The sequence below is a fragment of the Alosa pseudoharengus genome, unplaced genomic scaffold (genome assembly GCF_046254945.1).
Source record: "Alosa pseudoharengus isolate Yale_2024_CS ecotype anadromous, Long Island Sound unplaced genomic scaffold, YU_APseudo_1.1 YU_APseudo_1.1_scf_12, whole genome shotgun sequence".
In the NCBI taxonomy this organism is placed as follows: Eukaryota; Metazoa; Chordata; class Actinopteri; order Clupeiformes; family Clupeidae; genus Alosa; species Alosa pseudoharengus.
The window spans coordinates 36,325,537-36,458,205 of NW_027468587.1; the positions used below are offsets into that span (position 1 = coordinate 36,325,537).

At 43.4% G+C, this 132,669-nt stretch overlaps 5 protein-coding genes across 23 annotated transcripts in view; all 5 read right to left on the minus strand.

The window, feature by feature from the left end:
- Positions 1-25,561: 25,561 nt before the first annotated feature.
- Positions 25,562-84,599, minus strand: ptk2ab (protein tyrosine kinase 2ab). Of its 13 annotated transcripts, none has more exons than XM_076281144.1 (33): positions 84,505-84,599; positions 71,686-71,715; positions 61,102-61,328; positions 58,389-58,555; positions 56,258-56,345; positions 55,761-55,840; positions 55,606-55,668; positions 54,601-54,655; positions 53,059-53,199; positions 52,420-52,497; positions 51,832-51,939; positions 51,493-51,610; positions 51,249-51,291; positions 50,743-50,801; positions 48,910-48,927; positions 48,197-48,262; positions 45,512-45,609; positions 45,133-45,217; positions 44,852-44,952; positions 44,278-44,393; positions 44,023-44,123; positions 43,648-43,737; positions 43,140-43,344; positions 39,288-39,399; positions 36,443-36,529; positions 36,008-36,151; positions 35,566-35,697; positions 31,270-31,323; positions 29,489-29,534; positions 28,658-28,761; positions 26,762-26,917; positions 26,543-26,623; positions 25,562-26,362 (listed from the first exon to the last, which is right to left on the minus strand). In XM_076281144.1, exons 3-33 carry the CDS (start codon positions 61,294-61,296, stop codon positions 26,150-26,152), a joined length of 3,204 nt encoding a protein of 1,067 aa, XP_076137259.1. In that variant the 5' UTR covers positions 61,297-61,328; positions 71,686-71,715; positions 84,505-84,599; the 3' UTR covers positions 25,562-26,149. The 13 variants fall into 13 exon arrangements, with proteins under 13 accessions (XP_076137259.1, XP_076137257.1, XP_076137261.1 ...); XM_076281142.1 differs by lacking the exon at positions 84,505-84,599 and adding an exon at positions 82,652-82,920; XM_076281146.1 differs by lacking the exons at positions 71,686-71,715; positions 84,505-84,599 and adding an exon at positions 67,564-67,657.
- An 816-nt stretch (positions 84,600-85,415) lies between these two features.
- On the minus strand, positions 85,416-97,500 carry dennd3b (DENN/MADD domain containing 3b). 6 transcript variants are annotated; one of them, XM_076281154.1, is made up of 25 exons: positions 97,222-97,500; positions 96,131-96,308; positions 95,463-95,730; positions 95,132-95,247; positions 94,662-94,783; positions 94,446-94,557; positions 94,189-94,308; positions 93,746-93,964; positions 93,450-93,565; positions 93,200-93,355; positions 92,746-92,842; positions 92,528-92,631; positions 92,272-92,438; positions 91,520-92,050; positions 91,172-91,240; positions 90,578-90,837; positions 90,294-90,464; positions 89,831-89,960; positions 89,408-89,515; positions 88,479-88,618; positions 87,643-87,803; positions 87,028-87,167; positions 86,535-86,653; positions 86,226-86,363; positions 85,416-86,000 (listed from the first exon to the last, which is right to left on the minus strand). In XM_076281154.1, exons 2-25 carry the CDS (start codon positions 96,212-96,214, stop codon positions 85,794-85,796), a joined length of 3,855 nt encoding a protein of 1,284 aa, XP_076137269.1. In that variant the 5' UTR covers positions 96,215-96,308; positions 97,222-97,500; the 3' UTR covers positions 85,416-85,793. The 6 variants fall into 6 exon arrangements, with proteins under 6 accessions (XP_076137269.1, XP_076137270.1, XP_076137267.1 ...); XM_076281155.1 differs by having other exon boundaries at positions 94,662-94,774; positions 95,463-95,733; XM_076281152.1 differs by having other exon boundaries at positions 95,463-95,733.
- A 183-nt stretch (positions 97,501-97,683) lies between these two features.
- Positions 97,684-110,674, minus strand: slc45a4b (solute carrier family 45 member 4b). 2 transcript variants are annotated; one of them, XM_076281159.1, is made up of 9 exons: positions 110,592-110,674; positions 109,508-109,799; positions 108,408-109,045; positions 106,690-106,878; positions 104,046-104,225; positions 102,145-103,229; positions 100,515-100,614; positions 99,863-100,074; positions 97,684-99,562 (listed from the first exon to the last, which is right to left on the minus strand). In XM_076281159.1, the coding sequence occupies exons 3-9, from the start codon at positions 108,679-108,681 to the stop codon at positions 99,224-99,226; spliced, it is 2,379 nt and encodes a 792-aa protein (XP_076137274.1). In that variant the 5' UTR covers positions 108,682-109,045; positions 109,508-109,799; positions 110,592-110,674; the 3' UTR covers positions 97,684-99,223. The 2 variants fall into 2 exon arrangements, with proteins under 2 accessions (XP_076137274.1, XP_076137275.1); XM_076281160.1 differs by lacking the exon at positions 110,592-110,674 and adding an exon at positions 109,951-110,462.
- A 4,853-nt stretch (positions 110,675-115,527) lies between these two features.
- On the minus strand, positions 115,528-116,885 carry gpr20 (G protein-coupled receptor 20). Its single transcript, XM_076281308.1, has one exon. It carries the CDS (start codon positions 116,883-116,885, stop codon positions 115,824-115,826), a length of 1,062 nt encoding a protein of 353 aa, XP_076137423.1. The 3' UTR covers positions 115,528-115,823.
- A 10,200-nt stretch (positions 116,886-127,085) lies between these two features.
- Positions 127,086-132,669, minus strand: part of dgat1b (diacylglycerol O-acyltransferase 1b) — a 14,389-nt gene continuing 8,805 nt past the window's right edge. Inside the window, exons 7-17 of the mRNA XM_076281161.1 lie at positions 131,563-131,691; positions 131,011-131,082; positions 130,720-130,823; positions 130,562-130,600; positions 130,420-130,461; positions 130,285-130,329; positions 129,836-129,948; positions 129,593-129,658; positions 129,174-129,261; positions 127,668-127,730; positions 127,086-127,558 (exon numbers count right to left, since the gene is read on the minus strand). Of these exons, the coding sequence (XP_076137276.1) occupies positions 127,397-127,558; positions 127,668-127,730; positions 129,174-129,261; positions 129,593-129,658; positions 129,836-129,948; positions 130,285-130,329; positions 130,420-130,461; positions 130,562-130,600; positions 130,720-130,823; positions 131,011-131,082; positions 131,563-131,691 (923 nt within the window). The 3' untranslated portion in view covers positions 127,086-127,396. The remainder of the gene's footprint in view (positions 127,559-127,667; positions 127,731-129,173; positions 129,262-129,592; positions 129,659-129,835; positions 129,949-130,284; positions 130,330-130,419; positions 130,462-130,561; positions 130,601-130,719; positions 130,824-131,010; positions 131,083-131,562; positions 131,692-132,669) is intronic.

The window sequence follows — 132,669 nt, forward strand, 5'->3', positions numbered from 1 at the left end:
CTCTCATCTCCTGTGTGTCCACAGATGGGACGAAGGTCATTGTGAAACAGTGTGCCAGCAGGGCCACATGCTCAGGGGCGGCAGTCAGCGCATCAGTGGACAACGCTGGGAATGGCAACAAGGTCAGCTGCTGCTATTCACGGCTCTGCAACGACAGCGGAGAGAACGACCGCGGAGAGGCCGACAGCGGAGGGAACTACAGCGGACCCAACACATTGCTGCTGCCGCTGTCTCTCTCTGCCCTCATTGCCGCAGTATTAGCAGCGGTGGGAGTAATTCTTTACAAATGTGATGTAATTACTGCATGTTGCTGTTTGATGGGGCTAGCCTAGCAACTCTCTGTCGACTTGTGAGCTCCAGAAATCGAAACTTAATCAGGCATTGAAATCGTGTATAGAGTCGTTTGTTGGGCTTAACATAATGATTGGTGGCAGAGTTGCAACGGTTTGGCTTGAATTCCCTGCTACTTGAAAACAAATATCCTATTGCGTCCTATTGCGTGCAGAGGGAATTTGAAAGACAACTTACTATCCCGCGCCCCTCGGACTGAGCACTGCGAACGGTGAGTGCCCAGACCCTACATTAAAATGTGGGTCTGTTTGCAGTAACGTGGTAATGTAAGGCATTACTAAAAAAAATTAGTTAATATTTTACTCGGTACAAATTTCAGTTACGCGCGTTACAATGCATTTTAACCCAAAAATAAGTGGTGTGTGTTTTTTTATAGGCTACATATTCGCAAACACCACCGCGAGAACAACAGAGAAGAAAAAATCGTGCATAATAGTAGAACGTTATCTCCTGATACTAGCCTACTGTAGTTGAAGATGACTGTGGCTGCAGCAGACTCGAAGCCGGATTCTATTTGCTGGATAGACATAAGCCTACGCTCATTATTTTCAGCTTGTCAGAGACAAGGATATGAAGAACATAATAGTTAAAGGAGAATTCCGGTGTGATATTGACCTAAAGTGTGTTGAAACATGATACCGAGTGTGAACGTATGTCTCATAGCCCATCTCGGCTTGTCCCCTGCACTCCAAAATCTGGCGCTAGTTAGCCGATGCTAACAATGGTGGTGCTCCGGCATCGGCCTAGCCATGCAAATAAATCACTGTTTTACACCATTTACGAGGCTCAATGTATCTCCACACTTCATTGGTAGACTTCCAAGGGCCCTGACATTTAAAACGAGACATTGAGAACTTTGAAAAAGCACTGGTAGTTTACTTACAAGACGATTTATACAGACAGGTCCTTCATGAAGTTTAGCGTTTGCAGCCATCTTGAATTTAGTCACGATAAGTCGAGCGACGAGTAAGAATGAACAGGTATGATAAGGGATCAGATTCCAAAAATAATTCTGTGGAAATGCATGGATTCCAGTTTCTTCCAGTAGCAGCAACTGGAATCCATGCATTTCCACGGAATTATTTTTGGAATCTGATCCCTTATCATACCTGTTCATTCTTACTCGTCGCTCGACTTATCGTGACTAAATTCAAGATGGCTGCAAACGCTAAACTTCGTGAAGGACCTGTCTGTATAAATCGTCTTGTAAGTAAACTACCAGTGCTTTTTCAAAGTTCTCAATGTCTCGTTTTAAATGTCAGGGCCCTCGGAAGTCTACCAATGAAGTGTGGAGATACATTGAGCCTTGTAAATGGTGTAAAACAGTGATTTATTTGCATGGCTAGGCCGATGCCGGAGCACCACCATTGTTAGCATCGGCTAACTAGCGCCAGATTTTGGAGTGCAGGGGACAAGCCGAGATGGGCTATGAGACATACGTTCACACTCGGTATCATGTTTCAACACACTTTAGGTCAATATCACACCGGAATTCTCCTTTAAGTAAGTGCACTTTGTGTGCGAAACCGAAAGATCTCTCTATGCCTCGCAAAATAGCACGAGTAATTTAATGAAACATCTAAAGTGGTGCCATGCTAATCTTTTTGATTCTTGTTAAAACACAAACTTTGCTCTTAGTAGTGCATGTCAGCTTTTTTGCTGTGAACTTGAATTAAAGAGAATAAAGGGATAGAAATGCAGAAAAAGATTGTCTAGCATGGCAATGCCACCGCTCCCACCACGTGCATCATGCACTTTGCGTAGGGCACCAAAGGACAGAGGGGGCACCCAAATATAGCCAATGAAAATTAGCTTTACTGCAAACTGCGTTTCACTCAATAACGTTTACAATGTCAAAATGCACTAACACCATGTTACATGCAAGTTTGATACTTTTTGGGTTCTCTCAATCTCCACCACGTAGTACTAGAATGGAATTGGTGGGTCTTCAATAATTCGTTTCAAGCATTTCATGAAGCACATGATATGCCCGACTGAAACGCATTCAATTCAGATAGCGGGCTACCAGGCTCATAATTAACTTTTAATTGCAAAAAGAAATGTGAAGCAATATGTCATTGCACACTTCCATTTCCAAAGCAATGAAGGCTGCTTATAACAACTTAACATTGTGCATATTATTGTTAATATTGTGCTATCAATGTAACTCAAATAAACAAGAGCTGGCAAAAGGGCATTATGAGAACGTAAATATCAATGTTCTTAAAGTGACAGTGCACCATTTATAAATATAAAAGCATTTCTTCAGAAATTATTGTTTAAAAACACACAGTAATGGTCTTAAATTATAAGCCTTTTTATTTTACTTTAGGTGTTTGAGTTATCATTTAAATGTCACTCACTCAAAGCCACTCACTTACAAAATGGCCAGCAGGCCACCATCTTGACATTTCTTTATGTAACCTTTGATTTAGGCTCTCTGTTGATTTTAATGAGAAGGCCTAGGCCTTAAAGTTACAGTACTTCTATCACAATTTACCAGACTTTGACCTTTTGTCGGTTTTTAACAAAATTCTGACTATGATTGTTCCTTGTATTGCATCATGAGCACTGCTCCTATTGCATTCTACTGTTAGCCTTAAGCCTAGCTCAGTCATTATGCTATACCACATCTCCCTCCATTGGAAGAGCAATGAGCTGCATTGAGCGTAATAAACTGCATTTAGAATGCCAAATCCATATTTCTAGATATTTTGGTGAAAGTAACTTAAAAGTAATGCAATAGTAGTGTAATGCCTTACAATTCAGAGACAGTAATATTATAATGTAACAAATTACTTTGAAATGACAGTAATAAGTTACTTTACGATTTTAAAGTAACTTGCCCAACACTGAATATTAGGCGTAGGCTTGGGAATCGGTTACAGGTATCGGTCAGGAATCTGTTCCACATCCACATACACATACACATACACATGCACATGTTAACGATTCCACTAACGATTCCAATACAAAGCTTTGTTTTAGAAATGTTTACTTTTTTAGAAATTTTAAAGCATTCAACTTGATATTGCACACTTGATATTCATTCTCTAAAACCACTTTAAATTAGACATTCATAGCCAACAACTCTCAAAGCCATCCCATAAGTGTTCAGCAAATGGTACAGGAATCGATATGGGAATCGATAAGGAATCACATCGATAAGCAGACTCAACAATGGCATCAATATTGATAATTTCTTAACGATGCCCATCCCTAATTAGGCCTACAGTCTAACTGACCAGTAAGCAGATGTGTTCTATAAAGGTGTTTGTAGCTGTTACAGTCAACAATGCAGGATTCTCTCATATGTAAATGCATTTTGTTATAACAGTGCATGAAAATGCACTGTACTGTTCTTTCAAGGCTTTTTACACTGTTCTGTTCTTCCAAAGTCTTCTTATTACAGTGCATGAAAATGCACTGTACTGTTCTTCCTAGGCTTCTTCTTCTTATGATTATTCTTCTTCTTCTAACGCAGTTAATGCAGCTTCAACCGCTTAACGTAGAAACTTCATTCAAACTATGTTACGTAGGTCTTACTTAGGACATCTGGGTCATCTTTGTAACTTTTATACTTTTTAAACTATTAATTAAAAACTACTCAACATTTCCCCATAGACTTAACATTGGGCTGATGACATCACAATCGGGCCGTTAAGCAATTAGAATCCTAGGCCAGGTGGCCAGGCCACCTGCATCAACTGTCAGTTTCTCAGGCTTTAAGCATACAGTCTTATTCTCTGAAGACTACACATCCTGTTCAACTGCTTCCTCTGTCCACAACTGTTTCAAAATAAAAGTCCTCACTACAATAATTCACTGTTAAACAATTTAACCCTTTAGACTACTGAACTTTTTAACTGTTCAGCCATTGTAACTGTCACTTCTCATCAACTATGACTCCTACCTACTGTAGCTAGTAAGCATTGTTAGCATTGTTATCATTTTTAGCAAAACTACTAGAAAACATTAGCTAAGTAGCATGGTTAGCATAGTTAACATTGTTAGCATAGTTAACATGTTTAACAAAACTCCTAGAAAACATTAGCTAAGTTAGCGAAGTAAAATGGTTAGCATAGTTAGCATAGTTAACATTTTTAACAAAACTGCTAGAAAACATTAGCTAAGTTAGCTAAGTAGTATGGCTAACATAGTTAGCATAGTTAACATTTTTAACAAAACTGCTAGAAAACATTAGCTAAGTTAGCTAAGTAGCATGGTTAGCATAGTTCGTCAAATATCTACCTATACACAACCATTAAACTATTTGAATATCAACATTCATTGAACTTTCAGTCTATCAACAACATTTAAACTATTTACATTCAACTTTTAAACAGTAAACTATCATTAAACTATCTATCTATTAAACTAGCTGTCTATCAACAACTTTTAAACTATCTACATTCAACTTTTAAACAGTCTACTTTTAAACGATCAACTTTTATTAGGCTATGCAACCACCATGTCTATCCTAGCATCACCCTAGTAACCATCTCTGTATTATCTATTTTAACTATACATGATATTTTACATCACAACTTTTGCATTTTCATGCACTGGTAATTCCTTGGAATTGCATTTCTAGTTATTCTTCTTCTTCTAACGCTTTTAATGCAGCTTCAACCGCTTAACGTAGAAACTTCATTCAAACTGCGTTGCGTAGGTCTTACTTAGGACATGGGTGCTTTGTATTTTTCATTGTTGTAACTTTTATACTTTTTAAACTATTAATTATTTTTAAAACTATTCAAAATTTCCCCATAGACTTAACATTGCGATTGTGACATCACATACGGCCATTAGGCAATTAGAATCCTATGCCAGGTGGCCAGGCCACCTGCAGCAACTGCCAGTCTCAGGCTTTAAGCATGTAAACTGGCTCTCTTAAGACTACACATCCTGTTCAACTGCTTCCTCTGCCAAAAACTGTTTCAAAATAAAAGTCCTCCCTACAATAATTCACTGTTAAACAATGTAACCCTTTAAACTACTGAACTTTTTAACTGTTCAGCCATTGTAACTGTCACTTGTCATCAACTATGACTCCTACCCACTGTAGCTAGTTAGCATTGGTAACATAGTTAACATGTTAGCATAGTTAGCATTGTTAACATTTTTGGCAAAACTGCTAGAAAACATTAGCTAAGTAGCATGGTTAACATAGTTAGCATTTTTAACAAAAATGCTAGAAAACATTAGCTAAGTTAGCTAAGTAGCATGGTTAACATAGTTAGCATAGTTAAAATTGTTAGCATAACTGCTAGCAAACATTAGAGCCATTCCAACTTTCAGTTATCGTCAAATATCTACCTATACACAGCCATTAAACTATTTGAATATCAACATTCATTAAACTTTCAGTCTGTCAACAACTTTTAAACTATTTATATTCAACTTTTAAACGGTCTACTTTTAAATTATCAACTTTTATTAACTCATTGAATGCCAAGCTGTTTTCGGGAGCTTTGTCCTAGAGTGCCAGCAATCTAGACCATTGTTGATGATTTTTGTACAGCCACAGCATATTCTGTGTTATAGCTATGAACACGTACAATAGTTCGATTAAAAGGTCAGACTTTAAGCTCTCAGTGGGTGCAAACCGTGTATTTCTACACGCCTCTGTTCCTGAGAAATCCCAAGCTAAACAGTGGCTAGTTTTCATCAAAATCGCTGTTTTTTTCTAGAAATGGAGATATAACGTCTTTCATGAAATATGAAGTGTTGCCTGTTACTTACTCGTGTAAACATTCCGGGAAGTGATCAGTAAGACCTGCCGAGACTGCCACCTCGTGATAGACCCACGAAAATGCCTGGTTTTGACCTGACGTGCCTGCGTCACTGATTCGACCCAAAGCGGCAACCGAGTTATGATAAAATGTCCAGATAAAATGTCCAGATTGTGCGTTTTCATGAGTTTCACGATCGTCATATATTTCATTTCTATTCATCACAGAGTTCCCAAAATCACATATAAGGTGTATTAGAGTGTCTAGTTTCGTAATTTAAAAAAAAAAGCTAAAAACGTAATATTACGTTTTTGGCACTCAATGAGTTAAGCTATGCAACCACCATGTCTATCCTAGCATCACCGTAGTAACCATCTCTGTATTATCTATTTTAACTATACATGATATTTTACATCACAACTTTTGCATTTTCATGCACTGGTAATTCCTTGGAATTGCATTTCTAGTTACTTTCTGTTATGTTCTGTCTGTACTCCAAATATTTATGCTTGTATTATATTGAAAAGTTTGAGAGAAGATTCTAGTAAATCTTTCCAAAACATTCCTTTGGATTTCTTTCCTTGAATAACTACATGAAGCTTACAAAGCTAGACTTTCAGATTAGAAAACTAATAAATAAAGGAATGTTAGCTCAGTAAAACATTCAAGGCAAACATACATAGGCTACATTTTGAACTGCATGTATAAGAACAGGCCCAGGGCTTACTGATGTTCATATCACAATTACATTTTAGCCATAGCCATATCATTGAACAGTATCAGCATTTAGCATCAGCATTTGACATATGGGAGGACTAAATTCTGGAAAGGTGCAACTCCAGATCTCCATGATGTCCTCTGGTAATCTGTCACATATCAGATTGTGCATGAAACAATGATCAACATGCTTGTTAACCCCTACTAGATCGGCAGGTAACTTGGGCGTCATAATTGATGTCCGACTCAACTTTTCTGAGCATGTAGCCTCAATTGCAAAATCATGTCGGTTTGTACTTTACAACATTAGGAAGATCAGACCTTATCTGACACAAGACTTCCACGTAACTTCTTGTACAGGCCATGGTTATCTCCAAACTAGACTATTGTAATTCACTGTTCAGCTGGCCTGCCTGCTTGTGTAGTAAGATCATTACAACTGATTCAGAATTCTGCAGCACGCCTGGTCTTCAATCAGCCAAAGAGGACACATGTAACTCCTCTCCTAGTTACTCTTTATTGGCTCCCTATAGTAGCCAGAATTAAATTGAAATCTCTCACCTTGGCCTATAGGACACTGACTGGATCTGCTCCCTGCTATCTCAATTCTATGATGAGGCTGTACATCCCCAACTGCCCACTGTGGTCTTCTGATGAGCGTCTGTTGTGTTCCAGACTAGATCTCCTTGAAAGAAGCTCTAGGTGGGCGGGGCCAGGCTACTGGAACACCATAGTTTATCATAACCGTTTCTCTCAGACAAGAAAAATGTCAGGCCAATCAGTAAAATGGGAGGATTCAGGCCTAACACCTCAAAACACTTTGGTTTTTCCTCACACAAATTCTGTTCGAATGTTTCAGCTGCTGCAGAGGAGAGGAGTTGTCTGAGGACTCTGACTTTTACTGTTGCCCCTTTGATTAAGCAACATTTCTACACCAAAATAAATATAAACAGCACTGGATTGTGTGACTTTTTTTGACTAAATACGGATTAGATGCAAATGTGGAAACCCAAAATAGAATTTCCACCCATTATGAGAGTTGTAGTGTAAATAGCGTTGCAATGGTTTGGCATTTTTGCAGTGTGATAAATCAGAAAATGTCACTACAGGGATGTAGTGGTAAAATAAGAGGTGGGTGAACTATGAATTTTGTGATTTCGGTGAGGTGGACTGTGCCAAGCGATTTTTTAAAATGTCACTCAGAACATGTTTTATGATGGTGGAGGTTATTGTCCAATGTTTACAATACCAGTGGTATTAAATGGTAGAGTGTTGATGAGTGTACATATTGTGAATGTGGATAATAGCCTACAGTGTGATTTTTGAATTTTGAGAGGTGGATAAACTCTAATAAGAGGTGAATAAACTCTTTTGAAAGGTGGATAAACTCTAATAAGAGGTGAATAAACTCTTTTGAGAGGTGGATAAACTCTATTTCTAACATTTCAGAGGTGGATAAACTGCGTTTACTTGTGTTTAGCCTCCACTACATCCCTGTATATTTACTATATTTGTCTATAGTGTCTAAGTATGGCAGAGCATATTACATTTATAACAGATTTAGCTGACAACTGTATGTGGATAATTTCGATAGCGTTAATAGTAATATTCTAATTGACTGGTGTAAGCAAATAACAATTTTAACAATAACCTAAAGAGGCATGACCTGGGGCCTCATTTATAAAAGGGTTGCGTAGAAACCATCCTTCATTTGATCTTAGATCATTTCTGAAATGATCGTATGTGTGATTCAGAGAAAACGAACGTACGCACAAAAAAACGTGCGTATGCCACCCAGATGTGCCCATTATAAATCACGAATGAACGTCAACTTGTGCGCAGCCGGATGGTTTTAGGTCTCCGCCTTGTAAACACCCCCTCATCAATATCATTAGCATATGTGTTAATGAAATCAATGGCCTAAAAGCTGTAGCTTATGTAAAATTATATATTGAAAACATTGTATAGGCCTAGCCTTTGCCATCTGATGTTAACTAACCTATATGCGTCAGTTCGAATAGCTTACCTAATTATGTTTTTTCCAGCAAAGCTTTCTGGAAAGAGATCGTATGCATCCATGTCTATTGTCATCTGCTCGCTTTCATTCATTTTGCTTGCAGTAATGTGAATAATCAACATTTCGTATGTTTAGGCCTACTTTGTAGTAGAGTTGAATGTCTCGAGACCGGTCTTGGTCTTGAGACCGGTCTCAAGACCACTTTTACGTGGTCTCGGTCTTGTCACAGTCTCGACCGTCTTTGGTCTTGGTCTCGGATCCCTCGGTCTTGTCTTGGTCTCATTGTCTTGGTCTTGCGGTCTCAGGTCTAGTGTTGCATGGTGTATCGATACTAAAAATGTATCACGATGCCTTCACGGAAAAAAACGATACGATTTCCGACGTTTTTAGAATCAATACTTTATTAAAATAATAACTTTCTGTGTCTGTGTGAACTGCTGCTCTCACTGCTCCTTGCACGCAGCCAACGTCAACATAGTTTTTTGCCGACAGTCCTCGGCCTTGTGGATAAAACAAAAGGTGATATGAAATCTGGAACTACAGTATTTCGGATACATCGCGAATAGTGCAGGCAAGCCATCAGGTAAACAGAGGCCCAATTGTAAAATATGTTTCAAAGTAATTTAAAAGCAGTAGGCTACACATGGAACTTGGCTAAACACCTCGCAGACATATCCTAACATTTTTAAAGAGTTCAAAGAACGACAGTTTAACGAATATGCTATAGAAAACACGACTACATGGTTAGTGCCAAGTTCTTCTCTTATGTTTTAGTCTAGCCTAAGTGAAACGAGTATGGTTCTCTGGGATAAAGCGAACCTTCCTTCATGAATAAATTTTGACGAGACATAACGAGTTGTAATCATTTTGACGAGACATAACTAGTTGTAATCATAGGGTGCTAACGTGATGAAAGCGCAATGTTCACGCCAGAATAACATTACCATAATTTGTAAACAATCTATTTCATGTTTGGTCAGTAGGGCCTACTGGTAATATTTGTTATGGCATGTCGACTGCAATTTGTTCAATAATTATTGCCCAGATGCAATGCGCTAATTAAAGCCCACATCATATAGCCCAGTGTTTTTCAACCACTGTGCCGGGGCACACTAGTGTGCCGTGAGAGATCATCAGGTGTGCCGCAGAAAATTACCCAAATGTCACTCACTGGTCAAGAAAAGCAACTGTTGCATCAAATAATTTATAACCACATGCTCTCATTGATTGTATAATTGCACTATTTGTGGTATGCAGGCATTGTACAACGATGGCCCCATATCCAGTAATCACAGAATCATCACATATCCAGTTCTTAACAACAATTAAATTAGATATAGTCACCTACAAATGAAACTTGAGGGCGCTTGTTTTATTGAGCAGGTCTTGCATAGAAGCCATAATAAGGCCATATCTGTGTATTATTTGAAGTTTTAGGCTATGGTATGTTTATTTTTTCTTCACACAGGATGTTAGTGTGCCGTGGGACATTTTAAGTGTCAAAAGTGTGCTGTGGCACAAAAAAGGTTGAAAAACACTGATATAGCCTATCACCAAAGCGTGTTGAGGCCTAATAATAATAATGGCTTATTGTTACGTGGTAGCAAATCATATTATCAAAGAAATAGACGTAATGTAGGAGGTCACACAAATTGCAACAGGTAATGGTGAAGGCATATCTAACGAAGACCTGAGTGGTTGGAACGTCGTATTTGTACACTGGGCCCAAAGAAATCTATCCTTACATTTTTGCCTTTGCAACTGGCAAAGAAATCCCATGAACACGGGAAGGCCTAGGGAAGCCTATACTGTACATCAGATGGCCTAAAGATTAGGCCCCTCTGCATAGCATTCAGTGATTTGCATGCAGTAATTTCAACACTGACCTTGATCTAGTCTAGTTTGGCTATTTAAAGCTACTTTATTGCCAAAACAGAACACAATGTAAATGAACTATAACAAACAAAAAAGGACTTAATCACACAAAGTAGGCCAACTATTTTACTGACTAAAAAAATTGTAATTATGTAGGAAGTTCAGAAGTTTAGAACCCAGAATTGACCTGCACATTACAAAAGTGCACCAAATTCAACAATGACTCAATACACTTGGAGGAGGTATAAGTCTTTTCTTTTCCAGAGATCTTAGGATTTTCTTGTAGTATCATTTCAGTATCGAGCATCGTGATATTTATGGCAGGTATCGTATCGAAGTCATAATTTTGGTATCGTGACAACACTACTCAGGTCGACATAGTGGTCGGGAGATTTGCAACAAATAATGTCCATGATACAAAACATAACATTCGATAATGCAACATTAAATTATTTTGCCTTTCACGCCCTTCAAATGTAACCTTTCAAATGCAACCAATCAATGACATACATGTATTTTGTTGTGATTAAGAAACTGGCGCTCATTCAATCAAAAGACGCAAGTGTAGCCAGCGCGAAACGTTAGGTTTACGTCGTAACTGTCAGTCTCAGTCAGACCTAGTAATAATAATGTCAGCGAATTCCGGCATCATTAAATTTGCATTCACGGAACATAAAGAAATTTGCACTCCAGGGGCAAGAAAGAAGCATTCTGCAAAATGCAAGTCTCTCTCACCGAAACCAGTCTACGAAAACATTTACAGTGAGTGAGCTCACAGTCACACACATTCATGACATGCTCTGTCTCTGCATTGTTTCTACTGTCTGTAGTTGAAATAATACCTTCTTAAATTGAATTTAAACTGGGACTGAACCTCTTACCCCAGTACGCTGCTCCTATTCAGTTGATGCAAGTTATGGTGTAAGTAACACTAGCTGTTTTTTTTTTTTTCGGTCTCGGTCTCGTCTCAGTCTCGTCTCGACTTGGTCTTGGTCTTGACTCAGTCTGTCTTGGCCTTGGTCTCGTCTTGGTCTCGGTCTTGATACCCTCTGGTCTTGGTAGTGTCTTGGTCTCGGTTTAGGCGGTCTTGACTACAAGTCTACTTTGTAGAAAAAAAAGGGTAGGCCTACACTGTAACAAGATTCTGTGATTTTCACAGCATCACTGCTGTTTTTGGGGAAAATGTGTACTGTATTTGTGAATACAGTATGTTGCTGTGGTTTCGCTATGAATTATGGTCAAAAATAGTCAAACTACAGTAATAAAAACTTGCTGCGAATCATAACACAGTAATAAATCTGACTCCTCCCTCACTTGTCAGCTTTTTGAAAATTTTGAAAAAACATGGCGGAAAATCAGTTGGGGTTTTCTGTTTTCTTTTTGCACATAAATACAAAGTTAAGCTCCCAGATAGCAAGGTGACATTGATATTATGTTGATTTTCCATCCAAATCATCATTTTGAAAAGATATTGAAAAGTCATGGATTTATGGTTTACTGGGAAATCTTGACGTGGTGATTGAAACGTGCACCGCGCGACGACGTTTGAACTGTCCGGCGAGGGAGATCATTTTTGAGCAACAGTCAGACCAACGGTGTTCAGCACTCTGACAAGTTCGCAGCTCCAAGCAATTATTTATGTAACGTTAATGTTTCATTGTGAAATTGTACTACATTAAATTCGGGCATGTGTACAGTCTATGTACGTTGTACTGTCTAACTTACAACTCACCCATGCTTGTTGGATCAACTAAGTAAGTAGCAGCTAACGTTAGGCTAGCTATCATAACTTAGTTGCTGTTGCTGTGGGTGGCATTAACGTTAATGTTTTATGTTACGTTAACGTTATGGCAGTCTCATTTATATTAGGCCTACCTTAGTTCTCAGTAAGTTACAGTTTATTATATTCATATAATTTATATAAAATATTCACTAGTAGTGCTAGGCCTAGTATGTTACTGTCACAATGTTAGGCTGAAGATGATGTGTTGCTGGTTAACGTTAACGTGGAGGTTTAGCTGACTTATGTAACGTTAACTCCTCGTAATCATGTACGGTTTTGTGAGTTTAATAGGTGAACTTTAGCAATATTGATATAAGTTAACTTTAAGTCACATCTGACTATCATTAACCGTTGTTCGGACGAACAGCGCGAATGGCTGTTGCTGCAAGCAAACATCATCAATGAGCTCACCCAGCTGGCTAACGTTAAATATAGCTGCTACCTTGCGAAACTGAGTTATGCCAACACCATCTTCAGCCTGGCATTTTGACAGTAAACTCAAAAAACATACAGTATATATATAAATGATTATTCTAAAGTTTCACTTGTAAGTAGCCTTCAGTTTCAGTTGAAAATTGTTATCTAACACTGTTTATCTTTTCTTCTATTTCTGCTAGGTGCTGCTTCACTCTGCTACTGGTGGTGGATCCAGTGTTGCCAGATGCCAGCAAGGTTTTCCAGCCCAAAGCCTCGTCAAAAACCGCGAGAATGCACAAAAAACCGCCCAAATTTGCTTTTGCTTGTTTCTCATTTAAACACATTGAAATCATTAACAAGCTTTAAAATTACCCATTTTTGGACTTAGCCTATCCAATTTCAGAAACAATATTCAATCAAATGAACGCAAAAGTAGGCTACAAGGACCTCAGTCAGACTATTCTTCTATAAGCTTATGTTACGAAAAATAATGCAATAAACGTAGACTATCAATGAGTCTGTTTGTGTCAATAGACGCTTGGAACAAAAGCATTCAGTAGGCTAGCCTAACATAAAAACATTGAGTGGATATATGAACATACAAAATAGCCTAACGCACAACATTTCAATTATTTATAATAGCAACATGACATGCATATTCATGTATAACATTAGATGAAATCGCATTGATTGTAGAACAGGGGTGTCGACTCTTTGCAGAGGCAGTGCGTTCATAACTGGTGGGCCAACTCTAGGCTACACAAAAAATATTTTCATAGGCCTACGCCAAATGTAGGCTAAAGGCTTGAGTTAAACTTGAGTCTGACACCTGTGATTTAGAACAATTAATTAATACATAGGCGCTATCTATTCCTTGAGACAGGCAGTCAGGCCTAGAGTTTTCATGAAAATCGCGCTGAGCTATTTAGGACAGTGTCAGTGCGCTCTTTGCAGAAGCAGTGCGTTCATGCATGGCAACTCTATACACGCAAAAAATATTTTCATACGCCAGATATAGGCTAAAGGCAAACTTGAGTTTGACACCTGTAATTTAGAACAATTAGTAGGCCTACCTGACAGGCAGTTAAACCTAGAGTTTTCATGAAAGTCGAGTTGAACGAACAGGGGTGTCAGTGCGCTGCAGAAGCAGAACGTTCATGCATGGCGGGCCATCTCTACACAAAAAACATAGGCCTATGGCCTAGGCCCTTCGTGAAAATTGCTTTGAGCAATTGTTATTAGGCCTAAAAATAATTAAAAAGTTCTAGTAGGTTTGTCAAACTTCCTCAACAACTGTCGGGCTGGACGGAACGTGGGCCGTAGTCCTATGTCAAGCCATTCGCGCAAGACCTGTGCGCACATCCATCAACCCTGAAAGAAGGGGAAAGTCCATCCTGTCTCGTAGGTAATCTTTCAGCAGTGTGCACCCTCATAAAGAGATTGACTGTAATGAGAAAATGATCGATCTTTGCCCACTTTGGCATATTGATATTGTCAGTCAGCTAGCTAAATTTGAAAACCCCGCGAGCTGTGTGTTTGAAGGGCGGTCTGCGCCGCAGTAGGGAAGAACCAGACTGAAACACTTTTTAATTAAACGTAATTTACAAAGACATCGTAAAACACTGAAAGCTAATATTTTGTCACAAGCAACCTACATCTGTCCTCTGTCAAATACAGTTGCATTTTCAGGTCTGAACAAAACCATTCAGTAGTTATTTAAGGAGAAATCGAACGTGCGTTTTGTTTCATTCGTCCCTCCTGGCCGGGATAAATGAAACGACATGGGGGACGAAAGAAACATACAGCTTAAACTTCCCACAACTTCAATATTTGACAACATCATGAATGGTACTTAATATGTGTTATTTTAGATAAATTACTGCTGGGCTTTACTGTCTGCTATGAATATCTAACAACTTATTGCTGTCATTGTGAAGCGCATATCTCGCGGTTATGGAAATACCATGCACTATGCCATTTATAGCTAGAATGCATGTTTCGATACAGGTGACGTGAGCTGAGAGTGTCTGTTGTGAGTTTAGGGGGCACGTCAGCCAGAGGGTGTGTGAGTGAGTGAGTGAGAGACTGCTGCCTGCTGAGGGTCGCTGGAAGAAGGGTCTGAAGTGCCTATGTGTTTCGGCTACAAAAACCCGCCGAACTGATCCGAAACCAGCCCAATTTTTATACACCCGCCCAAACCCATTTTTGCCCGCAAAATAGATTGCAAAACCGCCCAATTGGGCGGGAAACCGCCCAATCTGGCAACCCTGGGTGGATCAGGCTGACTGCAACCGTTGGTCTAACGTTAGGATGCAGCACACGAGAATTTCTAAACTAAAAAAGTGAATAAATGTACTTGCTTTTCAAACTGATAACAAGTTGTCAATGGTTATTTATGCAAGTTTGTGTAGCCTAAACCATACCTAGGCCTAGCCAAATTTATCCTGGCTGTAGATAAAGCAGGATATGAATTTCCCAAAATTACTGTATATAATATTACAGCACTGGTATTACTACTGTACTTAGTTACAGTATGATCCATAAGTACTGTGATTAAAAATACGGTAGACAATTCAATGCTGTATACATTACAGCACTGGTAGTACTACTGTAGTTTGCATTTACAGTATCAGGCATAGGTACTGTGATTTCATATACAGTAGGTGTACTGTAGAGTGAAATACAGCAACTTGCTGGTTATTTGCTGCCAGCAAGTTGCTGTAAATTTTACGTTAAACTTTTTACAGTGTAGCTTATGAAGGAAAGACCTCTAGGCCTATATCCTGTACGTTATGGTACAGTAGGCTACTGTATGTATCCAATATGACCCAGGGTAATATGCTGATTTAGCCTACAAAACAGAGGACTAAATTATAAGCGTGATATGTCATGTAGGCTTAACGTTTCTTTTAGGATAGGCTGTTTTTGCAGAAAAAGTAGTCTAGTTCGCCGGTCTTTCATTCATTCTGCATATCTTTGCGACCGTTTTCTTTCAATAATGTCCAATGGCTTAAACATTGTCCTTTAATGTTTGCTTTAGACCTACCTTTATATTTTAGCCTACATTATCCAACTCACGTATTGTCATCTGATCTTGGGCACTGTCAGTCAAAAAAAGCAAACAGGTGCGCGCTCTGCACCTCTTTACGCAACTCCCCGCAACAATATATGAAGATGCCCTGCTTTCAGAGGATAACTTCCGTCCCTTGGTTGTGTAGGCTATATATGATATAAAATATCTATAGCCTACATTGTATAGCTTACATTCATATTACCTTTCTGTTACAGAGCTGGGAATAGGCCTATTAGCGCAAATTAGGATGTAGTGGAGGCTAAACGCGAGTAAACGCAGTTTATCCACCTCTGAATTTTCAGGAATAGAGTTTACCCACCTCTTATTAGAGTTTATCCATCTCAGTCAGTTTATTCACTTTTAACATTCAAAACTGTATTATCCAATATATTCCCAATATTGTACAATAACCTCCACCATTATCAAACATGTTCTGAATGCCTTTTAAAAAAATCCGATACCGCATGGCGCAGTCCACCTCACCGAGATCGCAGAATTCATAGATCACCCACCTTTTACCACTACATCCCTGGCGCAAATGTAGGCCTACTTTTCCTCTCCTAAACGAGGGCAATTGGACATTTTATGGTCAATATTAGATTGGTGAGAACACTAAATATACTAGATCACGTGTAAGAATGTTTCAACCATTCTATTGTAGGTCTTGGTGTTTTTTTTAGATATTATGAAATAAGCTATTCGTTTTTTCACTTTCTTAAGTGGGCTATAGTTCTCATTAGCAGTTTTATGCCAAACCGTGAAACATTAAGCTGCGTCCAAAACGACTTTAAAAATCTTCTGATATTGATCATGCATATGGTAAAGAAAGACATGAGATCGTTGGTCTTGGAATTTTGAAAATGCATCGCACTTAGACCTCAGATTACTTGCAGTACCCCGGCATTACCACAAGGAAATGGTCGTACGACAATTTTCAACCTGACGTGTAGATAAGCACTTTTCCACGTCAAAGACGGTTTTTATAAATCTGAGCGTTGGCATGGATTTGAGCGTACGCACCGTCTAAGATCAAATCTGTGCGTAAGAAAGCTTTATAAATGAGGCCCTGAGGCCCCTGGGGCCTCATTTATAAAAGGGTTGCGTAGAAACCATCCTTCATTTGATCTTAGATCATTTCTGGAATGATCGTACGTGTGATTCAGAGAAAACGAACGTACGCACAAAAAAACGTGCGTACGCCACCCTTCCAGATGTGCCCATTATAAATCACAAATGAACGTCAATTTGTGCGCAGCCGGATGGTTTTAGGTCTCCGCCTTGTAAACACCCCCTCATCAATATCATTAGCATATGTTTTAATGAAACCAATGGCCTAAAAGCTGTAGCCTATGTAAAATTATATATTGTAAACATTGTATAGGCCTAGCCTATGCCATCTGATGTTAACTAGCCTATATGCGTCAGTTCGAATAGCTTAACTAATTATGTTTTTTCCAGCAAAGCTTTCTGGAAAGAGATCGTATGCATCCATGTCCATTGTCCTCTGCTCGCTTTCATTCCTTTTGCTTGCAGTAATGTGAATAATCAACATTTCGTATGTTTAGGCCTACTTTGTAGAAAAAATGGGTAGGTCTAGCTTATGAAGGAAAGACCTCTAGGCCTATATAATCCTGTACGTTATGGTACAGTAGGCTACTGTACGTTTCCAATATGACCCAGGGTAATATGCTGATTTAGCCTACAAAACAGAGGACTAAATTATAAGCGTGATATGTCATGTAGGCTTAACGTTTCTTTTAGGATAGGCTATGTTTTTGCTGAAAAAGTAGCCTAGTTCGCCGGTCATTTTTCATTCATTCTGCATATCTTTGCTATCATTGTCTTTCAATAATGTCCAATGGCTTAAACATTGTCCTTTATTGTTTGCTTTAGGCTTACCTTTATATTTTATCCTACATTATTCAACTCACGTATTGTCATCTGATCTTGGGCACTGCCAGACAAAAAAAGCAAACAGGTGCGCGCTCTGCACCTCTTTACGCAACTCCGACGCAACACTAAATATGAAGATGCCCTGCTTTCAGAGGATAACTTCCGTCCCTTGCTTGTGTAGGCTATGTATGATATAAAATATCTATAGCCTACATAGCTTACAGTCAAATATTACCTTTCTGTTACGAAGCTGGGAATAGGCCTATGAGCGCAAATTAGGATGTAGTGGAGGCTAAACGCGAGTAAACGCAGTTTATCCACCTCTGAAATTTCAGGAATAGAGTTTAGGCCTACCCACCTCTTATTAGAGTTTATCCACCTCTCAAAAAAGTTTATTCACTTTTAACATTCAAAACGGTATGATCAAATACTATCCTATATTCCCAATACTGCACAATAACCTCCAACATTATCAAACTGTTCGAATGCCTTTTTGAATGCCTTCCTCTCCTAAACGAGGGCAATTGGACATTTGATGGGCAATATTAGATTGGTGAGAATACTAAATATACTATATCACCTGTAAGAATGTTTCAATTATTCTATCGTAGGTCTTGGTGTTTTTTTTTAGATATTGTGAAATAAGTATACGTCTTTTCACTTTCTTAAGTGGGCTATAGTTCTCATTAGCAGTTTTATGCCAAGCCATGAAACATTAAGCTGCGTCCAAAAACGTCTTTAAAAATCTTCTGATATTGATCATGCATATGGCAAAGAAAGACATGAGATCGTTGGTCTTGGAATTTTGAAAATGCATCGCACTTGGACCTCAGATTACTTGCAGTACCCCGGCATTACCACAAGGAAATGGTCGTACGTCAAGTTTGAACCTGACGTGGAGATAAGCACTTTTCCACGTCAAAGACGGTTTTTTATAAATCTGAGCGTTGGCATGGATTTGAGCGTACGCACGGTCTAAGATCAAATCTGTGCGTAAGAACGCTTTATAAATGAAGCCCCTGGTCACTTGAGTTTTAGCCAGTGGCGTAACAAACCAATGGTGGGCCCAGGTGCAAGAGTATGAAGGTATATTGGGTGCAAAAGTGGCGAGCACATTTAACTGCAGATTTTGCATGTGCACACTAAAGTCGTAAATGTGTAACAGTAAAGTTGAAGTTGTACATATTTTTTTATATCTTGTTAACACAAAATAGGGGCTACGTTCACACAAATCCTTTTTACAGGTACACAAATCCTTTTTACAGGTACACAAATCCTATCCTGTGAGTCACAACTTTCAAGAGTCACGCACTCGACACTTTTGCTCCAATCGTTGCAGTGCAGTAGGTGCGAAACACATTTGCACATCCGTGTTTCATAATCTGAGAACATGCACAACATTCGTGCATTTGTAAACCCAAATGTGAACTAATGCATCCGAAATTGTGCATCTGTGAAATTATTATTAATCTCATTAATAAAATTCTACAGATCGCTTTGATTTTCTTGCACGACTACAAGTCAATTGATACAAGTGCTCGAATCTGCTTCTACGAGTGACGAGTGACTTTTGCTCCTAGCTAGGTGATATAATAGGTGCAAAAAGATTTGTAGGCTATGTGTGCACGTCGAGCAATCGATCGAGAAAACAAGGCGGCCGGATCTGGATCCTGGATCACGCTCAGACTACCATTGCCTGCTCATAAAGTAAGTAACCTCAGCGTGTTTCCTTATCAATGAAGGACACACGATTTATAGTTTTTCTTTGCACAAAGCGAGGAAAAAAATGTTGCGGTGTGCGGTGTTAAGTTCTACGACCTTATTATTCATAATGTCTGCACAGCAAACAATTGCTAACTTGCCTTGCACTATCCAATAGTCTTCGTGCAAGATACAAGTCAGCTGTTCGAAAATTGCAGAACGATTGTGTCAGATTGTGTGTCCTAACGATTTTGGACGGGCAGTGTTATATTTCTGTACTTCTAAACTAGTTATTTATCTAGCGATAGCTAGCTTGATCTGGCACTGGAGGATTTAGCAAGCAGGTAAACTAAGCTAAACATAGCTGTCATGATAATGTAAACCAACAAACAAGATAACTTTCTTCATATTATTATCATGTTACTTACCTTATGAGCAGGCAATGGTAGTCTGAGCGCGATCCAGATCCGGAATATGTACAACTTCAACTTTACTGTTACACATTTACGACTTTAGTGTGCACATGCATAATCTGCAGTTAAATGTGCTCGCCACTTTTGCACCCAATATACCTTCATACAAGAGCGCTACGCGGGCGTCAAACCGACGAAGGATGAATTAGCTCTGATACATGCAATACACATTATGGGTGACTTCAATTGTTTATGCAAAGGGCCTGAGGCACCGAAGTAGTTTAGTAGTTACAGATTACAATTTCAAATAAAAAACACACGACTACATATCCATTACATGTGAAAACATTAAAAAAAAAAAATTACAGCCTGCAGGCCAGGGTAATCTAATATTACTGCATTCGCATGGAATTATGGGAACACTCAATGCGCCTCTTCAACCCTCTGCTGAAACTGCAAGCGTAGATTGCTTGCTTATAAACTCGCACTGCGCAGAAACAAAACTTAATGTAGCCTAACTTATTAAACCGTCCAGAAACCAAATAAAATCATTTATATGCATACAATCCCCAATATGCGTGAATTAGGCCATTAGAAGAAGGCCAAAGGCTTTTACGAGCCTTTCGTTGTGAAAAACGATGTTCCCAATATTTAATGCTCTGGCTCTTGTATTTTCAATGGTCAGGATAGCTAACCCACGGAGCTAGAGTTCTCAACGGGTCGGGTCGGCCCGACAAACCCGATGGGACCCGCAGGTTCGGGCCGGGTTCGGGTCGAAAATATAAGCAAATGACTCGGGTCGGGTCGGACATCGGGCTTAATCTTTTCTGCTCAGTGAAAAAAAAACATTTATTAATCATCGCAGCTGTTCACCGTGAAGAAAGTCTGCTGCTGCGTGCAACGTGCATCATGGAGAGGGGCAGGGGCAGACGCTGCGTGCACGCCTTTAGCCTGGAGAAGAAGATGGAGTTGGTGAAAAGTAGGCTGAACTTGCCGCAGGTGAATTCACCGTCGCTACTACAGGAGTGGGGAAATCAGAGGTCTTTGGAGTGGTGCTGGATTCTGATGAAAATTCTGCAGGTTATGTGCAATGCTCAAAATGCAAGGTGCTGATTAAATATGTGACCCTGCAAGTTATTGTGCTCACATGAACGGCCATGAACTAAGCTTTCCAACGATATGTATATCGAGGGTAGGCCTATTGCAAAAAGTATCGCTAAGATAACCGCATCCAAAGTTGGCATGGTTCTTCCGTCACGATACGCCAGGAGAGGAGAAAATAAGCGTTTTAAGTAAATTGTCACGCTAATGTGTTGAATCTTCACCTAAATAAAGTCAGGGTTTAACAGTCAAAACGTAGCCTATGTTTACGTCGGGCCGCGGGCCGGTGTTCCAGTTTAGATGGTGAGCAGTTTAACTGGTGATATTTGCATAAAATCAGTGAATATTCAACAAGACCCTGCCTACTTCTTAAATTGCTCTGCCTCCGATAGTGCAGGTTTATATTAGGCTACATTTTCACTAAGTGTTTGCAAATGAGACAATATTTCTATGTATATATTGAACTGTTAGTCAAAGTTAACACAGGTTAACATAAGTGAGAAATATACGCCCATGTTAACTGGTGCCATCACAATTTAACATGGGCATATGCAAACCTCAAAACAACAAAATAGGTTCATCTTTGCCTCACATACCAAAACCTAACTGATGTACAACAAACTGGCATGTCCCACTAACACTTTATTCCGTTTTGGGGGTTATTAACAGTGATGCCAGTAACGCGTTACTTAGTAACGCGTTAGACTATTTTAACCACTTTTTTCAGTAACGAGTAATCTAACGCGCTACTATTTACAAACCAGTAATCAGATTAACGTTGCTTATCTATGTTACTGTGCGTTACTATTTTTGTAATTTTCCTTCATATATATATTCTTTGCTTTCTTCTTGTCTTGGGGATTAATGTCATGTAGGCTATGCTCACGTTTTCAGCATGAGGACAATTCACTAACGCAGCGACACAAACGTAAACAACAATGGAGGGAGAGAGAGAGATGCACATTTCATCAGTCATTACTTTGAGTTTGTGTCAGCTAAACATGACAACATTAAGGTACATTGTACATTCTGTGCTGGCGACAAAGTGCTGTCTAGCTAGACATCCCAAGTCTCCCGACGTTTTAGGAGTCTCCCACATATTGATAGCGGCTTCCTGACGCCCGCAAATTGCAAAAAAATCTCCCGGAACCTAGAGCGAACAAGAGCACGCAAGCCTGACCGGACTTCAAACCAAGAATCTAGAATCTAGAATCTTTGCTTCAAATCGCGTGTGCATATGAGCTTAACGCGCACACAACGGAGAGGGAGAGAGAGAGAGGAGTGGTGCGTTTGTGCCTGAAGCGCATCCAAGACAGAGAGCATCCTGGTCTGTTTTGCTAAATCAACCAATCAGTTTTCACTGTAAGTGTGCTTATATCTCTTTTCTCCCAAACATAGGCTAATTAATCAGTTCAGTCAGTGTATCTAGGAACAGGAGCGTCATGGCCCCTCAAAAAGCCCCTCAAAAAGGAAGATTTAAGACCCATTTCACATCAGACTACACAAAAGTGTACCCAATTGTCTTAAACGATTACGGCGGGTTAAATGATTGCAAAAGACTTGTTGAGGTGAGTTTAACAAGTGTAATTTCATTTGCATATTACTCAGGCCTATACAAGATGGCTAGTTGCCAAGGCTACATGAAAAAAAAATCTACAAAAAATCTACATATTTTACTATAACTATTTCTATCAATAGGCCTTCCTTATTTGGTGTACTTAGACATTATTGAACAAACATCTGAATTTCAGTATCTAAGTAGGTTAGGTTGGGATGTCTGCTATACATTGCTGTGAAAATGCACTTCCAGTAGGCCTATAGTGAGTATTGGCAAAACCGGTTATCATTTTTATGTTGAGGCGTTGGGGGTGTTGTCGGCAGCTGCTGAAAGTAACTAATAAAGTAACTTGTAATCTAACTTAGTTACTTTTAAAATCAAGTAATCAGTAAAGTAACTAAGTTACTTTATAAAGGAGTAATCAGTAATCAGTAATCAGATTACTTTTTCAAGGTAACTGTGGCAACACTGGTTATTAATAATATGAAATACGTCAGTCATGTGCAAAAATTATCATAACTTAGTGTCATGTCTCGGTGAAGTTATGCAGTGAGCTGTCTAATGATTTGAAGTGAACACATGAAACTTATTTTCTCCGAGTTAAATATTATTTAATTTGTTAGTCCTAATTTGACGACACAAAATGGTTATCATGGTAGCATCTATTAAAAAACTTTGATGAGAGAGTTTGATGACAGATGTTGCTGTTTCAGATTCCCACGTAGCCTAAATTAGAAAATAGTTTAGCCTACTTACTGCTCGTTCAGCAGCCTGTTGCAAAACATTCACTTAGCCTAGATGTTTGCTATAATGAATATCTTGATCAATTGACAAATAAGATGTCACAAGACAACATAGACCTACATTAATTTAATAGGAACACCATGCTATTGCATAGATACAAAATAACCAGTGGTGCAATTGGTTAGCAGGGTGGACTATTGCTGCTATTTTGCTATTTTAGTGAGCAGTTCGAGTCCTAAGTGATCTTCATAATTTTTGCTTTCTGCACAAAAAACGAGCAACGTCTGATGGGGTCATTTGTTACTGTTTGTGATGCAAAATTACTGAGGCAAAATTAATCTGCATTATTCAAGGCATGCATTCGCTGTGTTTGCTCATGTTATAGGCTATCACCAGTTAACTGGACATCAGGATAGCTAGTAAGCTAGTAGACTAGTCTAATAGACTAATAACAAGCGTTGCTCTCTGTGGCGTAGTGGTGATAGTGCTTACTGCTTAGAACATTTTGCCTCAGTGAGACTCATGTTCGAAACCCAACAAAACCTTCGCTGATTTACTTTGACACATTTCCTGTTTGCACAACATTTTGTGTGGATGCTTAAGCAGACATGCATTATACATAGCGATTCCCGCATGTTTTCGGCAAGATCTTGCTTCATATTCTGTCACGCACTGTAGGCTTGTGAAAATGTGAATCTCCAGCACTGGAAGGGCGGAGGCAGAGCAAAGCGTTGTTAACAAGTAGGCAGGGTCTTGTTGAATATTCACGGATTTTATGCAAATATCACAAGTTAACCTGCTCACCATCTAAACTGGAACACCGGGTTTGGGCAGATAATTCATGTTGATGTGTTGGGTTACATCGGGTCCGGGCTTTAAAAGCCACAGGTCGGGTTGTAATTTTCAGGCCCGTTGAGAACTCTACACGGAGCCTCTCCTGCCCCATGCTGCTCCTTAGCTATAGGTCTTAATAAGTTTGAGTTTGGAAAAAGATCGCTTAGCTGTTGCCACAGTCACAGGCAATGTCAGAAAAAACATGAGTACACATTTCCCCGAATGTGGATGTTACACTGTCATAATCTACCACCAGCATTTTGGCAAGTTGAAAAATAGATGACTTCTGTGAAATGTCTGCTTTAAAGCAAGACCTGAATGAGAGGAGTTGTGATGGGAATGTCGGTGCAATGTCCCTGCTATAATGGTGGTTGCACAACTGAATGGTCTGACAAACGTCTTGCCTTTTCAAGCAGTTCATCATCACCTGCGAGTTGAAGGGTCATAGGACGTAAAGACTCAAACACATGACAAGTTTCCCGCATACTTGCAAATCTTTGGGAGAGCTGACTGATTATGATGTCCAGAGTTTATTAAATACCTGCACTTTGAAGTATCTCTCTGCATCGGTTAAGCGATCATCTTCCGATAGATCGTCAAAGTGACGCTTCACTCTCCGTGCTCTAACATTCTAAAAAAAAAAAAAAAAAAGGAGGCAGGGTGGGGGTAGCGACAGGCCCAGGGAGGTCACGGGCCCTGGTGCGACTGCACTTGCTGCACCTACTATAGTTACGCCACTGGTTTTAGCATAGTCACAAAAGGTCCAAACGTGAGGGTCCTCACTGAACTGGACGCTATAAGCATAGTAGATAATGAGCTTTTCTATGCTGATCACCTGACTGATGTTTCAGCATGTGTAGAGGTACTGAGCTGCATTTGTTACCACCGTACTGGCAGTGGTACTCATCCCAACTTTGCTCTGAACGTTTACACTTGGCTTCTTTTGTTGTGCAGAACGCTTTGTCAATCTGCCATCATTTATGTTCCAAAAAGCAGCCGAAAGCATGTTTTGTGATATGCAAAGCATCCGCTTGTGATTGGTCAGCTGTCAAAAAACAGTGTGACGTAAGCCGCTTTTCCACTTGAAGTTGAACATTTCTCAACTTAAAAAACAGCTCTGAGCTGCAGAAAAACACACCCGCGACAGCATTTTAAAAGAAGGCGAGGACTTTTTTGAAAACACGGTCTACTCCATAGGATTATCATGTAAATCGGACCAGGCAGCTGTGACAAAATGTGTTTTCTACCATGCACCATGATTGGGCACTGTGATGTAGGGGGTGGGGAGGGAATCTAATAAGATACCTTCATATAGCAAGAAACTGTCCAAATGCATGCATTTCTACATGTACATTAAAAAAATCATTACATCCTTTATTACTTTGTGATGGATTTATTTACTCGGTTGCTTTAGTAGGTTTGGAGATGGCCAGGGCTGTCTGGCTTTGAGCTAAAATGAACACACACTGACAGGTGACCGATACTGAGAGCGTGAGTGAAAGTCTCAGAGTTTCACCAGGTGATCAGTGCAAACGTTCCAGTTAATCCGTCCAGGCTCCTTCACCCTGATCCAGGTGATCAAACCTGTTAACTCCAGAATGCCACTTTGCCTTTGAGCAACACAACCAAAGTACACACACACACATACATACATACATACATACACACACACGCACAATAGATTACAGCAGCCTTGCCATCAGCCAGAAGTCTGTTCATCTGGTGTGGCAGAGGAGTCAGTCAGTAGTTAGTTTCTTGGAAGTGGCGTCTCCTCGTTCCCTCTTTCTCAAGAGTCCAATGTGGAGTCCTACATGCTGGTGTGAGGCAGTCTGGGGGAGGAGGGCCACTTGCCCGCTTCGGTGCCAGGCTCCGTCCACCAAGAACAGGCAGCCCGTCCCCCCTGTGGGCCTGCGACCCTTCAGCCAACGGGTCAGTTTCTAGTGGGGCCGTGGCTGGCCCATCATCTTGAGGCGCGCCTGGTCGATGACGTCCAGGAGGTTCTTGGCGTCCACGGCCAGGGCGTGTGCGGCCGTCAGCATCTGCTTCTTGTAGTCCTGCTGCAGGCTGGTCATGACGTACTGCTGGGCCAGCTTCATCTTGTTGATCAGTTCAGCCAGGTCCGAGTTGAGCAGCTTCTGGGCCATCTCAATCTGAGAGAGAGAGAGAGAGAGAGAGAAAGAGAGAAAAAAAAAATAGAAAGAGAGAGAGAAAGAAAGAAAGAAAGAAAGAGAGAGAGAGAAAGAAAGAAAGAGAAAGAGAGATTAGCTTGACATATCCAGCAACAACATCCCGACAAGCTGTGAGAACTAGCTGGCATAAAGCTTCCATACCTCTCGATGTGTGCTAGCTGGGAGCGTGGGGATCGTCTCATCAACAGTAGCCAAGAGTGTCCTCAGAGCTAAACCCACTTCCTGAAATACACACATTAAAAGTGGGAGATATCAATAATGAAGTCCTATACACTGGTGAACTTTTTACACCATCAGAGGCTTCCTATATACACACTGCTTTTATGGGCCAAGTCTGTGGCCACTGCCAGTAGCACGCACCTTCACCATGGGCACGTACTCCTCAGGAGGAGCGGGCTGGATCTTACTGGACATCTCGATGACTGCCTTCACCAGCCCCGTCACATTCTCATACACCTTATCATTGGAGCGGTCCAGATTGGCAGTTGGAGGAGGATTGATCTCCTGAGGCTGGATCTGACCATGGAGGAGACTCATTAAGAACTCAAATAGACAGGATACATGTGACCACACTGACTATACAAATCTACTGTTATGATTCAAACACTGACTGACCTTGCAGCATTTCAATATATAACCAGGAGGTGGCAGTGTACACTAAAGCTGAGACAGGGCAACTGTTCTGTCAGGTCATTCCACAAACTAAATCAGCAGCTGTAACTGGACCCACTGGATAGTGATATATTGTTGGAGATAATACTGATACTTTATCTGTAATTCTACTTTAATGAATTTGAAATTAATTATTAAAATTGGCTTGAGAGCAAAGGACAACAAGAACATTGAAGACAAATTAAGAGTTTTTTCAAAAAACATCAGGATTTGTATCATAATAGCTTCAAGTGTACAGTCTCTGTTAGTTTTCAAATCCCACCCTGGAGCCACCCGTAGCAGGAACAACCTCTGCCATTTCAGTAAGACACTTAGTTTAAAATGAAAATCACTACATCAAGGACAGACACACAGACACACATTCACTGTGCTCTTACCCTCCAGGGCTATGTTCAACAACAGTGATGCAGAAGCAGTAAAGGAAGAACACAGAGACAGGGAAGAGAGATGAAAGAGAAAAAAAAGAGAGATTATTACTGAAACAAGCTCTGACAAAAACATGCTTCAACTCACAAGAGAACCAGCCTGGGCGTAACAGTGCATAAAAGTGTGTGTGTGCACTGGCAGACAGAAAAGTGGAGAGCTCATGCTGTGGGTACGTATGTGTGCATGTGAGACAGAGGGGGTGGGGAGAGGTGGTGTGTGTGTGTGTGTGTGTGTGTGTGTGTGAGCAAGAGAGAGAGAGAGAGAGAGAGAGAGAGAGAGAGACATTACAATGAGAGGCTGAAATATGAAATATTACACAGGAGCACAATACATGGCGCTGTACGTTTTTGCTCTGTAGGATTTCTCAAATAATGCTGCTTTATTTGGCTGGACGTTTCAGTTGTGGTACGCTGGTTTCCTCACAAACTCAACTGCTTCATGTACATTGTTTTGTGGGGATAATTTCCTGTGGGATTTTAATAACAGGGTGTGATGGAAACTGTTTGCTCCTAGAGTGCTGAGCATTGTTTATGAGAGAACGCCTATGGAGATTATGTGTGTGTCTGTGTGTGCGTGTGTGTGCGTGTGTGTGCATGTGTGTGCATGTGTGTGTGCATGTGTGTGTTGGTGGTAAGTTTAGTTTTGTATTTGTGAAAGTGAACTTGTGTAAGTTTGAATGTGTGTGTGTTTGAATAGTCTTTTTGTCTGAGTGTGTTTATGTGAAGTCAGAGCTATGTGTGTGTGTGTGTGTGTGTGTCTATGTATGCAAGGGGGTGGTGCTCGGCAGCTGGGACTGCTTTAGCTGAGGCTTGGCTTGGTGTCTCCTCGAGCATCGCTAAGACTGGAGTACTTTCTGGGTTATGCAGCTATTCATCCATCATGAATTTACAGTGTGTGTGTGTGTGTGTGTGTGTGTGTGTGGACATGCGTGCATGCATGTGTATAAAAGACAGTGGGAGTCAAAGAGAAAGCCATACACCGATAAAGAAAAACAGAGAGACCCAGGACTACTCTACCCCCCCCCCACATAGAACACTAATAATGAACTAATGTCAGCATCACTGACTGCATTGTGCTGACGTAGCCTGCACATCATGTTTAAAATAAGAGCAGCGATGTGTACCAGTGCTCCACGATGTCTAGCTGCTGCAATCTTACCTTCACTCCTTCATTGTAGCTGTCCACTGGGGTCAGACTGGCCACACTGCCCAGGTGACTGGGGGCTCCAGGCCGTGGAGGCTTCTTGGGTGGTGCTGCATGTTCTGTGGAGCAACACACAACAACACACAACACACAAATCACCAGCCGCTTCCACTGATCAACTCCTGTCATCAAACACTCTGAAAGAATCTATCCCTCAGAAGGCTGGAGCTGAGCCTGCTCATGCAGTAGTACACCATGAGGGTGGAGTAAGGCAGCAGAGCTGGGGATGTAGTACACCATTAGGGTGGAGTAAGGCAGCAGAGCTGGGGATGTAGTACACCATGAGGGTGGAGTAAGGCAGCAGAGCTGGGGATGTAGTACACCATTAGGGTGGAGTAAGGCAGCAGAGCTGGGGATGTAGTTAATACACCATGAGGGTGGAGTAAGGCAGTAGAGCTGGGGATGTAGTACACCATTAGGGTGGAGTAAGGCAGCAGAGCTGGGGATGTAGTTAGTACACCATGAGGGTGGAGTAAGGCAGCAGAGCTGGGGATGTAGTACACCATGAGGGTGGAGTAAGGCAGCAGAGCTGGGGATGTAGTACAGCATGAGGGTGGAGTAAGGCAGCAGAGCTGGGGATGGCTCCAGAGGGATCTGGCCCGGCCCAGGAGCGGTGAGGAGCTGACCAGACCAGACCAGGCCCGTCTGAAGCTGCAGCGCTCCAGTGAGCTCCAGCAGTGCTGCCCTACACAACCATTCAACAGCAGGAAAGAACGAAATGGCAAAGAGTGCAAACAGCTGAGAGTGCAATATAGAAGAGCCACGTTGGCTGGAGATGTTGTTTACCTGGTTTGCTAATGCCTACAGGCTGGTATATGTGCTGGTTTCCTGTCTGAGAAAACAAACAAACAATTCAGAGATACACATGGTTTTGAGTTGTGCAGCAGTGCTTGGGAGACTGTTTGTGCATGCTTCCCTCTTCCCCCTCCGTCTTTTTGTGGAAACTCTGTTTAGGCGTCCCCTCAGTGTTGTTGTGGTCTTACCACAAATAGCCAGAATGCCACAGATGCTTGCGTGCGCGAGCGCGCGCACCCACACACGCGCACACACACACACACACACACACACACACACACACACAGACACACACACACATCTGCTAGGACCACAGGGTGACTCAGAGCAGAGAGCAGCATGGCATGCCATGCCAGTGAAAATACGCCAATCATCCCAGCAGCACTTAAAATGGCAGCTTTTTCCAAGCCTGGCCGGAGGGGAGGGGCGCCCTGAGATGGACCACAGCTCGTGCAGTGCACTCCCAAATGTTTGAGGACCCTCTGACATGCTGGAGATTTATGGGAAAAGGGGATCAATGAATCATGGCCTCCCCATCCCCCCCCCCGCCCAAACACACACACACACACACAATCCTCCCTCCATACCTACGGCGTCAGTGGAAGCTATAATCATTTTCAGACAAGTGGAGGGGGCTGTGCTCGTTGGGAAGCTAACGCCTATGGGCTCTTGTGCAAATGGTGCAGTAAATGAGTGTGCGTAGCACGCCAGCGTGTTTCATGTGGGCTGCCTGCGGAGGGTGGCGGGGCCGGGACAGGGAGGGGAGGCATCCCTCTAACCACGTCTGGGGGCCCAACAGTCTCCCAACATTCACTCGGTGTCTGGTCAACAGTGTCCTCTCGGCGGACTTTCCGATGCGCTCACTGCAGTCAATGAGCTCACATGTGAATAAGCCCAATGCCCATGATGTGGGGTTACGTGAGTTCTGCGTGCGTGGGGGAAAACCTTGTTGGCAACCTCAAGCAAACTCAGGGGAATTTCACAAACAAGATCTGTGAATGAGCCAGACAACTGCTGAGACACTCCAAGTATTTTAAGCACAGCTTCAGGATTTACTTTCTGCAGTTGCCTGAACCTCCAGTTCTGACGGATGCTCTTAAGACCTTCTCTCCCTTCAAGAGTGTGTCCAAGAACCCCCCTCTACTCGGTTCTTATGCCGCCAATCAAACACTTCCCTGGGGAGACACTCCAATCAAACTTCTCAAACTCCTCAAGTACGACTTCACCTCTGGGAATCTTGGCATTTGACACCCTGGCATTCACATGACATTCCATAAACACAACTCACCCTGAGCGCAGTATTAAATCATATTACTACACAAATACACATAAACCCATCCATATGAAATTATTTACAAGAGAAATATTACTCCCTATTTGTTGACTAACAAAATAAACTGAAATTGAATTTCAATCTTTATTATGTTGAATGTTTACAAGCGGAGATATGAATGTGGCTGCAGCCTGACCTCCTGTGGCCCTCAGCTTCCTCTTCCTGTGAGAGGGGAGGCCTGTGGGGGACGTGGTCCAAGCCCACATGAGTCAGACTGACTCCTCAATCTGCACAATGTCCACACACGGGCACAGAAACTACACACCACCTCAGGCAATGTGTGTGAGGGACTGTTGCAACAAGCAGAGGCCTCCAAATGCCTCATGCATCACCTGGGAACGGCTGGAAGTGTGTGTGTGTGTGTGTGTGTGTGTGTGTGTGTGTGTGTGTGTGTAAGAGAGAGAGGTCGAAAGAGAAAGAGAAAAACAGAAAGACTTACTGGACCCTGATGACTGCAGTCTTCCCTGTCGATGCTGGCCCTTGAGTCAGGCTTCTGTTGGATTGGGTGAGAGGGAAGAGCAGACTGAGAGTGGTACCACACACACACACACACACACACACACACACACACACACACACACACACACACACACACACACACACACACACACACACACACACACACACACACATCACAACAGCAACAAGAATACAGCAAATTACAGTGTGGCTAAGCATTCACCAGAAATACCTCCACAGATTCTTTTTCTAGAGGATTGTTTTTTAAGCACATATGGAGAGTGAGGACATAACCAAGTATATCATACGTCTCCACAAGGCAAAAATTAGATCAGGAAATGCTCAGTCTCAGGCTGTATTCTTTCTAATAAATCCCCAAGCACAGTTTTGGTCATATTTGTTCCTCCACACACTATAGGCAGCTATACTATAGTATCTGTACACAAGTACACAACAAACAATAAACAACCGATTTCTCCAGCAGGATAATTTCCCTTCTCAAGCACAAACAGAAGACTAAGTGCACAGGAGACACTTTTAACACACAACATCAGCGTCTGCACAGCGTGAGAGAGCCTGATACACCCCATAATACCCAGAGAAAGCACCAGCCCTTCCCATGCCCTGCGTTCTGTACCAGTTTTCCAAAGCAGGACTTGAACACCTGCATCCTTTGGTTGGTTCTGAAGTGGCAGCGTCACCTTTCTGAATGAGCATGAGGCTTGAGGAGCAGTAGTTCCATCAACAGAGGCGGTGCGGGAGGGGCTGGCTGACTGACTGACTGACTGGCTGGCTGACTGACTGACTGATCGTTTGTATCCAGAGTTAGCTCATGCTCTGCAGCATGCATATATGTGCCTTGGCTGACTCATGACAACTGAGCAGAAAGTTAACCAACTTTTTTGCCAAGCCCTTTTCTCCTCCCTCTTTCTCCTGCTCACACACCCTCTTTCTCTCTCTTCCTTTCTCTTTCTCTCTCTCTTCCTCTCTTTCTCGCTCCTCTCCCTCTGGCCTTGCTCCAAATGCTGGAGCTAGCACCAGTGCGTTGATCTGAGTGTGCTTTAGTCAGGTGTTTCATCACTCCTGTGCTCCAGTATTCCGCTACGGCTCAGGTACAGTACGTGTCCAGTGCTTCACAAGGCAGCCTGCTTGTTCAGAAGTATTTCAGAGATGCTCGAGTTGTGTCCATGTGGGGTTTAAGATCTTTGTGTCCATGTGGGGTTTAAGATCTTTGTGGAGTTAAATGTTGTGGAGTCGAGTGCTTGTTTGGTTTAGTCATAACATACTTAGCAGTGTTAGGCTTGAGATTTTGTACTGATAAAGCTTTGTGTAATGATTTCAGTAATTTGTATAATCAGGTTTAACTGTTGCCTTTTCTACTGATTTCAGGGTTACTATCTATAAAGTACAGTGTAAGCCAAGTTTTTTAACAAGTGTATTCAAGTGTGTTATTATAGGGAGACAATTATTTATTTATTTGGCAAACCTAGCTCTGTTAAAATAAGGCCGATGTGCAGTATAAGAACCATATCAAATGAATAACGGTACATCTTCTCATCCAAGCCACAATTCCAGGGACACAGTAAAAGAGGGGGCCAGTTGGAGCTCCTCAAAGCACACAGCCATTCTGCACGAGGCATCCCTGAGATAATGACCCAGGCAAACAGAGAGACGCCAGAGCTCTGGCCACGAGCGGACATCTCCACTCCAACATCTGGGCACAATTACAGCAGCGCCAACGCCACAGTGGCCACCTCGTATCCTTCTTCATTTCCCCTCACACACGGTCACATGCAGAGAGCCATGTGACCGCCTGTCCTGTCCTGGGCATGGAGCACATTTGCCCATCCACTAATTACCATGTTTTTAACAGGCATGTTCGAAGTATGCACTTCTGTTGTATGCCAGCTATTTTAATTCAACAGCTGTTCTACAAAGACACATGCATGTTGTGACCACAAAAATGTTTATCAGAACAGTTGTGTAACAGATGTGGCACTGCCTAATTCCAATGTCCCTGGAGATAAAAGAGGTCAGTGAATGTTATGTGCAAATTAATTATGTGTCAAGCCTATTAACAACACTACAGACTTGCAGAAAGGGCATTACTTTTCAAAATGTTATATAATGTAATATAATGTAATGTAATGTAATGTAATATAAAAAGGCTTTACAAAGATATCCTGGCAATCTGCTCTAAGCACCTTGCTCAACAAATAGAACCTTAAAAAGTAACGTTGTAGCTTTGAGCAATATCACCATATTAGGGACACACACTATGACTAGGCCTATACTGTAAATGGATTTCCTCTTCACGCATGGGCCTGACGGCTATTACAGGAAGGTGTGGTGTCTCATAAACAAACCTCCATACACTAGAACTCTGACTCAGAGTAAAGGCCGGGATTTCTCTAAACATGATTACTAATGATTACTAACAGAAGTCATGGTTTTAGGTCCTAAAAAGATGAAGGATATCCTATCCTCACCACAGGCTACATTTACTGATCTTCGACTATCCTCATCCACATGTGTTAAAAATCTAGGAGTTACAATTGACCAAGACCTATCACTAAGTAATCACATAAAACAGATTACCAAAGCTTCATTTTATCATTTAAGGAACATTTCAAAGATAAGGAAGTCTTTATCCTTACCAGACGCTGAGAAATTAATCCATGCTTTTGTCACCTCAAGGATTGATTATTGCAATGCTCTATACGCTGGCTGCAATAACGCCTGTCTAAAGAGCTTACAGCTTATACAAAATGCAGAACTAAAAAATATGAACATATTTCCCCTATCCTGGCATCTCTACACTGGCTGCCTGTTAGAAGTCGCATTGACTTCAAAATATTACTTCTAACATACAAAGCCATTAATGGCCAGGCACCAGAATATATTAAATATCTCCTAGTCCCATATAACCCACCCAGACCGCTACGATCACAGAATACTGGCCTTCTTGTAATTCCAAGAATCTCAAAAACTACAGTAGGAGGCAGAGCTTTCAGCTATCGCGCACCCCTCCTCTGGAATAATCTCCCTACCTCAATTCGACTAGCAGACACCCTCCCTATTTTTAAGTCTAGACTTAAAACATACCTCTTTACTGCCTCCCATAGTTAGGTATGGTGCGTGAAAATTCACCCACCTCAGGGTTTTTTGGAATGGACCACCTTGCTGAGTCCTCGTGTGACTGGCACCCCAGTCGCGCGTGCGATAGTGGTCATTGACCATACCTGCGCTGGTGTCGACTACCCCTCACCATGCCTTAGGTATGCTGCTATAGCATAGTGCTGTCATGGACTTTTCATGTGTCACGCCGTACAACCCCCCCCTCTCCTCTCCCTCCCTCCATCTCTCTCTCTCTCTCTCTCTCTCTCAACTCTCCCTCTCTTGCCTATTCTCACCATGGTATACTGTAACAACATATAGTACTACTGATTACTTATTGACATTAACCATTTTGATTTTCAGTAATACTAACCCACTCTACATCTCTCTTTCTTCCCCCTTACTGTACCTCACTTGTAAGGTATATCATCACCAGCCATCAACCATCCGTGTGTTGGCCCTCCTCTCACCCATCTCACCTGAAGTCCCATCCTCGACTGCCCTATTACTGCCCCCCTATCTGGACTCCTGGCCCGTACAGCCTAGCGACCCACCACTTGCCTATGACAACTCTGCCCGGATTACTGGCCCGTCTGCCAACCCACCACATGCCCCTTGACAACTCCCTTCCCCTGGACAATTCCAACGCTGGACTATTGAACTTTCTGTCACTAAATCAGGAATAATGAATTACCATAACGGATACGTAATCATCCCACCTCTTGTAACTTTCAGCTCAAGTGCTTAACACCATGTCTTATTCTCTACACCTGACTATCATATCCATTTGTCATGTATACAGACCTTACTGTCATGTACTGACCCTAGGCAGATGGGTCAGGCCCTTGAGTCGTGGATCTGCTCGAGGTTTCTTCCTATATGTATCTTCAATTCTAGGGAGTTTTTCCTCGCCCCTATTACCCATGGGCCTCTCTCTTGCTTTTCTTTTCTTCCTTTCTTTCCTTTTTTTCTCTGATTGCCTACATTCTGTAAAGCGCCATGATACATGTCTTATGTTTTAGCGCTCTATAAGCACAATAAATTGAAATTGAATTGAAATTGACTAATCAGCCACCCTTAGCAGAAGTCCTCATGTAGTTCAGCACGTGGGGCCAGGCCTGGAGATGGGACAGTGGGTCTAGGACGGAGATGTACTGACCAGGAAGCGTTCCTCCTGCTCCAGCCAGCGCTGGTCGTCCTCCATCTGCTGCTGCTGCAGCATCAGCTGCTCCTCCATCAGGTGCTGAGGCAGGCCCTGTCCCAGACCCCGCATGTCCAGAGCACCGCCGTCCTACCCCCACACACACACACACACACACACACACACACATTATTTTCATTGTTGATATTTGATATTGTTACTGATATTATTGTTATCATTACCATTATGCTTAATGTAGGTTTTTTCAGCTTTATTTTTTTTTACTTTTAACAATTGTAATGTTCATTTTCTGTAAGTTGCTTTGGACGAAAGCCTCAAAATACAAAAACCATAACCGTAGCCACACACACTTAACAGATTTTAGCAGGTCCTTCAACACACCACTGAAACTTGTAGTGTGGTCAGTTGGCAATGGTGCCCATGTTTTTCCCCAACTCACCTCCATTTTTGGTGACCACATGGGCACCTCCTGCGGGGGTCTGTGATGGTTCCAGCCGTCGTGCGTGTCCAGACCGGACGCCTGAGGCGGGTACCCTCCACTGGGCATGTGTGGGACTCCGTGAGCGCCGAGGTAACCGGACATCTGTAGCACACACACATGGGCAGCACAGGACAGTGTGACTTTGTGCCTCTTAACACACCAGCTGCCCTCAGGGCAGTGCACAGAACAAACTCTATGGTCTCTGGGCTGGTTCTGGGCAATTCCACGCAAAACTGTCACGTCCATAACGCCAGCTAAATACCATGGCATTGTGTTAGCGTTTTGGATGTGACATTTTTGCTTGGAATTGCCCTTCTGCTTTTACAACAGTGACAGCCTTGCAAAGGTGAAACTGGAGTAAAGTATACAATTCCCCTCTTTATGGAAACATACCGGGTAGTGGTTGTGCTGGCCCATGTGCTGGGGGCTGGGGTAGAATCCTTCACTGGAGCGGGGGCTGGGGTAACCAGGCCTGCTGGGCTGCACACGGGAGAGCAGGAGGCCACGCTGTTAAACCTCTCATATCACACAATCAATCACCCTCTTCCTCTATCTCCCTCTCTCTCTCCCTCTCTCTCTCCCCCAAGACGGCTGTCTCTCAGAGAGCACGGTTAACAACGGTCACACCACGGGAACACACAAAAAAACAGATGAATTTTGTGTGTGTGCGTTAAGTTGGAGCTGTTGTGAGAGGGGAAGGGATAAATGAACAAAGCTAAAGAAAGAGGCAGGCGGTTAGCACATTAAAAGGGGGGGGATTGGAATCCGAGTTGGTTATTTGGTTGCTGGTTGTTATACATGGTCCAGGAAGGAGGATGAGATCAAAATGGCCCGACAGCAGCAGAGTGAGTGATTGATTGATTGATTGATACAGGCAGGCAAAACAAATCTCCGTTTGCTCCTTGGAGTTGACGCGAGGGGTTCTCTACCTGACACACCCGTTCATAGACTGCGTCTCGAGGCCATACCTCCGGATGCACAGAAAAACAGTGGAAAACATTAGAGAGATGAGGAAACACACACAAAGCACACAGACAACATGAAGGCTGACGGACAATGTGTTACTTGCAAATAACCCAAACCCACACAAACATACTTGAAGGAAGACATTAGATTTAGACTGGAGCACCAGGCAATGTTAAGGGCAGGGTTAAAGTGGACACTGCATTGAGCAATCAGAAATCAGGTCACCAAGGTCAGGACACATTACCATCCAAAGTAATCATTATAGATGCCAGAAAATCAACCTGCATTTCTGTTTTGTCAACAATAAAACAAGTGTAGCAGGATAGACAGTTTCCATTCGTTCCCTTGCATTTCACTACAAGACCAATTAGTGTTCAGATATGTGTTTTATTCTACATTAATCTTGTTTTGAAAACCTCCAGAGTTACTTTGTTAATCTTGGCAAAGTGTGCTTGCTAAATGCTACATTCACACTCTGTGAATGCTAATGCTACTCTAATGCTAGCAGATATCGGAGGGAAAAAAAGGCAATGAAATGCTATGGACTAGAGGCTAGCTTGGTGAATTGGCCTGGTGTTTGTGGTGGGCTCTGCGGTCACACCTGCCTGTGGGGAGGTGTGTGGTGGGCGGTGCTGCGGCAGCTGTGGGATTAGCAGGGGCCGGGGGGGCAGAGAGGGGCTCCTCCTGAGGCGGGACGGGGGCAGCAGCAGCAGCGGGGGCTGGCGGGGTGGACGGAGGTGCAAGGGCAGGGGCAGGGGGGGCTCCCCAAAGCAGAGCGAGAGCTGAGAGCTGAAGGGCAGAGCCCCGACAGACGCTGGCGCAGCAGACAGACAGTCCATGCTGAAGCTGTGATGGAGGGAAGGCCGGCGGGACGGCTGCACACACACACGCGCGCACACACACACACACACACACACACGCACACGCACACGCACACGCACACGCACACGCACACGCACACACGCACGCACACGCACACGCACACACACTTAATAAACCCATGGATCTTACATACAATGAATGCACAAATGAAACAGAGAAGCCTTCAGCACACATCAAAGTCACACACTCATGTCATACACACTGCACACATGTAATGACCATACACCATGACACACATGACACCAAACTAGAGGGCTGCAAGAGGGCTACACAGACGGACGGACAGACAGCACACACACACACACACACACACACACACAGACAGACAGACGGACAGACAGCAGAACTCTGGAGCAGGGACAGGTCGTAAATTCCAGAAGCCACACACAGAGTGAGGCAGTCAGCAGCAATAGCAAAAGCTGTTTTTAGTGTGTGTGTGTGTGTGTGTGTGTGTGTGTGTGTGTGTGTGTGTGTGTGTGTGTGTGTGTGTGTGTGTGGTTGAGTATGTGTTTGTGCTTCTGTTAGGGAGGTGTGTTTGCATGTGTGTGTCAGGGAGGTGTCATTGAGCAGGGGTCAAGCTATCAATCACCATGAGCAGCGCAAACAAAAACAATGGAGACAACAACACAGATGCGGTCAGCGTGCAGCAAGGGTCCTGGCAAACAGAAAGCATTTGGTACATGGGGACAGGTCACTTTTGCCAGTTCAGAGTTACTTGCAGTGTGATGTACTGTCACCTAGAGAAGGAAAAGGGGGCTACTACTGTTATTAGGTGCTGCAGGAGGAAGAAGTCAATAGTTGTCAAGTGACAACAGTTAAGACCGTACACACAATTCAAATGTGAGATACAGGACCATGTGAAGCAGAACACAGTGCTAACCCCAAAACCCTATGCATTAATTAGACACAACTACATATACCCTTCTACTGCCTATGGAAACTAATTCAGTGGTCAAGGAAACCAGTTAAAGCACAGAGATGTCTGTGCAGGCTATGCTGGGCTATGCTGGGCTACACGGTCACTATGTGCTAGATGCTGAGCTCGGAGGACAAATGGCTTTATGAGCCCAATGAGTCTCTTGGAGCTTTTCTTTCACTGGATTCCATGCGGCTTCTCAGAGCTCCACCACAACATTTATAAGAACAGCTTCCTAACATGCATGGTTTCCTGACCGAGGAGCGGCCAAGCGGGATGGTGTGGACCAGACCACCCATGATATTTCAGCTATTCTCAAGGTCAGCCAGCAACTGTGCACCAAGCCACTTGATGGGAGAATTCAAGCAAAAGAAGAAAGAAAACCTCTCAGTCTAAGTGAAAGAAGCTAAAGAGGACCAAACCATGCTTCAGCGGTCAGCAGAAACGCGGCCACCTCAGCAGAGAGAAACTTACTTTGGGCGGCGCCTCGTCGGACCCTCCCGAGTCCCAGGACACGGTCACCTGCCGCCTCATCTCCATCCGGTTGCGCTCCTCTTGCTGGGCCTTCTCCTCGGCCAGTATGGTGCTGTGTGAGGGAGAGGAGAAAAACACGCGCCATTGAGTCGGCTACTCTGGTGGAGCGGGTAGTGGGCAAGTGGTGGAGCGGGCAGTGGCCTTGCGCTGTGTGCCTGCGCTGCGCCCGACCATTTCAAAAAGCAGGTCACTCTGCCAGGTGGCCAGCAAAAGAGGCCGGCAGTTAGACTACACACACTTAACCAGAGCTGACGGCCTTGGCTGCGGTCGGCCCTAACCAAGCCGTAAGATTTTCCGATGGAGATTCCAGGTGTAGATGGGAGGTAGGACGTCTGATCCCAGGTGGAAAAAAGTCCATTTTCTTTTCAGCCGTGTCAAAAAATAGAACCTCTTAGAAATAGCTCCGGATCAGTTTCAGGCGAGCACTGTGGGATGGGTAAGACAAATCCTTTCTAGGGGAAAAGACACAACTCTGAAGGTGGCTGACCTGGGTATTGAGCGTGGATCTGCTACAGTGATTATAGAGCTCCGAGCCGCACAGAGAACCACTGGATAGGGCAGTGAGAGTGAGCACACAAGCTGTTCAAACACACCAAACCACACGCTGCTCCCACAAAGGCTGTAATAACTATCAGACACACCACCCATTTATAGCAGGGGAGCCAAGGGCTTCATAGTGAAGCTGTACCCATATCACAGTGCACCAGCTACCCCAAGTGTGGAGGAAAGGGGTCGTTCCAACATCTCTCTGTGGTCCTCACCACAGAACACAATCCAAACCGAGGCAGCAGTATTAGCATCTGATTACACTCACATGGAGACCCACAGGACAGTAAGAACATGGGAATAGCAGCGTACCTGACTTAAAGCAGAGTGGACACTTCTCAGTGCTGCCACAGCGGAGACATTTTTCAAAATGTCAGGCCAACGCAAGTGTGTGTCCAGCCACGCTCAGAGGTGGACAGTGTGAGGGAGAGGAGAGCAGAGCAGAGGTGAAGGGCAGTGGGTATTTCTGGAAACCGCATTATCCGTGACAAGCCCGGCAAGTGTTTGAGCAGCAGATGAGCGGGGCAGCAGCATGGGGCCGGCCACCTGTCCCGTCCCTCTCCTGGACTAACCTGACAGCTCTGTCCACACGGCCCATTTGTCTTGAGCACACCACACAGAGCGCAACAACAGCCTCTCTCCTACCATTCACACAGTTAAACATTCACACACAGCAAGTTTCAGAGATGCAGAGCGCCACAAGCCAAGAGAAAGGTGCAAATCTCACTCCTTTTTCACATGGCATTATCGCTCTGGCAAAGAACCCCGCCCCTTTAACACACAATGCTGTGCCCAGCCAACTCAGTGTATGCACAACACAAACTCTCCGCCACACAACTAGCAGCTAACAGTAAGCCAAAAGTCTAGAACTTACCAGCAATCACCGAGAGAGATGATATATCAGTGGCTAAATGGTTGAGAGAGAGAGAGAGAGAGAGAGAGAGAGACTTAGTGTGAGAAGAGATATAGAATACAGAGAGAAGTAAAGGAAAAGGAGCTAAAAGAGAGAGGAGATAGACAGAGAGATTGAGAGAGGAGAGCCGAGGAGGAGAGGAGGACTGACCCTCTGCGATGTGAGAGGAGAGCCGAGGAGGAGAAGGAGGACTGACCCTCTGCGATGCTGCCTCCACCTCCTCCTCGTGCTCAGGCTGGCCAGACTGTTAGGTTTGGCACATGGCCACCATGGGGAGGCTGAGGCAGAGCAGCGAGCGCAGCACTGTGGAGGGAGCGACGACACACTCAGCCTCCCCAACACACACACACACACACACACACACACACACACACACACACACACACACACACACACACACACACACACACACACACACACACACACACACACACACACACACACACACACACACACACACACACAGGGAGGGGGGGGGGGTGTTAGAGGGTCTGAACTAACAATGCTGAGACTTGCCCTCATTATCTGCCAGGTCAGACAGCTAAAAGCAGTCACTGTTGACAATGCACTGTGGCATGCAAGTAAAGTCAAGCTGGAGTTTGTTTCACTCCGTAGTGAGAATAATGAATGAGCTGGCCATGGTTGTGCAGACCCCTGTAACTCCTAAACCCTGCAACAACGCCAGAACAGGACTTTGTTGTGTTGTGTTGTAATCACTGTTCTTGAGCTACACTAACTGAATGACAGTATGAATGTTCATTCATCACTGATTTATACACCCCTAATTATTTCAGATGGTGGATCAGAATGGACCTTGACTTATTAACATGCATTATACATCTCAGTCTAAATCATCGTAATTAACAGTGCTACATGACATATTTCTAATCCAAATGAAATGACTTCTAAATGAGATAATACTAATTACAGTGTTCATCATTACAATAATAGCATTCCTACCATGTGAGAGACTGCAGATCCAGCGAGTGAGATTACAATGAGATTAGGCAACCACTGCAACAACCCCCAAACTCCTGCATTCTCAGCCTTTTATGGCCAAGGGTGCTTTATAGAAATAGTATCAAGAGTCTAAATATTTACAGCGTCTCCAAGACACAGATTCTGCCCCTCTGCAGCCGTGAACTCCACTGATGTGGTGGGAGCAACAGCAGCAAAAAAAAAAAAAAAAAAAGACGACTGGAGGACTGAGTCATGCCAGCTCTTAAAAGAGCGCAATAAAAGCACAGCCTCTGCAAACACAGCAGCCGAGCACACTGCCCATCCCCCCCCAAGCCCAATCCCAAACAGTGTCCCGGCGTGCACCACGCCACAGTGGACGCCACTGGGATGACCCTCAGACAAGGCAGCTGTGCTCCACACATGCCTGTATCAAAAGGAGGATCTGACTGCTTTCAGAGGCACTTTCAGGATTAATCGCACACACATCTGTGATGAGATGCCAGAAATAGCTCAAGCATGGGATGTTTGGGTGTTCTATGATGCACGATGTCTTTAACTATTCATAAAGGACCGGCTGATGCCTTGACTGAGAAGACATGGCATACGGCTCTTTTTAAGACATGAGGTAAGAATCTGCCGGACTGACTTTGTTGCTCCAGCATGCCCTGGGTTGGTTAGTGTAGGCGATTACTGGCAGACTGAGCAGGCACCTACATGAATGGGAAAGTCAGGAAAGTTTTTGAATTGCATCAGTGAGGAAGGACTTAACAGTGAGCTCAGGGGGCTTGGCTGCTGAACCTGCGGCCCGTTTGGAGTGAGAGGGAGGAGAGGGTGTGTCCTACTGGCTGCCTCCACGGCAACAATGAGGTCATCCCCAGACAGGAAGCACCGTAGACGGGCACGGAATGAGTCACGGCTCAGGGAGACGCCTGACCTGAGGTCAGTTTTTGCGCTCACGTCACCTTTAAGAGCTTGTGGGCAAACACTGATCCTAGGACAGTGGTGCAGGACAAACTTGGATTGTGGTTGACTTGAGTCAGGGATTGGTGAGTTCCTTAAAAAAAGCTCATTGGATGTGTGACTCGGCGTCACGCTAAAGAGGACTTCACCTGAATCACTACATCCACTCCCTACTACACAAAGCTGAACAGCGCCCTCCAGAGTTAAAAAATGAAATCAGCACTAGGTCAAAAACAACCTTCAGGCCAGTTGCGCATTGTAAATACATTCATAAATATTTCAAACACTGTTTTTCATCTAATCTCCAACAGTAATGAGCCACTAAAGACCACTAAACACCTTTGCTTGGTTTATGATCATGTTAAGGGTTGTGTGAGTCTGTATTAATATGGTCATAAACAGAACGCACTGACCAGAGCTGAGCCTTGAGCTCGGTGAAGCGAGGTCTCTTGCTGGGGTCGTAGGCCCAGCACTTGGTCATCAGGCTGTAGAGGGTAGGGGGGCAGTTGTGGGGCATGGCTAGCCGTTCGCCATTCTCGATACGGCCAATGACGTCATTGTTCTTCACCCCCTGGAAGGGCTTAACCCCATACATGAGGATCTCCCACATGCAGACACCTAGCAAGAGTGAAACACACCGAATCAGTCTATTCACTGACAATGGTAGATAGACAGTGCTTAGGATCGTGCTCATGGTATTACATTTTGAATAGCTATTAAGGTAGCTTTAGCTAGACTTTAGACTTTGCATTCTGCCCAGCATTTAACTTAGGGCCTTGTGTAACTCTATAACTATGTGTTAGATGTTGTGCTTTTTTAACTCTATAACTATGTGCTAGATGTTGCTGTGCTTTTTTAGATGATGTGCCCACTTCAGGAACTTCTGTGATGAGACAGACAGATACAGAAAGACAGACTCACCAAACATCCACACGTCACTGGCTGAGGTAAAACGTCTGAAGTTTATGGATTCTGGTGCCATCCATTTAATTGGTAGTTTCCCTTTAGAAGCTGAGAAGAGATGACAGGGTTAGTTAGCCTTTGGCAGCAAAACACTTTGCACATTCAGGATTACAGAGAATATTCAGTCAATGTAAACCAAGACCTGGCAGAAAGAATAGACTTATGCTGAAGCACTAAAGTAGTAGGTAGTCATCCATACGCATACTTATTTCCAATGACCTTTTCCATTCATACCCAGCTCTGTACCTTTATAATAGGAACTGTCCTCCATGTACCTTTACAATAGGAACTGTCCTCCATGTTCCTTTACAATAGGAACTATCCACCATGTACCTTTATAATAGGAACTGTCCTCCATGTATCTGGACAGACCGAAGTCCCCCAACTTCACACAATCCATGTTGGACACCAGCACATTTCTAGCAGCTATATCTCTGTTGAAGAACACACATAATCAGATCAACACAGCTCACAATACCAAAGTAGTGAGGCTTTATGTGCAGACTAAAAGAGAAGCTGAATGTGCGTAATCAGAGCTCAGGGACAGGTGTGAGAGGCGTCTGGTGAGGAGAGGAGATTCCAGCTGACCTGTGTACAAAGCGTTTGCTCTCCAGGTAGGCCAGCGCAGCGCTGAGCTGGTAGGAGAACAGGATGAGTGAGGCCAGGTCCAGATTGTACTTCCTGACCTGGAGGAAGGAGCGAAGCTGCAACAGAGAGGACAGTAACACAGGACATTACGACAGGAGCTTCCCCACAAAGCAGTCCTTCTCCATGAAAACAACACATACTGCATAACCTTGCAGCACCACTAGGTGGCAGCCAAAACCACTGCATTGTCAAACGTACAGGATTCAGACAGAAATCGTACCACAGTGGTCCAAGACTACATTTAACAGTAGATAACATATTTAAAAAAAGGTAAGTGGTCAACCGCAAAGAATATTTTTGTGAGAGCTTTGTTCTTGTGATCAAGTCATCAATTGTGTGAAATAGCAGACGCCTAGTACCACATCATGTAAATGAAAGGACCTCAACAACACTCCTCACCCTCACACTCAATGCTACTGAACTGGCACCTGCTCTCCACAGCTCTTGCTCATTCTAAAAGCGGCAGCTCGTGGGACTTTGCTGGTCCTGGACCAGTGTCCCCGGCGATGCTCACCTCACCCAGGGTACACAGCTCCATGATGATCCACACAGGAGTCTCTGTGATCACGCCAATCAGCTTCACAATGTGGGGGTGATCAAACTGCCGCATGGTCACTGCAAGAAAAACACACACACACACACACACACACACACACACATACAGACACACGTGCGCATGCGCGCACACACACACACAGCATTACATACTTTATAAGACACCCAAAAGGGAGTCCAGCAGATGAAAAGAATAATGTGTACTGAGAGGAGAGGAGAGTGTAGAGGGTGATGACTCACAGGCCTCCTGCAGAAACTTTTCCCGGACGCTGTCTGAGGTGCAGTTTTTACACGTCTTAATGGCTACTGCCAGTGCAGGGTTCTCCTGGATGAAAGAGCATAGCATGACAACACTGACTACAACTACACCTGGCACCTACAACAGGGCAGCACCATTTACTATTCCCTAACCCCAGTCTACAGAGGATGGGATAATGGGATAATTCATCTGTGTTAATAAGAACTCCATTCAAACACCAGACTAATGCTGTATGTGTTTCTTTGGGAAGATGTTGTGTATCGTTGCAGAGACTTTAAGTGGTGCATGTGTTGGAAGGCACTGCAGCATTGTGTTGTGCTGATGGAGACTTTGGAGAGTGTGATTGTGTGTGTGCTGTACCGTGCTGAGGTATACTCCTTGGTGGACGTCTCCAAACTGACCCTCCCCGATGCAACGGCCCAGCTCGATCCTGTCCCTCTGGATCTCATAATCTCGGGCTGCAGAGAGCACAGTCAGCTGTGAGAAACACCATACACCTACACACCCCCACTGCTCCAGCACACTGCTCTAGGCAAGAGGAGCACCATACAGAGGACAGAGCACATCAGCACACACAGACACACACACACACACACACACAGACACACACACAAACAGACACACACATACAGTCAGACACACAGTCACAGACACGCAGACACACACACACAGACACCTGTAACTAAAAAAAGTAATGTTCAGTTAGAATCCACAGAACCAACATGCAGGGTTATGGTGGGAACATCAAATCAATAGAAACCTTTGCATCAGGCAGCACCTCTGTATAAAGGCGGCCTCTTCTTAACAACTCCACATCAGCTGCTCACATACTCAACAGCAGCTCTTACAGGCGTATGGAGTCCACTGAGTAACCCAGCAGCTCTTACAGGCGTATGGAGTCCACTGAGTAACCCAGCAGCTCTTACAGGCGTATGGAGTCCACTGAGTAACCCAGCAGCTCTTACAGGCGTATGGAGTCCACTGAGTAACCCAGCAGCTCTACAGGCGTATGGAGTCCACTGAGTGACCCAGCAGCTCTTACAGGCGTATGGAGTCCACTGAGTGACCCAGCAGCTCTTACAGGCGTATGGAGTCCACTGAGTGACCCAGCAGCTCTTACAGGCGTATGGAGTCCACTGAGTGACCCAGTAAGGGCTGAGAACAGTTCCTTCAGATCAGATTGGCCTTTCCGCTCCTCTCCTGTCCTACACAGAGACACTACACTGTGGTGTAGTGTAGAACAGAAGGAGCCACTGTGCCGGTCAGACAGTCTAAACACTACTCTACTCATCCAAAGACGTGTTAACCACTCCAAACAGAGGACCACATCACTTCACTGACCATAAACCATGCACTTTGGGGTCTGGTGAAAACAGGAAAAAAAAAAAAGAAAAAAACACATTCATTCAACATCATGCAAAACCTGCATTTGCAAACAAGTTTTCTTTTTTAATTGCATGCACACAAAAATGATGTTGATATGGCGTTGTGTTGTAGGTCGCTTCTTCCCCATGTACTTGTTTAATTAATAGTATTCCTAATAGCATATTTGGATTTTTGAATTTCATCTACGTGACGGTGAAGTGCAAAGAGACAGGAAGAGTGAGCGAGAGTTGGAGACGAGAAATGAGCAACGAGTTGGATCTGAACTGGAGCTTTGACTAGATCTCAGGCCCCCTGCGTATGTGAGTGCAAGCGCTTTAGTGTGCTACAAACAGATGTCCACTTAAAGAAGGGCAAGGACTCAAAAGACTAAAAATGGAATAAAAACAACATCAAGATCACAAATAAATATCCACCATCAAGAATGCACACCATTACGATCAACAAGCACACTGCAAATACGGAGGGGGGGAGGGGAAGGGAGGGGAGAAAGAGAGACCTTTACCTTCATCTAATCCATAGTACTCTTCATTGCAGATGATGCAAGGAGAAACAACATTGGATATATACACATCAATAATTAAATAGAGAGCGTCACTTGCTTTTGCTGAGATTTAAAATGATGTAAACCTGTGGTGCTACTCGGATAAGCAACCCAACTCTGTGTGTCAGATCACGGGGGAGGGCAAGACTCTGGCATTCCTCACACGTCAGGGCCAGTTTCTAGCTCACGGTGTTAATGTGGACCGTGTGGAGGACACCTTGCCGCTGTTAGCATTTAGCGCGAGGGCGACGGGTCACTGTCGGACAGGAGCTCATTCTCGACTGCGTGTGACGAGAGCCCAGATGCCTGCGGCTCCAGCAGCCACACTCAGGGCACACGCCCGAGAAGCCTTGGGGGGGGGGTGTGCTGGGGGATGGGCAGAGGCTACGTCAGCGCTCCCCCCAGCAATGGCACTGCGGCACACAGAAGGCCTCCCCCACAGGGACACAGCGGGCAGCAGCCTAGTAACGCAACCCGTTCCCATGACCAGAGTTACAGTATGTCTACCCTCAAATTTACACAACGTCAAAGAGCACTCGGCTTCTTTCTGGCTTATTGCATATGTAATCTGGGACTCTTAGTGAAGTCAAAACATGTATAATATGGGGCAGGAAGAGATCAACAGATCTATACTCAGAAATGGACACGAGAGATGCCGAGGGGAGATATCAAACAGGGCATGGAGCTGAAGGTGCTGATTTAAAGCTCCACCACAACCCTAAACACCAAAGGCAGAGAAACAGCACAGCGAGCCCACACACACAAACAGCGGGAAAGTAGAGCAAACAATATGAATCTAGGTTAAGGCTTGCTGTGCGCGCACGCACACACACACACACACACACACACACACACACACACACACACACACACACACACACACACACACACACACACACACACACACACACACACACACACACACACACACACACACACACACACACACACACACACACACACACACACACACACACACACACACACACACACACACACACACACACACACACACACACACCAAAGGCATCGGAGATGGTGGGTATTTCAGAGAGAGTTGCTTCAAATTCTGACTTGCTCCAAATAATAGAAGGTTCACAAGTGTGAACAGCACTCACTGCACTTACTCGACGGCATGGTGTACGTGTCCTCTTCATCTACAATCTCAGCATAGTCATCCGTTTCTGTGGAGACAGAGACATGACAATGAGGGTTCTGCATCTCATGCCTAGAGAAACACACACACACACACACAACACCTTGATGATTTGTCTCGGTTCAGCAGCAAAGTAAAAGCAGCTCAACCAAGCCGATGCATTTAAGCTGAGCAGAAGGATGTGAGGGAGAGAGATAGAGAGAGAGAGAGAGAGAAGAATGTGTTTTTCCCCCCTGTCAGAGAAGTGGCATCTGGAACAACACATGAAGTGATGGTGTCACCCCGTTAGCTTTCTAGAAAATGTTTCCGTGCTGGGAGATGAGATTGTGGAATGCTGCTAAGAGTGAAGCGATAGCTGGCTGGATGACAACAGGACTCCTGACTGTATTCACTCACACCATCAGTTGACCACATTCTCATCCTTGCCTTATCATTACACTATTACTTAGGCAGTGTCAAAAACAGACTTTCTTTATGAAGAAACAAAGCGTGCGCACACACACACACACACACACACGCACACGCACACTCACACGCACACGCACACTCACACGCACACTCACACGCACACTCACACGCACACTCACACACACACTCACACACACACACTCACACGCACACTCACACTCACACGCACACTCACACACACAAAGCTGATAAGAAGCAAAACTTTACCGTCCCCGCTTATGTCCTCTGCAGATCCATGCAGCATGCAATAGGGGTCAGAGAGAAACACAGAGAAACAAGAGGTCAGAATGTGAGAGCCAGAGGATCAATCAGAGATATGACAAGTGAGGGCATGATGATGGAACTACAGAGAGAGAGAGGGGGGGGGGAAGAGAGAGAGAGAGAGAGAGGGGGGGGGAAAGAGAGCAAGGAAATGGAGTAGGAGGAGAGACTGCATTTGAGAGCAGGTGAACTGTGACATAATGATGGAGACATCTGCTGACAAATATGAAAGACAAATGAGAAATGAGAAATGTCTCTTTAGGAAGCCAGAGGGAAAAGAAGGTTAGAACTAGAGAAAGAGGAGCCCACACTATGTCACTAAGATGGCGGCATGGCAGCTCTGAGAGCAGAAGAGGCCGGCGCAGGCCAGCACAAGCAGAGCAGCGGAGGTGATGACCCCCAACACCACACAGGCCCAACACCTGACTCCTGTGATCCACATCACCACACAGGCCCAACACCTGACTCCTGTGATCCACATCACCACACAGGCCCAACACCTGACTCCTGTAATCCACATCACCACACAGGCCCAACACCTGACTCCTGTGATCCACATTACCATCCTCCAATGCAAACTGAACTGGCACATGCATTTCTATCTCTGTTAAAAATATATTTTTGTAGACAGGCCAATATATCTGTTTGACTATGTGAGACTTCTGTGCATCACAATCTAGATCATTGTTTACAAACAAAAGGCTTAAGTTATTCTATATTCTATATTTTTCTCTTCCTACATTTCATGATCAAATAGTATACATGTACATATAGCCACAATTGTCAAAGGCTAAATACCATATACCTGCTAAAAATCCATATTGTGGGCGTTATAGTCTTTATTTCTTCCTCATCATCTCTCGCTACATTTAAATTCCAAAATGCCTGTGATGGATGGTATCTTCCTTTTGTACACAATCCCATTGCTGTCCTTGAAGACCTCGCTCACACAGCACAAATGTCAGAGGAAATGTCAAAACTGCAAATCTGCCATCTAAGCTCGGGCTCTGTGGATGTTTGCCATACGTAGATATCGCTGGATCAGACACATTCATTATTCTGGGCACGACTCTGCAGCGGCGCTGAGCGACCCAGAGTCAGAGGGCTTCGCCTCCCCATGACCACTCCTCAGTCTCACCTCCCCATGACCACTCCTCAGTCTCACCTCCCCATGAACACTCCTCAGTGACCACTCCTCAGTCTCACCTCCCCATGAACACTCCTCAGTCTCACCTCCCCATGAACACTCCTCAGTCTCACCTCCCCATGAACACTCCTCAGTCTCACCTCCCCATGAACACTCCTCAGTCTCACCTCCCCATGACCACTCCTCAGTCTCATCTCCCCATGAACACTCCTCAGTCTCAGTCTCATCTCCCCATGACCACTCCTCAGCATCTATCTATCTATCTATCTATCTATCTATCTATCATCACTACATGGGACTATTACATATCTATCTCTCACATATAATTACATGGGCCATATCTGGGGGTACAATTGTAATAGTCCTAACACCAGTGTAAAAAGGAGAGTAAACAAGACATAGAGCCAAAGCATCTTACACTACGCTGACTGCACTGGTATCAAGTAATCTATTGAAAGAAATAACCGTGTGATTGGAAAATAACAACACCTACAGTAGGTCCCTTGACTAAATACATGTGGCTAGAGATCCAGTCTTGTTTACTGTGTAGAACCCCATCTGGCTGCACTGACCAGTGCTCTGACCTGAGATGAAGTGTTTGTTCCTGCGGCAGCCTCGGCGTGCGCTCTTACCTGAGACGGAGATGGCCCTCGTCCTGACCCCCTCCAAGCGCTTGTCATGGTTGGACACTCTGTGGAGCAGAGGTGGAAGCAGATGAAGGCTATACATCCTGCACAGACACGCTCACACACAGACTGATCAGAGAGAGAGGGAGAGAGGGAGAGAGGGAGAGGGAGAGAGGGAGAGAGGGAGAGAGAGAGAAAGAGAGAGAGAGAGAGAGGCAGTTGAGCAGTTGAAACACACTGAGGGGGCGGACTGAGACCTGGGGGTTCAGACAGAGTGGGAGGAGGGCCAGCCTCCGCCTGGCAACACACAGACAAATTCCTCATGGTCCAGCCAAACACAGGACAGGACAGGACAGGAGAGGAGGTAGCTGACAAAGGCCACTACTCCACACACACACACACACACACACACACACAGGCACACACACACTCATAACACTGAGCTCAGGACTACGTTCAGTCTGGGTGTTCATCACTTGGGAGATTTAAGAGGCACTTTAAAAGGCACTTACTTTGCGGTGGATTTGGGAATGGAGGGCAAGGCTCTCTCTCCCTCTGTTGGGTGAAGAACAAAGCACACATGTGAGTGGAGGCTACTCGGCTTGGAGCCAGTGTGAAAACAATCAGTGGCAGCGCTTTCCACCCTGACGCCCAAAGGTGCCAGTACTGAGTGGGACCAGGCCAACTACGACATGGGACGGAGAAGGGGAGAGTAGGAACTGACGACAGAGAGCTGGAGGAGGGAAGCAGCTTCACCTTTGTGCACTCGGACGATGAAGGACCGCGACGCCCCGTGGACCAGACGGCAGTAGCCATCGATCAGGTCAGCCAGGTTCTCAGCTGTGGTCAGACACGACGTGATCACCGTCAGAGGCTGATGGAGAGAAAGGGGAATCGTGATAAGAATGACACATTCAGTACAACCACCACTACACACACTTACACTAACACAGCACAAAGATGCACACACACAGCAATATTTCTGTAAACGTTTGTATTCCTGTCAAATCTGTAAAGGTTCCATAAAAGTCCTATGTGGACCTGTACTGCTCTGGTGTGTGATTGGGCGGTTGTAGTTCCTCCAGGTGTCCTTACCTCTGGGGCACCGGCCACGTCCAGCAGCAGCATGCCCTTCCTCTCACGCTCCTCCAGGCCGGAGTACTGGATGCTCTGCACCTGCGTGAAGTTGGCCAGGTGTGTCGGCTGCAGGCACCACAGGACAGAGAGGGTCAGTTAGTGGTCAGTCAGCAGCGTGTGCCATGGACATATACATATATACATATACAATCCAAAGATACAGCCATGAAAAATAATCCATACCCCCCAAATCAGAACAAGTTTGTGTAAAATGCAAATAAAAAGAGAATGTGATCATCTGCAAATCTCGTCAACCCATATTTAGTTGCAAAAAGGACATAGACAACATATCAAATGTTGAAAATGACAAATTTGACTATTTCGTGGAAAATATATCTTCATTTTGAATTTGCAAAATGTTTCAAAAAAATGTTGGGACGTGGGGGAAAGTCAAACTGTACAAATAGCTGTACAAATACATTTCATTTTTGTAGCTGTTGAAAAGAGAGTTACCATAGATTGCATGCACAGTATTTCATGAAGTGCAGTGGAGTGATGCTTAACAGACAGACAGACAGACAGACAGACAGATGCAGTGGAGCTTACTGTGGAGCCCTTGTCTGTGAGGTAACTGATGCCCTCCTCAGGGCCAATGGCCAGCTCCACTGAAATGACCCAGCTGGACTGTCAGAGGAACACACACAGCAGTTCACACCAACACCCCACAACAGGTTTAAACACAGCAATGGGCATACAGGGCTTTTGGGACACATGCGCCACTTGTAATGGTCTGAGGAGTGAGGAGTAGTCACGACACACCAACTCTCTACCTGACTATTATTTATTTAACCAACAGGTGTCACTGTGGAAGAGCTTTCCTAACAGGTGACTGTGAATCACCTGATAATGACTCAAAGACGACTATCCAGAGACACCCTCTCCATAACCCCAATTGTTCATACAGGACATAGATTAGCATATCATAAATTAGTCCTGTGATCTGATATCTGACACAAACTATTACCACACATCCCAAGACAAACTATGGAAGCACCCTAAGTCTAGACTGATATTATAGCACACACTCCCTACTACGGGGTAGCCAAGTCAAGTTTATTTACTGTATATAGCGCATTTCATACACAGAGGTCATTCAATGTGCTTTACACAACTTTAGAGTAGAAGCAAAGAAAACAATGACAGCCATATTATTTTCTAAAACAGAAACGACTCAGTGAGACTTACCCCCAGAGCACATTTAAAACATTCTTTGTCAAATCTGTGGATTGGCGATAGGATCTCAAAGAACTTCAGGATGCACTGTGCATCATTGAGATTGGCGAACTGTTTGAAGGTCTGCTGGATCAACTTGCGCAGTGTTTTTGCCTAAAGAGAGAAAAGGCAGTGAGACGGTAAACAAGAAAACGGTTTCATTTTAATGACATACGACTGGATCAAACTGGTATTTCTTAAGAATATGGGGATTGTCATCAACTATCAACCATTTATAATCATATAAACACACAATCAAAATACTCATTAATATATGACTGAGCAGCATATTTATCATTCCTAATTCTAAAGGCTTTCAGTAATTCAAATTAATGAACCCAAGGACCTGAAGTAATTTACATGAGTGATGAAGTTGTGAATATGGTGTGTGTGTGTGTGCGGGTGTAATTATGTAAACAACACTATGAAGCATCAATTTGCACAAGGCTAATTAACCTCTAACAATCAAGGCGATATCTATGTAATGAGATTTTGAATCTACCAAATGTTCTTTTGAAGCGTCGCTTGCATTGACAAATCAATGCGTTCCCTGTCACCACAAACAGATGCCGGCAGCAGCTGTACAGAGGAGCAACATCTGTGTGTGTGTGTGTGTGTGTGTGTGTACTCTGTGTTCTCGGGAGATGTGATCAGGAAGAAAAAAAGGTGCCTTTCCCTTTGGAGCCTCACACAGCTTGGGGTTCAGATCTTCCAAAGCACACACAAACTCACCCTCACACATGCACACACACACACAGACACAGTCTCCCTCACACATAAAGAGACACATATGCACACACTAACAAACTCAAATATTCATGCACACACAAACATGCAGACAGCACCCTGATGAGTTGTGAGCAAACATAATATTGCATACATTCCTTGTAATGCTCAAATCACAACATCAGTTTCATATTATTGAAAAACATGTAACATCATCCATCTGCCATGCTGTCAAATGTGTGTATTCATGCAGAATGTGAAGCCTAGTGTGAGTAGGGACAATCCCCCTTGGGCTGGCAGTGTAGTGAGGAGCAGAGAAGTGAAAAAGACAGCTACTGCATGCTCCTCTCCAGAACACACACAACAAGCCTGGGCCACAAACTAGGCTTGAGAGAGTGCATGTGCCACTGTCAACTGTGCGTCCATGTGTGTGTGTGTGTGTGTGTGTGTGTGTGTGTGTAAGAGAGCGAGACAGAGTGTGAGAGAGAGTGAGTGAGTGTGACTGAGTGAGTGTGAGAGTGTGTTAGAGGAAGAGAATGTTTAAGTGCTTGATTCTGTGTGAGGGAAACTGATGACGCTGAATCAGACGTAGCTTTCGCTTGCTAAGCACTGGCTGAGTAATCCAGTGACTGAGCCTGAGCCTGTGTGTGAGTGTGTGAGTGGGGAAGAGACAGGCACATTCTTTATCAGCTACCTCAAGACACTGACTCTGCTACAGCTCCTATCTGAAATGGTTCTCTGCTTACTACCCTGAGAGTGCTGCTATTAGCATTCTGCTGAGGAACTCACCTTGACAGACTCCAGCAACCCCTTGGGGAAGAACCTTCTCAGTCCCACGTCCTTTCTGTTGGAGTCAGAACAAGACAACGCTCAGTGCCCGGGGCTAACTGGGGACGCGGCACGCCACCACGCCGCAACGCACACACTGGAATCCTTATTGAAATTCAGCTGCTGCGCTTGCAGTACGTGACATTAGCATACGCAGCAGCTTGTGGGGAGACACATGATTTAGTGTGACCATCTCAGCTGTCAGGTCTCTGTCCAGACTGAGGGGACTGACCATGAGATTGCATTAGCATCTGTATAGACGGTTGCACCAGCCTTTGTCTGGCCGAGAGGACACTCACACCCTTATCTGGTGGTCTGTGCTAATGAATCATTGTGCCAAATGAGAGTGGGACAGCGAGATGTTTACTCAACTCTGGCAGATGACAGCTGATAAGAATTAGCCAGCACAAGCACTAGCCGAGGCACCCTGCGCTAGCACCGTGTGAACAGCTGCAGTTCATAATGGCCACAATGGAACCAGATGACTCCAAAAAGTGTACTTCAGAGAGTTCCATTTTCAGTCTTCCAGCTCCAGTGTAAGACGCACACATCTTAAAACGAATGCTAACGCACCAGTGAGGGCACAGCAGAGCAGTACCACGCTGCAGGAAATGTGTGTGTGTGTGTGTGTGTGTGTGGAGATCAATTAGATTTCTGGCTATAAATAGAGCACAGCGCGTTTCACCAGGCTGTTAATTCACGCTGACCCATATTTACTTCACACCTCGCAATGAAGCTAGAACTTGCACAGTGTGGAGTGTAGATGTAGTGTGGCGTGGCTTCTAACATAGAACAACATCACCCTTAAACATGTGTGCTTGGGAAGTATGTCCAAATTAAGCCTGCTGGGACCATTGTTACTAGCTGAAAACAACTCATTGTACAACATATTTCATTGTAATAGAATATGTATTGCTTCGTATTTAGATGTAAAATGCATATTTAATGTAAGAATGCTTAACTTACTCTAATAATTCATAATTAGACTTTTTGTCCAGTGCATTTCCTCTCATGTCCCGGAAAAACCTCCTGCAGAGAAAAAGAAATTGACAACACTAATAAATAGGACTCTGTTGTTCATAGTTGTCATTCTTAAAGGTTGTGAAATCTTTCTGGCTCACCTGATTTCAAGACAGCCCAGTTTAAGTGCAATGTCCTGATCTACTTGATCCCCTGTTTCCATGATATAGTCACTTTTAACCTGGAAGAGAAAGCATACGGGTGTGTGTGGATGTTAGAAAGTGATGAAAGAAAGATATCACTAAGGATGCAGTGTGTGGTGATTAGGGATCTGTGCGCAGAAGCTTCTCATTGAACTTCCAGTGCTGCCAAAGACCAGCACTTCAGAGCGGATCATCAGGAAACACAGACATGGTGAAGTTGTGGTGAAGATGCATCAGGACGGACTGCGGCCCAGTCCACATGACGCCCCACACATGTCCTGCAATGACTCTGCAGCGCTGCCAGTATCCTGCTCCAACCTCAGGTACCATGCGGTGAGGATTCAGGCTGAGTGGGGCGACCCATTTTCACTTGTCAGGCACACGCTGCGAAGCTGCAGTCTCCAGCACTGAGCACTTGAGTGTTTACTGAGAGAGCGCACTGATGTGTGGCTCACCTGGTGATAAAAGTAGTTGAGCGTGGGCTGGTCTTCTGTGAACTGGTTCAGGAATCCTTTTGGCAAGTAGCGTATCCGCAGCTCATACCTAAGCAAAAAAAAAAACAACACAAGCTTTAGAGAGGCAGACTTCAGGGGATGTTTACAGGCAGCTGCTTCAGGTGATGTTTACAGGCAGTATTCTGTGGGCTCGGAGGTTCTCGTGGTGTTAATCTTAGCTCAGTAAAGATGGAGGAGGTGAGTGAGTGACTCAGAGCTGAGGTTCCCACTAACGTCAGGAAGCAAAGCACAGCAGGTACACAGCGTGCTACAGGACATCAGGGGAGCATTTTAACATGCAGGGCACACACTGAGCCAACTCCACAAAACCCTCACTTTCACATCCACCCTGCCTTCTCTATTGGCTGGCTAATTTGCTGAAAATGCTCCCTAACTGGACGCCTTTCTGCGGAATACTGACCGCTCTCTTCCCCATTATCAGAGGCTGCTTGAACAGAGGCGTTTGTCAGACAAGACACTGATGAGCTTGAGCTTGAACTTTGTTCCAAGGCGTCTTGCGCAGCACCGAGTGCTGAAGGCTTACAATGTCAAGCTCAGGGTTAAACATCCACTCAGTCTGCTTGAGACGGGCACCTCGGCGAGAGCGTGCGCAGCCTCTCAAAGTGACCTCAGCCTGACCGCTCCTACATATGGCAACGCTCAAAGGCAGGAGGAGTGTGTTTTGTTAAGATACAGCCAGTCAGGCGGAAAAGCCTCTGTGATACGTGCCCAGGCGATATGAGTCATCTGCAAGCATTTCAAATGCCTGGATGATCCTGTCTCACCTGGACTCTGTGATCAGCTGCAGCCTCTAAGGACTGAGAACATTACAGGCATGAGGGGTAACGGGTCACTTGCCTGGGGGCAAACACGCTTATTGCTCTACATGCTTAATTGGAAATTACAGGTGTATTTTCCCCTGCCAAGAGCAATGTAACATCAATAACCATAACCTTGACTCTAGTCTGTGTGCAAGTACCTTATCCTACATGCGCATGCCTAAAACAACATCTACTACAACGCTGTTTTCTTACATTAAGCCTAAGCCTAAAGCTTTAATCCTGGCATACAAATCCATCGAACCTGAAGGATGAATATGTATGCTTTTGAAGTGAACAACAGAGGCCGACAGTCAGGGTTTAGAACATGTTTACACATGAGATAATGCCATATGAGTGCAGTGGATTGTGTTGCCCGAGTGGGCAGCATCTGGCCTCTCTCTCCACTGCAGAGGCCAACACAACAACACAGCAGACGTCCAGACTCGGTCCTCTCCAGAGGTGATGACAGACACAGCAGCGCCACAGCTATGACTCAGCTCGCGCATTCCTCTGACTCTGACCACGCTCAACACCCGACCTCGTCCATCTAAAGCCACGGCTCTATACCAACCAATCCTCACTCAAATCACCCCAACACACTCAAACCTGGCAGAGGCAGAGATTGAACAGGGAGAGCGTTTTAATTAGCATGCGTGCGTATCCTACGGTCCTTTGTGTTGAAATACTAGCTTTCTGCCTAATGAGGCCTGGTGCTGCTCTCCTCCGCACAGACTCCTCACAGAGGCCACGAGGCTACAGGCCTAACGCAGCCTTAATCACCTCTGGAAATGAAAGCTTAGCATACATGACTCAAAAGCCTCTTCATTAGAGCGCGGCTGAGCAGAAAGAGGCAGATTCCCTCTGGACTACGCTACGGCAATGTTTTCAGCATCAACAACGGTGCAATTAAATAAAGTGCTATTACTGTGCTTCATTAAGCCTGAGCATCGAGCAGAAAGGGCCAGCACTGGTCCGCCTAGGGTGCCCATACCAAAGTCTTATTTTAGATCATGTGTCCACATAAACAAAGCATTTCACCATGAAGCCTATTTCACAATTGGGCAATTGGGCAGGTCTAAATACGCCTTGTAGAACGATTCTGACTTGTGCTCTGAAGGATGATTCTGAATGACTATCATTTCACTGAGCCCAAAAATACACATCTGATAAACTCGTCCCCACATCTCCATTTCCATATTGCATGAGAGGCCTCTGTGGTGTTCTGATGAGGGGTTGAGATAGCGCTGCTCTGATGATGGACTGAGCCTCACCTCCACTCCTCCTGGGGGTGCATGCGCTCCCAGCGCTCCCTCACGTGGGACACGCCCAGGTCAGGGTGCAGCCAGTGGACCTTCCCCGTCTTCAGGTGGCTGAGGCGCAGGCCGAAGCAGGAGACACACTTCACCTTATGGATGTCCAGGATCTTCTGGATGACCCCCTGTGGAACAACCAATGTTAGGACACTGCTCGCCCACAGTGGTGCAACTATGACCCATTTAATAAACTTCCAATTCTGCAGATCAGAAGATGATCGTCAAATCTACTTCATGGAATTAAGACCTAATCTGACCTTACTGTTAACACACTGTTAACACTGTTAACAATACTACATGACACAATGCAATGACACATTTCTTATGACATTTATTATGAGTGAAGTGAAATTTGCAGACTTGATGTGCAGAAGTGAACAATGTTGACCAGTCTGGCCTGAGACTGGGTGAGGGTAATGCCTTGCTGTTCTGACTAGAAGAGGTGACGGCCCAGAGTTGGATGTTCTCACATGGGCTTACAGGAAACCTGTCTTCTTTCACTTCATTTATTACATTAAAGTAGCATGTGCTCAATCTGATTAGTGCGGTCAGTGTAGAAATAATAAATTGGTACAGGTTGTTTGCCTTCTTGCAAACCAGTGCACTTAGCTCAAGCACCAAAATATATAACTAATATAGCATTAAATATTTACCAAGCTGATTCCAAAACTGGACGGCTTCAATAAATGTAATAAGGTTTCTTGCACAAATGGAAATGGAATACTATGTTGTGCTTCAGAAAAGCCAGATGCGCACACAATATGAGATAGACCTGTAACCAGTTTAGAGCTGCAGCAGGTACTCTGGCTAGGTTTCTATGCACTTTCTGCAGTCCTCAGCAATCAGACTGCCAGCTTGGGTTTCATATCATTTTTATATTCTGAGCAAGAACAGCAAGTGTTTCACAAACAACACTGCAATTTGACAGATCCAGGTCTTCACAGAAAATAAACATGTAAGCCAAATAGGTTCTTTAACCCTTAGAACCCGATTGACGCAAAGTGCGTCAAAAAACACACCCTTTCTTCTCTGTTACATTGCTCCGGAACGGTTCATCGCAGCGAGATGAAACCTTTATTGAACGACAGAGCAGAAGTGGGGCTTTCCAACGAGACTACACACTTGTCTGTACGATCAAGTATGAAAATTAAAAAAAATCATGAAATTAAATCAAATTGCATCATATTTACAGTCTATACTTCTCTGCATTCACCTGCACACACATTACTCTAGTTTGAATTACTCGCGAACCCGTGATCGCATCGATATGGCAAGCATATCAGATGAAAGAGGGGGCACAGGGCTATCCATTGGTACCATGTTTATCGATCCTTCTGGCTTATAAAATCAGACGAAGTGACTGCAAAATAATGTCATGTACACAAACCAACGCTGCACACTCATTACTCTCGTTTGAATTACTCGCGGACCCGTGATCGCATAGATATGCCACACATGTCAGATGAAAGAGGAGACTCAGAGCTATCATTTGATACCAAGTTCATCCTTCTGGGTTATAAAACAGACGAAGTGACAGCAAAATAATAACTTCATATAGCTGGACTTACCCCACGTTTTTGTCTGTTCTTGTGGCAAAGCATGTTTATAATCCAATGCTATCATGTGTTTCTCTATGGCAAAGCATGTTCATATTCCGGTTTTGAGATCCTAGCAAATTCCTGCATGGCATCCAATTCAAGGCTCACATTGCATCCCAATTTGTTCAACAAATAAACACCTTTTTTGCCTTTACTTTGTTCATGGCAATGCAGTAAAGAGTTGAGAATTATTATGACTGCATACACACAGGCACGCAGGCTAACACGCAACCTCGGGTCAAGTCAGGTCAGATCAGTTCGTGTCACAGATATGGAGCGCAGAAAGGTCATTTTTCATCACTAAATAAAAAATGGCATTTTATTTCCGTAAATCACACAGCAAATATTTCTGTAAATTGCTCAGCCCCAGAGTATCCCTCCAACATGGCAATTATATTGCCCGATTCAGGACAGTCTGCCCTACACACACATGAAATGCATGTAGAGCTGTGAGCTTGCAATGGTGAGATACATGTCGAAATATAAGAATTTTTATAATACACTTTTTATATTTTAATTCTTTAAAAATCAAAATAAAATCAATGCTAGTATTAATACATGAAATGATGGCAGATCTGAATAGCCTAAACTCTCCTGAAAAAAACAATATATAATATATGTGTGTGGCACTTACAATGACCAGAATAAATCCTTATGAATAAAGGTAGTGAAAATGCCCTAAAAACAGCTTAGGGTTCTAAGGGTTAAGTTCTTTATGGCCTCTGTAGGTTAAATATAGTGATGGGTAGTCTATATTTAGGAGTAAATCACCTTACAATGACAATGGTATTTAAAGGAACTAGATATTACATACACATCACCAACTCAATGATTTCACCCTACGGAAAACATGGTGATTTGCCAAAACATGGAAAGAATCAAAGGGACCATGATTAAAGAACAGAAAAAAAAACATGGAAACCAGGAAAAACACCAACAGTTCAGAGGGACATGAAGAGAGAAAAATATGTCGAAGCACAGAAAGATAAAGAGAGAGAGAGAGAGAGAGAGAGAGAGAGAGAGAGCGTGACAGCGTGACCGAGAGAGAAAGAGAGAGAGACTGATGTCCTCACCCTGATGTCTGTGGCGTCCCCGTGGCGGATGTTGCTGGCCCAGGTGCAGGGCTCGCTGCTGCTCTCAAAGTAGTGGAAGACCTTGAGCACCCGCTCCAGCGCCCCCGGGGGCCTCTCCATCGCCGCGCTGACCCGGGGCTTGACCCCTGAACACAGCGCATGGTTCAGCTTGGGGTCCAGGTAAGCCGCCGCCATCCCGTTAGTGGGTGCTAGGTGTCCGTCATATTCTGCCCAAGAGAGAAGATATGAGATGAGGTGAGTGGGTCCATATGGGCGAGGCCAAATCACAGTTACAGCAGAGACTGCTTGGACACTGACAAACAACAGTGCCTGGGTACCAAAAGGTGATGGGTAATGAAAAGCATGGGGCAGTTGGGGGTGATCACAATGATCAGTGGTGGTCGCAGCAAAAACAATGGATTTTCTTTCGTTAGCTATAGTTTGGCAGTAAAATGGGTGACACATTGGCATTGTGCTTCCAACATAGAGATCAAGGTCAAAGTGCCATATAGTGGGAGGGCCAATTCAACAGTAAATGGCCTGGGTGTTGTTGTGTTCTGCTTTTCTGCTGTCTCTTCATTATTTCCAGTGATAACAGCTCCAGGGCACCACACAAATTCACTGCAAGCAGAACTCTGAAACACTTTCACCGTTTGTATGCGCCAAACTTCTGTCTGATTACTACAAGGTGCATAAAACAGGAATAAATGCCAAGATGGTCAAATATGACTAACTAAATGATTGGTGTAGCATCTTTGCCCCAACCTTAAGAGGATTACCCAGGAGCCTCATAAGGCACAAATCATTCTGATACAGAATTATGAGTGAGGAAAAACAGAAGCATCTGGCTCTTCATTTGGAAAATCTGGATCAAGGCTCTGCAATTGTTAAGAATATAATACTTGAATCCTCTTCAGTAAATCCCTGGTCTAACCATAAGTTGCTTATGCCCTGAGATCAACAAAACGAATCAAGACAGAACTACAGTATAGCCCTGTCTTTTCACAGTCTTTCATAGGTTGTGAGATTATATCCAACATAACCTCAGTGTTATTCTGAATTCTGAAAAGGTTTCAGGAGGTAAACACATTGTAGAAATGCATTTTATGACCAAAGTAACAGAGGAACTGTTAACAAGCAAGAATATTGTACAAATAAAAGAATATAGTACTGTTATGCCAAGCATTCCAAACTCTTGGGCAAATATATTGCAGTCTTTCCTCATCAAGTGCCAAAATAACAGAGTTACATATTTCCAATACCAAGCTTTTTGGAAAAACTCAATTCTTTTGCAATCTGCATGGTGGAAAGACAGACCAGTATTCGCAAAAAAGGTAGTAGAGGTGTAAGGAAATATGATGATAAATGCAAATCAAGGGCCTACTGTTCTGACTGCAAAATAAACCAATTTTCACTCAGATTGTATGCATATGTTCATGTGTACTTTACACTAGGACAGCTTTCCTAAGATTAGACAGAAATAAATGCAATATATGGCCTTGCGTATAGTTTTGACAAACATTGAATCACATCCATCGAGTCATGATACATACAGTACTGCAAGATCCTTGCCAATACACAATACACAGCCCTCAGTGGAAGGAGTGCTAAATGTGGATGGGAGCACTACATTAGGGGCACATCACAGTCAATCAGCCCAACCAGCCAGACAGCTGAAGAGTGGAAGGAATGACATGACAAGCTGCCATCAGGAGCACAGCAGACCAACAGCCACCAGGGCACAGAAGGCAGCAGACATCCATGATGGAGTCTGGCATCTCCTGGCTAAGGGTTCCATTAAGGCACTCACTCCTTATTGCATTTGCAAGGCTGAAAATGGGCTAAAGGTGGCATATGACGTCAGAGGGTAGACGGGAGGCATGATATAATATAAAGTGGTGCTAGAGTGCAAATCTACAGAGTAAATGTAGTCCATTTCTCATAGCTGTGCTGATAATGCATCTATAACAGGCCAAATGCTCCTATTGTTTTTAAAGAAACTGGAGCTCTGCTGCCAGCCTTGGTCCCACAGCTACTGCAAGGCACAAAAGACAAGGGAGGCAAACACATAAAACACCTGGGCGGCAAGCTCATTACCTCACCTTGTTAGAAATTTACCAATGCAGCTTGAGTTACCTCTCGTCTTCATTAACCGTTAAACATTTGTAGGTCAATCACTCTAAAGTTGGCCCTTCTGAACTTTGTGTCTACTATCAACATATTTCAAGTCGGACAGAAACGGAAACATGGACTCACTCAATTCCTCTGAGGCAGGGCTAAACACTCCAATGAAACTACAGAGACTTCAGAACTGTAAAACAGCAAAAATGAGCTATGTAAACACCAGCAACTCTGGAATAGCACAACTCGGCATGTGCTTACAACGAAACAAAATACCCTTCCAACCTTTACCCTTCCCTGTGTTGTCGTAACGTTACAGAGTGCACCAGACTAAAGGCAGCGGCGCTGAGCTTGTGCGCACTCATTCCCTACCTCGGACACGGAAAGGCCAGCAGCTCCACACCACTCTGGAGCCACAGAGCAGTGGGACGCGGCGCCGACGGCGGCTCTCCATACACATGAGCGCCCAATCAGGATAGCACCTCGCGCCCTGGACATCTACCTCCGCTCACTTCCAACTGCTTTATCTCTTTGGGGTTTTCCAGCCCCAGTAAAAAAGATTACACTCTCAACCTCACACACACACACAAAAACACTTATGCCAGAGTTTCCTTTGTCGGCACGTCACATCCTGGTTATCACAATACCCCTGGCTGCTCTGAATCCTCTGTCTGAGTCACGGTGCAGATCTTGTTCCTGTCGGTCCTTTCCAGTGGAGCCCCCGAGAATGCAGCAAGCCCCTTCCTGAAGGATGGGCTCAGGGCCAGGCTTGTCTGTGCGAAAACAGCCCTTTATCAGGACGGGATCCTGCCGCTAACCCTGCGCCACCAACGCACACAAGCACAGTGCGCTTCACTGGTTGGCTTGCGGAAAAAGCTAATCTTGGTAAACAAATAATGGGAGCTCCGCCAGACAGCATATCAGTGAGGTGGGGCCTAGAACACTGACTGCCTGTCACTCTTCCCTCGTAACAGAAAAAGACTTTACAACACTGTTGGGTTTTGTCCATTCAAAATTTCAAATGAAGTTATTTTGAGAACTAGTAGGAATAGTAGAAACAGGTGTGTACTTACAGTCTAAACATGTTTGTTTTTCAGGAAATGTAGACTTAGCTCAACACCTGAGCTAAGTCTGTAGCAATGGAAGGAAATCATAGCATTGTTGCATAAATACCCAAAATTGGCAACAGTTTTGGGCGGTTATAAATCATGCAATTAATCTATAAGTACAGGACAGGAAATAACGAAGTGGCCGAATTCATCACAGCTGAGCTGAACCTTCACTTCCACCGCATTGTCTGCCAGCCACCAGCCCCAGAGGCTACAATGTTCCATGGCTTCAAAAGAGCTTTGTCTCACTAATCATTGGTGAACAGGGATGGACAAATTCCATCTGCTGAATTGGAGATACTTGTAGACTGCTGGGTCAATGGGCAGCAGCAGACGCAGGGAGATGAGCGCCCAATCAATACAGCCTTCTTCTGCTTGGCTGCCGCGGCCTGCACTACTGTGTCCAGAGAGCTCAGCCAATATAAGCCACAGCCACAGCCACAAGTGGACCCAAAACACTACATCAAATACACTGCTTCTGTTGTACCAGAAATGTATGCCACTGGGTTTTCAGACAACCACTCCCATCTTCCACAGTGATGAAAACCATAATAAGCAAGTGGCATCCATTATAAACAATGACGTTGAGATCAAATGAGAGGGCAGTCGAAAGCTTACGAATAAGGACGAGCTGCTCATCCTTCAGGGTCAAGTCAGTGGTTGCATCATTGCTCCTCCTAGTCCTTGTGTAGGTTACTCATGGGTGACTTCTCCCAGGAGTGTATCAAATACTGCTCTGTATTGACTGGAGTCACAAGACTTGCCATCAGCTGTCAGGCCTATTGCACAATAGATGTTTGCCTTTGTGTATGGTTAAGGCACTCTCCTCTGCCTGCCCTTCCCTGACCCTTACAAAAAACCATTCAGCATTCTCTGGACCAACAGCTCAGGTATCCTCTGGGAACCTTTTAGTTGTACGGTCACAGCGGGTCTCTGGAGTTAATGCAAAGTGAGATTAATGATTATAAGTTATGAGTGCCATTTGTGGCCCAATGACCATTCGGTCATCATTTTCACACAGTGCCAGCATTCAAAGCAACCTGACATTCTAAAACACTTCAGAAGTATGTATTTAACCTCCTGACCTCACAAGTGTCTATTTAACCTCCTTACCTTACAAGTGTCTATTTAACCTCCTTACCTCAAAAGTATGTATTTAACCTGCGAAATATGTGGCAGAAATCTCTGACAATAGTGAAAAATTTAAGCTTAAGTAACTTTCTTACGGCAATGAGCGGGGACTGTAAAGGCCTAAGGAGATTCACACATAACAAAGGCATTAAATAACAACACGCTATAGTGTGTTATGGTATAGGGCAACAGATATCCACACAACAATGCAACGCAAACACTGGCGCCAGTCACAAGAGCATGGAGGTCAGAGAGCCAGAGCAGCTGGAAGAGCAGGTAAGAAGATCAGCTCCGTGCTACCTGGGAACGGGCGTCTGAAAAGAGGCCAGAGCTGAGAACCGGCTCACATTTCAGCTGTCCACTCAAAGGGGGATTTTACGCCGACATTACGGAGAGTTAGGACTGCACACTTCAATCCATCTACTTGTCAGCCTTTAGACATACAGTACAAAAACAGTACAATAGAGCAAAACCCACATCTCCTGTGGCTAAGGTCCTTTGATTTAACTGTAAATGGTCAAAGCAAAGCTAGGTAAAAAGGCACCAATCAAGAAACAGCCTCCAAAATCTCTTTTAGGAACATGTAACCTGCCCATCTTTAAGTTGCATTTTTAAGTTGTTCGTTTACTTCCCACGTTTGTTTAGTTTGCACAGGATGCCGGTGCATTCTTCTTTTCATGACTGAAATCAATAGCTGAGCACTGGTCAAAGTGAACAGGGGGCTCCCTACAGCATTCAAAAACATCTCACCTGATACCTTTGGCCTGGAAAAACATTCATATCAGAAAGACCATGATGGATAGCACCACAATATAACTTGAGCCGCTAGTCTTCATATAACCTCATATGGCTTATTATGGGTGCGAACGATGAATTTACACCCAAACTTAGAAAAATGTCAGTTTGCATTGCCGTCAAAAAGTCCACAGAATATTAAAGTATATCCATTAAGCGCTTTTAATTAACACAATCAAAAAGGCTCCCTAGGATATTACGTATTATGTAACTAACCAAGTCATTCCGTTGGTAACCTCAACCACAAAAGTCTGTCCAAAAAATATGTGTGCTGTGTCTTGTCACAGCATGAAATCAGATAGCTACCTTTGCTCAACCTCCAGGAGGCCATTAGGCATTTTTGGAGCTGCCGAATTATCTAACGTGCTCCATTTAGTCTTTTACCCAGATACTGGGGGATCCAATCCAGCTCCAGTGAGTAGCTGAACTGGAGAAGGGCAAAGCAAGGCAAGCCAGCTGCTGCTGCCGCTGCTTTGGCACTTGCAGGTACATGGCCTAGTTATCCACCTCTGGGAAGGCACACTAATCACACAGCACACTGACACTTAATCAGTCCAAGACGAATGGGAATTCAGCCCTGAGTAATGAAGCCGCTTCATGCAGCGCTGGCCCTCCGGTAAGATGCAGCCAGGAGTTTATCGTGTTCTGAGTGCAGCTGGAGAGATCGTCATTAAAACAGCTGATTGATATGAGGCAGCGAGAGAGAAACAGGGCTTTTGTTGGATTGCGTAATTATGGAGCTGGATCATAAAGGGCTCTCTATAGCTCAGGCACAGTAACATGAGGACTCTGGGCTTCTGCAATCTACCTCAGTTCCATCATAGCTCTGATTACACGCACAAAGGGCAACGCTTGACTCACAAACAACTAAACAACAGAAACAGAGCATTCCATTTGAAGGACATCTCTAAAATCAAGCTTTCAACATTATCTTTCAGCACTATCAGATGACAAGACAAAGACAGTTCCTTCACGCGGCTCGTTACTGAACACCAAGTGAAAGCATTGCTCGTATCTCACAGAGACAGAGGCACGACAGAGGAGCATGGCAGAGGAGCGTGGCAGAGGAGCGAGCGTGGCAGAGGAGCGTGGCAGAGGAGCGTGGCAGAGAAGCGAGCGTGGCAGAGGAGCGAGCGTGGCAGAGGAGCGAGCGTGGCAGAGGAGCGAGCGTGGCAGAGGAGCGTGGCAGAGGAGCGAGCGTGGCAGAGGAGCGTGGCAGAGGAGCGTGGCAGAGGAGCGAGCGTGGCAGAGGAGCGTGGCAGAGGAGCGTGGCGTCTCCAGAGCCGCTGTGGTGTGATGGACGTACTTGGCAGCGGCGGGCCGTAGGAGTAGACGCAGGCGCCCCGTGTCCAGCACAGGGGGAAGGGGCTGCAGCCGCTGGACTCCATGTGGTCTCCGCCTGCTGGCGCGCTCCAGGCCCCGCGGCTGCCCAGCGCTCCTGCGTCCGCATAGAGCCCCGGCAGCCGCCCCCGGCCCCAAGCCGGCCTGGCACCGGCTCACCGCGGTCACCACAGCAGGAGCGGACACGGGGGGTGCACGCACTGCCAGAGGGCTCGCTGGGGCAGAACCAGTGCAGGTGTTTCGTAAGCTCCGAGGATCACCAACTCACCAAACAGAACACCCCCCTTCCCACAAAAACAGAAACCGGTTTGGAGAGGTCATGGAGATGGGAGAATGGCATCCAAGAAGAGCTGCTTCGCGTGCTGCCTCCACTGTCTCAGTCCTGCCCTTATTTAACAAATCCACAGGGTTTTCGCAGCCAACAGCATCAAAAACAAATCCCCCGCTACGCGTGTTGCTTTTGAAAATTAATCAAGGCAGAAACGTGGTTGAAAGATAAAAAAAAACTTGAAAAAAAACTTAAAACAAAGCCAAAAAATCCTCCATTTCTCTCCAGCTCCGAGAGAACATCTCATTTGAGCTTCTGCTGCTCATATCCAGGACACAGTGCCGCTGCAGCGAGACTCTCCCAAGAGGAGCGGGTGGGAGTGTGTGAGGGTTAGTGTGTGTGTAGAGAGAGAGAGAGAGAGAGAGAGCAAGGCAGAGTGTGGGTATGGGAGGGAGGGTGGGAAAGGGGCAGTGAGAGAGAGTGAGTGAAAGAGAGAAGGAGGGAGAGCGAGAAAGAGAGAGCATGTTTCCTTTGACTGAAGTGGGTAAGCAAAGCGAGGCAGCTGAAAGAGGGGGAGACAGGAGGCGAGTTGGTGGAGAGGGGGGAACTGTCCTCATTCATATGCAGGGGCCCTCCCTCCCTCACAGCCATTCCCTCAGCCCTCCCCTGTTTACAGAGACGACACGGCCTCCTCCACAGCACAAGAGAGCTGCATGTCCAGTCTGACCGGGTTGTTATGTGGACGGCGGGCCAGCCAAGCACTCGGCCCCAGGCTGCCCCTGCCAAGAGCCCTCCACTACAAACCACCACTCAAGGTCTTAAATCTCACACACACACACACGTACACACACGTACACACACGTACACACACGTACACACAGGGTAAGACAGCTTTGGCAGCCTGAAAACAAGTGGATGAGGGGATGATCTGAAACTATGTAAGCCCAAACTCTACATGCACACTGCAATCCTGATCAAACTGTGGCCACACCTGCTGTGCTCTGCGCCCTGCGTCTGCTCCACTAAACACGAAACATCTTAACAGCCACACACACAATCAACCGAATACTAAAGAACACATTCTGGGTACAAAACACAAGATTTGTGTACATGAAGCAGAAATCTAATCTGGGGAACTACACAAAGCAAAATGAGAATTTCTATCTAGCTACATAGTTCAGGGCAAGCTACTGGACACACTGTGGAGTGGGGAGCTGTACAAATGACCACTTTATCACTAATCACCATCCCTTTTGCACTGCCTCCCTCAAAACACAGTCACTTGCAAGCAAACAGCAAACGTATCCAGAGACAAGACCCACTAGATACAGAGTGGAGATGAACACCAGTAGAATAGGTGGACAGTGAATCCTACTCCAGCAGGCACTGTTTAGCATTCTACTCCAGAAGAATGATAATCAAGCCCAGCTTGAGAGTCAATCATTTGAAGCATCTGCTGTGTTGAGCCATCACTGTATTTATTCAACATTCCATTGCCTTGAGAGGGGAATATAGTAAGCCTACTTAGGATACCTATCGAATGCAGAGCAAGCCAAGCCCTTTGTGCATTGTTGCTGCTTGCTCTCTAAGCAACAATGGTAAACTGGGCAACTTCCACAAGTTAACATACAAGTCCACCCCCTGCTGTCTGTCCATTAGAATTAGTCAGATGACACTGATACTTTGGGAGGGTTCTAGGAATAAACATTTTTCATCTATGCAATAGCAACATCAGATGGAAAAATAATTAACAGCAGCTTTAAAGGTTAGTAAGTCAACTGAAAATAGGTTTCATGGGGACATATCTAATGTTTGCGGGAAAGGACTGGTCATTTTTTGCCACAGAATTAACACAGTGAGCTCAGATTCCAGAGTCAACAAACGGTACAACGATACTGTAGGCAGTAAGTAGGCTGCACCTGCCACTGCCAGCTTACATAGAGCGGGCCAGGGGTTTATTTACCCCTTTGGCATATGAGCACATGACAAGACACACCAGCAAAGAGCACCAGACAAATGAGGTACAGGTAGCTACAGTATATCAAATCAGTGGCACACTTGAAACTGAATCACTGTAAAGTCAGACATCTAACATTAAAGAAGATTTCAAGAAATGAGGTTATCTAACAGACATGGATGTAAGGATGTCCGGAATGTTGCAAATCTATAACTGATCCTATCAGGTCAGTGCTGTTAAATATGGATAAGCAATCAGTGGACTCAATTTTTTTATTTAGTTTGATGGAGATAGAGTTTACTAAAACGAGTTTACTAAAAAGAAAGGTTTTGAACAACTCACTTTAATAGTTGTTGTTTCCGCTCGATGCTATCTTGCCAAAACCTTTCTTTTTAGTAAACAATGTTCTCAATGCTCAAGTTCATGTGTACCCAGACCCTGGTGATACTTCGAGCAAAGTTTTGTGTTGCGTCAAGCCTTCTTAGTGTTTTAAAAATAGCTATTTTGATGTGATCATAGTATGATCACATCAAAATAGTAGTGCTTTAACACTCCCATTCAAAAGGCCATTTGACCTGAAAAAGACAATACGGTCAATCTTAAAAGCGGCGCTTCCATCCTAACTAGGGGTCGACCAATTATCGGCCGGGCCGATTATTAGGGCCGATATTTAGCATTTTTATAATTATCGGTATCGGCCATTTTTTCCACCGATAAGCCGATATTGAAATGGATAAAGAATGAAACACGCTACTTTGTCTGTACTACTGACATTGGGTGGCGTGTTCCTTTAACAAGCACATAGCCCATTGTGTAGGCCTACTCTATGAAAATTTGCTATCACTCAGCTCTTGGATTAACATGATACACAGGATTTACACTTGCAAGTGATGCAAGTTGATGGAAAATTGTGTATCAAAAGAAGAAAGAAAAGTTTGCATAATTAAATGCTTTTGAATGAAATTTTTGCAGCATATCACCTTTACTATCTACCACCCTTTTTGACAACTGACATATCGGTTTTACATATCGGTTATCGGCCTCCTGTTTTGGTAATAATTGATATCGGTATCGGCCCTCAAAAAACCATATCGGTCGATCCCTAATCCTAACTATGCTCTCAAAGACTCTACAGTGGACGTGTCTAAAAAACACCAAAGACAAGCATTAAGTGCTGCCTTAACCAAAGCCGTTGTACCTGCCTTGCCACGCAGTCCCTGGTGTTCCACATGCAGCTGTTAAGTCCCAGATTCTCCCTGTATTGAGTGCTGAGACAGGGGACCTCCTGGCAGCCTAGCCTCCCACAGGGAGCAATCAAAGCCTCAAATATCACCTCAGCAAGCCACATCCTCCAGAGACACAGGGGAGAGCTCACACTAGGGCCTCCAGTCAAACAACTACAGCCAAATTCAACAGACCCTCCACTGCAGCGAGAGACTGATACTTCACATAAAATGCAAGCCCTTTCATTGACTGGATAGATAGGCTACTCCAAATGAAATGTTATGACACTCTTTACAGTTGCTGAGACCTACTATTGCTTTACCTAGATCACACAACTTCTGGATGAATATCATTTGTCCTCAAAGGTCTCACCACCTTTAAGGGTGTGCATCCTTGAGATAGACAGTGATAAATGCTTTTGTCCTGCATTCTAAACAACCATTATACAGTATGAAAGGAATGCATTTTAAGCAAAAAAAAAAGAACTGTCAAGACAATGAATAAATGAATTATTCATTTATCGAAACAATTCAGAAACACATATATGTAACTGCATTTAATTCAGATTAAATATAACTGTGTTTAATACAGATTAAAAACAGACAAACATTATTCATTACTGTTTAATGAGCACTTACCTGTGTAGTAATGTGATATCCTTGAAATATCTAGAAAAGAAAAAGAAATAAAATTAGACTGTGTGCTTCCACCCGTTTTCAGACCACCATTGAAGGAGTTGATTAGAGTCCATCAGAATGTGCCTGGTGGAGGAGGCACACATTAATATTCACACACACACACACACACACACACACACACACACACACACACACACACACACACACACACACACACACACACACACACACACACACACACACACACACACACACACACACACACACACACACACACAGAGACACACACACAGAGACACACACACACACACACACACACACACGTCAGGTCATTAGCAGTAGCTGGTGTGCTGGCAGGTTGTGAGCGCCAGCCAAGCTGCCATCATTAACGCCAGCCATGCCCAGGGCAACACTCAGCGCCGTCCTGTTAGCTGCTAGCTGAGGTGGCAGACTGCCTCAAATTCAGCCTGATGGCACACTGAATACTACAGGCCTCGCTGTGATACTCAGGGCCATCTCAGCACACCACACTAACACCTCCATGAACAGCATTTTAAAGGTGTTACTCTAGTTTAACTGGGAGAGCAAGGTGCTAGCCACACCAAGGTCAAACATCTAGTACTCAGGGACACTCAGACTCATGAAAACCTGCAAGATTTTGTTTTGCTATTTGTAAAACTAAACCTGCCATCTTTAATAGAGATTACTAAAGATTAGCTATAGATTGGAAAGAGGCCTATTGGTTTCTGCACTGCAAAGTCATTTAGTCATAGCATTGTTTTGGTTTTTGCCTAATTGACACATTATAATGCTGGGCGGTATGACCAAAAATGTATATCACGGTATTTTTCAAAATTCTTACGGTTTCACGGTATATAACGGTATTTTTTTACCATGCATAATCAGATGTTCACAGCGTTTTCTACAGGTTGAGAGAGGAATTGCTGCAGTACATTGACTAAGGAAGGTCTATTTTACTGTCATGATGTAGAATAACTCCACACTAGTGGAAATGCAGTTTTGCATGGCCCCAGAAAATGATGCTGTTTACAAAGAGCCACTCATGATTCTAATGAAGAATCTAATCAGAATGCAAAGACAATTGCAGTCAAAATACAGAAGTTTTACTGAGCAAATTTCACAAACATCTTGTATAAAACCAATACAAAATGTAGTGCAACTTGCAATAATTATACTTTTTTGAAAATTATACAATTTAAAATAAAACCTCTCTGTCAAATAGGCCTATCAGAAATGTATTGTTATTGTGTGGTTTACATGACGTTAGTGGTAGGCTAACGTTAACTTGATGTGGATGTCTTGTTAGCCTGCCATGAGCTTCGGTTCGGTTCGCTAGGCAAAAAAATAACAAAAAGGTTCGTTTTGGTGCACTGATGACAGTCAGGATCATTTCTAACTAGCCAGCTAGTATTGCTCAGTTCATGTCTATAACACGCTTTACTTGCTACCTGGATAATTTCAGCGAATATTCTTAAGGTGAGATGAATGATAAGATCATAAACTTCACTGTGTTCGGTGGGTTGCTAACTAACGACATCACCTACTAGCCAGCCACAGCTGTTGAACAATCTCAATAGAATTTTCGTGACGGTAAATCCTTTTCAATGCAGTATCCCTTTTTCCTTCCAGTAACGTTTTTCCTTAACTAAAGAAACAATTTAAGGTATTATTTCTGTGCAACACCCTTAAATAAACCCCTTACCTAAGGAGAAATTAAGCCTTAAGGGTCATACTTCAGGGGAAAAACTTAAGGTGTTTTGTGTTTACCCTCACTATGCCTCGCAGTGGCACCATGCGCGCGTCTGAAAAAAGTCCCGTCTGAAACACTGTCGCGCGGCGCAGCGTTCCAAACGTTGTGTAATCAAATACACCGGTATGGCGGTATATTAAAAATTCATATCATAACGAAAATATACACCGGTATACGGTGTGAACCGGTATACCGCCCAGCACTAACACATTACACAAGGATACAAGGATACAAGGAAGTTTATTGTCACATGCATATAGTTACTGGAAGTAAGAAATGCAGTGAAATTATGGGGGGGGGGGGGGGGGGTAAAAAGTGCAGTAGAAGAGGGGTTTAGTAGATTAAGTGGCAAGGGCTGCATAAGAAAGGTGGGGGAGGATTGGGATTGGGGGGGGGGGGGGCACCAACAAGGAGCACCCAAGAGCAACAGGGGCAAGAAAAACTCCCTTACCAAGGAAGAAACCTTGGGCAGATCCACGGCTCAAGGGGCTAACCCAACTGCCAGGGGTCTTGGTGTGTGTGTTGGGGGGATGACAGGGGAGATGGGATAGTGTGCTGTGTATGTGGGGAGAGGGCAGTGTGCAATATGTGTGTTGGAGAAGCTTCCTCATGAGACAATGTGCTGTGTATTGGGGGGGGGGAGTGTGCTGTAAGTATGTTGGGGATGTGTGTTGGAAAAGCTTCCTGATGAAATAGTGTGCTGTGTATGTAGGGGAGGGGGGGGGGGGGAGTGTACTGCAAGTATGGTGAAGGGACTTACTATTGCAAGCAGAGTACTGTATGTATGATGTATGTGAGTGATGACAGTGAAGATGTGTGTGTGGGCGGGAGGGAAGTGGTGCAGTGACCAGAGCACTAAGTAGTAGGGTTGGGCACCGAAACACGGTTCTAATATGGCACCGGTGCCGAGGCAAACGGTAGTAACTGCATCGAATAACAACGTGGATTTCGGTGCTTCATTTCGGTGCTTAAAAAGCTTTTTTTTTTTTTTTAATACGAGGCATCACTGGATGTCATGCGCCATCTCTAATGTCTTGCTCTGATAGCAACACATCCAGACACAGTTAGCTGCTAGCTAACGTAAACACTGGATGTATAAACCAGAGGAGTGCACCACATAGGCGAGTGGACAGTGTTTGACAGTTGCTGTTAAAATGCCTACTAGGCTAGCACTGGGAATCTAAACACTTCAACACCGACATGTAGCCTAACAAAACTATTGCGTGTTATGAGTTAAGACATGAAATTTCTTGAAGCATTTGGGAACACACTGAATTAACTGTTAGTCCCTGTTCCCTGTTAGATTAGCTTGCTTGCAAATGCCGTTGTCCATGACCTGGCAGTTCTATGGCAAGCGGTTTTAACATACCTTATGGCAAACCGCCTACACTGGGTAAACTTGAAAGCAGAGCTTACCATTGTGTGCATGCATGGCAAGCTGTTTTAACATTTAAATGTATTATTCGTAGGAGCAATGAGATATTGATAGTAAATTGAATATAACAGTTCAATTTCATGTTCAAATTTGTCTTATCAATAAAAAAAAAAGTAATTCATGCTTTAGACCATTTTAATTTAAAACATTTTAAAAACAAAGTACCGATTCAGGCACCGTTTCGGCACCGGCACCGTTTTAAAAGTATCAATTTAGCACCGGTATCGGATAAAACCCAAACGATACTCAACACTACTAAGTAGTAATACCCAAGCCTACCAAACACATTAGTGCCAAATGGTTCATGTTCATGGGGGCTGTGCCAACTCTGGAGATGCTCTGGTCCTAAGTCAGACTCCAGAGTGTACGATCGAGTCTACGACCACCTGGGGCTGTCCAGCAGACCTGTGGTCACTGCCCAGCAACTTTAATGCCACACAACCTGCTTACCCTGCACAGAGAAACTCGGGCCATGTGCATGGGATGCACCTGGACATTGGTCAGTGCAATCGCCTGCTGTAAGGCCAAGAAAAGCATTGCCTGACAAAACTGGCGAAGGGATTAACTTGGACAGATGACACGACAGGAGTGGGAAGAGGATGGACGCATTGGACGGGCACATTAGAATGGACGTGAATCATTTCTCATTGATGTGGTCAGTGGTCTTGCGTATTATTACTTGTATAATGTATCAATTAAGCATGACCCACAGCTTATGCTGTCAGCTCGAAGAGCAAGTTGTCAGAAATAAGCCCTGTGATTGGACAGCTGGCATATGAGGGTGTTTGTTCATCTGCAAATTTGTACAAAATAGAATGATTGGATACGTAAGGGCTCACTAACGGCCCCTGCGGTGTAAAATATAGTGTAGACTAATACACTATATTAAAGTTTGCTGTCTCCAATCTCAACTAAAGATACGGATTTCGTTTGACAAATCACAAAAAAATCCTGCTGGTAGAAGTGAGGAGAGTTGACCTCTCGTTGGCTTCTCTCATGACTGCGAGGATATCGGAGCAGGGGTTTGTGTACCTTTGGCTCAGCCACCAAAAAAAAGGAAGTGAGATGTCATGAGCAGCACAGATCGCTGAGTCATGCATGCGGGCCTGTGTGCTCCAGCACTGAGTCAAAGCAGCACAGAGCGTTGAGTCATGCATGCAGGCCTGTGTGCTTCAGCACTGTGAGTCAAAGCAGCACAGAGCGCTGAGTCATGCATGCGGGCCTGTGTACTTCAGCACTATGAGTCAAAGCAGCACAGAGCGCTGAGTCATGCATGCGGGCCTGTGTGCTTCAGCACTATGAGTCAAAGCAGCACAGAGCGCTGAGTCATGCATGCGGGCCTGTGTGCTTCAGCACTATGAGTCAAAGCAGTACAGAGCGCTGAGTCATGCATGCTGGCCTGTGTACTCCAGCACTGTGAGTCAAAGCAGCACAGCTGCAAAACAGCACACAGACAAGTCTCCACAGAATATACTGAAGCTAAGGAAGGCAGCTGTAGCATCCCTGATCCAGGAAGATAATGACATTAGCATTGAAAGTCACCAGATAAAGACATCTGTTAGTTAGTTTGTGTGATCAACATAAGGCATAACACTTCATATATGTGAATTTCCAAAGGTATTTCAACTGCTGTCAGCTGACTCTCTGTAAGAGAGTAAACAGGTCTAGACAAGATCTAAAATACCTAACACAACTATAACTACAAGGACACCAGTTCAATCAGGCCAGCATTAAAGGAAATTATAGTATGCCACTGAGAAGTAAAGTTAGAATTGACACACGACTGCTACCGTTTAGTTTCACATTTAAATGTTGATGTGAAATTGCCTGACAGCGATATCTATGCAGAGGCAGTGCCAGTGGTGGTATAGTACTGAGAACATTTATGATAACAGTGTGAAACGGTGCATTTAGGTCCTTGAGGTAGTAGTGTCTGAGTTTAGTCCCCCTCATGAAACCCTCCTGCTTTGGAGCAAAAATGATCTGTGGTCTGCAACACAAACACCCTCAAATGGCCTTCATTTAGGACTGCAGCAGCTGGAGAAGAGCAGCTTAGCCACAGCACTGACCACAGATTAAGGACAGAGGAAGACACGTCTTAACAGCATGGGAACTACTGCATGCATAAGACTGATTGCATGTCCTCCTCCGCACCTACACAACATCACCAAAAGCTCAGAGACAGCCTCACGTGGACAGACTTCAGTGAAAGTGAGTCTGATTTCAAACAACTGTCCCAAACAGCTGGTTCATTCTAGAGGATTTTTTTTTCTCTCCCTCGTAAGGAGCTTGACCACCCCACCTGTACACTGCAGTTCAAGGATCTGAGCATAAACAAATGAATGAATGTGCATACTTCACTGTTCCCCCAAACAAGCTTTCATCCCCTCCAGTTCCACTGCATGGGCATCAGACCAAGCCATGAGGATCTAGCTTAAATAAGGACATGCAGTATTGCCATATGGGCTCTGTCTACAGTACATCCACTTGGTCACTTGGTAAAGCAAATGGCGCAAGCATCCATACAAATGTCTATGTGAGCATTTGTGTGTCCTTCTATTTAACACTGATTTGCATGAAATCCATTAAATTATCAGCAGTGTAGTGTTGCACGGTGTATCGATACTAAAAAGGTATCACGATGCCTTTACGCAAAAAACGATACGATTTCCGACGTTTTTAGAATCGATACTTTATTAAAATAATAACGTTCTGTGTTTGTGTGAACTGCTGCTCTCACTGCTCCTTGCACGCATCTAGGCAAGTGGGCGTGTCAAGCAGGCAGCTCTGAGTGAGTGAGTGAGTGCGCAGCAACGTCAACATAGTTCTTTGCCGACAGTCCTCGGCCTTGTGGATAAAACAAAAGGTGATGTGAAATCTAAAACTATTTTGGATACATCGCGAATAGTGAAGGCAAGCCATCAGGTACACAGAGGCCCGTTTGTAAAATATGTTTTATGAGTTCAAAGAACGACAGGTTAACCAATATGCTATAGAAAACACAACTAGAGATGATCCACTTGCCAATCTACAGACACCTGCGCAGGTTCATTTTATCTGTGGTGAGTGGGTTCATGACCCCCCCAGCCTGCCTACATGGTTAGTGCCAAGTTTTTCTCTTCTGTGTTCTTCTCTGAAAGTGAAACGAGTATGGTTCTCTGGGATAAAGCGAACCTTCCTTCATCAATGAATTTTGACGAGACATAACGAGCTGTAATCATAGGGTGCTAACGTGATGAAAGCGCAATATTCACGCCAGAATAACATTACCAACACTACCAAACAATCTATTTCATGTTCGGTCAGTACTACTGGTAATATTTGTCATGGCATGTAGACTGCAATTTGTTCAATAATTATTGCCCAGATGTAGGATAGGCCGATAGGCTACCCGAAATGCGCTAATTAAAGCCCACAGCATATTACCATCATATTAGCGGCTTATTGTTACGTGGTAGCAAATCATGTTATCAAAGAAATAGACGTAATGTAATGCACACAGATATATTGCAACAGGTAATGGTGTAGGCCTATCTGACAAAGACCTGAGTGGTTGGAACGTCGTACTTGTACACTGGGCGCAAAGAAGACTATCCTCACATTTTTCCCTTTGCAACTGTCAAAGAAATCCAATGAACACGGGAAGGCCTAGGGTAGCCTATACTGTACATCAGACGGCCTAAAGATTAGGCATAGCATTCAGTGATTTGCATGCAGTAATTTCAACCCTGACCTTGATCTAGCCTAGTTTGGCTATTTAAAGCTACTTTATTGCCAAAACACAACACAACAAATGAACTATAACAAACAATAAAGGACTTAATCACACAAAGTAGGCCTACTATTTTACTGACTATAAAAAATAATAATTATGTAGGAAGTTTAGAAGTTTAGAACCCAGAATTGACCTGCACACTACAAAAGTGCACTGAATTCAACACAAATGACTCAATACACTTGGAGGAGGTATGAGTCCTTTCTTTTCCAGATATCTTAGGATTTCGCCGTAGTATCGCTTCAGTATCGAGCATCGTGATATTTATGGCAGGTATTGTATCGAAGTCATAATTTTGGTATCGTGACAACACTAATCAGCAGGTCTCAAGCAAACGCACAGTACTAATATAAACATATATATATATTTTACCGTATATTGTTTAAGATAAAAGAATCTGCTAAAATAATGAGTAGTGTACTAGGATTTAGATTTTCCTTGACCCTGAGCCAGTGCTTAAACAAATTCATTCACATTCAGCCTGCTCGGACACAGACATAATGTTGGTGCTGCGCCGATGGTCCATACTGACCATCCTGGTGACAAAACTGACATCATGCACATACCTAAACATAGCCACATCTGTAGGAGTATAGTTAAAGGTATACTATGCAGTTCCAGGTATGTTTGGCGACTGTAGAGCTCCCCCTAGAGCATACATGGGCAACATACGGCCCGTGGGCTTTCCCTGACCGGCCCGCGTAAGGTCCGTGAAAGAACAATAGTCAAGAGCCTAGCATAGAGATAATGCACGCAAATCAATATCGTATTTTTTATTTTGAAAGCGACTGCTTTTTGTACGCACATACATTTGTGCGTGGATGCATACGACGTAAACACCCTCACTGATGTGCTGGTGAATTTATGCTTCTGCGTCGACACAATGCAGTTGCCTTTACGTCGGCGTAAACCTTTCAAAGTTTTGTGTCTTTTATGTCTGCGTCGCTCACCACCGCAAAGGTTGTTAGAACGAACTCCTACTGCTGCTCGTTGACGATACGAAGTGTTAATTTCAAAACGTTACTGGCAGATAGACAGTTTACAATCGGATAACCCCGTAATTGTAACCAAAATATGTCTGAGTTTATTTGCAAAGCTTATGTTAGTGAACTAGTATGATGCTACTACCCACAGGTTGCTTGAAGCAGCCGGCTCAACACACAGAGCGAGTTCACCAATCACAGTTATGTGCATAAAGTTAAAGCAAAAACATAGCCTACATTTTTAAAATAGTTTTCTTTGTGCATGTTGATTAACTAATGACAGCCTATTGTCTGCTCCACATTTTCGTAGTCTAATTCTGCATAGAGTTAATTTAATGATGGTAATGATTTAATGATGAAATATTGCTGAGTGTTGATGAAATGGTGGCACAGGCCTATCGGTTGTACTGACTCCTTCACATTTTCATGACCTAGCCTAATTATATAGATATTGTAGTACTTTTTTATATCAGTCTTTGAAAATTTTGAAAAAAAAAGTCAATGTCAAAAAATCATTTTCGAGAATGAGGATTAAATACTGGACATAGATTAAATATTGCTGTTTTTCCTTTGTCTCTCTCACATTTTCATCTGTTCTTACGACTAGTAAACAAAACCATATGATTTACTTAATGTTATACAAGAACAGAATAGAATTGGACAGAATTGAGTTCAGACTTGAGTTCGGTATTTTGGGTCCGGCCCTCCTCAACAGTCCCAGTTTGTCATGTGGCCCCTTGGGGAAATTAGTTGCCCACCCCTGCCCTAGAGTCTTGATATATTTATATTTTACTCTGCCATTGTAAATAGGCAACTTCTCGTGGCTTGTTGCCCCTGTACAATGAAAATGTTTTTGTTGTTGAGGCGAAGGATTACCAACAGGCAAAGAGCCTCCATAGAGCTATATCTACTGACAAGCTAATGTTTTACGATTCTCACTGAAGGTCTTCGGGTCGACTATTCTTGAAGTTGCATGGCTGGTTCTCTTGTTAGTGACTCGCTACGGCTGTGCTATATGGCTATGCTAGGTGAACGATTCCCCTATTACAAGTTCGTTTGCCATCAAATTGGCTTTGTAAAGGTTATATTAGGGTGAAAATCTTGCATAGTGTACCTTAGAAGATCTTAGAAGATTTAAATGACATGAGAAAAGGTTTGTTTTATCCTGTTTGATTTACAGTACATCTAGGGTATGCATACTGTGTCTTCCCTTTTAATCAACCCCATCACCATAGTGTTGTAAATGCCATGCTTTACTTGAGATAATACTGTACATCACTTTATGATGTGAGACTAAATCTCAAACACTTCCACAGTATGTGTGTAAACTATTTTTTTAAATTGTATTTAACAAAAACATCCAGCTTAGTAGTAGGAGTAGGTCACCATTTCATCCATAACCTCTATCTCTGCTCTTCCTCACCCGACAGATCCCATCCAATCTGGTGACAGAACTCAGTCACATCTATTGTGCGGACATTCAACTGTAAACTCATAGTGAGAAAGCCCTTGACATTATGGAAGCTGGAAAGAAGTCTAACAACTGACAGAGGACTTTCATTCTGTAGAAAATGTGGTAGAAAAATATGACTGATTCAAACAAGAGCTCAGCTGGCATATTGTTCAATGCAATAACAAAGGTTAAATCAGATCAATATTCTCTCATAACATGAATGAACATACAATCAATATGACCAATATGAAAAGAACTTCCTCTTTCTCCATCACGTTCTGTTCACATTATCTTAGCTTCCCTTCTGGGCACAGCAGATATCAATAGTCTCACTGTCATCAGAGCTTTTTTTTTACCAAAAATTAACACACCTTAGCTCACACAACTGAAAATACTAAAATATAGAGGTTCTGAACTAAGTACAATCACAGCATGAACTGTGCTAGAATCAGAACTTCAACAAAGCAATGCAATGATATACTGTTCATCTCAATTTGAACTGGAAACTAGTAAAAGCTATTGCACCTGTTTAACGTTAGGGTCTTTAGGGATATGTTGTAGAGGAGAGGTGGCCATCATTTCTCTCTTCAGTAAAGACATACTTCGGTGTGGTAAATAATGCAGGCAAAATTACACAAACAGTTCATAGACAAACCACATCTTCTGTTTTGACATGTTACTTCAGTATCATTATATAGATGACAGTATGTTCTACTGTCTTTAATTAAACACAAATGCAGAGATAAATAGTTATTAATGCTACATGCCTTTACTTGTGTCAAGAATATACTTGCCTACTTAGCCAAGCTAAAGATTCATGCAGTTAGCAGTCCTTGTTATCTTTTGCCATACTTCTCTGGTGTTCCACTCCATTGAAAGCTATGATGTGGGATGCAGATCTCATCAGGCGTTTCTCGGTTGTAACTTGAAGCAAGATTTACATAGATATGTATTCAGTCACTCAGTCTAGACCCCAAGAAAGTCATAAACATGACTTGTGACCATCAGCTTTACTAATGGCTAAGAATGTAAGCTATCTTTTAGACAGCTAGCTTTGAACTGTGCATCAGAAACATTCTATAAGAGAGGAAGTATACCCTGAAGCAGTGCACGTCAGTGAGGTAACTCTCCTGGAATTCCTTTGGTCACATTAACATTCAAAATATGAAGCACAGCTGAGGGCAGGACTACTAAAGAACAAATTCTCAACCGCTGAGTTAGGCAACCATATTCTCCTCAAAGACGAAAGCCAAGACAATTAGGGGAGATTTCACAACAGCAACCTCACAAATGTCGCAAAAAACCTGACTGATATTTTCAGAATGCACCCACATGCAAGAGCGTACATGATGAACATGATCGTGAATTCCTCCCCTTATCTATACAGCCTCACCTTCAGTTGTTTACACCAGACAACGATACTGAGGCTATTTTCCCTAAACTGAAGTCAATGATAACAGCAACAACTTCTCTGTAGCATTTCTTTTTGAGCCTCTCGTTGTTGTCTGGGAGTGAAATGAAGTCAGAAGTCTTTCCAGACAGACCTTACCTCCCTGTGCACAGCTGAGAAGGCTCCAGAACTGCATGGTGCTGCTGTGGATTCAGGCAGGAGGGCCTCTCCAATCGACAATCTGAAGACCAGCTTAAAACAAACCCTTAAACCCTCTTATCTTACTGTTCTTATCTTAACACTCAAGATTTTAAGGTTTCCAGCTTGCTGCTTGAGGCGGCAAGAAAACATGCTGCATATGGTACACACCTTACTGTTTGAGACCAAACGGAAAGTATTCTGTGAAACATACTCTTCCACCTTCCCTCCTCCTGCCCCTCCTGTAGCCTAGTGCTAGCTATGACATGTCAAAACCACCACCTCCTACACACACGCAATAGTCAATAAGCAGGCTCCCTTCCAATTGGTCAGATCATGTAGAGAAGATGGAAACGCACCTAGAGGAACAAGCGGCGTCAGAGTGACAATAAAATCACTGACACATAATCATTGAAAAATAAAACAGCCACGTGTCTGGAAAGCAGTCACATCACAAAAAAGATGATAATTAAAACACTTTCTTCCAAGAGAGTGTTTTAATTATCATCTTTTTTGTGATGTGACTGCTTTCCAAACATGTGGCTGTTTTATTTTTCAGTTGTCAAAGTTGAAGAGCTAGACTGGTTGAAATCCAGTCTAGGTCTTGAAGTCACTGATTGGCAATAGACCTAGACTGGATTTCAATTCCACAGCTTCCCTGAAAAACATAACTGACAACTGTCCTTGTTGTGGAAGATAAAACTGCTTCACTTGTGTTTGATTAAAAAACATTTCTGAATTAGACTACATGCAGTTGCAGGTAAAGGAAACAATTAATATAGGCATAGGAGTTTGCCAAACGAGATATAGTTTTCAAAGTCATATTCATATTTATTTAGCCTAGTATTTTCCTCTTAAAATAGGCTACACCCGTTACCATGGCCTATATGGGTCTCCAATCTTTAGGCTACCTGAAACTGGGCAATGCCACAAATGCATACCACATCCGACTTCAATCATTAAAATTCAACAGATCTGCTTGAATATCTGTATTTTTTATCGAAGATAAGAGGAATAGACAAATTTTCACGGTAACCCGAGGACATTGCTTGGACATTGCTTGGACATTGTCTCCCCTGTGGCAAACTTCAAAACAAACCGATCTAGTGCACCATGTCCCATCAGGCAAAATTCACACAACGTGTATCGAGATGAAAACATAAACAAATCAAGCGTATGCCTACATGTCAATTTCCAGAGAAATAAGGCGATGATATTTTCATCTCAAAATGTTGTTTCAATGAAACAACTTACCCTTCATACTCTCTGCTCGGGAAACAATGTGTCTCACCGCCGCATTCTGAATAAATAACGCGTTTTGTTCTTGGTACCAGCGTGATACGTCAAATCCCTGCTGTTGTGTGATTATTCATAGGGCTATATGTCACAAAGCAATTAAGGCAATCAACGAGAAATATTGAATGTTAAAAAGATGGGGAAATTCACGGAAACACAAGTCTAACAGCAAGCAACCAGATGAGGAAAATGCTACGCGAAGAACCTTTGGTGTGATTCGGCATGGCAAAACACTACAGCTCTGCAACACAGTTAACACACCCGCTGGCATTAATACTACGTTAACCTCTTCGTGCCGATTTCATAATGGTCATCAATTGCTGGGGTAGCCTTGCAATAATCTACAATGCTTAAATTGCTACTATGCGACTGCGAGTCAGCAAAATATCATCCCTCCCAGCTAACGGGTCCGCGCTAACCCTATGTAGCCCCCATGCTAACAAGCTAACATTTCAATTATTACATTATATTCTAAAGCATTAACAATGAACATGTTGCGTGTGCATTTTAAAACTTACCTTTACCCTGCAAAATAAGAGTCTAAAAATTATCCCTTTGACTACTGTTCCTATTGCCCGCAAAAACGCGTAAACCCTGTGGAGTGGAGTTCCTTAGGCTCTGTGGGGTCTTCCTCCTCTGTCTCCTCTTCAGCCAGCTACACTCTCTCCCTCCTGTTTCCACTGTCACCACGGCACTGCATCTTGGGATGATTGCTTCAATATGGCTGACGCACAGTAACCCCGGCCAACCAAGGAGGAACGCCCTTTATTAATTCTGTTGAGTGGTCATCAGGTGGCGAACTCAGTGCTTATGGTGTGTTTTGTAACAGACCCTCACAACTTAATATAAGTCCTGGGCTAAGAGAAAATCTATCAACTGTATCATACTCACTTGAAATGGCTTAGAATAACTTCACATGAGATTGCCCAAAGCTGCCATGCCCAGCAGTTACAGAATTGTACACAGGCCTAGATGTCATCATCAACACCTACACAAACTACAAGAGGATGGAGAAGATGTGTATCTCCATTGTTATAGGGCACATTCCCTAACATTCATCTGCAAAGCACACTCGCAGACAAGCATACACCAACACACACCAACACACACACACACACACACACACACACACACACACACACACGGTCAGTAGAACTGTGGGGCATCCTCCCACATCTCCCACTGGGAGCACGAATCACAGCCTTCCTCATGGGCGTTTGGAATGCACTCCATTACAACAACCACACAATTACACACTGTTCATATTATGTTCACATCACACATTATGGGCCATGCACTGTGTCTGGAAAGACTACAACAATGATGCTGCAGTGATGATGCTGGTCACAACATTGAGAACAACACTGAATATTCTGTCTCCAAAATGTGATACAAGAGAGTCGGCCAGTTAGTTTCACCAATATCATAGATCAGGCTGTAAACAAGTCCATTTATTATAAATGACTTATTCAACAGACATATATAAATACGGAAAGTGAAATAAAATAAAGCTAGTTGTAATTGTTATAATTTGAGAAAAAAGTATTTGAACATTACAGTAGTAGATGAGACATCATTAAGGCCTCATCATTTGGAGAAGGATACCGCAACAAGAGTCAGATACCAAAGTTCAGTTTTGGTCATGCAGTCTGACATTCAGATAGGCTGCTGAGAACAGAGGCAATGGGCTTCCCTTGCAGATGGACCCTCATCAGTACAACAGTTTTTGTCCAAAAATCATGTCCAGATTTGTCCTCTGGAAGTGCACTAAAGAGGAGCATTGGCTGACTTGAGGGAGCCCTCGACTTTACTCTACTTTCCAAATGGCGATCTTGCCGTCCAGGCAGGCAGAGCCGCTCAGCACGTAGCGGTCCTCAGCCGAGCAGAGTGCCTGGACGCTGTCAGTGTGAGCCAGCAGCTCCTTCTCCACCACAGCCTGGGCCACATCCACCACGAAGATCTTCCCCACCGCCTGACCCGGGCTCTCGCTCAGGCTCCGACAGCCAACCCAGATCTGGACACAGTGAAAATAAATTTTAATTCCACAAAAACGAAGACCACTGTGCATCTTAGCTGGAAGTAAAGGACTCCAGAGAAGGACTGGACTGATGGTTTGCCATTGTTCTGATTTGTCAGTTCACAATGCTGTTTTAAAGCACACCTCACCTTCAAGAGTCGAATGACAATCAGTTTTTCACGTTTTGGATGCATTATGACAGAGTGAAAGAAAACCACCCACCTGGTTCTTGACCTTGAGCATACAGGTGACTCCAGCACAGTCAGGCAGAGTTACCCTCTGTGTGGGCTTCTCCAGATTGTCAGAGTGCCACACACATAATTCAGATGAATTAGCACAACTGGTCCATATCTGCTCCCTCTGAGGAGGAGACAGGAGCGCAGAGGAACATGTGACACAGCCCATCGCTGGACAAACACATACAGTAGATGAACTCTCACACCTTCTAACTGACAGTTTGTTGGAACTTTCTAGCTACTGAGGGTGGAATAGCACACCTGAAAAACGCATCACGGCTGCATGCTTACAAACCTCTAAATAGACGATGAACCCGTTGAAGGGAGAAGGAGGGTTTGTGGGATCCTGTAGCAAGCAGATCTTACGCTGCACAAGTCCAGTCTTCCTCAGTTCCATGATGCAATCTTGGGCACCTGGACATACATATCAAAACAAGCCTGACTAAGAAAGCAACCTACACACTATATGTGACCTTACAATATATGATCAATGATTTCTTAATCCCAATCTACACAAATACCAAGCATATGAACAAAGTGTAGAATGATACACGCTATCAAATGAAATGGACTAGCCTGAGAGAAACAGAGAAAGAGAGCACTAATCAGAAAAGCTACACTAACAACTAGTCACTGGGTAATAGTATCAGTATTTACGAAGCATCAACCACGTGAAAAGTGATCACAGTTAGATACCCTACAGGATCATGATCAGGATTGACCAGTTAGGTACGAATTCCTCTCTGAAGCATATGTGTCTGACAGGTTCAGCTCCTCAAGATACTTACAGCACCACAGCGTCCTATTGTACAGCTGCAGAGAGGTGAGTTTGTGACAGCTCAGGTGAAACTGCCTTTTCATCTTCAGGGTAGAGACATCCCAGACAATAACCATACCATCAAGACTGCACGAGTAGGCCAATGTTGGGCTATGAGAAGATGAGGATTTCAGTCAACAACAAATGGAACTGTAGAACTGCATATGTGGCATGCATATAGCGTTTACTGCATACTTGAATGAACCCTGTGTGTAGTGGGATGGAGACTAGTCTAGAAGCCATGATGCTGGCTCTGCTACGCTCTTTTATAGCGGGTCAGAATCATATGAGAGTTCTGTGTGGAATGCATGTGTGATACTGCCACCTGGTGACTGATAGCCAGGGTAACGCAACACATAATTGTTAAACTAGATTGTTGCAGATTGAAAAGGGTTTTTTCAGCTTGTCGTCTATCAATTTCCAATGGTGAGTATGGGTATTTATCAGTTACTAAAAACTGCACACACATCATTTTTATGTAACTACCGGTACATATTTATTTATATTTCTATGCATTTTAAATCAGATGTCAAGTGATATAGTGCCTTAACTTAATGGCTAAATGGTGTATATCCATGAGAGCCACCTGAATGTATCCTGTGTATCCTCCAGGACTAGATCTGTGACCTCGCTGCGGTGTTCAGTCAGCTGCTTGTGACAGGACATGCGGCGCGTGTTGATGATGTAAATGGTGGAATCCTGAGAGCCGATCCATACTTGCTCCTGGTCCAGCCCAAGCATACAGCTCTGAGGACACCAAAGAGAGCTGCTCTTATTCATACATTATACACTATGTGGACATCCAGTTAACTAGGTTAATGCAAATAGCAAAGACAGCACTGCCCTTTCCTCTTTTCCTTTGTCTCTCATTTTTGCATGGAATTTTACTGTACTAAATTAGACAAAACTACAACAAATCTCATGTGAAGTTATTCAATTGAAATAATGCCCAAGTTGTTTAAATGATGGTGCATCATATTATTACCACCAGGTGGCAATATTGGTGACTTGTTTTAAAACCAAAACACTTTCCGACATCCAGAAACGGCAACTCCTTTCCTTTACTCCTGGCCTTTCACCACCAGTGACATGCGCCTTCCTCCTCTTCCTCTGGGTACTATACAGGACATGTTCTCCTGCCCTTGGGCTTATGAATATCCAAGAACACTGCAGTCATGCACAGTAGGGGGGTGGTTTCCCATACATGGATTAAGCCCTAGTCCTAGACTAACAGCTTGTTTCAATGGAGAGTCTTAGACTTACAGCTTATTTTTAATGGAGATTTTCACTGAATTTCTCTTTTAGTCAAGGCTTAATCCATGTGAGGGCTACTGACCAAAGGAGTCTAAATAAAGAATCAGTGAGATATTGCTTCCTCTTTTGTAGATATCAAAGTGTGTGTTTAGACTGTGAGTGACGTACTACTGGCAGTACTCCCACTTGAATGCAGTTGTGTTGCATGGACCAGCTGGCTGCATCAAACAGCACCACTCTCCCGTGGCTGAGGGCACACCACAACTTGGGGTTCCCGTCTCCATCCACGTCACACTTCCCCAGCTGGCCTGCAGGTGGAGCCGGACAAACAACAGGCACTGAGTCAGTCCCAAGCTCATCCCTCCTGACCCTAAAAAGCACCCTTTACACAACACTTTACGACTTTATGAAACAGAATTCAATTAACCAACACTTTATACAACACAATCAAGTGCCACCAACGTCAATAAATATATATATATATAAATACACTGAATGAGCCATAAATTCAGATGAAGGTCAGGTCAGATGAAGAGCATGAGGCGCACAATACATTCATGGAAAACAACTTGGACAAAAACATGTTACGCTCTAAGATTGCTATCCAGTGAGAGCTAGACAAACACTTTTATTGACATCTTCTGGGCCCTGTTGGTGATGTGGGGAGTAAGGCTCCTCCGCCTGTCCAGGAACTGGAGATCCACTGAGCAGGCTCCTGGCTCAGTTCCAGCAGTGAATTTAGAGCATCTGGGTCAAGACACTCAATGCACCTCTTGTTTCAGATCAGCTGTGTCGCTAATGCAAATTGGTCAGTTTTAGCACCATTCTACATCATGCAGGCATGTGACCATCCAGGAAAACACAAACAGCCCTGACCAGTCCAATGCAAGCCAAACTGTCCAGGTATCTACCATGAGATGGTATTTGCGATGTGGTATTTATAACGTTACCGTTACAGAGAAATTGACGGGTTGCGTCAGCCCATGGTTGACATTTTGCTTAGGTCAAGTACTTAGGTATTTAGCATGGCTGTTACCTACACATTCCGTTGGGTGAATGTGGCCGCTATAGGGCATGTGTATGTGGCCATACTGTACCTGGAGTGTAGAGCAGCACATCCACGGTCTGCTGAGAGGGCATGTGGAGAGAGGGGTTAATCTTGTGCTTCAGAGTCTCAGAGGTCGTCTTTGGGACGGTCATTGGTACTGAGCAGCCATAGTGGAAAAACACACATCATTAAACTTCCTTCAGAATAGCCACACACACACACACACACACACACACACACACACACACACACACACACACACACACAGACACACACAGACATACACACACACACACACACACACACACACAGACACACACAGACATACACACACACACACACACACACACAGACACACACCAAACACTTCCCTCCCTAATAGAGGCTGACTACATAATAACTTAAACAAGCATGCTTTTCAAACAGGCCTTGCTGAGGTATGTTTTTGTGTTTAAGGGGGAGGCATACATACCCTCGTGTTTCATCCGGTCATAATAAGCCAGTTTAGAAGCTGCTAATATGCCTTTCTGTGGCTGAAGACAGCCAACCACAGTGTCCATGAGGAGGACATTTGTAAGGGCCTGTTGCATGTGCTGAGGATCCTGAAAGCACATGTAAACATGCATTGACAAGTGTGTTACGGGAAGTATTTGAATCTTCGGTTGTTTCTGGAACTGTTGTAGTACCATATCAGGACTTAAAAACACCCGTGAGCCACAGTCGGCCAACTGTGAGGGACAGATAACATACTCTGTTCCACCATGTTAATGAGGGGTAGAGGCAGGGATATCCTGTTGGCCTTAGCAAAACACACAGTGTGATCTATCCATTTTCCACTGGGAGTACCTAAAAGACACAGCAGCCATTTGCAACTCAGATGGTATACTGACTGCTGGATGGTGAAGGTGACATCTTCTACCAAAAAGTGAAAATACCTTGTGGTCATCGGCCATCTTTCGCCCAGCCCACATCTCTTTAATCATCAGGCTCCACAGATCACACTCCGACTTTAGATTGGCCTCAAATGTTTCTTTCTTCAGGCTGCTCTTGATCCTCAGTGATGGGATACGCAAAACCAGGAACTGAGCTGAAGAGATCTTCACTTCCTGTTTTTGGATACAAAGACTTGTCACCATTCTTTATCATAGTGCAGAAAGAGGAAATTCACAGAATATGACCCATGCACTCGCATTTTAAGTGAGGACTCCACAGGACATACCACTATATCTCTGAACTTAGTGATGTCCACAAATCCTCTCCGTCCATCAGTAAGTAGGAAGAGTCGCTTTTGGGTCATGGCAATCTTGCCGACGCCATAACTGGTCTTCACTGAGCAGGAGAGCTTATACACACACTCGTTGTTGTCCAGCTGTTCAATGACCTCAGCGGGCAGGTTCACATCCTGTGCCTCAGCCTCCATGCCCTTCCAGAAGGTGTAGAAATCACAAAACACGTCTGGGTCCACCTCTTTCGGCGCTCCTGCAGGCACAGACACGTCTGTTAAGTGTGTTTGCTGATACAAAGGACAAGATCGGTTCAACTCACCCATTCTCAAAATGAGATGAGGATTTTGAAAACCTCCACCATGTGATGTAAATATCTGCTCCTTACAGGAAGAAAGTTTGCAGAGACGCGGCAAAGCCATGCAGGTGGTCACCATGCAATTCGGCATTGGAGCATCTTTCCATGACACAACATGACCCCCCAACCCTATTCACTACACAGCTAAGCAAACTGCTTAGCAAACTGCTGTTCAGGCTTTGCCAGCAAAGGTGTTGTAGTCTGTGAAAATGGTGACAATATGCTTGCTTACCACCCAGTATGGAGGGAATGTAAAAACATGAGTGGGAAATGGTCTGTCCAGCAGGATCCTGACTTTTAACTGTGAGAATGAATTCATTGATGATAGCATTGATATCTAGCTTTCTTATTATGTTCGTGAGAGCGTTCTCATTAGAAATCTACTAACACACTGCCCTGTCCACAAACTACAGATTACAGGTACATCTGGACTAGCTCATAATGCTCAAAATGCAATATAAACCTCCTTAAAGCCAAACTAAAGGAGACATAATTATAACATGACTGAAAACCTTCAATAATAATGTGACAACTTAATGTGACAACAAGAAATGAAAACATGAACATATGTTTATCGTACCCACACTGAGTGCCTCAAACAGGCGATGGATGGTGCTCACATCTCTGACAATACCCGATTCCTGAACATGCGTGACAAAGTCCTCCAGCGGCATGTGGGTCTTGGGCATCTCAAACTTCTTCACGTGGTCATCGGTGGGCTGGACAGCCCTCTCCTCGCTCTCGCTGCTCCTCACCCTGCACACCAGGCGCTTGAGCTCGGGCCGGCGCTCCACCTGCGCCTGCTCCTCCTGCTGGAGCGAGTCCACCAGCGCCCTGACCAGTGCTGCGGGGAAGATCTCCACGTCCGTGTGGTTGAGGTTCTGGAAGTCGCTGAGCGCGTCCAGCCTGCGGCCGCACATGGTGTTGACCACGCCGCGCAGGTAGTAGTAGCGCGCCAGCAGGGAGGAGCTCTCACGGGGCGTGAAGGAGATGGCTTTGCCCAGAAGGCCCACCAGGTCAGCGTAGTAGTCCTGCACGTATTGATAGGACAAGTGGGGGTGGAAATCTGGCAGCTTGAACTGCTTGACATGTTTTTGCCGGATCTTCAAAGCTGGATAACAAACATTTCAAACATAAGATGGTTTGGGTCAGTGTTTTAGTGCATTGCTCTCTTGCACTGTTTTAGTGCAATGCAGAAAGGGAGATGTTTTTTATACCATCACTGTTCAGTAGCCCCACTCCTAAATGTGCATAAAATAAATGCCAGTGAACGGTCTGATCTGAAATCAGCCGAACAGAGACAACGGTGCAGGTGAACTTTGGTGCTCTTACGTGGTTCGGTCACTGAGGTCTGCCGGAGGATGCTGAGGTGGTGCTCCTCCCTGAGATTGGGCAGACTGGTGCCAAGCCTCTTGTTCACACAGTTCTCATAGTTGCTGCTCCTACGCCCCATCTCCTTCATAGTGGGCCGACGAAGAGTGTCAATCATGACTTTTACTCTGTGGAGAGTAAGTTTAATATATCAACGGGAGAGGACAACTATTAACACGTGGGGAAAAAAGGCAGTGAATGTGCAAACACTGCCTACTTTTCAGCCTCAGAGCGAGAGCTCTGCTCCATGCGAGTGTAGGCATCCATCTTGCGATTCAACCGATCTTTCAAGAAGGAGTGGAAAATATGGCTCTCCAACACCTGAGGTGAACAGATCAATAAGGTTTGACAGGTGACAGGGGGATTGACTATGAGTCTGAGTGACTGTCCTACCATCTTAATTAAAGGGACGTCCTCTAAATCGTGCTTCATCACCTCTTTATAAAAGGGCTGGTCAGAAGGCTCCCTGGATTTGAGGAATTCCTTACTATTAAAGACTCTGTGCTCATAGTTCAGATGATCAGCCAGACCCCTGAGAAAAGAAGCACTCATTCAGTTTAATCAAATCAATTTAACCAAACGTCTTTCTTAAGATTAATATTCACAAATGTAAACAACGATAAAGAGCATAACAAAAGGCACAAAGGCAAAGACTACAAACTGAACAGCTTCAGTAAATGCCACATTTGAAAGATCTTCATATTTCCTAGGTAAAATAAATAAACTCTGACATACTGTCACATGCTCTGTACGATTACATATTAGTAGTATACATTGAAACAAGGATGGAAAAGGGTTTTGGTGATTTGAAGGGTTTGAGAATTGATCTCTCATTGATCACCAGGAGATGGGTCCCACCACTACCAGCGTTCACAGCTCAGCAGCTGACCTGAAGATGTTGACGATGAGCTCCAGGGTGATGTTCTGGATCTCCCAGTTGAGGCGCTGCTGCCAGGTGCGCCTGTGTGCCCGCAGCTCGTTCAGCGTGGTGTTGGTGCCCTGCTGGCTCACCTCCAGGTCAAAGTGAAGCTGAAGGCCTCTCCTCCTGCACAACACATGCCATCACACTTCACACATCACACTAACGCCATCTTCACCTCTGCCAAAGTGGGAAGGGTCTCTTTGCACGCGTGTCCTACCGTGTCCTGAAGCACTCAGTGGCGGCTAAGGGTACAGCCGGTAGGTCAGTGAGTTCTGAACTGGACGAGGACACTGTCCCGTCATCGATGTTGACTAAAATCAGGTCATCTGTTTCCTGTAGAATCAACAGGGGGAAAGGATATACGCTAGCAAAATGGAAACATGCACTCTGCGACCACCTTGGGAAACCTGCTCTAGGGTAGAAACACAGGAGACATTTCCCAGCAGAGTAGCTATGTTAGGAAACCTTGAGCTAATCATGGGACACTTGATTAGACTCATTTCAAAGGTTTACCGCGGACACTTCCTCAAAGTGGCTGAGGTGGCAGCCCATGAGAAAGGCGGTGGGTGCCATGACAAAGTCCAGCATCTGGTGGGAGAGGGTGGGCACCAGCGGGTGCTGCCAGTGCAGCGGGTGGATGTAGAGCATGAAGCACTCCGCCATCACCGTCAGCCGTGCCCAGTCGCTGGAGAAGAACACGATCCGCCGCTCTGCCAGGAGGGCTGTGATGATCTGCCCAAGACAGAGAGGACTGATGAGATACTCTTCATTTGAACTGGGCCATATTTGAATGGGGCAGGCAAGCGTCCACATGAATGGGCAAGGTGCATTTACTCATCCAGCTGTGCAATAATGACAATGGAGCTTATTAGTTGTTTTTCACTTAACATACAAAAGAATACACAAGACTCTCCTATAACAATCATCATGTAACATCTGGAAAACTCATGTCAAACCTGCAAAAGTTCCCTTGTTTGAAAGCATAGAAAAGGGAGGTGTAGATCGAGATCTACCACAGGGTGGTGTTTGTCTTCCCTGGAAGGAAGCACAATGACCAGGGGGCTCAGGCTAAACACCTGCCAAAGAGAAGATGACATATCCTGCTGATCACACCCTTTTTTACCACTTTATATTGAAAATCCAATGTGGCTTCTTACTTAATAAGTTGCTTCTTACTTAATAATAACAATAATAACTATTATTATAAACCAACCACATGAAGATCTCCAGGGGGTGGAATGGGCACCAGAGCGAGTTTGGCAGAGAATTCTTTCACACGTTGATCTACATCCGTTATCCGACAATTTTTCAGCTGACTCAGAAGACTGTTTCCATAAACAAACCAAGTAGACAAGAACATTTAGCTGACTTCAGAAGACTTTAGAAATCAAATGGAAAAAAGTGATCATCATTGACTATTACTTCTCACCATGACAGACAATCCCTCAAGGCATTGTAATAGGGGTACTTTGATATTACACAGACACCATAGGTGGTGTAGAGTCGGGAAACCTTAGTTCCATTCTGCTGAAGAGTGCTATCCTGAAACAACCGGAAACACACAGGAATTCACTGGCTTGAGTACAGGTAATGTGAAAGAAATGTGTGCTGTCTTGCTCACCCATGTGAACACATGGAAATTATAGTTCTATGTTTAATGCACTTAATACACATGGCAACAGCCCAAACTCCTGCTAACAAATATGTGCATTGTTCTATTATTGCTACTCTCTTTTGAAAGGGCCAAAGCCAAGAGTGTACTCAGAGTTCTGAGAGGGCTTCACTACACAAGACTAAATCAGATACCCTTAATTCTTTACATTACTACTTTTCGTTAAGACCACGGTATGTGTGAGTTAGATATGTTGGGGAACATGAAGGGAGTTAAAAGGCACACACCTGAACTGGCCTACAGTATTGCAGCACAACTCCATGGGTTTGATTTCCAAACACATCAGTGAACACCAAGAAATGAAAGCAGGGCTCTTTTGGCTCACTCCAAACAGTCAGACCTCCTATATATAAACATACAAGTTACAATCATTGTATTTCACCACATTAAAAAAGACAAGAAGAAAAAGTGTGACATCACTTGTACATTTACGTAGAGGAAGCTTTTGTACTTGTACTCATGCATTCTGTGGTAGCCTATTTTTAAAAGCAGGCGTGAAGATGATTGTGGTTGTCACTGACTGACGACAGATATCACTGTGATAACACTAGCAGTTACCCGGAAAGCAGAGTAGAGGCAGGCCTCCAAGGTCAATGTCTTTTGGCACGCTGATGTCTTGGGTAGTTTCCTCCCCACCAGGAGAATGACCTGGCGCCACCACTGGTCTCTCCGTTTTCTTGATGAAGGAGCGTCTGCGTTGAACCCTACTGAAAGCTGCTGGCCCCACACATTCTGCAGCTTTGTCCTTTGATGCAAAAGGGGGCACATGAACCTGCAAAACCTCAGCCTCCAATACCGGAGACACGGCTGTGTTTCCTTGTTGATGCTTCTGGGAGAGCAAAGGGAGGCCTTGTATGAAGTCAACAATCAAGCAATCAATCAATCAATCAATCAATTTATTTAGAGTGCAAAATCACCATGCAGCATATGGTTTCAATACACTTTACATAATACCAAATAATCCAATAATAAAAATAAAGTCTCTAAAGGGCAATATAATATCTAGTGGATGGAACTGTTTTTCACCTTATAGTGGCAGATGTCCTTTAAATTGTAAATGTATCACTGCTTTCTGACACTTCGTTACCTTTGAACTATTCTTTGACTGTATTGCCCTTCTATGCTTTTATTTGTTACTATTGTTTGGTTTTGTTTATGTAAAGCTTGAATGACCTCTGTGTATGAAATGCGCGATATAAATAAACTTGACTTGACTTTGCTTGTACCTGATATGCCTCCTTTAGCTTATCAGTTGTAGCACCCATAATAACACAGGCCTCGAGCAGCCTTGGGGGCAGGTGGTCCTCCATCTAAGGCCTGGGATGTGCTCCAATTCTCAGCGTCACATACTGCACTGTGGCCTGGAGTCTGGTTCAGTGTGCCTGAGAGCCTTATTTGGGGGTTCTGCATGAGAATATCAGAATGAAACCTAATAGTGGTAAGGTACCTTTCCAACATGATTTTCAACTTGACTAAGGCATGTCATGTAACCTACACAATGTTCTGTCTGATTTTCCAGCTGTACATCCTACTGAGCACATGATCAGACTTTTATATAGCCTACCTCAGAGCAATAACTTCACTGAGGTTTTGACCTATGATCCGGAACAACAGAGTAGCATAAAATGAAAAAACTAGAAAGCTGTAGCCTCTGTGATATAAATCCAACCAGGACACTACAAGCAACATAGTCATAGGCCCCATGTAGTCGCCATTCTATTTACATTCACCAAACTGATTGGAGGTTATATTTGACAACTTCTTAGAAAACAAATATGTTACAGTCAGTTTCTGTGTCCTCGTCAAAAAGTGTTGAAGGAATAAATTGCATGCATTAATATCATAAGCACGACATATTTGTTTCCCGTTCAGATCATGACACACAAAAGAAACATCAATGAACACAGAATACCTCCACACACAAAACAATCTTCTTCTGACCTTGTAACAGGGCAATCGTTCCTTTAGTGTGTTAGTGTGCCTACTTCTAGTGTCACATAAAAAGAAAGCAACAGGTTCACATGACAGAAAAGTGTATTATTCAATTTTGGGTCTAAATCAAGAAGACCTTTCTTATTTGCACAAACAGCCCTGTCCACATAAGCATTTTATGTTTTGACTATCTTATCTGTTATCTCCCAAAAAATGCTGCATTCATAAATGTACAGTCCAACAACAACTGCACGACTGCAAAAACTTCCGGTGATTGCTTTGGGTTTAAGACACACTGCTGTACTGTCAAATCAGTAGCCTTAAATGTCACAAAACAGGTAACACGGCACAAACCGAAACAAAGTGACACGTGAAAAAAGCCTACCTGATCTTCGTCGATATGTAATTCAGAGACATCACTCAGTAAAGTGTAAGACTGCCAACAAATAATAACGATGGAATCGGTTGGTCCTGTTTCCCACAGCTGCAGAATTCAGTGGTCTGTCTGTCTGTCGCAATCGCAGACCACGCGATGTCTATCTCCTTTCTTCCTGGTTATCCTGTCCTGGAATTGGACATTGAGTAGGCTATAATGTAATTTGGCCGTAACCAATGAATTAGTCTTTACTCATACAATACTTGCAAGACTGCAACATTTCTGTCTTCTGATTTTAACTAAGAAGGAAGTAAGGAACATCAAATTACCAAGAGGCTTAATTGATCAGTTTATAGGGGGACACACGCCATCTAGTGAGCATTCCCTGAGCCAACAGCTTTTACTTCCCTCTCTTTTCTCCCCCTCTTAACACAGTCGGGGTTTTTCTGTGCGCAAAAATGACTAGGCCCATTGAACTGCAAAAACTTTTATTAAAAAAAAAAAAAACACCACTTTCATTTCCAATAATCAATAAAGTTTTTTCTCACAGCACACATTTATTTTGTCCAACAAATAGGATAATAATAAAAAATAATAATAATCTATGGAATACAAAAGATTTGTCTCCCTTTAAGGTAACAATAGTTACTTTTCTTTTTGCACAAGTTGACAGCAGCACAAAGTTGAGGTGGGATCCGGGAGAAATGTGTTAAATTATATAGATATTAAGCAGTCATTTCAATGTATCAAAAACCCATCCTTGCATATGAGGCCCATCATAGACCTACTTAAAAAAAAAGCCTCTGAATGAAAAAAATGAATGTGCAACACACATCAAAATTGGTCCTAGAATTTTTACTTTTTCTAATATATCAAAATAATTGAAGAAACATGTGCATAGTCTTCGGAGGGTTTGGTTTAACAGCAGAGTTCAATCACATATACACATCACACCTTCTGTATAGTTTGGGACATGTTACTAACAGGGCATACAGACCCTTTTCTGTAGGTCCTGTGCACATTGCATTCGAGCACAGTCTCACCAGCACTCATGTTGGAACTCTAAAATGCTTAGCAAGCCTCAACGTGTAGGCTATGGAATGCATTCCACTACTGTAGCTTACAATCTGATGTGCTTCAATCAACTAACAGGACTAAAGCTTGGTGCAAAACAAGAAATCACCAATAAACACACAGACTCATCATAGTTCTCAAAGCTTCATGCTAAATACTTGGATCCCCACCTTAGGCTTTTTGGCATCGTGCATAGCGTGTTTAAAACTCGAGGGCTTGTTTGGAGCCCTACACTGCTGGTGAGGCTCACTGATACAGGTTTAGAAGGAATGGGACAACTCCTGAATAAAGACTCTGCAGAGCATTTAACAACTGCATGCTGCCCTTTCAAATCTGCCGTCATCTTCAGGATGACAAGAGTAGATGGCCCTTTAAATCATTGAGATCTGTGACACTGAAATGATTTTAAAACTAAATGGAACAGAAAAGGAACACCTAACAACGAGACCTCCCTAACAAGTTACATGAGCATACATTGCCTTGTTCTAGTGATACGTGATGTCTTTCAGTAAGACGGTTGGATTTTAGAAGTTATTTGGCAGATATGATCCTCTGTATTTCACCTGATTATCAGGATTGATCAGTACCATGCTCAAAGTGAGCTTGACAACATAATCTGATTACATAAACTATAGCTGGTACCTCAGTGAAGGCACTCTTGGCACATTTCAGCAATGCACCAGGCTTACTGGACAACATCTGCACCAGGCTTACTGGACAACATCTGCACGAGTCCATCAGATGCTGAGCCTTTGGCATGGAAGGCTTTTGCTGGCAATAGGCTGTAGGTTTGATCTTTTACATTAACAAGAGAGGTCTCTTTAAAAACATCACAACATTGTTTACGTTTGGCAGTGCATTCTGTAAAATGAAGGCTATACAGTATGGCCTCATGTGTGGTTCCTCCTAGCCTTGGAGGAGAGCATGGAGAGGACCTTTAGCTGCTGTTTTGGGCTTCTAGTTTCAGCTCACTGGGCTTGTTCAGGTGATACTCCACTGTGACTTCAGGGCCCGGGTTGATCTGAGCAGGCTCCTCTTCCTCATCCTCATCCTCCTCGGACGTGTCAGGGTAGATGACAAGAAATGCAGCAGCAAGAAAGCCCAGGAGAGAACTTACTGACACCACCATGGGGATGACCCTCACTGTGCCCACGGCATCGACCACCGCACCCAGCGCAGAAGCCACCAGGATCTGGGCAATGTACACTTGGCAGGACAGGATGGCGCAGTCAATGCCAAACCCTCTTCTAGAGTTACCGGGGCTGTGATGGATGTACTACATGAAGAGAAACAAAGGAAAAGGACTGAAATGATTGGTGGAAATTGCACTAGAGAGTTCAAGTGCAAGTACAAGTTCTAAAGGACAGCCTGCCATATGAGTCTAGGACAGCTAGACAGACTACTAAATTTCTACTACTTCTCTGGATGAAGATGTTTAACAATCAACCCATCCTATTTGTTTCGAACTGTGTTAGAAACCCCCTCATTTTAAGCTACACTACATGACCACATACAGTAATCCACTTAGTCAATTAATCAGACACAAAGTTATAATGGACATCAAATGTATACTGACCTCTTTAATTTCATGGTACTGACCCAAAAGGGCATAGGGACAGTAGGAGATGCTCATGGAAAAGACTCCCATGGTGCTTATCATAGTCATGGCAACATAGATGTTTGGAAAAATAGCCATCACTGCAGTTCCCACAGTAAAGCTTAAAGTGCCCAGCATATAGACGATCTTGATGCTGAGGTCATAGTTGTCTAGGTATTTCTGGAGCACAGCTGTAAGACAAAAACATTAATCTGTCCAGCTATTCAAGAAAACACTGCACAACTAGCAGTGCTATTGAAGGAAATGTCATGGTTATAATGGCCTGCATCTGAACATGCATTTTTGAGATGTTATTGCTATATCTATTACACTGGTATTAAACTATATATTCTGTATATGGTTCTCTAACTGGAATCTCAGACATGCTGTGCTTATAGACAATGTCTATCTGCATGAATAAACATCTTTACATAGAACAATAATTAAAATAATAAAATATCCAACTTTTTCATGCTAGCTCCAAAGACACAAATCACAGTAAAGAAACATGTAACGTCAAAAGATAGAAAGATAAAAAGATGGTGAAACAAACATGCAGTGCCACCGGAGCAAGGACAGATCAAAGAGTGGTGCATGCAACAGCATGGGATGGGAGAGTCAGGTGACCCACCTGAAGAGACAGCAGCTGTAGCAGCATAGACCACCAGCCCCCAGCAGCCCATCTGGACCCCTTTATGGTAGTTCTGCAGCTCTGTGGAGTTAGCAGCAGCCTGCAAACAAGAACACATTGCAGACAGGAAGAGAGTTCAATGCCTTGTACCATAGTTAGGGGACTTCTTTCAGGCCCATCAAAAACCAGCCTATTTCACCTTACACAGAGAGCTTGTGGCAGTTGCAAAAAGGCCACATGTTGTACCTAGGTTAAGTAGTAACCCCTATTAAACTAGGCTAAGCCCTCTCTCTGTGCCCATCATATAAAACACTCACAGGTTGCCTGTACAGTCGGCAATTCTGGTGAAAGTTTATTTATATATCAGCTTATCAGCAAATAATAAAAACAAATAGCATAATATAGACAATATAAATAGTAGCATAACAATTATTAGCAAAACTGCAAGACATTGACATGTGAGTACTGAGTGATAAGGAAAGGGATCGAGAGAAAAATGATTGGCCCAATATCAAAGGGAACGTGCCAGAACAACACTCGGAACGCTGGCCAGCAACACTGCTCAGAACGCTGCCCTGTGTATCGTCAGCTTTGGAGGACACCTTGAATTTCCCCTTGGGATCAATAAAGTATATATCTATCTATCTATCTATCTATCTATCTACATACACACCACAGTCATTTGTTCCAGAGTTCTACCAAAAACAGGCAAACATATAAGTGTGGGTGAGCAGGTAACCATGCTGTTGAGTGAGTGGGAGGGAGTGTATTGTGTGTGTCAAGGGTGTAGGTTTGCTTATGGACCATAGGCTCATGTCCACTCCACACCAATATTTTGGGATGACAATTGTCCCTACCAATATTTTAGCACATTCATTCATATTATTTTTGATGTGAAGTGGTATTCATTCAAACGTGAACTCATAAAGTGTACATCGGCAGGACAACCAGTTTATGTCCCTACCAAACGTATGCCCTTGGTGTGTGAGAGTAACCTACACGTTGCTCATCTTGCACTGGGTCTGCTTCCTGCATCTCATTATTCTGGTCACAACCAGCCTGGGCAAATTACTCAGCACCAGTCAGAGGCATACATTGTTTTGCACTCTTATGATGTCATCACATCACCAGAAAGTATTGGTTTTACCAAAAATATTTGGCAGTACTTTTAAACTACAAAAACATACACCTAAGTATTTTTGACACAAAATACGCAGCCATTTTCTTCAACCCAATAAAATAGAAAATTACAAAATACTATATTGTATTCAAAATACATATTTTAAATACATGTATCATAAATACTGACCATACTGCAAGTCACAACATGTAAATGGATAAATGTTGGAGTTGTCAGTTGAACAGACAGTTAGAGTCCCACGAAAAGCTGTTCGCACTCACAGATTGCTCTTTTAAAAGCTTGATTAAATCTTTATGCCTAGAATCTACAGTACCTCATAGGTAAGGCTTGTTAGCTTCGACCAATAACAACATGAGAATCTGTTGATCCTGTGTGGTGGTGGCATTGTAAACTCTCCTAAAATTAGAGTTCTTTTCTCGCTGAAAGCTGCTTTCATGAGTACACGACAAGAATGAATCAACAGGGCAAAATAAAGGGGTGTAAATGTACCGTGGGGTCTCCTTCAAAAATGACCTGGCCCATGAAGTCGGTATAGAAGACTGCCTCCGCCATGATGGAGAACCAGGTGAACAGGTGGCAGAGGCAGAGCCAGCCGAGCTGCCGGGGCATCTTCAGCATGGACAGCCACAGAAGCTTGACCGTGGTGCCCTCGCCCCCGTCCTCACTCTCCCCGTCCTCACTGCTGGACTCGGACGTGCCCCTCCGCTGCGGTCGCCGGCCCCGCGGCCGTCGCGCCAGTTGGTCGATGTCGTTCAGGCTGCGGGTGGAGGTGATGCGCATGGGCGATATGCCGGCGCGGTGACGCCGGGGCCGCTGGAGGCCTACGCGCCCGTAGTAGGAGAAGGTGAACGACGGCTGCCGGTAGAAGGAGAGGTGCCGGGGCCGTGACAATACGCAGGGAGGACCACCTCGCTGGCCCACTTTGCCCTGCTGGCTGTTGGCACCAACCAGGGCGAAGGCGCCCGAGCTGGAGCTGGACAGAGCTCCGTTATGGGCCTTAGTGGCCCCCGCGAGCATGCTGTCCGGCGAGCGTGCCAGGGAACAGTGACTGCTGCCAGAACGCACCAAAGAGGTCTGCTGCACTGCTTGGAAGCGGTCTTGGAAGGCCGATTCACCATCCTTTTCAAATGGTGAATCTACATCAGGAATCAAACCGTGAGTCTGATCGCGATCCAGGTCTGGGTCAAGCTCGATGGTGGCGTCTGGCATAGCCAGCACAGAGTCACTTTTGCTCCGCACCATTTCCACATTCAGGAAGTCCATCTGCATTTCTTGAACCTCACGGTCATGCTCGACTTGGTCAAACTCCTCCTCACCGATCAGGTCCAGCTGAGGCAGGCTGCCATTGGGCCGGACCAGACACTGGTCATCTACTTCATCCCCCTCCAGGTATTCCTGCCGTTGCCCGCTGTATGGCTGCTCTTTGATGCTAAACAGGTGGAGAGTCACTGATATGATGAAGATGATGGAAGCAAAGAAGAAGAGCACCTGCTCCTGGGCCTGGAAGGCTTTGCCCAGAGCAGTGTGAGTCCAGTTCAGACCGCCCAGCATGTAACCCACCGCTCCTCCCAGTCCTAGGAGAATAGGAAGGAAAATCATTAGCTTTGGCAAAACACCAGAGAGACAAATATCATTATGTACAATATTACACAAATATTTATGGTGACTTGTGATACATAAATGATCACCCAGAGAGAAGAAATACTCTTTTCTGATTGGCTGGTAGGGTGGCTATTAATTCTGAATAACGGGACACCTATGAAGTAGATCTGGTAGAAAAATCTAATCACATATCAATGCTCATCGAATGACAACTATAATAACCATCAACAACGGTGGAGCCTGGAAGCACGCTTCGCAACAACGGAATCAACTGTGAACAAGCTAACTGCCCCCTGTTATCACTGTCAGGACCAAAGAAAGGAGTACAACAAACTCCACAAGTCAGCTTCTTTTTAACCTGAAGCACTTGTTTCCTTGGCGTGCCATAAAGGCATGACTATTGCTTTTGAGGTGTCCCCATACATACGGAATTAATGAACTTTGCCTCCGCTTTAATATAAACTGTTTATACATTATAAAATTGGTTTATGATACATACAGATTGAATCACTTCAATAGACCCTATTGAGTTTGCATATTTACAGAGGCATCACAGAGCCCCTAGAGTAAGGAGTTTTCATTTTTATGAGACCAGCATGGATTATCCATCACCAAAATCCAGCAAATAAGTTTGGCTAAACAACCAAAACAAAAGTTAAAGGTTGCTTGCTTTATGACATTTTCACCCACAGTTAACCTTTAATCTATCAATCCCTAACTTTACAACGTGGGCATTTGTACACTCGGCAATGTTAAGGACACTAGGTGGCGTGTGTGTGGGAGCCTACCAGCTGAAAAGGCATGAATATTCAAGGCCATGTCCTGCTCCTCTGTGTCCGCCACGTCCAGCAGGTACGCCCGGATTGGGCCCTCCGAGGCATCAGCGCAGAAGTCTAGCACCACTACGCCAACAACGGTCAGCACTATACCAATAGGCTGTCTGCCAACAACATCCCCAACGGTCAAGCCTGCCACAAAGACAGTGAGGGAGCTCAGAGTAAACAACAAGCATTATCTTTTTTATCCATTTAAAAAACAAAACAAAAATGTTTTTCATATGCAATCTGATACTTAAAGAAACACACCAACATTTTGGGAAATTAGCTTATAATTCACTATCTCCCCCAGAGTTAGATAAGATGATACTAGGGCTGTAAACACCAAACTCACGATTCGGTTTGTATCACGATTTTTGACCCACGGGGGTGGGGGGGTAGGAAAGATACAAAGAAAGACAGAAAAGAACAGAACAGAACACTGGTACTATAATCACAGATAGTTTTGTCTCAACATGGTGTGTGTGAGAAAGGACATTTTGCATGTGTGTCTGTACGTACAGTATGTGTGTGTCTGTCGGCTCATACACACAGTTGTGTGCATTGCAGTGCTGGAGACGCATCCCGTTCACTTTACATGGGCTTACGTCATCCGTTGCCGAACTGAATTGTGGGTCCGTCGCGTCACTCGCGCTGAGAAGTGCCGATGGACGGTACCGGCCAATCGAGCCAATCGATGGACGGCACCAGCCAATCAAATTACGGTTATACTTCAAGTCATTTGCATAGCTACTGTCGGGAACACCCACTGGCATGCGTTGACGGAACGCAACTGGGTGTAGAAGCCCTGTGTGTGTGTGTGTGTGTGTGTAAGAAAGAGAGAGACAGAGACAGAGAGAGACAGAGAGACAGTATCAGTGAAGGTGCGAACTTTATTTGTAAGTGCGTGCATAATATGTGTTTGTGTGGGTGTGGGTGGTTGTGAATGTGTTTGTGAGAGAGTCAATGTGCATAGATGTGTGTGTGTGTGTGTGTGTGTGGATGTGAATGTGTTTGTGAGAGAGTCAATGTGCATAGATGTGTGTGTGTGGTTGTGAATGTGTTTGTGAGAGAGTCAGTGTGCATAGATGTGTGTGTGTGTGTGTGTGTGTGTGTGTGTGTGTGTGTGTGAGAGTCAGTGTGCATAGATGTGTGTGTGTGTGTGTGTGTGTGTGTGTGTGTGTGTGTGTGTGTGTGTGTGTGTGTGTTGTGCGTGCATGTGTGAGAGAGAGAGAGAAAAGAGTGTCCAACGTGGAGGGTGGACAGTGAGAAACAAAATGTAAAACTCATGAGGACAACATAACTAGTATCAAGCCTTAGAAACTACCTCAAAAGCTAACATTGGTTAAAAAAATGTTTTCATTATTTTCGCCCAGACCCTCTGGTCACCACAAACTTGACTGGCTCTCCAGGCGTTTCCCCGAGGATTTGGCCGTGGATAAATTGGGAGGTGTTACTAGACACCTATAGGAACACATAGTAAAAAAACTTATTGGTAAGAATTTTTTTTGCAGATTGGTGAAAAAAATGCCTAACTTTCCCTAACTATTAAAAGCCAAGGGGCGCTTGTTGAGCGCGCAAGAGAGAGAAAGAGAGAGAGAGTGGGGTAAGGAGAGGGAGTTTACTTCTATACTGTTTGCATAGTCTACAATGAAAGCTACGAGAGCAATGAAATTATTATTTATTTTTGGATAAGTATACTAATAAGGCGGGAGATGCGTGTTGCTTATGCAGCTGCGTAAGCTGCAAAGTGCTACGGGAAACACTAGAAGGGGTGTGTCACGATTCGGTCTTCTCACAGGCGACACAGGTTTGTGGATATGAGTGTCGTGATTTCAGTTTCGATGTGCATATCGTTACAGCCCTAGATGACACATACCCTTCTCGTCTCTCGGTGTGCAGTAACACAGTATGAAACACCAACCGTTAGCATAGCTGAGCATAGCTCATTGAGGTGGGCAGTTCCAACTAGCCTATCTCCCAAAAGCAACACAAGACCTTAAACATTGTTCTATTTACATGTTATGACTAGTTTAATTATAATGTGTACAAATGTCAATGTAAAATGCTACATTCTCATTCCGGCAAAACATTGCTACTGCAGCTTTTCAGGTGCTGCGTGCAAATCACTCCGCCCAAGTAGCAGTGCTTTTCCTAAATGAAAACAAGTTAAGAGCAACAGTATGCAGCCATCTGTTACATTTTGAGGGGTAACTTTATTGAGAGCTAATTCACTTTTTGAGAGGTAACTAGTTTTCAAATTAGGATTCATTCTTACTATCACAGTGGGCACTATATAGTTTTGTGGTCCAGGACAAACCATACTATTAAGAGTATTAGAGTCAGCTTTCATAGCAAAGACTTCACCAACTATCAGCAAGAGACTCTGGGGTCAGCATGCTCGCAAGCTTTTTAGCAATGGAAACCGTGCTGCTGTTGGTGTCTACAAGATTTTTGCATTCCTTATAAATAATTTTAAATAAAGACATTTGCATGCGGAGGTACGGTAGTTTTGAATGTTTTTAACTATCCAGCTTGTGAACCTGGTTTGATGAGTATTGCATTTGCATCTTTTCCTTTTCCCTTTTTCCTGGAAGATGGCTGTTACTGTCATTACCAATCAGAGCCCCGTTGAGGAACAGGGCAACTCCCAGCAGCACACCCACACAGAGGGCCAGGATAAAGGGTCTTCTGCGGCCCCATCTCAGAGTGCAGCGGTCGCTGGCCGAGCCAATCACAGGGGTGAACATCAGGCCCAGCACCGGGCTGAGGAACCACGTCAGACTGTAGTACTGCTCCGGCAGACCTGGGACCAGCCACGCCAAACAAAACATGAGACCAACACCTTCAACCAACTGGGATTGTTTCCACTGTACACACCCAACCTCTATTAAAACAAATCTTCAGCCAAGATGCTTTAATAAACAGATGATACTGAACCAAATTGAACAACTTATAGGCCTTACACTTTTGTAACCTACTTCATAAATTTGAAGGTACATGTATATAAAGACCTTAAATAACCTAGTCAATTATTCAGAAATTAGCTATTCAAAAGCCTCACAGACAGCCTATGCTATGTGACCAAATATGTCCAGAGATAAGGTAACTCTGTGAAAGAGTTTCTTAGATTGATGAACACAAACTTCAACTTTCAAGGCTAACTACCCAGGGGTAACAAAGTAGCACACACAGTCTTCATAAAACTGGACTCATCTCTATTTCAACTTTTTATTCGGCCAGGTCAAGTCAAACCACGTGAAGACATTCCTGTTTAGTCTTGACCTGGCCGCATAAAAAAGGTGAACTAAAGAGTCCGGTTTTATGAAGACTGTGAGTGCAACCTAATTATCCCTGGGTAGTTAGTGTGATATCTACACAATGTTGGTTTAGCATCACACATCAAGACTGGGAAGCTGCATTTTTCAAACAAATGGCTAAACTTTCAAGTTTGCAAGTTTCAACCTGTTGACTGTTCATTAAACAGAGCATTAGTAAGCAATTAAATGGCTCAATATTTTGCTCTTGAACCTTTGCTCCTGGACTTTTTTAACTGTTCACACCTCTACTAAGGAACCACCATGTCAGAAACAATCTTTGCATAAAAGGGCATTTCATTCAGATGATGCATTTAAATTTTGTGCCAATGCAAACTCTAGTTCAATGCCCTAACAAACTTTTGTTTCCAAAAGTACCTGGGTGACTACGTAATGAGATCTGATTGAATGATCGTGACAAAGTTCTCCAGGAAAAAAAACTGTTGCCAAATATCAAATGGTACAATACTCCAGTATTAAATAATTAGTCTATCTTAAATTTAGAAGAATTAATCTGGATAATTTAATGATTACATTGCAGTTCACATTTTAGAGTTAATAAAAATACACACACTTGAGATTAAACCATACCAACCAAAGTGGCTTTCTAGCATCAGGGCAACCACTACATTCCAGCATGAACCCTGTCAGGAACAGACTAACCATTATATTCACCACATTGAATCCACTCTGCTGTAACAGCCTCCTAATTATCAGGACAAACATCTCCATCAAATCCCAGTAGCAGAGAAATTTCAACTTATTTGGTGATGACCTCACACATTTTCACTGTGTAGAAAAACACCATCAGAGAAATGTGCCAACTCACACATTCCAGTCATTCCAACCAATTTTCCCCTGACTACTAAAAAGACTCGAGGTTTTTTTGTTTTTCAGATGTGCCGGTTCACAGACACAGGGCCCTGAGCAGGTTATTTATGAACAGCCCTGTGATAATGAGAGGAGGTTAAGGCTAAAATGGTATTTACCATTATTTCAGTGGTTACCTTCAACTTACCTATCTGCAGTAGTACAGGTGTCACCAGGGCAGTCTCCATGGCATAACAGAATTCCCTGCCAAACATGACCGCTCCATTCATGACCCATTTGTGCAGTGGGATGCGCCTGCTGGGACCCTCACTAGCAGACCCATCCTGGCTCTCCGTCTCCTGGTTGCTCTCCTTCCCTTTATGGAAGATGCCACTCAGGCACTTCTGTGGCAAGTCCTCTCCCTTGTCTGAAACACACACGGCATCTGCGCCGGCGGTATTGGGAGCCATGGTGTCCTGCATGTACCTGTCCCGACTGATGGACCGGTCACCTAAATGTCGGTCCCTTTTGCGCCTTGGCACCTCTCTAGCGCCTCTTCTTCAGAACGTCCAAGAGAATGCTGTCCAACCCACACATTCCCAGTGGATTTCACATGAAGACACCAAGCAAATGTGTTCTGAGGTAGCTACAATTACACCATTTGGTTTGGTAGACTCCTTACTGTTTTGTGCAATGGTCAAAAATCCATATAGATTTTAGAAGTATAGGTAGACAAGGCATGACTTTCTTAGAATTTAAGGACAAGGCAGTGGTGAGACTGGTAGCGAGATGTGAACGCTCCATGATCAATCCCCACTGAGCACACATGGATCATTTCTGTTCAGCCTGTGACAAGCAGAAACATTTACAGCACACAAACGGTTAACCACGCCAATCAGTTACTTCATATGGTTGAGTAACTGAAAAATAAAGGAACTACTAACGCATGCCAGGCAAAAAATTTCTTCACAACATTAAGCATAGTTGGCCTACAAAATAGGCAGTGCTGCATTTCGTTGTCTCTTTACTTGTATTCTGCACAATGACAATGAAGTTGAATCTAATCTAATCTATCACAAGTATGAAGAATAAAAACTGGAGCTATCTGAACAGAAGATTTCCTGAATACTACAGGTCTCAACTAGTGGTGACATGTGGTCTGAGAAACAGCACTGATACAACAGACCAAACATTAAGTATCGGCAACGACATATTTTACTGATGTCGAGTTGAAGAGGGGCATACTACAACTGGGCAGAGAAGAACAAAACCAGCTCCACAGTATTTCACTTGTGAGAGAAAACTTACCTGGTCGATGTCACGAGGTATGGCTTGCTTGTGCCTTCAAGGGCGATCGATCAAATCCGGTATGCTTTCGTAAGCATCGAGGAAAAACAATTCGTATCAGCAGGTTGGCCATGCCAGTGATTGCCAAAGGACCTGATCTCTGAATTTGCCCATCCCCCTAAGTTCTACATCACTGAAGCAAAACTCCACCCTTGAAGAATCAACTCAGGAATTTTCCAGGAGTATGAGTTTGTAACAACATGTTTGTAGCAAGGTGAAAATGAGGTGATGATCAACTTCCAAAAATGCGTATCTACCAAATGAAAACAGAAGAGAACACACATAAAGTTACACAATGAACAAGCCAAACCGGTTACATCGCTGAATAGCTAACGTTGGCTACCTGAACGCTTTTGTCAGTCAGGTTTACCTACTGAGCAACTTCACCGTTAAATGGTCCTTACTTTTGTATCTGGCTTGTAGTCCACAATCTAACATTCTGTATGTATTAACAGGCTGATATGACAACATTACATCCTTGTTTGGCTGCCGTGTTGAGATAACGCTAAAGGTCTTTTAAATAAATTCGGGATTCTGCATTGAACGCGTCCTGGTAACGTATGTCATGTCTCGTGGGTAAAGTTACACTAATGTTACGCTAGACAACACAGACAGGCGAGATGGCAACAGGATAGCCACGATACTAGTACAATTAGCTGGGTATCCTCGCTAGTTAGCAAGAGACTCCAAGGGACTAACGTTAGTTCAGTTGATGTTGAAAGTCAATTTTTATGAAACCGGAGCCGTCAAATACTAAGTGCGGCTTATGCTCAACAGTAACAGAATCATAAGTTGTCTAGGGTTATATTTGAACACTGTTGCGACCAGACACTGTTCTACTGAATCAGATTTTGCTAGCAAACTGAACATATGCATCAGACTAAGCAGCTAGCCGCTAACGCTGGCTAGCGTACGTTAAATAATTATTCATATGCATTAACATCGCGTCAAATATCCCAATTATTTCATGTTATGTTATTACTAGTAGTAATTTAATGTCATCAGTCCTGGTCTAGATAGTAAGAGAGCCATGCGAGTACACTACCTGACTGGCTATCTAATCCGTAAATCCTGTAGGTGCGTCTGACTGACCACCAGACGCATGGAAAAACCAGTCCATTGTAGAAGCGTCTACGAGAGGGTTTCCCGTTCACCTACCCTTGTTTTAAAAGAACTGGAAACAAGCCAATGAGGTTTGGTTGAAATTCATGAATGCAAACATAGGTCACTGTGTGCTATGACTGAAATATCCCAACAACGTTTTTTCTTTTCTTTTTTTAAACTTTTAACATTTAATGTAAAAGCATGGCACATTTAATTTAATTTAATACCAATAAAATAAAACTGTTTTTTTATGGTGGCTTTACTTTTGTAGCCAGTCTATTTTGATTGCCTAAACCTAAATTATCCCCTGTGGAAAAATAGGCTATAGGCTATTTTTTGTGAATTTTAAGACCAAATTAATATTAGTCTAGGTCCTGGGTAAGATTTGTATGCACTTCATTTAGCGGAGAATATCTCAACTGTTATAGACTAATATGACCACATTGAACAACATGGGATGTGTGCCAAAATCTCTACCCGGGACGAAAGTCCTGAAAATGACCACAACAGATGACACTATTATCACACTACAGGTGAATGGGACTTTTTTTCCCCTTTATGGATATCCCCATACATTTCTACCAGATTAATCTTCATATTAGGGGGAAACTACTTTTTGTATTACACTTTGCCTAAAAAATTAAATAAAATATGCAAATGTGTACATATAAATTCTTGAAGGTACAGATTTTATGAAGTGATCACAATGTTTACAATGACCATTTAGTGTATGTGTACGAATTCTGCTTTGATATTTTAAATTGTGTTTTGTGCTGTATTGAATGGAAAATTAATCGTACAAATAAGGGATGCATACTGTAAGTGGGGTCAAAAATGACCCCAGCGGTTGTTTTTTTGCAATATCTTGGTCATTTTAAATTGTTATCGTTTAGTCTTCCATGTATTCCTCAAACTTTGACATGAGGCCATTTGGATTTGTATCTAATTGGTATATTTTTTAAGTAATTGCATTTTTTGTATCAGTACCACACTTTTCTAGCCTAGAAATATAGACGTGCCCCTAGCGCCAGGGCTAGTCTAGCAACTCTCCGTTGGCTTGTGAGCTCCAGGAATTGAAACTCAATCAGGCCAATGAAAACGTGATTGATGGCAGAGTTGCAACGGTTTGGCTTGAATTCCCTGCTACTTGAAAACAAATAAGATGGATGTTGCTGTTGGCGAACAGTGTGACACGAGTTAAGCTTTTTATTAAGTTGGCAAACGTTTGAACTAGCCAACTAGCTCCGCTGGTGGGAAACGCATGGGACTCATAGTGCTGCTGCTGTCCTATTGTGTGCAGAGGGAATTTGAAAGACAACTGATTATCCCGCCCCTCGGACTGAACACTGAACGGTGAGTGCCCAGACCCTACATTTTAATGTGGGTCTGGCTCGTCAGGCTAACACTTTTCCATACGTGGGGTCAAAAATGACCCCAACCATTTTCTATGGAATTTCAAAGGTTAACCCAGGAACCTTTTATTTTTATCAACTGTGACTATCAGGTATACATTTAACGGTGTATTATCAACATCTTTTCATAACATATCAATGTAGGTCATAGGAAATTACAAAAAACTGCAACATTGAACCATGCAACGGATTTGCATATGGCCATACCAAATATTCTAGGGGGGGAAGTAGGGAAGCACCTATGTGAAGTGCATGAGTGTGCTTCATGAAGTTTTATAGAATGCCATCACTATGGTTGAGTATATGTGCCCTGACTATCATACCAACATCAGTGGCTTTCTGATGTTGCGGTGAAGCTGCAGACTTGCTACCCTGTAGCCCCAAGTTTGAGGCCTGCTGATCCCTCTATTTGCTATAGGCCTACCCCCTGTGTTTCTCTTTTGAGACAAATTGCTTACTAAACTTTCAGAAAGTCAGGTGCAGATAACTTGCATGAGTGTGCATCAGTACGCATACATGAGTATGCATGGGTGTAAGTGTGCAAACTCATGGATATGTGTGTGTGGTTGTGTGTGTATACTGTACCGGAGAAAGTTTGGGGAGATTTATGGAGCTTTTAACTAGTACATAACAGTGATTTTGATGATTTCCTATGATAATTTGTATTATTATAACTTCATATCTGTAAAATATTGATTTTCATTACGCAATGGTACAATGTTGCCTGGGGGCAAAAATATTGTATTTGTAAAAATACAAAACAACAGGTTTATTCCCTGTGTTGCAAGGTAAAACTTTCACAACAGAGTCCAGGTATGGGGATGATGATGAGACAGTGTTTCTACATTGACTTATTTGTGGCGGCCCACCACAATATCAACATTGACCACCACACAATGATTTTCCAGGTTGTACTAAATTGTGCTTAAATCTGGTTAGCATCATAACCACGCTGCGCTAATTTGTTAAAAACTGTGGCATTCAAGTTAATTCTGCAAACCTACCACCACAAATATAATTTAATTCTGTGGGAAACACTGTGAGACCTCATTCAGTGATAGGATTTATACAACTATAGCCTCCCTTGCATTTGCAGTACTTGCAACAACGGATACCAGCTACCCGACAGGGGCACCCATTCTTGTGTGCACACTTGCCACAAGAGCAGGGATCTGGTAAACCTTCAGGTTTTGAGATTACAAAATAAACTGCCCTTTCTTACAAAACCATAAGCATCTGCATTTAAGATCAAGGTGGTGTCTGTAAATAGTGTTTGGACCCAAAGCTGCTGTTGAATAAGCTCTTTGTATATGTTTTCTTGCATTAGTTGAGGTAGTTGAGACAAGGTTTCAAATATGAGTAATTGGTTTGTACCAACGTATCTGTTCTTTATGAGGAATAACTTCATGACATGAAGACATTGTAATTTCATCAACTTGTCTGAGACAATCTGGTGATGACATTTTCCCCATTTTGCAAAAAAACAAAACAAAAACACTAGTAGCTAGCTAGCTAGATACAATACACACCAAATTATATATAAAACTGATACAGATTCATTATAATTATTTAACTACACAAAACTACAACTCATGATAATGACAAGTAAGAAGACACATGCCAACACAAAGAATAAAGAGTAGATTTCCTTACTTTTCTTGATCTCACAAGTCATCTTGCTTTACAGCCATGTGTTCTGCTATGACCTTAGGTCACTATGACTGCCAAGTAAACTTTTGTTGGAGAAAAAAAAAGTTGGAGGTGCTGGCGTGATGACAGCAATATTTAGAACAGGTAGGAAATGTAAGCTTTTAAAGTTTAGGTTAATAAATAACTGGCAATTCATGTATGTCACTAGTTGTATGTTATAGGTTGACTGTTTTTTAGCCATTTTCTTTATATCATATCAGAATGCTTACACTCTTCTAAGACCTTATAATTATGGTCACTGTGAACATTGTAGAAATGTATGGGGATATCTATAAAGGGAAAAAAAGTCCCATTCACCTGTAGTGTGATATATAGTGTCATCTGTTGTGGTCATTTTCAGGACTTTCGTCCTGGGTAGAGATTTTGGCACACATCCCACGTTGTTCAGTGGGGTCATATTAGTCTATAACAGTTGAGATATTCTCCGCTAAATGAAGTGCATACAAATCTTACCCAGGACCTCTACTATATGCTCTGAGTATGTCAAAACCATTGTCAAATATTGACCTAGCTATTAAAATTATCTTTCAATTCATAAAAAAAAGGTGTTTGTTGAGCAGCTGCAATAAAAGTAGGCTATAACTTAATCATAATAGACACAGTGCGGCGCAAATTTTGACGCTGCTGTGGGGTCTGTTGAAAACAATCTACAATCTGGAATCTAATCGAAAGTGGAGAAGGCCAAGTCATGTCGGCGTCTATGCGGAGGCCTCTAAAGAGTGGGGCTAACTCATCACATCATCAGTCATCCCTTTTAGTAGGCCTACCGTCCCAAAAAACAGCACAAACATTTAGGGAGTTCTGTTTAATGGTTTTACTAACACAACAAATCACACTGTTCACAATCTTTTCACATGTTTTCAAACAAATCTCAGATTTTGGTTTACCAGGTCTTTGAATGCACAATTTTCCTCAGTAAAACTCCTGACTCAGCTTACAAGCAAGGTTTATTTGGTGTTCTCTGACAAAGTTTCAGTGGAATCATAGAGCATCCAACTCAAAACTTAGTGGATAGGTTTAGGGGTGTAAAACCAGTTGTGGTTTATCGTCGGATATGGTGTAGGGGTGTAAAACCAGTTACTGTTGTGGTTTGTAGTCCGTTTCATCTGTACAACAATATACATACTTTTCTCATCAAGCATTTTCATATACACTTTATGTACACATACACTTATTGACATACATGTGTAAGTATCATACATTCACCCACGTCAGCATGTTCCAGGGGAGTAGGAAACTAACTGAACAGCAGGCACACATAATTTAATAGATGTGACACAGACATGCTAACAGACGCCCCTCATTCGTTTGAACATGATCAAAAAAAAGACACATCAAGGCGATGCGTCACAGCCCTTTGATGATGGCATGATCATCTCAACTAAGAGCAAAACAAATAGCATACCAAAGTAGATGGATAAAACAGTGTTACAACAGTATTATAAAGGTCAATTCCATGATTCTGGCAAAATGTTCAAACTCACTTCTTGTTCTATAGTAACTGCATAGGCTAATCCAGACAGAACCAGCATAGCATTATTGTGGAACCGCGGTGTTAGCACCCTCTTTTGCAGGTTGTTCATTCTAAATGATGTTCACCGCAGTCCAAAATCTTCATTAAGCTTGAATAATTCACTGTTTTCCCCCCCATTTTGGTTAGCCTACCTGTATCAAACACTCTGTGCCAACACACATGGATGTTCATTTTTGGATCATCACTATGGGGCCTTTACATTTGGAAAAGTTCCAAGCATTTTCAAAGTGTACATAGATACATCCAGATCATCATGGAGATTCAATGATTAGTTGTTCTCTGTATGGTCTCAAGCAAACATTAGATTAAATGGTCACAAACACTGGGTTGTTGCACTTATGCACTCATTATTTTTCTCAAAATAATGAACAAACAACATAGGCCTATATAACAACATAGGCCTGTAAACAGCCCCAAAATCACTCCATGTTCAATGTGGTGTCTTGAACCTTCCAAAATGTACATGTCAACATTAGATCAATCCTCCAATGTACATGTATAATAAACAATAATAACTTTATGCAGGGACCTGCTCTTCCTGGGCGGTTGCCAAGTTCATCAGCATCATGCTGTGAGCAATGGCAGTCACTGTTCCCTTGCCCTTGGAACTCTTTTGCATGCTGACAATGTCCCCACTGGTCTGCTCAGCCTCTGCCTTGCGGAAGAAGCCCTTCATGGTGGACTGGAAGTTGTTGGTAACAAAGCAGTACACCACAGGGTCCAGACAGCTGTTGAGGCTGCTTAGGGTTACGGTGACGTGGTACGCCACGGTATGGTGCGGCATCTCAGGGTTAAAGTAGAGCAGCACCTGCCGCATGTGGAAGGGGGTGAAGCAGAGAGTGAAGATGATGAGCACGCTGGTGAGCAGCTGCACCGCCCGCCGCCTCCGCTCGCGACTCTGCTGCATCAGGCCAGGACTGGCCAGCGCGCACACGATCCGCACTGTGAAGACCGCAATGATCACCAGTGGCAGGAAGAACTCGAACACAGTCAGGGCGAAGAGGCACGTCAGACAGCAGGTCAGGAAAGAGTAGGTGACCACCACAGCGAACAGCCAAATGCAGACGCAGACCACCTTCGCCACGCTGGGGCTGCGCCATTTCCGCGAGGCCTCCACCTGTACGATGGCCAGGTATCGGTCCACACAGATACTGGTGAGGAAGAGGATGCTACAGTACATATTGACAAAGTAACTGAAGATGTGCACATAAGAGCAGTTGATGCATTTTCCACCACTGTAGTACAGTATGATGCGTGTGGGCAAAGACAGGTTGACCAGAAGGTCAGTGATCGCCAGGTTGATGGTGTAGATGACGGAGGTGGTCTTGGGCTTGGTCCGAAAACAGAAGACATAAAGGGCAAGCGTGTTGAGGACCATTCCCACCATGAAGATAAGGCTGTTGATGACCAACAGTGCAATCCATAGACTGTAGAAGTCATTGTAGAGTCCTTCATCAAGGTGGGCCAGGCGATTCAAGTAGGGTTCTCTGGTGATTTTGGAAACGTTAGTGGTGACCATGGGACACAGGGTTGTAGTGACGTTTGTGGACGAAGGCCTCTCAGTCGAGGACAACTCCATGCCACTGCAACTGGCTCTTTGTCTGATGATCAAACAGAGAAGAATGCAATAGAAAACATATAATTTACCATTAGATACTGTTTTATGACTATTAATATGTCATTAGTGACTTGTATACCTGTATACTTGTATACATATCACATGAGGTGTGAGAGAAAGTGGAATAGAACATTATGTCCAATATTCCAATATGTGGTTTAATGTTCTGCATTATGTCCAATATTCCAATATGTGGGTTAATGTTCTGCATTTCTCATTAGTGGGTCACTTTGATACTAAAAGTATGATTCTATGTAATGACTGTATGATATCTGTACTGTCCCTGTGTATATCTGTGTGTGACTGTATTTAGAGATAAGCAGGAATATTATGACTTTGCAGTGTTTCACTGTTCTGCATGGCTGCGTCAGTAGCTATCTGCTCCGGATTGCCAGGTTGCCACTAATCAGAGTCAGCCTGGAAGGATACTTAAACCCTAACTATTTCCTTGTATAGTTAGAGCAGCTGATGGATCTTTAGGTGAAGTCATGCTGTCTCTCCCTTGATGCGCATCATTGTAAATGAACTCTGTTCCTGATTTTTCATACTATTGGTCTGAATGGGTCTCGATTAAATCTATGGTATCAAAATTACCATCAGGTGACTAGAAGCATAAATGCTCAATGGCACATCTGAAAATGATGCTGCAGAAAGCATCAGAATCTCAATAACAGTGACAGATAAGATAATAGGATTATAGCAAGAATCTATGACAAGAATAATTAGAAGTATATTGGGATAGACACCTTAAGGGGCCTTAAAGGAAAATTCCGGTATTTAGCACTTTGAGTCCCTTTTCTGGTTTGTTTTGGATGAATTAGAGTGATGGACACCGACATTTTGACGATTGGTCCTGTCTTGACCTTTCTGACTCGTTTTGAATCGCCTTTGACTACTCAGAGTGGTTGCCAACAGGCATACTGTAGTAGGCTACTCAAATATGTCCTAAAACAACCCTTAACGTTCGTTTTTAAAACTGTGCAACTCACCGAGTGGTTAGTGGTGTTCGTTGATGTTCCAAAACAAGTAGCGTAGCGAAATACAGTTTCTGTCGTGTTTTATTTGGCATTTTGTAAAACCCATTGATTTCTGTTGGAAGACTCATTGCACGTTGATATTATTGTGCCACCGTCTATGCTTCAGGATCAAATATTGAGCGGAAGTTTATATGCGGTTGTGAGGTGTCTGAATAAATAGTTCCACAAGGCCTAGCAAATAAGACGGCTGGAAATCATACATTGCGCCGATATATTTTCTTTTAATAATCAACAAACACCACTAACCACTCGGTGAGTTGCACAGTTTTGAAAACGAACGTTAAGGGTTGTTTTAGGACATGTTTGAGCAGCCTACAGTATAGTATACCTGTTGGCAGCCACTCTGAGCAGTCAAAGGCGATTCAAAACGAGTCAGAAAAGTCGAGACAGGACCAATCGTCAAAATTTCGGTGTCCACCACTCTACCGTTCATCCAAAACAAACCAAAGGGACTCAAAGTGCTAAAAACCGGAATTGTCCTTTAAAAATGTGTGTAATGCATTATTCTAATGCATTCTCCTTTAAGAGTCATTACATTATTATGACAATTTGCTAATGTTGTCAAAATGTTCATTTTTTAACCTGCTGTCAACTATTAATTCTAAGGATGTAATGTTTAGTAATTGTTCTAAGTCACTTTGGATAAAAGTGTCTGCCAAAAACCATAAACAGATACTTTCTGAGAAATGTATGAGAGATACTTTCTGCTCTCATAAATTGTCATCTACATGGAAAGGAATGTTTTTCTATCAGAGTGAAAATAAATAGTGGCATGAGCTACTGGAAAATGTCTAACTACAGAATCAAATGGAAACCTTGGTCATTGTAGTAGTGACGTCACAGGGTTGAGGTCAGTGACAGGGGGAATCAGAATGAGATGAGGTCGGTGGTAACACTAGCCATCAGAGGGGAGAGCTGCATGTCAAGAGCGGTGACTCTACTGTTGCATAGGCACAGCAGCACCTTTCACATGGCTGCTCTAGTCTATATGTTGCAGCAAGAGCACGGTCAGGGCTCGGGGTTAACGTGTTTGTTTAAATTGGTCATGGCTCCTTGTATGACTTAATTAAAGAGACAGAACTGTTCCACCATGTTTATTTACCAGCTTTAAATCCATCACTATATTTTGACAAGGGAAACAGAATTGTTGTCACTCTATAGGGCTTACTCCTTGTGGATAAAAGTTATTTTTAGAATTCTTTCTATACCATGTTAAATGAATGTGAAGAACATTTTGAGTCTTAACACAGGGATGCGATAGACTCTCGCAGGGATGCGATACACTCTCTTAACTGTAAGAGTTAAGAGAGAACAGTGCTGAGGAACATTTTGTTTCATAACCGGTTCTTCAACTTCAGGTTTTTTCCCTGTTCACCACTGTTTTAAGTTGAATTGCATAAATATCCTCCTGGTCTGTCTCGCTGGCCTTGTCAAAAGGAAACTCTGTGGCTGAACAATAATAAAGATTCAGCCAAAGCATAAACATGGCAAAGTACTGGTACTGGTCACTAATGTGTACAAACGGTGCTCAGCATCATCCCTACATGAGACAGGCCTCATAGGTTTTCAGTACATTGATACATGGACTATCGGAAACTACATGACAAATGCATCACTTGAACAAGTAGCCTATTGTATTACTGTATATTACTATTACTATTACTATTACTATATATTGCTATACTGTAGGTGTAGGATCCAGATAATCTACTAATTTGTTTTTCTCTCCTTTTAGCAACTAAAGGGAGTAATGTTTTGAATGTTATATTTTGAATTATATTACAATTCTACAAACTTTTCTTGTTTATACTGGATGGATATCACTGAAGAACATTGTCTTTAAAAACAGAAATGTATATGTTAATTAAGCCAACCTATACTCCATTTAAAAAAGGCTTTTAGATTATCTTAGTTTTAGCAAGAAACTTCAGAAAGGTCCTGTCTAGATCCACAGTAGGCCTGCTTAAAACCACCCTGCTCTGAGACTCAAGCATCCACCATCTTGCCGTTATTTCAGCTGCCACTGTTTCACTGTACGAGAGGATATCAGAATCTGGGAGCCAGCATAAGTTAATTGGCTACCCACTCTCCCACTCTGCCTGGGAGCAGAGGAGCATGAGTAATGCTATACAAATAAATATCTCAGGGCTGATTTGAAAGTAGGCTGTGTGAGCTCAATGATGAGCCACAGTGGATGCCACACAGTGAATGTTAGAACAAGACACTGATAATGTAATGGACTACAGAGTTAAAGGGCAAATGTCAGGTTAGCAACATTTTTAAATAATATTAGTTAATGTGTAGATGAATCAGTGAAGATTAAATTCAGTTAAAATTTTTACTCTAAATGCATTAAGACAACATTTACAGCCAGCATTCAAAACACAAATGAGTGATGACATCACAAAAGGGAGTCGTGCCAAGAAAGTACTATGTAAATAATATATCTAAATATATATATACGTATATGGAAGTATGGAAAGTTTTGAGGCAGAGGACATCCAAAAAAGTTTAAAAAGTTTAAGTAATTTAACCTTACTCTATTTAATAGTATTTTCTTCCCTTATGATGTCATCACTCAGTTGTGTTTTGAAATGCAATCTTGACAGAAATGGCTATAAATGTTGTTGTAATGCATTTAGAGTAATAATTTTCAAAATATGTATATCTTCATTGATTTATCTACAACATTAAGATGGAAGGTAGCAGCAGTACTTTTGAAACCTTTAGATTTCAAACTCTAACTGTGTTTGAATCCATTATGTCAAAAAATATCATAATTGCCGAACGTTTTAATCTAGTGTACTGATGATAATGTTACTTTTTGCCATTTCATACTAAATAAACTAAAAGAGTTTCAAGCAGAATTCTTTTTTATATTCATACGCTATACGTTAGAGATAGAAACATGGTTCAACAGAATTATTCAGCTGTCCTGACACTGTAAATAAGAATGGAATATTTGTGTAACTGTTTGTGTGAAGTTGATGCATTGGGCATTCACTGCCTATAGTTATCTGTTCTACATTGACAGATTAGCATTCATTATGGTTAGATTAGAGTCAGTGTACTTAAACTCAAATGATCTCTGGTCTATTAGAGGCACTGGTGAATTTTGTGTGAAGCCTTTCTTTTCCTCAGAGTTTATCATTGTGTCCCTGATTTTTACAATTCCCTGCCTTGGTCTGTACTAAAATTATTAAAGTTTGATGGTACTATTAGCCTAGAAATCTAGACGCGCCCCTAGCGGCAGCAAATTACATTTGCTGCCAGGGCTAGTCTAGCAACTCTCCGTTGATTTGTGAGCTCTAGAAATCGAAACTAAATCTGGCATTGAAATCGTGTGAGTCGTTTGTTGGGCTTAACATAATGATTGATGGCAGAGTTGCAACGGTTTGGCTTGAATTCCCTGCTACTTGAAAACAAATATCCTATTGCGTGCAGAGGGAATTTGAAAGACAACTGATTATCCCGACCCTCGGACTGAGCACTGCGAACGGTGAGTGCCCAGACCCTACATTATAATGTGGGTCTGGCTCGCCAGGCTATGGTACTATCATGAACTAAAACAATTTCCCATACATACAAAAAGCTTGGCTTGGCTTGCTTTTGTTGATTTAGCATGCAGAATGCATAAATCGAATGCATTATTCTTTTATACAAATTATAATTCAGTAAAATCTTTGAGATTGTTCCATCTCACATTTAGATTTTCATTACATACAGTCAGAGGTGTAGTGGTAATATATGAGGTGGGTAAACTATGAATTATGTGATTGCAGTAAGATGGACTGCGCCATGCGGTATCAGATTTTTAAAAAGGCATTCAGAACATGTTTGATAATGGTGGAGGTTATTGTCCAATGTTTACAACAAATGATTCCTAGAGTGTTGATGAGTGTAGTTTAATATTAAAAGTTCCAATTGGTGAATAAACTGTTTTGAGAGGTAGATAAACTCTAATCAGAGGTGGATAAACGTTTAGCCTCCACTACATCCCTGCATACAGTATATGGTATAACATAACATTAATCTGCATGCATAGAAAACAATGCTATGCTAGGTAATGCTATTCACATTTTTGACTGATGTGAAATATCCAAACTTACCTGTGCATTGAGAGAGGGTGAGGCTCCTGTTCTTGTAGATAGAGCTAAATGCCAGGGCCTGTGTCCAGCCGAGGCTTTTGGTACTTGATATAACTCCCTCTTTTCACAGGCCCACTCTTCTCTCTCTCACTCTCTGTGCCCCTTTCCTTTGCTTCTCTAACATACTCTGATGCTCTTCTCAAGCAACACAGAGTAGTATGCACCCGGTCCATGGGTGTGTATGCGTGTGAATGTAGCCCACTGCAGAATAACTGCCGAATCCCCCACTGTCCCCCTCTGGAAGGAAGTTTATATTAAGACATGACACGACAGAGAGGGACGTTGAGACTGGAAGCTGGCTTGGCAAATACTAGCACTAGGAGAAGTCTTTAGTCATACAAGTTTGCTTTCTAACTTAGATTTTTGCATGTTTGTCATAAGTATTTGCCCAGAGGTCAGAAATCTTGGCACATGCCTACTTCTTGTAAATAAAAGGAGTTCTTCTTCAGATAATTAGAGGAGATTAAGAGGAGTCCTTTTTTGGTACTGTGCACTAAATGAATAATTATTGTATAAATTGGCAAAACAAAGTTATTCACTGTTTGGCCAATGAACAGCTATCTGCTACTGTTAAGGCAGGAAGCAAGAACAAGAAACAGTCATGGTAAATTAAATGCCATTTTTATACAGATTTTTACATTTTCATTTAATCTTAGGCCCAATTCACACCAAAGATTCGCGACGAGATGAAACCGTTGGAGAAAGGAGCTGCAGCGGTGTGAATGTTGCATGTCGTTGCTGTTGCAAGCTGTCGCAAAGCATTCACCATGTCCAGTTGCAGTTGCAAGGTTTTAGAACGTTGCAGCAAGTTGCTGGTTTATAGAATGTTGCGGCTTATCTCGTTATTGATTGATAATTCCTCATAAAGACCACAGTAGTGCTGTTAAACCAACTTACTGTAAATGGTTAGATATGAAAGGGTGTCTTCACCAAGACCGTGATCAGTCATCACGTGTCTTGCCAATTAGGGCTCAGACACTGTTTGCTGCAGAGCAGGAAGGATAAGATCAGGCTTTAATTGTGGCTGTTAAATACTCAGTGGGGGCCATGACAGTTGGCTTCAGCCAACCTTAAACACCGTGTCACAATGACAAAGCACAGAGACTCTTGAATAGCATACCACTATTGAATCTTGGTACACATCACCCTTATAGTAAAACCAGCTTAGACCAAGATTCTCTTTGTTTTGAGGTTCAGTCATTTATTTTATGGTTTTCAATGAAAATGGAAAGTATTCCAATGTGCATGAGATTCACATTTGGAAACCATAAACAGTTGGCTTCCACTAGACATTTGGCTATTTATCATTCCATATGGTCAGGCTGTTTCAAATGCGTCCTGCATCTGGTTGTTCTCTGCAGGAGAAATCTGACATGTAATTTTAAAAATGGCCTTCCATGGCATGATGGGCTAGTTATGCTCTGGTCAACTCAATACCAAACCAGCTCTGAGTGAGTCACATGAGAGTTAAGCACATTTCATGTGACCAATGACCAGACAAGGAGGAAGTCCCACTAAAATGCAGTGCACAGGCGGCCAAAAGAGAACTGCTAACAATGCCACAAACAAAACAACAAACAGACAAGTTTCAGTTCTGCCTTCAAACCAAGTTTGACCCGTATTTTGCTGTATCTTCAAAACACTGTGGGTTTCTTAGACTGCAGTCTAAGGTTTCTTAGAGTCCACAAACCTTTCCCTCAGACAAGAAGCAACAGAAGCAACATTAGCAAACTAGTGTTGACAAAAGAAAAGACAGAGTAGGAAGAGATCAAGCATTGGAATCTGAGAGCAGGTCAGGGGGGGAGGCCTTTTGACCTCTTCTGCTCTAGTGATGTCATGGAAAAGAACTCCATCTTTCTCCGGAATAGACAGAAACACGACAGGGTACGAGACAGGCCCCTGCTTAGTGTCAGTGGGCTGGCCGCAGTAAAAACCACTGCACTGACTCCTCCGGAACGGTCCTGGTGGGAACACCTTCCACCACCTCACCCCCTCCCCACTGCACTGGATCGCATTGTGGGGACAGAGACAGGCACCGGACCACAGTCACTCCATTGCTCATTCTCCTCCACCTCCCTCTCTCCACACTGGCCAACGCTCCCTCCACACATACACACAAAGCACTAAGTGGGAAAGGATGAAAGCTGAAGAGAAAGTGTTTCAGGATGTTTGCACAAAGGTCTCTGAAAAAGCGATTGTGGGATTAGGAGGAGGACGTGAGGATGGAACAATGTAAAGAGTGGAATTTCACGTGAGCACAGGATCCATCATGTCAGTGTTGTTACAGGTCAAACAGTTCAGTTATATTCAAAAGACATGCGAACACTATCAACATACCAAACTATTACACGTTATACTGACTATGAGTTATCAAAGGGTTAAGCAATGTTGCTGAGCAACCATATAACCAGTTCTGTGTATTCTGATTGGATGATCATGGCCTTCTGAATACAGCAGGGACGTTGTTAGCAGTTGAAAACATTAGAGTCTAAACGGTTCTCATATTCCATTTTCTTTCCGGTTTCCATTTTCTTTGCAGCCATCTGCTGGGGCACCAGTATCAGGGCAAATGACACCAAAAAACTGATTAAAAGAGCTGGCTCTGTAATTGGAAGTAGGCTACACTTGAACCCCTAGAGTTAGTTGTTGAGAGAAGGATGTTGCAAAAGCTTCTTAACATTATGGACAACAACACCTCACATCCACTGAACGAACTACTGGTCAAACAACAGAGTGTTTTCAGCTGGAGGTTGCTCCAACTTTGCTGTAACAAGGACTGTTATAGAAAATCATTCCTGCCCACTGCCATAACTATTTACAACAACTCCCCTTTGTGCCGTGAAAAATCTTATGCTGAGACAATGCAGTTTACAACCTCTTTAACAGAGACAATATCCAATTGTATTTTTATTTTTGAACTTGTATGTATGTATATGTGTGATATATTTGTATATTATTAATTGCTGCTGTAACACCATAGTTTCCCTCTGGGGATGAATAAAGTAATCTATCTATCTATCTATCTATCTATTTATCTATCTATCTATAATTCCTATTTTGCCTGCCCTTGCTGCTCATGTTTGATAGATGAATCCACAGACTCTAGCCTTATTTGCTCATTGGTTGAATATTAATATGGGCAATAATATTTTGACAATTAAAGGATGTAATGACCTGTTGCTATCTTGACATTTCTGTTTGCTGTAAAAACGAACTATATAGCCTATAACCTTGCCGTTTTAAATAGCAAAGATGCATATCATATGGTTCATGTTATGCTTAGTAAAGACTCATTTATTTGATTCTACAAAGGCAAAGTAAGTATAGGCCAGCACTGTTTGGCTACGCTCCAAACTAAGTGAGTGCAGGGCAGGCTGATAACCAACCTAAACTTGTACGAGAACAGCATGACACCGCCACCTGTCCTTGTTGCCATTATGATTTCCTTATAATTCTCTTATACCAAATAGGAAATGCAAACAATGACATGCCCAGCCTTGGAACACCACTGGATTATAGTTCTCAAGAAAATGTTGCTCAATATCAATGTGCCAGAACCACAATACTCAGGAACATTGGCACAAACATTGCTCAAATAAGCTTGTGTATCATCAGCTTAAAGCAACACCAAAGAACTTTTCCTCTGTCGCACGCACTATTTGTTTATCCAGCACCAGCTTTGCAAATAACAATGTCCACAGACAACGTAGAATATGTTGCATGATTTTATGAAAGTAGGATGTATTGCGACATCAGATGCAAGTCAAATTTGTAGTTTCTCATGTCTCATTCCATCGAACTACAGATCCGCTACCCGATCCGGCAAACTTACATAGTGTGGTTATAGCCGATAGAGGGCCGCGAACCGAATGCAGAAAGTGCTGTTCACTCAATTACGAGTTGATGAACCACTGAAACGATTTTGGAAACATTATTTTAAGGTACAAAAAACTCTTTGGCGTTGCTTTAATCCTAAGTACAGTATAGGGCCCTATGAACACATCACAGCTATGGTCACATCAAAGACTCTCACTATACATATATTAATATGGAGTAGCCTACACCCTCTATTTTGGAGAACTTTATACAAGACAAATTTAGTAACCTTTTCTTTTGCAGTCGGGGGATTATTTCCTCATTTTAAGGATATGGTGACTGCTATTATTTCTATATTATTAGATAATTATAGGTATGCATCACCTACAAAACTGCCATCACCAGTTCAAGACTGACTTTTAAGTCTAGATTTGGGAGTACAAAATAAACATCTTGGTGGTCACCTCCTGGTCTGCCCACACCTGGCGGTGACATATACATTAGATTAGAACAGATCCTTTGGGCTTCTGGAGGCACCATGAGCAGGCCTGTAGGGTTCCCCCATGTGCTCTACATGCCATCACATGGTCCTCTAGGGCTCAGTAAAGACTAAACACAATCCATATTCCTCTACCATCATGGCAAGCACTTCACTGTATTCTGCTGCCTCATAAATGTCAGTGGCCCTGGCAGAATATTAAACAAGCTGAAGCTCTGTGATAATACCATCAGAACACAAAGATATTTCAGAAGCTCTAGCAGGGAGTTTGGGACAAGAAATGTACACATTAGGAGGCGGGCTGCTGAAGGTGTTATCACACAGGCCATTTCTCCCTCCACATGCTGATTGGGAACTCGTGGTATTCGCATCATCAGAGAACAAATTGCGAAGAGCAGTCAGATTTGCAGAAAGAACACAGCGTGAGATTAAAGTGCCTCCAACTCCCACAGCAGAATGTAATTAGAGTTGATGAATGCTTCCACACCAGGACATAATTGTACATTCTCATATACAGCACCGCAATCCGGTAACAATTCTCCACTAGATGTCCCTCTTGCCTTATAAGGATGCATAATTCAAATATTGAGCAGGTCTCTCTCTCTCTCTCTCTCTCTCTCTCACACACACACACACACACACACACACACACACACACACACACACTTTAATAACTTTATTTTAAAACATTAAAATCATTATTTAAATGTAAAAAACCTCAAAGATGCATCTTAGAGCTATAGTACAGCTGAGTAGTAGTGTACACAGTATAAAGGTTTACAAATGATGTGTGTAACAATATGAAACATATTTTACTCACACAATTATATACTCCTGACAAAAAGATATACTCATTGCACTGGACACAAGGCTGTTTGTAAGAAGGTTCCCACACTTCCTGGAGATGACAGACTGAATGAATAGCAGTGAAATAGCTAGTCTAAACGATAAGGCAGGAATGGGTGTGGGGTCCTAAAGTCCTGTGGTTTGTGGTAGCTCTTGGTAATGAAGGACATAGTAATCATGGACATACATGAGGACGGCAATGGGCTGACCGATGATGAGTGACATCCAGACTGCTGCGTTCCCATAGTTACCTCTTAGATAGCGGCCCACAAAGAAAGCCAGTGGAAGCTGAAACAAATGGAAGGGCATGAGCACACTGACAGAGCGCATTAGACCTGGCACAGACGCACAGACACCTCTCAGGTCATCGGACAAAACTGTGACTACAGTGCCTCACCTGTGCCATCATCCCCATGAACGCCCACAGTCTGAACATTCTCAGAGGCACACTCACCAGGTACTGCGAAAAAGAAACACACACAAACACTCAAACACCTCTGCAGTCATGATACACGCCAACCACCAGGGTACACTGGGGGCGCGACCCAAGCATTCTGCACAGCGTCAAAATAGATAATAATACTAATAATAAATAGAATAGTTAAATAGAATAGTTAAAATAGTTCAAATGAAGACTATTCTCATTTTTTAATGTGCATGCCATCCCAATTTTTTGTAAGTAAGTAAGTAATTAAATTTAATTTATAAAGCACATTTAAACACAGCATAAACTGACCAAAGTGCTGTACAGTGGATAACTAAAGATAACAAATAACAAATAATACAGAAAAGCACACTGGACCAATAGTCATAAAAACATAAATAAAAAGAAATCTTCAATATCAGGGCACACAACACAGAAATACATAGGATTTGCAGGAGTTGTAAAGGTGGGGTTTAGCCTGGATTGGAAGGCAGACATGGAGGGAATGTGCACACACAGAGGGCAATTAGATAGCTGGAGGACAGAGAGTAGGGCAAGGTCCTTGTATGTAGCGGCACTCTGTCCCTTAATGTACTGTATGTACTGTACACTAGACACACAATTATCACTAGAGGATGCAATACTGGGAAGTTACTACATGCAAGCATCTCACTGGTCTCTCATGCAGTGTCCTGCATATAGTGTCCTGCATGACAGAGTCCTAGAAATTGGGTGAGTTGTGGATGGTGGTCACGTGTGTTTTCATGTGTGATTATGGGCATGTGGCCAGTGTGACCACGTGGGAGCTGGATTTCAAAGGAACTTCAGCTTTGGTTCTCCAGAGACGCTGCTGACCTCGCCATGTCCTCTGAAGGTGAGCTTCCGGGAAGAGAAGGGGGTTGTCCAAAGGGCTGATATCTCACTCGCGACTTGCCGGCCGGCCGGAGCTTCCTGGCGGAACCTGCTCTTATCTCGGGCAGCAGGAGCGCTGATACTGGGCCTGGCCCTGCTCTGCTCACCCTGCCATCCTTCAGTGCTGACCTTCAGCGCACATGAAGCGTGCTGGAGATGAGCCAAGCGCTGTTCAGACACTTAAGCTCGCCACCACTGATACAGTATATATCCCCAGGCACAGGAGCAGGCCACTGGTGCGGGGGACAACTGAACTGCTGTCCCTTACTGCCCAGGCTAGGGGTCACCCCACAGGGTAGGAAGCCTTACTGATTATTCCCTCAAACTAGACCTGCCGTTTATCATAATGGTTGGTTGTACAGTTTTTTTCCCCCCTAGTTAGCATGGCAGAGCACAACTAGCAGAGTCAAGTGTACATAGTTATAATGGATGATACGAGTCCTTTAAACCGTGACAAGGACAATTAACTGCTGTCACAGCTGCCACACCACTCGACTCCTGGGCTCCTGCTGAGGCATTAAAGGCTTTCTGCTAGGTTACTCATGCATCTGCAGCCGCTCCGCTCACCTCATGAAAAAACGCTGAGAGGAAGAACACTGCAGACTGGCTGGCCCACTTACTGCCTCCTCTCCTCAGCATGGGCTTGTAGAAGTGCCTGAGGAGACAGAGACACACGTTAGACAAGCCACTCACACACACTGCAGTCCCACACTACGGTGGGCAATCAGGAGAACCTTTGGAATGTATGTGTGTGTGCATGGCTGACCCAAACATGGATTTATAAATCACACAAATAGAATGGGATTAGGCTGTTATTGGAATTTCAGGAATGCCTGTCCCATTTCAACTCAAAGAGCTTTTGCTGCGGTCTATTAAAGCCTCCATTAATGCCTCTTACAATTTGTGGGGATAATGTTATTTGGGGATAATGTTATTTGGGGATAATGTTATTTCTTTTTCATTCACGTGTTCATGGTCAAACTCACCGGAGACACCACTTATGGACGGGAATATTCCAGTTCTGCCAGAAATAAGTTATGGTCTCAGAGTTCCTGCAAATATTAACGAGGGCCTGAATTATAAGATTATAAGGCACAATAGTGGACAGAACACCAGAACTGAAGGTTGAAAATCGAAAAATGAAATGTCTCGGAATGATCTGAGGTAATTAACTGGAAATATTCAACCACTGCCACCATCACAGGTGAACACAGTGAGAGAGCACCTACCACCAGTCCCTGTAGAATTCTCTGTCCCCAAACTGCAGCACCTCGGCCATGAAGTTCATAGAAGAATGGAAAAACCAGTAGAAAAAGATCAGCCAGATCAGGTGGTTGGGAACCTGTTGGGAGATAAGAGAGGTGTCCAATGACTATGGTCTGATTTGTGTTTCATGGCAAAGAATTGAAGATGAGTTCGTTGGATAAAAGTATAGTATGGCCCTTCTCTCTTAAAAATCACTCACACATCTATCTGTCCATGATCTATAGTTAACTTTATGACTTGTTTTGTTCACTTATCTGAGTCTTATGTAAAATATGAGAGTTAAATATAAACCACACTTTGGACTGTGACCTCCATTCTCTTCTGAAAGGTTTGTCTGATTACTCACATCAATATGAGTCAGAAAATGTAAGGTGCATTAGCTTCTGAACATTACAGTAGCCACCCCACTCACCGCCAGTCTGAGGAGTCGCTCCACCATTCTAGAATAATCCATTTCCTACAAAAAAAGGAAAAGTTCAATACAGTTGTGAAACAGAGACACCTTTTCTGTAAATTATACACAACAGAAATATTTGAAGCAAAGTACCTGCAGTGGTTTCATTGAACTTTGGATAACTGGGACCATCCACTGGATAAATGATGAATAAAGGTTATTATTCAATTACATCATTTGCAATGTTACAATGTAAATGAACACTGGTCTCAAGAACAGAAATGTTGAGACATACCTGCTGTATCAAGCCCACCAGCAGCTGTGTAAGTAGCAGCTATGAGGGAGAATGGGAGACAGACATAATGATGGTGGCCTAGGTGATGGCTGAGTGTCATATATATGAACTTGTGACCTTCACCTGTGAATGAGTCCAGGCCAGGTGTGCAGACTTACCATCTCAAACAGCCTCCGCAACAGGAAGCCCATGCGTATCCGCGGAGACCGAGGGAAGTTAAGCTCGTAGCAGAGTGTGGGGGCAAATACAAAATAATACAGGTCTGAAATGAGAAAAGGAACACATGAGAGTCTGAATTTGCATAGTGCCAACATGGTGTGTGTGTGTGTGTGTGTGTATATGTATGTATGTGCGTGCATGCGTGCGTGCGTGCGTGCGTGCATGTGTGCGTGAGTGTGTGTGCGTGTGTGTGTGTGTGTGTGTGTGTGTGTGTGTCTGGTCCTGCTTACCTCGCAGAGAGAGATTGCCTGGGTAAGAGACATGAGTCTGAGAAGAGCTGCTAATTGTTGGTGAGGATGGACCTGTGGAGGAGCAGATACTAATCAGATGGACTACTTCACCCAATAGAATCACATATTGGACCAATACTGGACACACATGATGACCATCTAATACAATACAGCTTCACCAACTCCTGTGATGTGTGTGGCGCTCTGCTGCTGCGGGTAGTTCCTCATCCCAGCAGCAGGTGGCAGTGCAGCAAGGCCTTTAGAGAACGGGGCCTTCCATAGGGCATGTGAATGTTTACAGTAAAAATAGCTCAGAGGAGATGTCCATCAAGGGCACGCAGCAATTGGGTCACAGGTGTAACTGCACAGACACTCTCAGTGTTACAATGCAACATATCAGAGGATGCTCAGCAGAGCAACACAGCCTGCAAATGTGTGCAGTCAAACAGGAGCCATGCAGTCCAGCTTCACAACATCACACACTCTGAGGCCATGTGGGAACAGGTAGCAAACAAAGGATGAAAGGATGTCCAACAGACAGGCATTACTCACAGGAGAGCGATCTGGACAGGCTGCGTGCTCTGACCTGCCTCCTCTCCCGACACCACTTGTTCACATCTTTGTAGGAGTACAGCTTCAGCAGGACAATGGTGTACACGCCCAGAGCAAAGGAGCCTCCCACTACACACACACACACACACACACACACACACACACACACACACACACACACGCACACACAAACATACACACACACACATACACACATGCACACACACACACCAAGCAGAGGTTCAAACACAACATCACAATAAGGAAAACAAAGTGTACGTGTCTCTCAACAGATGCAACTGTAACTATATTGCTTTTGCTTTAGTCAGCATGCACTGATGATGCCCATAGCAGTGAGGACAACTGTTTCACTTGGGTTGCTACTGTAGGTAGTCCAAGTCTAGAACACTGCCAGTGGTACAGTAAGCTATGAGTCAGACTTCTGTGTAACAGTTGGATGTCTGTATCTTTCCGCCTGTTCCCAGTCTAAGTGAAATTTAGCACTCCGGTGCTGCAGAGCGTGGTGAGCCAAACCCCCCCCCCCCATCCCTCCTCCTCATCCCTCCACCTCATCCCTCCATCACACGCGTGGCTCTGGCATGACGGCCGGCCGATCTGACGGACCACCACGGCTTTATCAATAGCTGCCATATGCCGGGTGGAAATGGCCCCTGCTGGCGCCCCGGCGGATGGCACGGCCGCGCGCGGGAGAGAGAGGGAGAGAGCCGCTGGCGGGCGCCGGTGCCAGGCCGGTGAACGGCGTTGGTGGCAGCGCTCCCCTGACCTTGCTGCGTGCGCGGGGGGACTCTGCGTGAGCTACAAGCGGCAGATGGTCCGTCTCCGTCCCCTCCCGCCGCGCCGGCAGATGAGGAGGAACAGGCGCACAGAGAGAAAGGTAAAGGGGGGGGGGAGGATGTAAAGGAGGCTTCATATCTCTTTCCTTCCTTTAGGATATGTGGGCTGAGCTCACGCGGAGATGAAGCGCATATGCGTGCGTAATTTGTGTGTGTGTGCGTGTGTGTGTGTGTGTGTGTGTGTGTGTGTGCGTGTGTGTGTGTGTGTGTGGACATACTGTATGTTCATGTGAGTGGGAGTAAGATATGCGCA

What these genes read in the sequence shown, in the direction of transcription:
- gpr20 (XM_076281308.1), bottom strand. Translation starts at nt 116,885, where the DNA reads ATGGAGTTGTCCTCGACTGAGAGGCCTTCGTCCACAAACGTCACTACA.
- dennd3b (XM_076281152.1), bottom strand. Translation starts at nt 96,214, where the DNA reads ATGGAGGACCACCTGCCCCCAAGGCTGCTCGAGGCCTGTGTTATTATG. An exon ending in CCCCTGGAGATCTTCATGTG is followed by an intron (nt 94,309 to 94,445) that starts GTTGGTTTATAA and finishes TCTCTTTGGCAG; the next exon opens with GTGTTTAGCCTGAGCCCCCT. An exon ending in GTTTGAGGCACTCAGTGTGG is followed by an intron (nt 91,241 to 91,519) that starts GTACGATAAACA and finishes TCATTCTCACAG; the next exon opens with TTAAAAGTCAGGATCCTGCT.
- ptk2ab (XM_076281138.1), bottom strand. Translation starts at nt 63,682, where the DNA reads ATGTGTATGGAGAGCCGCCGTCGGCGCCGCGTCCCACTGCTCTGTGGC. An exon ending in CTGGCCTTTCCGTGTCCGAG is followed by an intron (nt 61,329 to 63,594) that starts GTAGGGAATGAG and finishes TCTCTTGGGCAG; the next exon opens with AATATGACGGACACCTAGCA. An exon ending in ACTGCAGTCATCAGGGTCCA is followed by an intron (nt 29,535 to 31,269) that starts GTAAGTCTTTCT and finishes TTGTTTTCTCAG; the next exon opens with ACAGGAAACCAGCACATATA.
- slc45a4b (XM_076281159.1), bottom strand. Translation starts at nt 108,681, where the DNA reads ATGCAGGACACCATGGCTCCCAATACCGCCGGCGCAGATGCCGTGTGT. An exon ending in ACCTGTACTACTGCAGATAG is followed by an intron (nt 106,879 to 108,407) that starts GTAAGTTGAAGG and finishes GGCTGGTCCCAG; the next exon opens with GTCTGCCGGAGCAGTACTAC. An exon ending in AGTACCATGAAATTAAAGAG is followed by an intron (nt 99,563 to 99,862) that starts GTCAGTATACAT and finishes CTCTTCATGTAG; the next exon opens with TACATCCATCACAGCCCCGG.